At 47.9% G+C, this 143,372-nt stretch overlaps 2 protein-coding genes across 2 annotated transcripts in view; both read right to left on the reverse strand.

Annotated features, from left to right (window-relative positions):
• Nucleotides 1-3,191: 3,191 nt before the first annotated feature.
• CORIN (corin, serine peptidase) lies at nt 3,192-93,236 on the reverse strand. Its single transcript, XM_068171327.1, has 10 exons — nt 93,035-93,236; nt 75,327-75,465; nt 66,668-67,120; nt 46,597-46,807; nt 20,041-20,222; nt 16,103-16,216; nt 12,457-12,564; nt 10,056-10,166; nt 6,836-6,952; nt 3,192-3,372 (listed from the first exon to the last, which is right to left on the reverse strand). Exons 1-10 carry the CDS (start codon nt 93,107-93,109, stop codon nt 3,266-3,268), a joined length of 1,617 nt encoding a protein of 538 aa, XP_068027428.1. The 5' UTR covers nt 93,110-93,236; the 3' UTR covers nt 3,192-3,265.
• A 7,972-nt stretch (nt 93,237-101,208) lies between these two features.
• NFXL1 (nuclear transcription factor, X-box binding like 1) overlaps nt 101,209-143,372 on the reverse strand; it is a 66,304-nt gene continuing 24,140 nt past the window's right edge. Inside the window, exons 16-22 of the mRNA XM_068137646.1 lie at nt 133,832-133,972; nt 128,163-128,329; nt 126,868-126,937; nt 117,755-117,859; nt 114,323-114,409; nt 110,087-110,140; nt 101,209-102,161 (exon numbers count right to left, since the gene is read on the reverse strand). Of these exons, the coding sequence (XP_067993747.1) occupies nt 101,988-102,161; nt 110,087-110,140; nt 114,323-114,409; nt 117,755-117,859; nt 126,868-126,937; nt 128,163-128,329; nt 133,832-133,972 (798 nt within the window). The 3' untranslated portion in view covers nt 101,209-101,987. The remainder of the gene's footprint in view (nt 102,162-110,086; nt 110,141-114,322; nt 114,410-117,754; nt 117,860-126,867; nt 126,938-128,162; nt 128,330-133,831; nt 133,973-143,372) is intronic.

Below are 143,372 nucleotides of genomic sequence, written 5' to 3' on the forward strand. Positions count from 1 at the left end.
GTGATAGGTTGGACGTGATGATCTCAAAGGTCTTTTCCAACTTGGTCCTGTCCTATTCTATTCTATTCTATTCTATTCTATTCTATTCTATTCTATCCTATCCTATCCTATCCTATCCTATCCACAGTGTAGCATTGCACAAGTGAGAAAGAGAGCAACCAGAGAAGGAAGTGTACAATGGGTAGAGAAGGATTGCATGGAGTAGGACAGTACAGGACATTGAAATGAAGACACAGAGTGTAGAAGACCTGGATCCTCTGCAATATGGATAGGTCAGAGAGCAACTACATTTTTTGGTCACGTTGAATATCAAACTTTTCCCTTCATGAAAGGGCTGGAAGTTCTCCAGACTTCTAAACACAGTACCATGTCTTCATGCCGTTTGAAAATAAACCAGTATCTTCTGCAAATAACTTACACTGTTCTGTTCTCTCTAGCTAAACACTGAATGCCATCAAGTGGTAAGGAAAAGGGGAGCTGTAAACACTACATGGTAAGGAAAAGTGGAGCTGTAAACGCTACATGGTAAGGAAAAGGGGAGCTGTAAACACTACATGGTAAGGAAAAGGGGAGCTGTAAACGCTACATGGTAAGGAAAGGGGGAGCTGTAAACTCTAAATGGTAAGGAAAAGGGGAGCTGTAAACACTACATGGTAAGGAAAAGGGGAGCTGTAAACACTACATGGTAAGGAAAAGGGGAGCTGTAAACACTACATGGTAAGGAAAAGTGGAGCTGTAAACACTACATGGTAAGGAAAAGGGGAGCTGTAAACACTACCTGGTAAGGAAAAGGGGAGCTGTAAACGCTACATGGCAGGGAAAAGGGGAGCTGTAAACGCTAGCTGGTAAGGAAAAAGGGAACTGTAAACACTACATGGTAAGGAAAAGTGGAGCTGTAAACACTACATGGTAAGGAAAAGGGGAGCTGTAAACACTACATGGTAAGGAAAAGGGGAGCTGTAAACACTACCTGGTAAGGAAAAGGGGAGCTGTAAACACTACATGGTAAGGAAAAGGGGAGCTGTACACACTAGCTGGTAAGGAAAAGGGGAGCTGTAAACACTACATGATAAGTGGAGCTGTAAACACTAGCTGGTAAGGAAAAGAGGAGCTGTAAACACTTCATGGCAAGGAAAAGGGGAGCTGTAAACACTGGATGGTAAGGAAAAGGGGAGCTGTAAACACTACCTGGTAAGGAAAAGGGGAGCTGTAAACGCTACCCGGTAAGGAAAAGGGGAGCTGTAAACGCTACCTGGTAAGGAAAAGGGGAGCTGTAAACGCTAGCTGGTAAGGAAAAGGGGAGCTGTAAACAGTAGCTGGTAAGGAAAAGGGGAGCTGTAAACGCTAGCTGGTAAGGAAAAGGGGAGCTGTAAACACTACCTGGTAAGGAAAAGGGGAGCTGTAAACAGTAGCTGGTAAGGAAAAGGGGAGCTGTAAACGCTAGCTGGTAAGGAAAAGGGGAGCTGTAAACGCTAGCTGGTAAGGAAAAGGGGAGCTGTAAACACTACATGATAAGTGGAGCTGTAAACACTAGCTGGTAAGGAAAAGGGGAGCTGTAAACACTTCATGGCAAGGAAAAGGGGAGCTGTAAACACTGGATGGTAAGGAAAAGGGGAGCTGTAAACACTACCTGGTAAGGAAAAGGGGAGCTGTAAACAGTAGCTGGTAAGGAAAAGGGGAGCTGTAAACGCTACCTGGTAAGGAAAAGGGGAGCTGTAAACGCTAGCTGGTAAGGAAAAGGGGAGCTGTAAACAGTAGCTGGTAAGGAAAAGGGGAGCTGTAAACGCTAGCTGGTAAGGAAAAGGGGAGCTGTAAACACTACCTGGTAAGGAAAAGGGGAGCTGTAAACAGTAGCTGGTAAGGAAAAGGGGAGCTGTAAACGCTAGCTGGTAAGGAAAAGGGGAGCTGTAAACGCTAGCTGGTAAGGAAAAGGGGAGCTGTAAACGCTAAATGGTAAGGAAAAGGGGAGCTGTAAACACTACATGGTAAGGAAAAGGGGAGCTGTAAACACTACCTGGTAAGGAAAAGGGGAGCTGTAAACACTACCTGGTAAGGAAAAGGGGAGCTGTAAACACTACATGGTAAGGAAAAGGGGAGCTGTAAACACTACATGGTAAGGAAAAGGGGAGCTGTAAACGCTACCTGGTAAGGAAAAGGGGAGCTGTAAACGCTACATGGTAAGGAAAAGTGGAGCTGTAAACTCTAAATGGTAAGGAAAAGGGGAGCTGTAAACACTACATGGTAAGGAAAAGGGGAGCTGTAAACACTACATGGTAAGGAAAAGGGGAGCTGTAAACACTACATGGTAAGGAAAAGTGGAGCTGTAAACACTACATGGTAAGGAAAAGGGGAGCTGTAAACACTACATGGTAAGGAAAAGGGGAGCTGTAAACAGTAGCTGGTAAGGAAAAGGGGAGCTGTAAACACTACATGGTAAGTGGAGCTGTAAACACTAGCTGGTAAGGAAAAGGGGAGCTGTAAACACTACATGGTAAGGAAAAGGGGAGCTGTAAACACTACATGGTAAGGAAAAGGGGAGCTGTAAACGCTACCTGGTAAGGAAAAGGGGAGCTGTAAACGCTACATGGTAAGGACAAGGGGAGCTGTAAACGCTAGCTGGTAAGGAAAAGGGGAGCTGTAAACACTAGCTGGTAAGGAAAAGGGGAGCTGTAAACACTAAATGGTAAGGAAAAGGGGAGCTGTAAACACTAAATGATAAGGAAAAGGGGAGCTGTAAACACTTCATGGCAAGGAAAAGGGGAGCTGTAAACACTGGATGGTAAGGAAAAGGGGAGCTGTAAACACTACCTGGTAAGGAAAAGGGGAGCTGTAAACACTAAATGGTAAGGAAAAGGGGAGCTGTAAACACTAAATGGTAATGAAAAGGGGAGCTGTAAACACTAAATGGTAAGGAAAAGGGGAGCTGTAAACACTGGATGGTAAGGAAAAGGGGAGCTGTAAACACTGGATGGTAAGGAAAAGGGGAGCTGTAAACACTAAATGGTAAGGAGAACTGGAGCTGTAAACATCCATTAAAAACTATCCCAAAAATCACAGAAGGGAAAATGTCTCAGTGTCAAATGTTATTAGTATCTCTTACTACCTTAGCAATCAAAATTTATGATGAAGTTTTATGTTGCAGCTTTGTCCTTTTCGATACTTAATGATTATCCATGTGCAGCAGAGAGTAAATCCAAGTGTTACTTACTGTGTCCTACCCTGCATCCTCATTTCATTCTGAAATACCCACTCCAGAGCATGTGACCTACTTACTGCAGTTTGTCTGGCTGTTTCTCATCTCACAGAGAGAAGTTCCACAGGGATCAGGACAGGAAGTACATCTCTGGTCTCCCTCCTGACAGAGGGTTTGACCTGAGGAAGAGAGAAATTTGCCCTTCTAATTATTTGCCAGACTTATAAGAACGACTGCAGCATAGCGATGAGAAGACACAGAGCTCCCATTCCAGTTAAGTATTCCCTTTACACAGCTGAGTAAGGACTCCACAGCATGTCAAAAGTGCAGTGAGCAAGTGTAAGGAAGAAAAGTGTGCAGCATTCTCCAAATGTCACTTCTCTTAGCCCCTATGCTTAACATGAGAATTTATATTCCAGCTTCTGACTGAGAAATATGGCTCTCTGAAAGCCATTTACCATCGCCCTCTGGCAGAGAATGAGGAGGCAAATCCCCCCATTTGGTAGGGAACAATAGGGTCTTAGCTGTAAAAGAATACCCTCCAGGAATTATTCATCAGTGCCATTCAGTTGAGCTGCTTCTCATTTTGTGATTGTTGTGGTGGACAATAAAAAACATCCTGAAGAAAGGGCAATCAGAGCTGAAGCTTTAGTGTCCTGCTTCAACAACCACAACAAGAAGGAACCCCAAAAGCCTATGGTCCTAAAGATGAACTTCAGAACAACTAAACCCAGCACTGCATCTAGAAGTTGCTGAGCACATTACCTGGGTAGTTAGTTCCTCTGACAAATCCCTCATCTCATACTGCTGATAGCTCCTTTACAAACCAATAAATTCTCTTTTCCACATGACTTTGGTAAAACCACTTTACTGTTCTGCATGTAGAGACTGGAGAGGATGGAGTTTACCACCTCATGATCTCTAAAATGATTTATTGACAGTTTTTCTTACACAGTAGTATTGCACTGCTGCCACCAACCATTAATCACTCAGTCATGGCACCTTTATATTAGGCATAGTATCATAGTAGTATCATAGTATCAGTCGGGGTTGGAAGGGACCACAAGGATCATCTAGTCCCAACCCCCCTGCCATGGGCAGGGACACCCCATACTAGATCAGGATGGCCAGAGCCTCATCCAGCCTGCTCTTAAACACCTCCAGGGACGGGGCCTCAACCACCTCCCTGGACAACCCATTCCAGGGCTTCACCACTCTCATGGGGAAGAACTTCCTCCTCACCTGCAGCCTGAATCTCCCCACCGCCAGCTTCATTCCATTCCCCCTAGTCCTATCACTACCTGAGATCCTGAGAAGTCCCTGAAGCTGTTGAAGCAGCAGCTTGCTCCAATGCCATTGACAGCAACCTTGTGCCAATTAACTGATGATGCAATCATATCCATAGCTATGTGGATTTACTTCCCTTCATAGGTATTACATGTTGAAGCAATGGAGATACTTTCTTCTCTTGCAACAAGTGTCTTATGTTACAGGTGCATCTGCTCAATGAAACTCAAAAGGCAGGGAAAACCTTCTACAACCATCACAAATCTTGACACTAAAATTAATCCTCAAAGCTTGCTCCAACTCCTTCTTGTCTCACAGAGGAAGAGTTTCTCAACTCTTTGAGACCCCCTGTGATCCAGTGTAAAGTCCTCTGATCCTAGCACAGTCAGTGCCACACTCTACCCTGGCTTTTGAAGGGATCACAGAGCCAGCTGTGAGTATCACAGAATGGCTTAGGTTGGAAGGGACCTTAGAGATCATCTATTACAACCCCACTGCCATGAGCAGGGTTGCCTCTCAACTAGACTTGTCTGCTCAAGGCCTCATCCAGCCTGGCCTTGGACACACGCACAATGGAGGCAGCCACAGCCTCCCTGGGCAGCCCATTCCAGAGTCTCACCACCCTTGTACTGAAGAACTTCTTCCTCAGATTCAGGCTAACCTTACTCTCCCTCAGCTTCAAATCATTCCCCCTTGTCCTCTTGCTAGACCCTCTTAGGAAAAGTCTCTCTCCAGCCTTCCTGTAGGATCCTTTCTACTGTCATCAAATGAATGACAGTAGGAATGTTAACAGATACCATACCTTAAATTTCCTTCAGGTATGTAGCAAAGGGGTTCATTTTTCTCATTCAGATGTAGATGAAGCAATGGTCATTTACCATCCCTGGATGGACAGGCTTGCACTGTTACACAAGGTCTCTATATCCTCATACAGGTTAATGGAATGGCAACAAAGCTGGGGAGGGGTTTGGAGCACAAGCCTCATGAGGAGAGGCTGAGGGAGCTGGGGTTGCTTAGCCTGGAGAAGAGGAGACTCAGGGGACACCTCATTGCTGTCTACAACTACCTGAAGGGAGGTTGTAGCCAGGTGGGGGTTGGTCTCTTCTCCCAGACAGCCAGCACCAGAACAAGAGGAAACAGTCTCAAGCTGTGCCAGGAGGGGTTCAGGCTGGAAGTTAGGAAGAAGTTCTTCCAAGAAAGAGAGAATGTGCTGCCTAGGGAGGTGGTGGAGTCACCATCACTGGAGGTGTTTAGGAAGAGACTGAATGGGGTGCTTGGTGCCATGGTTTAGTTGATTAGATGGTGTTGGGTGATAGGTTGGACTCGTTCTCAAAGGTCTTTTCCAACCTGGTTAATTCTGTATTCTGAAGTATTCTGTATTCTGTTTGCATTTCTTTAAGGCAAGATTCAAAAAGGACATCAAGAATTCTCACACTGAAAGAAAAGCTACAGTCTGAACCTATGCCTTACCAGAAACAGGATGAAGACATGTGAAAAAAACACCTTCAAATGCTGAAACCATCACAACATGACAATGTTTCTCTCTGCATATCAAAATGTACCTTCCTGGGGTAGTTTTAGGCTGTGCCTAGACAAATCTTCCACAGATCTTGAACAGAAAGTGGCAGAATGTAAATAGATTACCAGGGTCTAAACAACCCCTTTGGTCTGAAATGTGATTAAACTTCATTTGCTTTCAACTGAGCTGCTCTGGCAATCTTCTGTTGGGGCTTAATTTCAACAAACCACACTACCACAGGACACAAGGTACGTTCCAGGGCTCAAGAAACTCTCTGATTTCCTTTGCTTTTCTTTTCAATCCATCATGAGACAGCTGTTACGTAGCTGTAATAACTTATATTCTCATTTATTTTCCCTTAGTCCCAAACAAATCATTAATTTACTTAGGAAAACATCCTCCCTCCAGTTCCCAAGTTCTGATCAAAGGGGTTTGCATGAGAAAATTCCTCCTCCAAACCACCCAAACTCCTGTGATATCAACTTCCCACTGCTGCAGGCAATGTGAGTGTGTATTAATTTATGTCAGGTTGCAGCTTGCTCAGATGACCAAACACTGTGCTAAACATCACCTCCATTTAATTCTTTTAACATGCTTTCAAGGACTAACAAACCTCTGCTTACACCTTCCTGTGTGAAAGCAGACACCAATCAGCCTTAGCAAAGAGTTATTTGAAAGGCATAAAGTAAATTAATCAGACAGCTTCTAGCTAAGGTACTTGAGAAGCAAGCAGGCAGGTGGTAGGGTCAGAGAGAAGTACCTTCAGATATGGTATTTGAGAAGCAAGCAGGCAGGTGTAGAGTCAGAGAGAAGAGTGAAATGAGGAATATCCTTACTTTCACTGCAGTTTTCTTCATCACTTCCATCTTTGCAGTCATTGTCTCCATCACACTGGAAAGCACTAGGAATGCACTGCCCATTTCTGCACTCCACCAGCCCCTGACTGTGACATGCTAAAGGGAAAAACCAAAGCAAAGCAAAGCAAAGCAAAACAAAACAAAAGATGATATTTTTGATCAACTTAGGTTAATGAAGGTTTTCCTTATTTTTTTACCATCATCCTGAAGTTATTTCAGGAGGAGCCAATGACCCTGATCAGCACTAAACAGCTTTCATAGGCTATGTTTTCAATGGTCTACAGCTGTGCTGCTCTAATTGCAGGGATTGAAACTCTAGGTGTCAGGTAGTACCAACACATTAGGAATTAGCAGCAGGTGGAAATGAAACACAGAATGTTAGGAGTTGGAGGAGACCTGAGAGATCATCCAGACCTGCCAGAGCAGGATCACCTAGGGCAGGTCACACAGGAACACATCCAGGCAGGCTTTGAAGTTTTTAGTATCTCCAGAGAAGAAGACTCCACAACCTCTCTGGGCAGCCTGTTCCAGTGCTCTGTGACCCTCACAGTGAAAAAGTTCTGCTTTATGTTCTATTAGAACCTCCTCTGCTCCAGCTTGCACCCATTGCCCTTTATCCTGTCATTGGGCATCCCTGGGCAGAGCCTGGCTCCATCCTCCCACCTCTGCCCTTCACATCTTTATAAACATGAATAAGGTCACCCCTCAGGCTCCTCTGCTCCTACCTAAAGGGCCCCAGCTCCCTCAGCCTTTCCTCATAAGGGTGATGTTCAACTCCCTTAATCACCTTTGTGGCTCTGCACTGGACTCTTTCAAGCAAAGAAGGTTTAGCTTTTCCAAGATGAAAAAAACCCAAACCCATCACTTTTACCCATATAAAAATTGCCATCTTTTCTTCACCCACTTACTTACATTCCTTTATCCAGATTAGGTTCTTGGATACCATGTAAAATTGTATGACAGTGGTTGGAAGGTCAAGCATTGTACATTCATTCATTACACTTTAATGGGAACATCATGATTATCACATCTAAGTGCTGGGTTCTACACATTGGCCACAGCAACCCTATGCAGTGCTACAGGCTGGGGTCAGGGTGGCTGGAGAGCAGCCAGGCAGAAAGGGACCTGGGGGTGCTGTGTGACAGCAGCTGAACATGAGCCTGCTGTGTGCCCAGGTGGCACACTGGCATCCTAGCCTGCATCAGGAGCAGTGTGGCCAGCAGGAGCAGGGAGGTCATTCTGCACTGTACTCAGCACTGCTTAGGCCACACCTTGAGTCCTGTGTCCAGTTCTGGGCTCCTCAGTTTAGGAAAGATGTTGACTTGCTGGAAGTTATCCAGAGAAGGGCAACAAAGCTGGGGAGGGGTCTGGAGCACAGCCCTGTGAGGAGAGGCTGAGGGAGCTGATGTCGTTTACCTGGACCTGAGCAAAGCCTTCGACACTGTCCCGCACCACATCCTGGTCTCCAAACTGGTGACACATGGGTTTGATTGGTGGACCACTAGATGGATAAGGAACTGGCTTGATGGCCGCACCCAAAGAGTGGCTGTCAATGGCTCCATGTCCCAGTGGAGGCCAGTGACAAGTGGAGTCCCTCAGGGATCAGTCCTGGGACCTATCTTATTCAACATCTTTGTGGGGGACATGGACAGTGGCATTGAGTGCACCCTCAGCAAGTTTGCTGATGACACCAAGCTGTGTGGTGCAGCAGACACGCTGGAGGGAAGGGAGGCCATCCAGAGGGACCTGGACAGGCTGGAGAGGTGGGCACAAGCCAACCTCATGAAGTTCAATAAGAGCAAGTGCAGGGTCCTGCATCTGGGTCGAGGCAATCCCAGGCACAAATACAGGCTGGGCAGTGACTGGCTGGAGGATAGCCCTGAGGAGAGAGACTTGGGGGTGCTGGTGGACAAAAAGCTCAACATGAGCTCTCAGTGTGCACTTGCAGCCCGCAAAGCCAATCAGATCCTGGGCTGCATCAGGAGAAGTGTGGCTAGCAGGTCGAGGGAGGTGATCCTCCCCCTCTACTCAGCCCTGGTGAGACCCCACCTGGAGTACTGCCTCCAGTTCTGGAGCCCCTATTAGAAGAGGGATGTGGAGGTGCTGGAACGTGTCCAGAGAAGGGCCACGAGGATGATCAGAGGGCTGGAGCACCTCTCCTATGAGGACAGACTGAAGGAGTTGGGGCTGTTCAGTCTGCAGAAGAGAAGGCTCCGAGGTGACCTAATTGTCGCCTTCCAGTATCTGAAGGGGGCCTACAGGAAGGCAGGGGAAGGACTTCTCAGGATCTCAGGTAGTGATAGGACTAGGGGGAATGGAATGAAGCTGGAGGTGGGGAGATTCAGGGTGGATGTGAGGAGGAGGTTCTTCACCATGAGAGTGGTGAAACCCTGGAATGGGTTGTCCAGGGAGGTGGTCGAGGCCCCGTCCCTGGGGGTGTTTAAGAGCAGGCTGGATGAGGCTCTGTCCAGCCTGATCTAGTGTGGGGTGTCCCTGCCCATGGCAGGGGGGTTGGAACTAGATGATCCTTGTGGTCCCTTCCAACCCTGAATGAAACTATGAAACTATGAAACTTTGCATGAGCTGGGGTTGCTTAGCCTGGAGAAGAGAAGGCTCAGAGGAGACCTTCTTGCTCTCTCCAACTCCCCAAAGGGAGGTTGTATCCAGGTGGGAGTTGGTCTCTTTTCCCAGGCACCCAGCATCAGAACAAGAGGACACAGTCTCAAGCTGCCATGGGAGGTTCAGGCTGGATGTTAGGAAGAAATTCTTCCCAGGAAGAGAGATTGGCCATTGGGATGTGCTGCCCAGGGAGGTGGTGGAGTCACCATCACTGGAGGTGTTTAGGAAGAGACTGGATGGGGTGCTTGGTGCCATGGTTTAGTTGATTAGATGGTGTTGGGTGATAGGTTGGACTTGATGATCTCTGGGGTCTCTTCCAGCCTGGTTAATTCTCCTTTATTGTAACAAATGTAATTAATAAGAAGTTAATAAACACAAGGCACTGCTGGTGCTTCGCAACCACAGTGACAAATCTGCTGCAGATGCCTGCTGGCCAAGTGTGAGCTTCTGCAATCAATTAAGTTTATAGTTTTAGCTTTGCCATTATTAAGTGTGCTACTTAACTCAAATTTTGTCTTTCCATTTAACAAACAAACAAACAAAATAAATTAAAACTAATTTAGAGAGGAAGGGAACTTACAGCAATTGATTTCATCTGATTTGTCTATACAGTCATGGTCACCATCACATACCCAATCAGCTGTTATACATCTCCCATCTCCACACTGATGATGTGTCACTGGATTGCAATCTATATAAAATGCAAAATTGAGGACAAAAACACCAAAACCAAAGATAAGTTACTATTCATGGAATTTATGTTATTGATCAGTTGTTCTATGCCTAGAATCATACAATTGTTAGGGTTGCAGGGGACCTCAAGGATCAGACAGTTCCAACCCCCCTGCCATGGGCAGGGACACTACAGCAGGTTGCTCACAGCCACATCCAGCCCAGCCTTAAAATCCTCCAGGCATGAGGCTTCCACCACCTCCCTGGGCAACCTGTGCCAGTCTCTCACCACCCTCCTGGGGAAGAACTTCTTCCTAACATCCAATCTGAATCTACCCATCTCTATTTTTTGCTCCATCCCCCCCAAGTCCTATCACTCCCTGACACCCTGAAAAGTCCCTCCCCAGCTCTCTTGGAGCCCTCTTCAGATACTGGAAGGCCACAATGAGGTCTTCTCGGACATCCTCAACTAGATCAGGTTGCCCATCTTGTGCAGTGATTTTTCAGTCAGCCAACACTTCCAGTTGCTATCAGAGGAAGTCACTCCTTACATTTATCTTTTTATTAGCATGTAAATTAAAAAGAAGAAACAACAAATCTCTCAGCTGCCTTATTTGGCACTTAATCACTAACGCTGGGGTCAGGGTTTTTCCATACACTCAGACTTTTCCATAATGATCTACAAAGAATCTATGGGGAAGTTTATGCTGGAGGTGAGGAGAAAGTTCTTCCCAGCAAGAGTAATTGGCCTTTGGAATGTGCTGCTCATGGAGGTGGTGGAGTCACCATCCCTGGAGGTGTTCAAGAGGGGATTGGACGTGGCACTTGGAGCCATGGTTTAGTTAGTCATGAAGTGTTTGGTGACAGGATGGACTTGATGATCTTTGAGGTCTTTTCCAACCTTATTGATTCTATTTCAATCTTCATGTTACTCTTTCTACCCAAATGCTACCACAACTACAGAAAAACCATTCTGTTGAGCAAACTGACTTTACATCCAGGTAGACAGGAAGCATGGGCACAGTTCAGTCTGCCAATTGTGCTATGAATCTCATTTGAGTCCTGTACAGAATGTTAAATCTTAATTTTAGACAGAGAAAAACATCTCAAGAGAGATCTTAATGTTTAGAAAAGCATTTAATCAAAGACAGTTTTTGAAAGCAAAACAAAACAGAAACAACAAAAAACCCCCAACCAAAACTGACAAAAAGTAGTGAAAGATCTTAGAGTAGGTTGAATTTGGAGAAGAAAGATAAATTTCAAGGGGGAAAAAAAAAAAAGTGCCTTGGTTTTTAGTTTTTTAATTCACTGTGCTCTGGAGGTGTTCAAAAAAGGCTTGGATGTGGCACTTGGAGCCATGGTTTAGTTCTCAGGAGGTGTTAGATATTAGGTGATAGGTTGGACTTGATGATCTCTGAGGGCTTTTCCAACGTGGTTGATTCTATGATTCTATTCTATCACAGAATAGAATAGGTTGGAAGAGACCTCAAAGATCACCAAGTCCAACCTGTCACCCAACACCTCATGACTACTAAACCATGGCTCCAAGTGCCACGTTCTATCCCCTCTTGAACACCTCCAGGGACGGTGACTCCGCCACCTCCCTGGGCAGCCGAAACAAACAAAACCCACCCAAGCCAACCACCAAGAAAAATGAGCAAACAAAACCACAAACCCAATCACACCCAGTAATGATATTTTAACTTTCAAACCCCCCTATTTTAGAGTCAGGAAAGAAAGTCTTTCAAAGCCCTCCAATATTTACATGTCAAGGTTGTTCTTTCTTAGGGCAAACTTCACCCTTTTTCCACCTATGAATGCTAAGTGTAGGTAGAAAGACAAATAGAACAAGGCAGGACAGGCAGAGCTGATTGAAAACAGAATTAGAAAGAAGCAGAATTTGGTCATCAAAACACTCAGAGTTCACTGTGAAGCTTATTTAAAAACAAGTTCAGATACAAAACAGTTGGCACCAGCAGCGTGTAGCCTCTCGTGCTTTGCTTTCATCTGTGTTGAATCCAGCCAAGTTAGCAAGAGAGAAGCCCTAACATCTTGAATTCATTTAATGCAAGCTGCAAATCAGAAGATTTCTTCAAAACACCACTACCATCACAGTTTGGATGAACCTAGAGCTCTCCTTTAAACCTTTTCAAAGCTCCTAGGGAATTTGTGAGCTCTTTTTGCTTTGCCCACAAAGAATGACGGCAGTGGTGTATTGCTCATTTAGTGGCTTCAGGGGAGCGGGGGCTGCTGGCTTAGGCAACATTGCTATCTGAAAGACTTTAGAAAAGCATAGAACTCCCATTTACCACAGTTCTGCTCATCACTAAGGTCTCCACAGTCATCATATCCATCGCAAACAAAGGTGTAATTGAGGCATTTTCCTGTGTTGCAACGAAAGAGGTCACCGCTGCAGTCTGCAAAACAAATGGGCACGTGGTATTGGAATATTGATGTGACAGATGAACACTGGCATAGCCTGAGTAAAGCAAGATTGAGTACCTAAAGATACCCTGCAGTTTACAGGGCTGCATTAACAGTCAATGGTTCATTAGAAACTAACATTAAAGAGCAAGAAAAATCAACCCCAATTTTAGATGGTTTTTATCCTGCTTCTCCCAAATGTTTCTTTTGATCAATACCACGAGGGGAAATTTACCTGGTTACACATATAGAATCATTAGAATAGTTTGGGTTGGAAGGGTTCTCCAAAGGTCATCCAGTCCAACAACTCTGCAGTCAGCAGGGACATCCTCAACTAGATCAGGCTGCCCAGAGCCCTGTTGAGCCTCACCTTGAATATCTCCAGGGGTGAAGCCTCAACCACCTCCCCAACAACCTATTCCAGTGCTGTGCCACCCTCATGGTGCAGAACTTGTTCCTTACATCCAATCTAAATCTACTCTCCTCTAATTTCAAACCACTGCCCCTCATCCTATAGCTCCAGGCCTTTGGAAACAGTCCCTTTCCAGCCCTCTTGTAGCCCCCTGGAGGTGTTCTAAAAGGGATTGGATGTGGCACTTGGAGCCATGGTTTAGCTAATCATGAGGTGTTGGGTGACAGGTTGGACCTGATGATCTCTGAGGACTTTTCCAACCTTATTGATTCTATGATTCTATTTTAGTTAAGTCTAACCATTGCTTTCTCTCTGCTCTTTTCTCTCTTGGGACAGGGGGTGGGAGGGCAGTGGAACAGTTTTCCTGGTCTCTTTGACCAGTGAGGGGGTTGTGTTGTTTGTTAATTGTAAATATCTGTATAATATTGTAACTCCTGTGCATTTTGCACACATTCATTGCATTCCATTGTACAGCGTAGTTTTGCCTGTACATACAGCTTCCACTTGCTTCATAGTGAGCTGGTCTGGCAAAGTTAATTTGGGGGGGGTGGAAATTTCTACTCACCTCACTTACAAAGTCCAAACAGAATTTATAGCTCAGTAAGAAGGACAATGAGAAGGGACATGGAGGGAAAATAATATGGCTGAGCCATGAGCTTCAGGGTCAGGAGTTAATTTAGCTTCAAAAGACCACAGGGCGTGAAACAGCGAAGACCAAGCAATCCCTGAACTCAAAGAAAATATTTAAGTTCTAGTTTCATGTGAGCAGAACAACAGCCAGCTGAGCCTAACATTCTACCCAGAACTTGCTTTGTGTATGCAACAGCGTGAAATACTCTGGCAACCTTTACCCTCATTGATCAATTAGCAACAGACAGTTTCTGTGCTTCCACTGCCCCTCCTGCAAATGAAACCAGGGTGGTTGGTTTGTTCCTGTGCTGTTTCCTCTGGGCAACTTTGCTCTTTAATTTTCATCCATACCCCCAATTCCTGTTTACAGTCCTATTTCTGTAGTTGCAGCAGCGTCCTTTCGGTTATGGCAGCTCTTAGGCCCACACAGAAAGGGGAAACAAAAAGTAAACAAACTTCCTTGCAAGGAAACAGGAGTCACTTGATGAAAATCTCAGTCTTAATATACGCTTGCTTCAAGATACAGGCAACAATATGTAGTACAGGGTAGCTAGTTCCTTCCATTGGAACAAGATAGAATAGGATAGCATAGTGTAGAATAGCATAGATTAGGAATAGGAATAGGAACAGGAATAGGAATAGGAATAGGAATAGGAATAGGAATAGGAATAGGAATAGGAATAGGAATAGGAATAGGAATAGGAATAGGAATAGGAATAGGAATAGGAATAGGAATAGGAAGGGTAGAGCAGAGTAGAGTAGAGCAGAATAGAGCAGAGCAGAGTAGATAGAGTAGAGTAAAGTAGAGTAGAGTAGAGTAGAATAGAGTAGAGTAGGTTGGAAAAGACTTTCAAGATCACTGAGTCCAACCCATCAACCAACACCATCTAATCAACTAAACCGTGGCACCAAGTGCTACATCCAGTCTCTTCTTAAACACTTCCAGTGATGGTGACTCCACCACCTCCCTGGGCAGTACATTCCAATGGCCAATCTCTCTTCCTGGGAAGAATTTCTTCCTAACATCCAGCCTAAACCTCCCCTGGCACAGCTTGAGACTGTGTCCTCTTCTTCTGGTGCTGGAGAAGAGACCAACCCCCAGCTGACTACAACCTCCCTTCAGGTAGTTGTAGAGAGCAATGAGGTCTCCCCTGAGCCTCTTCTTCTCCAGGCTAAGCAACCCCAGCTCCCTCAGCCTCTCCTCACAGGGCTGTGCTTCAAACCCCTCCCCAGCTTTGCTGCCCTTCTCTGGGCACATTCCAGCAACTCAACATCTCCAAAGGTAACCTTAACTTCTGAACTCTAACACATTGATTTTTTTTCAAGACATGCAAAATTTATATTTTTATATTAGTGATTTCTTCTTTCCCTTTCCTGATGAAACTTGAGAGCCACAGCCTTTACATTTTGTATCTTACACTAAACCAAACAGGAAAATCACAAGGATAAAAACATGCAGTATTCCTTATGTAACAGTTATCAGAACAATCTTCCTCAAATACATTATAGGCTATTAAAGTAAGAGGAACCTCTGGCCTCATTTATACTGAGGCCAGGAGGAAATAGCTGCCAATCATTTATTCCCTGGAGTATCCCACATAAAAATCAATCAGCAACTTCCTTAAAAGCAGCTTTGTGAGTCCTGGAATGCCCAAGCTCTTAAATCAATAATGAGAAGAAACCTTCTGAGGTAAGCCCTGGAATGGCTTGTCCAGGGAGGTGGTTGAGGCCCTGTCCCTGGAGGTGTTTAAGCCCAGGCTGGATGAGGCTCTGGCCAGGCTGATCTAGTGTGGGGTGTCCCTGCCCATGGCAGGGGGGTTGGAACTAGCTGATCCTTGTGGTCCCTTCCAACCCTGACTGATACTATGATAAGCCCAAAGCACACAGCCTGGAAGTCAACCTCCAGGCTGACATTCTCCAAAGCACTGTTTTATGGGATCATGTCCCCATTTAGCCATTTTCCTTGTGTTATCCTTAGTGTACTTTTGCTCAGCTTTTCTAAAGGTGTTAGCAGATCAGGGATGGTTTTGTCAACACAGAAAAACCAGAACAAGAGGACACAGTCTCAAACTGTACCAGGGGAGGTTTAGGCTGGATGTTAGTTCTTCATAGAAAGAGAGATTGGTCTTTGGAATGTGCTGCCCAGGGAGTGGTGGAGTCACCATTCCTGGAGATGTTTAAGTGGGGACTGGATGAGGCACTTGGTGCCATGGTTTAAGTTGATTCAATGGTGTTGGGTGATAGGTTGGACTCAGTGATCTTGAAGGTCTTTTCCAACCTGGTAAATTCTATTCTATTCTATTCTATTCTATTCTATTCTATTCTATTCTATTCTATTCTATTCTATTCTATTCTATTCTATTCTACCCTACCCTACCCTACCCTACCCTACCCTACCCTACCCTACCCTACCCTACCCTACCCTACCCTACCCTACCCTACCCTAAATCAGTGTTTCAACAGCAGAGTGCAAGGTTTCAGAGACTTACTGCAGTGGACCTCATCACTCCAATCATCACAGTCATTGTAGCCATTACACTGCAGTTTCCCTGGGATGCAGATCCCGCTGGCACACATGAAACTATCCTCTCCTCCACACAGCGCTGGAAAAGAGAAGAAAAGAACTTGTCAGGGTAAGGAGAAATGACAGATGGTTAGGACAAGGAGTTGTACCTGATGAACTTCAGCAATAAACCCCAAACTAATCAAATCCAAGCAGGTGCACTCTGGCATTTTCATCTAACTTTTGGTGTTTCTAAACCAGGTGTCCAGGCTGAGTATTGCAGTGAGCTTCAATCTCCCCTGACCTCGAAGAAGTATCTTTGTGGAGGAACTGTTGAAATTTGACCTTAGGATAGGATTTCCTCCCCACCCCCTGCCTCCCCCCACTTTAGCCAGCTAAAGTTAAAACAGATAGCTTTTCCAAGCCTAGGTGCCCAGGCAAAAGGATTACAAGGCTGACAATTAACAATGGCTTCAGCACAGACACCTTTCTGGAGGGGAATGATGCCTCAAACAGTTTTATACCTCAGTGAATGCCAGAAGACAACCATTTGATCCATGATGTCAATCTGTTAGAGGGTAGGAGGGCTCTGCAAAGGAGCCTTGACAGGCTGGACAGGTGGGCACAGTCCAACAGGATGGTATTCAACAAGTCCAAGTGCCAGGTGCTGCACTTCGGCATCAGCAACAACCCCATGCAGTGCTACAGGCTGGGGACAGAGTGGCTGGAGAGCGGACAGGCAGAAAGGGACCTGGGGGTGCTGGTTGACAGCAGCTGAACATGAGCCAGCAGTGTGCCCAGGTGGCCAAGAAGGCCAATGGCATCCTGGCCTGCATCAGGAATTGTATGGTCAGCAGGAGCAGGGAGGTCATTCTGCCCTGTACCTAGCACAGGTCAAGCCACACATTGAGTCCTGTGTCCAGTTCTGGGCTCCTCAATTGAAGAAGGATATTGAGACACTTGAACGTGCCCAGAGAAGGGCAATGAGGCTGGGGAGGGGTCTGGAGCACAGCCCTGTGAGGAGAGGCTGAGGGAGCTGGGGATGTATATCCTGGAGAAGAGGAGGCTCAGGGGAGACCTTCTTGCTCTCTACAACTCCCTGAAGGGAGTTGCCCTTCTCTGGACACGCTCCAGCAAGTCAACCTCCTTCCCAAACTGAGGGGCCCAGAACTGGAGACAGGACTCGAAGTGCGACCTAACCAGTGCAGTGTACAGGGGCAGAATGACCTCCCTGCTCCTGCTGGCCACACTGTTCTCGATGCAGGCCAGGATGCCATTGGCCCTTCTGGCTGCCTGGGCACACTGCAGGCTCATGTTCAGCCTACCATCGACAGCTAACAGCCAGGTTGCTTGACAAAGCTAAACCAAACAGAAAGTTTCACCTTCATTAAAGGATCAGCTAAAAAAAAATCCCCACACAACCAAACAGTAATCTTACTTTCAGCATATCTATCATAACATACAAGAAATAGCTTTCAGAGATGGGGAGGGGAAATCCTGTCACTTTGCCAGGGTCAAGTTATTAAATGTATCCACGTGTGAGAGCAGCCAAGTTCAAACACTGCAAAATCTCATCAAAGAGCAAAATTCTACTCAGAGAAATGCCACTGCAACTCAAACTTGGTACCCAAGCTTGCCAGGAACAACAAAGACCAGTAATTGCAGCTTTCAGACTTCACCACAATGCAAATCACAGGCATGAAAAAGCAGCAGCAGCAGCAGCAGCAGCTACAGAATCTCTTCACCCATTAAAGTCATTTTGCAGCTGATCACAACATAGCTCCACATCTCTCATCTTAAACTGTCTAAATCCAGGTCTGGGCCTCTCTGTTTAGGAAAGATGTTGAGATGCTGGAAGGTGTCCAGAGAAGGGCAACAAAGCTGGGGAGGGGTCTGGAGCACAGCCCTGTGAGGAGAGGCTGAGGGAGCTGGGGTTGCTTAGCCTGGAGAAGAGGAGACTCAGAGGAGACCTTCTTGCTGTCTACAACTCCCTGAAGGGAGGTTGTAGCCAGGTGGGGGTTGGTCTCTTCTCCCAGGCACCCAGCACCAGAACAAGAGGACACAGTCTCAAGCTGTGCCAGGGGAGGTTAAGGCTGGATGTTAGGAAGAAATTCTTCCCAGAAAGAATCATTTGACATTGGAATGTGCTGCCCAGGGAGGTGGTGGAGTCACTCATCCAGGCTGGATGAGGCTCTGGCCAGCCTGATCTAGTGTGGGGTGTCCCTGCCCATGGCAGGGGGGTTGGAACTAGATGATCCTTGTGGTCCCTTCCAACCCTGAATGATACTATGATACTATGATACTGTCCCTGGAAGTGTTCAAAAAGGGATTGGATGTGGCACTTGAAGCCATGGTTTAATTAGTCATGAGGTGTTAGGTGATAGGTAGGACTTGATAATCTCTGAGGTCTTTTCCAACCTGGTTGGTTCTATGATAATTATTATTCCAGTAATAATTTTCAATTCAGGAAATGTGAAGTCTGTAGAATATTTAGTCACACTCAGACAAAAGAAATCAGGAGGAAAATTTGCTTTGGATTGGGAGACACTGCCAGAAACCAGGCAGGTATAGCAGCCAGACCTTAATTTTGACAAATGCAAGAAATAACTAAAGCCCCAAAGGAGAATTACACCATCACACAAAACAAATTATATGCAAGGCACATGTGGGCAGGGAGGGCTTCACTGCACGTAATTTGGAACCATTGGTCTCCAGAAGAAACCACAAAGTTGAGACACCAGCAGCCATATGCCAAGGATGTGCTCTTAGAATTTCCAGGAACTGAGTTCTGAGGAGAGCTTGAAAAGTGCTTTGGGCTGAGCACTAGGCAGAAAGGGATGGGAACACTGAACTGAACCCTGCTGTTTGGGTCTGCTGCATCCAGAGAGGCACATTCTTTCAAACATCCAAACTGCAGGAAGAAATATTCAATTACAACATGAGTCCTGTGTCCAGTTCTGGGCTCCTCAATTTAAGAAGGACATTGAGATACTTGAGTGTGTCCAGAGAAGGGCAATGAGGCTGGGGAGAGGTCTGGAGCACAGCCCTGTGAGGAGAGGCTGAGGGAGCTGGGGTTGCTTAGCCTGGAGAAGAGGAGGCTCAGGGGAGACCTTATTGCTCTCTACAACTACCTGAAGGGAGGTTGTAGACAGGTGAGGGTTGGTCTCTTCTCCCAGGCAACCAGCACCAGAACAAGAGGACACAGTCTCATGCTGCACCAGGGGAGTTTTGAGCTGGGTGTTAGGAAGAAATTCTTCCCACAAAGAGTAATTTGCCATTGGAGTGTGTCACCATCTCTGGAGGTGTTCAAAAAAGGCTTGGATGTGGCACTTGGGGCCATGGTTTAGTTGTCAGGAGGTGTTAGGTATTAGGTAATAGGTTGGGCTTGATGATCTCTCAGGTCTCCCCTGAGCCTCCTCTTCTCCAGGCTAAGCAACCCCAGCTCCCTCAGCCTCTCCTCACAGGACTGTGCTCCAGACCCCTCCCCAGCTTTGTTGCCCTTCTCTGGATACATTCAAATGTCTCAATGTCCTTCTTAAACTGAGGAGTCCAGAACTGGACACAGGACTCAAGGTTTGGCCCTATCACTGCTAAATAACTCTAAGATTCTATTTTATGATCACTTTACCCTTACCTTTTTCCTTCTCCTTGAAAGAGCTCAGAATTTTTGATGAAAACCAAAGAAGCCTCAAATCAATAGAAGACTGAAAAGAAAAGATTCAGCCTGAACAGTTAAAGCACAGCAAAACTATAATCCAGTGACCAACCATCTTCATAGCAGTAATGTGAAGGAACTAATAACAGAGCCAGGCACAACAATTTCACCCCAGACCTTTTCCTACACAACAGCAACAACAACAACAAAATAGATGATTAAATAGGTTACTGATGAAGAGAGTGCAACAGTTAAGAATGGAAACATACACTGCCTTCCTTTTTCTTGGTGTGGTGAGAAGCATACCCTTGCAGCACTGTCATTTTCAGGTTTGGTTTGGAACTGGGAGCACTTCAGGAACTCGGGCCAAGAAGCATTAACCATCCCCAGGACTGGTTCACAGCCTTCTTTTGCAGCCTCACAGAACGTCCTGCAGGGCAAGAGGCCTCGACTGGAGAAACAAAAGCACAAAGGATTGTTACTGTAGGAGGCTGTGAGCACATCCACATAAACAAATAAACAAACCTTTTGGGACCAACTCTGCAATCTGCAGAGCGACATCAAACAGCTGCAAAACCTTCATTGTTTATTGAAGCTGACATCAGCTCTGGCTTCCAGGTTACACTTAAGACCAAATTAAGCTCAGAACAGTTTCAAAGTTCAACTCTGTACAAGCCAAAGCTGAGATTTCATCAGCAGATGAACCAGCTTGATGATGCAGTGACACCATACAGGAGAAAGCTTTCTTCTCCTTCTTCCCTTTCTTTATCACAGAATTGTCAGGGTTGGAAGGGACCTCAAGGATCAGCCAGTTCCAACCCCCCTGCCATGGGCAGGGACACCTCACACTACAGCAGGTTGCTCACAGCCACATCCAGCCTGGCTGCAAAAACCTCCAGGCATGAGGCTTCCACCACCTCCCTGGGCAACCTGTGCCAGGCTCTCACCACCCTCAAGGTGAACAACTTCTTCTTAACATCCAATCTCAATCTCCCCATTTCTAGTTTTGTTCCATCCCCCCCAGTCCTATCCCTCCCTGACACCCTGAAAAGTCCCTCCCCAGCTTTCTTGTAGCCCCCTTCAGACACTGGAAGGCCACAATAAGGTCTCTTCAGAGCCTTCTCTTCTCCAGACTGAACGGCCCCAGGGCTCTCTCCTTGTAGGGCAGATGCTCAAGTCCCCTAAGCATCCTCGTGGCTTCTTGTTGGACTCTCTCCAGCAGGTCTCTGTCTCTCTTGAACTGGGGACCCCAAAACTGGACAGAGAGGGGGAGAAGAACCTCCCTAGGCCTGCTGGACACCCTTTTTGGATGCACCCTACACCTACATATATATACATACATATATATACATAGATGTATAATTATACATATGTGTATATACAATTATATATGCATATATATATCACTTTTTTCCCATGCCAAAATGCCAGTAGCTGGGAATAGGCTGTGCCACAGTGGCTGCAATAAGCTGATCATGTTCACAGAAATCACAGAAGCATTCAGGTTGGGGATGACCCTCAGGATCACAGAATAGACTCATAGAATCAACCAGCCTGGAAAAGACCTCAGAGATCATCAAGTCCAACCCATCACCTGACACTTTGAAATTTGACAGCATGTGTATCACAGTATCACCAAGGTTGGAAGAGACCTCAAAGATCACCAAGTCCAGCCTGTCACCATAGACCTCATGAGTAGACCATGGCACCAAGTGCCACCTCCAATCTCCTCTTGAACACCTCCAGGGATGGTGACTCCACCACCTCCCTGGGCAGCACATGACGAACAACTCTCTCAGTGAAGAACTTTCTCCTCACCTCCAGCCTAAACTTCCCCTGGTGCAGCTTGAGACTGTGTCCTCTTGTTCTGGTGCTGGTTGCTAGACAGAAGAGACCAACCCCTTCCTGGCCACAACCACCTTTCAGGTAGTTGTAGAGAGCAATGCGGTCTCCCCTGAGCCAATATATACATATATATACACACATACATATATATATATATTAATGTAGAAATGACTCAGCTTCTAAACACCCACTGCTCAGTGATTAAACAAAGCCAAGCAGAATGTGCAGCCTCTAGAGAAGCTCTGACAAACCAGAAGAGACAGGATCACCCAGCCATTACCGTAACGTTTGGCGGAGTTTCAGTGCTCAGTCATGTGTGCCCCATAAATCAAATACTCCTGGATAATGTTCAAGTGGAGCAGGCACATATCACTTCATCTACTGCAGGATGAAAAGATGATTAAAACAAAAGTCTCCGACTTGATTAGCCTTATTTACAGCTACTTAGAGACCAATCATCTCAAAAATAAACTGGCAGGTCTGTGGCAATCTTAACATCATTTATTTGGCGTCAGTGGCAGGCAGAGGAGGATGTTAAAATGTCTTTAGGGTGCAATTCTGATCCTCAGGATAATCATGGGGAGGAAAAAAAACCCAAACCTCTTGCTGAAAATAGAGTCTGATGAAAAAAGCAAACAGATGATCTTGGAGGTCTTATCCAACCTGGTTGATTCCCTTCCCTTCCCTTCCCTTCCCTTCCCTTCCCTTCCCTTCCCTTCCCTTCCCTTCCCTTCCCTTCCCTTCCCTTCCCTTCCCTTCCCTTCCCTTCCCTTCCCTTCCCTTCCCTTCCCTTCCCTTCCCTTCCCTTCCCCTCCCTTCCCCTCCCCCCCCCACCCCACCCCACTCCACTCATGAAATATTTTTAACTCTGGTTGGTTTCCCCACACTTTAATGGTCTGTTGTAGGTTAAGGGAAATTGAGAGTTCATTGGTATAGAAACATAGAATTGTTAGAGTTGGAAGGGACCTCAAGGCTCATCCAGTTCCAACCCCCCTGCCATGGCCAGGGACACCTCACACTACAGCAGGTTGCTCACAGCCACATCCAGCCTGGCTGCAAACACCTCTAGGCATGAGGCTTCCACCACCTCCCTGGGCAACCTGTGCCAGTGTCTCACCACCCTCCTGGGGAAGAACTTCTTCCTAACATCCAATCTGAATCATAACCATAAAGTAAAGTCCTTCAGAGGCTAGAGAGTCCGAGAGAAGGGCAACAAAGCTGGGGAGGGGTCCGGAGCACAGCCCTGTGAGGAGAGGCTGAGGGAGCTGGGGTTGCTTAGCCTAGAGAAGAGGAGGCTCAGGGGAGACCTTCTTGCTCTCTACAACTACCTGAAGGGAGGCTGTAGCCAGGTGGGAGTTGGTCTCTTCTCCCAGCACCTGAACAAGAGGACACAGTCTCAAGCTGTGCCAGGGGAGATTCAGGCTGGATATTAGGAAGAAATTCTTCCTAGCAAGAGAGATTGGCCATTGGGATGTGCTGCCCAGGGAGGTGGTGGAGTCACCATCACTGGGGGTGTTTAAAAATAGCCTGGATGAGGCACTTGGTGCTATGGTTTATCTGATCAGATGGTGCTGAGTGATAGGTTGGACTCTATGATCTCTGAGGTCTTTTCCAACCTGGTTCATTCCGTATTCTCTGAGTTTTATACCAAATGCTCATTGAAGCAGACATATACAAGGCAGTGTATGCTCTGGAACCACTATGCTAACTGATTTTAAGCTTCCAAAAGGGGCTGCACACTGCTTGAAAGCAGAGGGTCTGATTGTCCTCATGCCAGTCACCTAGAGTTCACTCAAATGTGAATTCAAATTGTCTGATTATAATCACACATGGATGTGGTCCTCATCACTCACTCAGAGGCCATTTTACATTTACAGGCAAATCCCTCGCAGAAATTAGTCCTTCTGCAACATTGATTTCTCTTCTCTGCAATCACATCACCATACCCAGGGCTCATCAGTACATTCTGTAACTCACTTAAGTGGTTGTTTGGAGTACTAGAAATTATTTTGAAAGCATGCTACAAGAAGCAGTAAGGAGAGGGAAGATGATTTCAGCAACAATTTTCCTCATGCTGTGGATTGTTCAAGGCAGCTCAAGGGTCTGGCTCTCAAACTCAGGAGCCACTGAGGGTATGGCTCTTGATAAGCCTTTTCTGGAAGTAGCAGCAGCATCTTGTTCCCAAATCACAGAAACATTCAGGTTGGAAAAGTCCCTCAAGATCACCAAGTCCAGCCAACAGTGCTACTCTACAATGTTCACCCCTAAAACTTCTCCTCAAGCACCACATTCAAGCCACCTTTAAACACATCCAGGCTCAGTGACTCCACCACCTCCCTGGGCAGCACATTCCAATCCCTGACCACTCTTGCTGGGAAATAAAGTGTTTCCTGATATCCAGTCTAAACCTACCCAGTCATAGCTGGGTCTGTATGTCTATACCTGTTCCTGTGCTGCTTTCAGCTTTTCAGTAACAGGGTTTGGAGCACAGCCCTGTGACGAGAGGAATGGAATGGAATGGAATGGAATGGAATGGAATGGAATGGAATGGAATGGAGTGGAGTGGAGTGGAGTGGAGTGGAGTGGAGTGGAGTGGAGTGGAGTGGAGTGGAGTGGAGTGGAGTGGAGTGGAGTGGAGTGGAGTGGAGTGGAGTAGAGTAGAGTAGAGTAGAGTAGAGTAGAGTAGAGTAGAGTAGAGTAGAATAGATTGGAAAAGATCTTTGAGATCATCAAGTCCAGCTGATCACCCAACACCATCTAATCAACTAACCCATGGCACCAAGTGCCTCATCCAGTCGCTTCCTAAACACCTCCAGTGATGGTGATTCCACCACCTCCCTGGGCAGCACATTCCAATGGCCAATCTCTCCTTCTGGGAAGAATTTCTTCCTCACCTCCAGCCTAAACCTCCCCTGGCACAGCTTGAGACTGTGTCCTCTCGTCCTGGTGCTGGTTGCCTGGGAGAAGAGATCAACCCCCACCTGGCTACAGCCTCCCTTCAGGTAGTTGTAGAGAGCAATAAGGTCAGTAGACAACCTGACTGAAGGCAGACAGATGGAACCTTTTCAGGTACTGCTGGTCCTCATTGCTCTTCTTTCCCCAACTCCACCCCTTCAGCTGTTCCTGGACAACTCTTTCTGTGGCCAGAAAGCTTTATTCAGGTGTTGAGCCAAGTTAAAATCACCTGCAGGCTATTTTTCTGCTCAGTTTTTTTTTCATCCCAACTTGTTTAAACAGAAGTTTAAAACATTAATCATAGTAGAGCCTTGCTACCGAGCACTGAGGGGTAACCCACTCTATCATTCACAGGCACACAGGATAAGAATGGTGACAGCTCTGAGGCAGAGGCCTGAGGGAGGATAAAAGAACCAGGAATAAAATCATGAGAGACTTCAGAGCAGAAGGCATGGGGGAAGCAGAGCCTTGAGAACCATGGGAAACAGAAAACTGAGGTTATCCTTTGTTTCTCTGCAGTCCCCAAATCAAGTAAGTTAAAGTGACAAGCAGACACAGCAGCCATTGTTAGTTCTAATTGTTATTAATACTTTCCAGGATTTTCTAACAATGAAGCCTTCCACAGAACACTAATGGCACAGTAGGGCAAACACCCACAGCAAACACTGCAGTTGTTTAGTGACAGTTCTTGTGAAACCTTTCCCTGCAGCCTCTCAGAGTACTCCAGCGTGCAGGGTACAGCGTTCAGAGGCACTGAGCAGAGCTGAGGCAAGCTCATAAAATTCTCAGTATTGCTTTCTCATTTGTGGAACTGCAAATGAACAAACTAATTAAGGTTTCATTGTCACATAATCCAGAAAATAAAATGGAAAATAAGAATGTACTTTTGTCTTTCACGGCTCAGTTTTCATCTATACCCTGCAAATTATTCTGAAAGGCTGCATTATCTTATCTATTTTGTGTCTCCAGGGATGGGTTTAAATTTGAAACTTGCTCCATTACATGGTGAGAAAAGTCTGAAAAGAAAGCAAGAGGATTTAAGATTTAGAAGGGCAACAAAGCTGGGGAGGGGTTTGGAGCACAGCCCTGGGAGGAGAGGCTGAGGGAGCTGGGGTTGCTTAGCCTGGAGAAGAGGAGGCTCAGGGGAGACCTTCTTGCCATCTATGACTACCTGAAGGAAGGTTGTAGCCAGGTGGGGGTTGGTCTCTTCTCCCAGGCAATCAGCACCAGAACAAGAGGACACAGTCTCAAGCTGTGCCAGGGGAGGTTCAGGCTGGATGCTAGGAAGAAATCCTTCACAGAAAGAGAGAATGTGCTGCCCAGGAGGTGTGGTGGAGTCACCATCACTGGAGGTGTTTAAAAAGAGCCTGGATGAGGCACTTGGTGCCATGGTTTAGCTGATCAGATGGTGCTGGGTGATAGGTTGGACCCAATGATCTCAAAGGTCTTTTGCAACCTGGTTAATTCTGTATTCTGTATCTCCTTCAGGCCCAGCAACACTCTGTGGACAATGCGGCCAGACCCAGCTGATACCCATAAGGACAGACACCTACAGTCTCTACTATGCAGTTTGGAACTCTGAGTCAGTGTAACCATTTGCTTTGCAGACAAGCCCCAGATAGGATTATTTTGACCAAAGTGAAGAGTCATTGCTATCTGGAATCAGCAACAAACAGAAATTCAGACATCCACTCCAACCCTTCAGTCGCTTCCTGTGACTTTTGGGTGACCGGTTGGACTTGATGCTGTTTGAAGTCTCTTCCAACCTTATTGATTCTATGATTCGATGATTCTGGATGTGCAGCATCAGAGGAACAAGTTCTTTACCATGAGGGTGGTGGAACGCTGGAAGAGGTTGCCCAGGGAGGTGGTTGAGGTTCTAGCCCTGGAAATATTCAAGGTGAAGTTGGGCAGGGCTCTGGGCAACCTGATCTAGTTGAGGGTGTCCCTGCTGACTGCAGAGGGGGTTGGACTGGATGACCTTCAGAGGTGCCTTCCAACCCAGACCATTCTATGATTCATGTATCATAGCTGAGCTTATAACACCTGATCAATCAAGATCACCTCATGTATATACTGCACAGCAGAAGCACCTCCTATGGTCTACCACACCTAGCAAAATGCCACATGAATGTTGCCACATAGCATTCAAATTCTAACCATCCCTGGAGGTGTTCAAGAAGGGATTGGATGTGGCCCTTGAAGCCATGGTTTAGTAGTCATGAGGTGTTGGGTGACAGGTTGGACTGGATGATCTCTGAGGTCTTTTCCAACCTTATTGATTCTATGATTCTATGACCATAGTTAGCTGAGAGGATCTATCCTGACTACAGCAGACAGAATCCTTCCAGATCCCTCTTACTGATCCCACTGCTTGAGTCAAAACATGACAGTGAAAAGGGGGAGAGAAGTAGTAAATGAATTCATTAGAGTTATAGTTCAGCCAGGAATCAGTTTAAATAAATATTAAGAATACTGCCAGAGTTAAGAGCTATTTCCACAGTCTTTCATCATCTGCTAAAATTTCTCCTAAGTGAAGTGAAACTTCTGAAAATTCTTATCTGGTATTTCACAGGGTGTTAGGGGTTGGAAGGGATCTCTGGAGATCATCAAGTCCAACCCCCCTGCAAGAGTAGGACCACAGAGTCTAGTGCAGGTTGTACAGGAATGCATCCAGACAGGGCTGGAAAGGCTCCAGAGAAGGAGACTCCACAACCTATGGGCAGCCTGCTCCAGGGCTCGGTGACCCTCCCAGGGAAGAAGTTCCTCCTCATGTTGAGATGGAACCTCCTGTGCTGTAATTTCTATCCATTGCCCCTTGTCCTATCGCAGGGTGCAACTCAGCAGAGCCTGTCCCTTCCTTCCTGACACTCAGCCCTCAGATATTTATAGGCATTTATTAGATCCCCTCCAAGTCTTTTCCAGACTAAACAGTCCCAGGTCTCAGCCTCTCCACATAAGGCAGCACTCCAGTCCCTTCATCATCCTTGTAGCCTTCCCTTGGACTCTCTCATCATGCAAATGCTCAGCACACTGTTAATTTACTTTACTCCACAGGAATGTTTCTAGGAAAACGAGAAGCTCCTAATATGCCTGAGAATCCAGGTTACAAGATCTTGTGATGCTGGCAAACCAAACTGACTCCTGGCAAAGAGAAGCTGCCACAGAGAAATGGGAGTGCTCTGAATCCCACACAGCTATTTCAAGCACAAGATTCATAGAATCAATAAGGTTGGAAAAAACCTCGAAGATCATCAAGTCCAACCTGTCACCCAAGACCTCATGACTATTAAACCACGGCACCAAGTGCCACATCCAATCCCCTCTTGAACACCTCCATGGACGGTGACTCCACCACCTCCCTGGGCAGCACATTCCAACAGCTAACAATTCTCTCTGTGAAGAACTTTCTCCTCATCTCCAGCCTAAACCTCCCCTGGCACAGCTTGAGACTGTGTCCTCTTGTTCTGGTGCTGGTTGCCTGGGAAATTGCTACAGATTGCTGGGAGATTGCTACAGAAATTCTGGAGTAAGTGAGTAAATCATGCACTGCTCAGCTCCTCTCATCATTTGTATGACCAGGACAATAAAAGTACCCAAACCAACATTGTGCCTGAAGGACAGCCTCCTACTTCCACAGCTGAAAGGGAGACTTCAAGAAGCAGCCTGAGTTAAAACTGTTTGAGCTGCATGTTGTCAGGAGTCCTAAAGAATCACAGCCACACCTATCACTCATTTACACTCCAGGCTCCTCTTTCTCAAGTAGAAATTAGCTGCAATCTGTTATCATGCTGCTTCCTCACATTAAATTTAGTTGCACAAATGCTTCAAGCTGGCAGGAGCAGATGTTGTCAACAGAAAGAAGCTGTCCTACCCCTCCCTGGCCTGGCTTCTGAACCTCTCTTCCCCTCTCTCTGTTCCCTCCCTCTTTGTTCCAGTGTGACATTTCATGCTGTTACACAAAGAATCAGATCCATCACTCCCAATTGAATTCAGATCACTTTCCTGATCCAGTGTCACAGATTTGAACAAATACTCCTGCCAGGAAGTGGAAAGGGCACTGCTGAGACGTGGAATAACAAACAGGGAAATGCAATAAGCATCCTGAGGTGTGTTAGAAGGGCTGTGGTGGTCAAGAGAGGTTCTCTTCCCCCTCTACTCTGCCCTGGTGAGGCTGCATCTGGAATATTGTGTCCAGTTCTGGGCCCCTCAGGTCAAGAAGGACCTCAGGGAACTGCTTGAGAGAGTCCAGCACAGAGGCACAAAGCTGCTGAAGGCAGTGGAACATCTCCCTTGTGAGGACAGGCGGAGGGAGCTCTTTATCTTGGAGAGGAGGAGCCCCAGGGCTGACTTCATTCATGTTGATAAAGGGCAGTGTCAGGAGGAGAGAGCCAGGCTCTGCTCAGGGATGTCCAGTGACAGGACAAGGGGCAATGGGGGCAAGCTGGAGCAGAGGAGGTGCCACAAGAACATAAAGACAAACTTTTCAACTGTAAGGGTAACAGAGCCCTGGAGCAGGCTGCCCTGAGAGGTTGTCGAGTCTCCTTCTCTGGAGGCATTGAAAACCTGCCTGGATGTGTTCCTGTGTGACCTACTCTATGTGATTGTGCTCTGGCAGGGGGGGATTGGACTGGATCATCATTCAAGGTCCCTTCCAACCCCTGAATTCTGTGATTCTTTTAAGCAGTACTACCAAATTCTATCAACTTTACATCTACCATGAAACAGTGGTCTGAACATGTTCTCCAGAGAGGTTGTAGCACCTCCATCCTTAAAATACTCAAAACTCAGCTGGGAATGGCCCTGAGTAATCTCATACATCTTTAAAGCTCACCTTGACCTGAGCAAGGGGGTAGATCAGAAGAACAGCCTCAAGCTGTGTCAGGGGAGGTTCAGGCTAGATGTTAGGAAGAAACTCTTCAAGGAGAGAGTGATTGCCTACTGGAATGTGCTGCCCAGGGAGGTGGTGGAGTCACCATCACTGGCAGTGTTCAGGAGGAGACTTGATGGGGTACTTGGTGCCATGGGTTAGTTGATTAGATGGTCTTGGGTAACAGGTTGGACTTGATGATCTCAAAGGTCTCTTCCAACCTGGTCTGGTCTGGTCTATTCTATTCTATTCCATTCCATTCCATTCCATTCCATTCCATTCCATTCCATTCCATTCCATTCTATTCTATTCTATTCTATTCAGCTCCTTAGGTCTGTTCCTTATCTGCACGATTCTGTGGTTTCCATTTGCTTGTCCTGCTCAGCCTGGTACTTACCCCTACAGCCTCCAACAGGGTGACAGTGACTTCTCCCAGGATAGAGACAAAGGTTAGTATGTCTTCACCAACTGAACTCTCATTAGTTTTTAACTGCAGAGGCTTTAAAAGTTATTTGTTAGTATGTCAGGCACTAAAAGAGGCTAAAGATGAGTTTAGAAGTCTATGAGTTCTTGGGAGGATCTTTTCATCCCTGTTCAATCCAAATCCCTTTTGGTTATTAACTTGTGCACAAGACAGTGTACTCATATATACCAGAGGACTTTTGCTGTGGTGAAATCAAATGTTCCCGCATCTCTATGTTTGTGGGTTTGAGTCCAGGTGCACAAGAGAAGAGGAGGCTCAGGGGAGACCTTATTGATGTCTACAACTACCTGAAGGGAGGTTGTAGCCAGGTGGGGGTTGGTCTCTTCTCCCAGGCAAGCAGCACCAGAACAAGAGGACACAGTCTCAAGCTCCACCAGGGGAAGTTTAGGCTGGAGGTGAGGAGAAAGTTCTTCCCAGCAAGAGAGATTGGCCATTGGAATGTGCTGCCCAGAGAGGTGCACCATCTTGGATGTGTCCAAGAGGGGACTGGATGTGGCACTTGGAGCCATGGTTTAGTTGTCAGGAGGTGTTAGGTAATAGGTTGGTTTTGATGATTTCTGAGGTCTTTTCCAGCTGTTCCTATGAAGTCTGCCCTGCTTGTGAAACTGCAAGGTTTTACTGGCAGCTCCTGTCCTACAACTATTGCCATGTATTAAACTCAATGCATTTTGTTCTGTCAAAACAAAGTATGGTTTTGATATATTAAATTGCCAAACAAGCAGCAACAAAGAACCACGAAGGCTTTGTAACTTGTTGTAAACAACTGTTTCAATTACTTAAATGATCAGTATTTATTCATGAGGAATAATCCATTGCATGTGTTGGAGAATGCCCTGTGATCCCTAGTTAACATACCAACTTAGAAACCAGAAACCACAGCTTATAATAGATAACACACACAAAACCAATCCTCATGACAACAGGGCTGGGGGGGTGAGGGTGGTAATCAATCAGTCAAATATGTATTCATGAAACAGCCAATCCTCCCCATTTTCTTTTCTTCCTCCTTCTCTCTTAACTCCTCCAGGCAGCATTGTGAAATATGTATTCAAAGGCACATTCCCACGGCCAGACTTTTCTCCTCCACAGCGTTCCTCTGCTTGATAACCTTTGAACTGTAGTCTACCCATAATTCACCCTCCCTCAACACACAGACTTTGAAAGAAGATCATGTTCTCAGTGTGATTTGGAAAAGCTTTGGTGGTCAATACAGCATCACAGTATCACAGTACCTTTGAAGTTGGAAGGGACCTACAGGGATCAGCTAGTCCAACCCCCCTGCCAGAGCAGGGTCCCCCAGGGTAATATGCACAGGAATGCATCCAGGTGGGGTTGGAAAGTCTCCAGAGAAGGAGACTCCACAACCTCTCTGGGCAGCCTGCTCCAGGGCTCTGGCACCCTCACTGTCAAGAAGTTTCTCCTCATGTTGAGCTGAAATCCTTTCTGCTCAAGTTTGAACCTGTTGTCCATTGTCTCATTGCTGTGCATCACTCAAAAGAGCTTGGCCCCCTCCACTTGATACCCACCCCTCAGATATTGATACACATTGATCAGATCCTTCTCAGTCTTCTCTTCTCCAGACTAAACAACCCCAGGGCTCTCAGTCTTTCTTCCCAGGGGAGATGCTCAAGTCCCCTAATCACTCTAATACATTCGACTGATAGGGTGAAACACTGCATGCAAGTTTGATGTTGCCTGGTGTGACAAATCCTGGCTTCACACTCACTGGACCACAGAGATCATTGTGGCCAGTGTAGGATGCAATTAATTTCTCTAGCAATCCCTTCCTTCTGCACATTGACTTCTTTACAAGTTACACATACCTGTAACTGTGATCAGCCTCTCTTTGTGAGCAGGGAGAGGACAGTTCTCTCAACTGAGGGGGAAAAGTACTCTCTCCAGTATCTAACTTCTCTGTCCTACTTCCCCTGCATTTTGTCCCTGGTTTGTCCTTCCCCTACACTGCATCTGCCATCTACTGGCACATTGCTGTAAGAGTCTGGCATCAGAGATAGCATTTCAGGCCCTTTTAGGTGAGAGCCTGTACCTAGCTCCAGTGCTACCCCTAGCTCTTGGGCCAGTGACACCCCCACTAGCAGAGCCATGACAGGGATCTACTCGAGAGAGTGCAATGGAGGACTGCAGGGATGATCAAGGGACTGTTGCACTGCCATAAGAGAAGAGGCTTAGAGACCTGGGGCTGTTTAGCCTGGACAAGAGAAGACTGAGAGATCTAATCAATGTCTATAAATCTGAGGACTGGGGGTCAGGAAGGAAGGGACAGGCTCTGCTCAGTTGCACCCTGGGATAGGACAAGGAGCAATGGATAGAAACTACAGCACAGGAGGCTCCACCTCAACATGAGGAGGAACTTTTTCACTGGCAGGGTCATGGAGCACTGGAACAGGCTGCTCAGAGAGGCTGGGGAGTCTCCTTCTCTGGAGACTTTCAAGACCCATCTGGATGTGTTCCTGTGTGACCTGTGCTCAATTCTATGGTCCTGCTCTGGCAGGAGGGTTGCACTGGATGATCTTTGGAGGTCCCTTCCAAGCCCTAGCATCCTGAGTTCCTGTGACACTGACAGAGAAGCTTTCAGAGATTCTGTCATTTTTCAGAGATGTCAAAACTTGGAGATGAACTTCTGTAGTTATAGCCCTAGACACATAAGCTTTATGAACAGAAGTTTCCCTAAAGTAAATATATTTCCCCTTCCACTTCCCTTAGCCTAGCTTCTAACAGCCACAATAAAGAGCTTACCTCTTACCAGAACAACCTCCCTGCCAAATCTCAAGCTGCTCTGCTTGCATATTTGGAGACAGTAGGAACTCTGGGTGATTACAGCAATGCCTTTTCATCAGCAACTCATTTTTTATTTGCTGTTCTCACCCAGGACAGAAATTCAGCATTAAAACCATTCAAATGTTATTTGGGTTTTTTTTTCTCCCCTTGAAATTAGACATACCTGGAGAAAGGGCCCTCTAAGAAAACATGTGCATCACCTTAAACACAGGCTTGTTGGCCAGTGCCACATCATTACAGATCCTTTCTCCAGTGCTCCTTGCAAAACCAGACTGTATATTTGTGACATTTCACAGAAGCTCAGAATTGTCAAGGTTGGAAGGGACCTCAAGGATCATCCAGGTTCACACCACATCAGGTTGCCCAGAGCCACATCCAACCTGGCCTTAAAACCTCCAGGCATGAGGCTTCCACCACCTCCCTGGGCAACCTGTGCCAGTGTCTCACCACCCTCACAAGCAAGAACTTCTTCCTAACATCCAATCTCAATCTCCCCTCCACTAGCTTGGATCCTTTCCCTCTAATCTTATTACTACCTGACACCCTCAAAAGTCCCTCACCACCTTTCTTGTAGCCCCCTTCAGATACTGGAAGGCCACACTAAGGTCTCCTCAGAGCCTTCTCCAAACTGAACAACCCCAGCTCCCTCAGCCTGTCCCTCAGCCCTCTGATTATCCTCATGGCCCTTCTCTGGACACATTCTGCCCTAGCTTGGGACCAAGTAGTAACAGCTCCTAAGGTAGTGAGTATGGCAAGCTGACTTCAGGGTTTAGGTTCTGAGAAGCAATGCAAAGAGTAATCTCATTAGCACTCCCTCCATCCCCTCCCCCCCACCTCCACCTTATCATAGAATCATAGAATCAATGAGGTTGGAAAAGACCTCAGAGATCAGCAAGTCCAAACTACCTCCCAACACCTCATGACTAACTAAACCATGGCTCTGAGTGCCACATCCAATCTCCTCTTGAACATCTCCAGGGATGGTGACTCCACCACCTCCCTGGGCAGCACATTCCAATGGCAAATTACTCCTTCTGGGAAGAACCTTCTCTTCACCTCCAGCCTAAACCTCCCCTGGCACAGCTTGAGACTGTGTCCATTTGTTCTGGTGCTGGTTGCCTGGGAGAAGAGACCAACCCCCACCTGGCTACAACCTCCCTTCAGGGAGTTGTAGACAGCAATTAGGTCTCCCCTGAGCCTCCTCTTCTCCAGGTTGAGCAGCCCCAGCTCCCTCAGCCTCTCCATAGAAGTAGCAGTCACACAATGCTAATCAAATAACTCATGAAAATAAATGAGTAACACAGGCTGCACTGAGAGGAAAGATAGATCTTCAGAAATGCTACCTCTTGAAAGCTGCTTCTCCCATTTGCTTCATTTGTTCCTTGGCAAGATAGTCAGTGCCAATCTTTCAGAAATATGTGAGCAGTGCTTCCTTTGAAGTCAGATGTGACCCAGCTGTTTCTTAACTCAACAGCTCACTCATTTCTCCTGAGAAACATGTTCTAGTCATAGGGCAGTAGGGAGAAAATTTTGTTTCTTGAGCAGTTAATCTTTCCTCAGAGCAGGAGCTGGGGTGAGAGGATTTGTTCTCTTCCTTTCCCTGTGAAAATGCTCATTCCCAATCTGCATGTTGTCAGCTCTCTTTGTCCATTTATTACCTGTTCAGTTTTCTGCTTGAACTATCTCCTATTTGATTCAAGCACATTCAGCACATTGACTGAAAGGTGGTTTCCATCACCACCATGCTTGTGATATCTGTTACTGTACATTAACTATTTCCTACTACACAGCAACTGTTTAGTGCTGATTTACAGATATCTTAAACAGGCAAATATTTTTATTGCTGCATTGAGTCTCTACTCTGTGCTTTACACCTGCCAACCAATTCACTTTGTTGTTGTTGCAAAGCAGTTCTATTTAGAATAGAGGAGGAGAGAGGAGAGAGGGGAGAGGGGAGAGGGGAGAGGGGAGAGGGGAGAGGGGAGAGGGGAGAGGGGAGAGGGGAGAGGGGAGAGGGGAGAGGGGAGAGGGGAGAGGGGAGAGAGGGGAGAGGGGGAGAGGGGAGAGGGGAGAGGGGAGAGGGGAGAGGGGAGAGGGGAGAGGGGGGAGAGGGGAGAGGGGAGAGGGGAGAGGGGAGAGGGGAGAGGGGGAGAGAGAGGAGAGAGGAGAGAGGAGAGAGGAGAGAGGAGAGAGGAGAGAGGAGAGCAGACCAAGAAGGACCTTCGAGATCATCAAGTCCAACCTATCACCCAACACAATCTAATCAACTAAACCATGGCACCAAGCACCCCATCCAGTCTCTTCCTAAACACCTCCAGTGATGGTAACTCCACCACCTCCCTGGGCAGCACATCCCAACGACCAGTTCTTCCTGGGAAGAACTTCTTCCTAACATCCAGCCCAAACCTTCCCTGGCACAACTTGAGACTGTGTTCTCTTGTTCTGGTGCTGATTGCCTGGGAGAAAGTCTCCTTTCTCTGGAGACTTTCAAAACCCTTCTGGATGATTTTCTGTGTGACCTGCCCTAGGTGACCCTGCTTTGGCAGGGGGGTTGGACTGGATGATCTCTGGAGGTCCCTTCCAACTTCTAATGTACCATGGTACTGTGAAATGAAAACATCCTGCTTAATCCCATGCATTTGAGATCTCTCCTGGCCAGTCTCCCACTTTAATGTCTAACTGCAGCCTATTTCTGCTTCAATGAGATGATCTCTAGAGGTCCTTTCCAGCCTCCAACATTCTGTGATTCTAGCACATGAGGTGGAGGCTGCTTTCAGATGGTTATAAAGTGGCTCCCCAGTTGTTTCTTGACTTGGCGGCTTTTCACACCCTGTGGGAGTTGCTTCCTCCTTTTAATATGCTTTATTTTTGAGGGTGCCTTTTTAGACCAAACAGGTTAGCAGTGACTCAAAGAGGCTATTCCAGGTGGAGTTTTGGCAGTAGTTGTCTGTCAGGGAGATCCATCTATTCCATTCATCAGCCTTGAATGAAAATACTATAAACTTCAACTTGGTCATGAATAAAGGTGAGGTGGTGTTCAGTGGCTGAACTGCTTTATATTTAGGCTCTTTGAAATTACACTTGGCTTGGATTTTTTTTTGGCTTTAAGCCCTTGGGAATGCAACAGGCTGATTATGTTCAGGAGAGCACACAAGGGTAAAATCTGTCTTTGAGTTCTTAACTGAGTTATAATCCAGCTTTCAGTCTGGAAGTCTGGTTGTGTCTCGTGTGAACACAATTGTGACTTGAACCACACGGCCTCAGAGAGCCAGCTGATGAAAAACATGTCTAGCCAAATCCTGTCAAGAGTGAACACAGGCATTAGGAAGAGATGGAGTTGTGACTGCTTGCCCATGCAGGTAGTGCTCTCTGTCTGACACTTCTACACAGTTCTGTGTCTTTCACTGTGGCTTTAAAGCATTCTAAAGAGGAAGTTAGAATAGAATAGAATAGAATAGAATAGAATAGAATAGAATAGAATAGAATAGAATAGAGAAGAGAAGAGAAGAGAATAGAGAAGAGAATAGAGAAGAGAATAGAGAAGAGAATAGAGAAGAGAATAGAGAAGAGAATAGAGAAGAGAATAGAGAAGAGAATAGAGAAGAGAATAGAGAAGAGAATAGAGAAGAGAATAGAATAGAGAATAGAACAGAGAAGAGAAGAGAAGAGAATAGAGAATAGAATAGAATAGAGAATAGAATAGAATAGAATAGAGAATAGAATAGAATAGAATAGAATAGAGAATAGAATAGAGAAGAGAAGAGAAGAGAAGAGAAGAGAAGAGAAGAGAAGAGAAGAGAAGAGAAGAGAAGAGAAGAGAAGAGAAGAGAAGAGAAGAGAAGAGAAGAGAAGAGAAGAGAAGAGAAGAGAAGAGAAGAGAAGAGAAGAGAAGAGAAGAGAAGAGAAGAGAAGAGAGAATAGAGAATAGAGAATAGAGAATAGAGTAGAGTAGAGTAGAGTAGAGTAGAGTAGAGTAGAGTAGAGTAGAGTAGAGTAGAATAGAATGGACCAGACCAGACCAGACCAGGTTGGAAGAGACCTTTGAGATCATTGAGTCCAACCCATCATCCAACTCCATCTAATCAACTAAACCAACAAGCCTCTCTGGGCAGCCTGTTCCAGTACTCCATCATCCTCACCATAAAGAAGTGCCTCTTCATATTGAGGTGGAACAGCAAGAAATACTCAGGATGGAGTAATGAGAAGGACATAAAAAGACAAGGAAGCAGAAGATTGTCCCACCTTCTTCCTCAGGGGACTAGTAAGTGATAGTCACCAGTGCTGTAGCTTAACTTCGGTAATTGGGTAGCAGCAACTCCAATGAAACCATCCCAGAGAGGACTATCATAGGGATTCCTAAATGCCCTTCCAGAAAGGCTTCTCAATACTTCAGAAATTACTCTGAAACCTCACCAGTGTGTAAAAGTTTCATAGAAGCTGTAGAATGGCAAAGTTTTCTGCAGAGCTAGAATCTGACATCTGCACACGGGTGCAGTACAAAAAGGCAGCACAGCAACCACGTCACAGACTACCACAGATCCAGGCAGCTGCTGTTTGGCCTGGGCAGATTTACAGATCCGTAGAATTGTCAGGGTTGGAAGGGACCTCAAGGATCAGCCAGTTCCAACCCCCCCTGCCATGGGCAAGGACACCTCACACTGCAGCAGGTTGCTCACAGCCACATCCAGCCCAGCCTTGAACACCTCCAGGGATGAGGCTTCCACCACCCTCCCTGGGCAACCTGTGCCAGTGTCTCACCACCCTCATGGGGAAGAACTTCTTCCTAACATCCAAACTGAATCTACCCACTTCTAGTTTTGTTGCATTCCCCCCAGTCCTATCACTGCCTGATACTCTAAAAAGTCCCTCCCCAGCTGACATTCAGCTGGTTTTGTTACCAAAATCAGGTAGATTAAAGCAAGACTAATATGCTAGTGGAAGGTTGCCTATCCAAACTCATTCATACATTATTCAGACTCAATTAAACCCATTATGGGCTTTGCATAATAGGCATGGAGCTAAAGATATGCTGATAGCTCCTCACTCAAAGTCTTGAAATAAAAGGTCTCACTAACTGTGTAAACAAGACCTAGGTGGCTCAGTCCACTTTCATAGTTTCATAGTTTCATTCAGGGTTGGAAGGGACCACAAGGATCATCTAGTTCCAACCCCCCTGCCATGGGCAGGGACACCCCACACTAGATCAGCCTGCCCAGAGCCTCATCCAGCCTGCTCTTAAACACCCCCAGGGACGGGGCCTCGACCACCTCCCTGGACAACCCATTCCAGGGTCTCACCACTCTCATGGTGAAGAACTTCCTCCTCACCTCCAGCCTGAATCTCCCCACCTCCAGCTTCATTCCATTCCCCCTAGTTCTATCACTACCTGAGATCCTGAGAAGTCCTTCCCCAGCCTTCCTGTAGGCCCCCTTCAGATACTGGAAGGCCACAATTCTCTCCTAAACACTTCAAAAGCCTCAACTGACTTCAAGAAAAATAGAAGAGGCTGTTATGTCTTGCTGTCTTTTAAGGTCTAAAGGTGCACGGTGATAAAATAAAACTAAAAAATTCATGGAAAGGAGGAATCATGGAAACACAGAATTTCATCAAGAGGGTTGGCAAAGCAGTGGAACAGGCTGCCCAGGGAAGCAGCTGAGTCACCATCCCTTGAGGTATTTGAAAGCTATGGTCATGGTTTAGTGGTGAGCTTGGCAGTGCTAGGTTTATGGTTGGCCCTGATTGTCATAAAGATCTTTTCCAAACTAGAACCATAGAACCATAGAATCAAGCTGGTTGGAAAAGACCTCAGAGATCATCAAGTCCAACCTATTGCTTAATATCTAACACCTCCTGACAACTAAACCATGGCTCCATGTGCCACATCCAAGCCTTTTTTGAACACCTCCAGGGATGGTGACTCCACCACCTCCCTGGGCAGCACATTCCAATGGCAAATTACTCTCTGTGGGAAGAATTTCTTCCTAACACCCAGCTCAAAACTCCCCTGGTGCAGCATGAGACTGTGTCCTCTTATTCTGGTGCTGCTTGCCTGGGAGAAGAGACCAACCCCTTCCTGGCCACAACCTCCCTTCAGGTAGTTGTAGAGAGCAATAAGGTCTCCCCTGAGCCTCCTCTTCTCCAGGCTAAGCAACCCCAGCTCCCTCAGCCTCTCCTCACAGGGCTGTGCTCCAGAACCCTCCCCAGTTTCATTGCCCTTCTCTGGACACATTCAAATGTCTCAATGTCTGTCTTAAACTGAGGAGCCCAGAACAGGAGAAACAAAGAACATGGATGAGCTTAAAAGTGCAGTTCACATGAGCAGGAAAAGGTAATAATAATAATAATTATTATTATTATTAATAATAATAATAATAAACAACCAGGTTGGACTCTCACTCATGGTTTACACAAGACATGAGAGACAGGGAATCCTTATTCTAGGAAGTCTGATGTTTTTTCATAGTCTAAAAGCACCAGGATGGATTTATGTTTTTTAAATCCCCCTCTGCCCCAAATTTGGTTTAAATTATTGCTGTCTTATAAAAAAAAACCAAAACACCACATCACAGATATGTCTGTGAGACATTTTCTTCCTTTTTATAAAGTACAGAAAAGAGAGGAAGATGAAGAATAAAGGGGGGGGTAGGTGAGGAAGAGTCAGAAAATTGAGTTTCCCATTCTGAGTGATAACAGAGCAGCTCTTCAAAGGATGTTTGACTGCATACAGAACTCTTCACAGCTTCTTAGAGACTTTCACCTATTAACCTTATTTTCACTAGTTAATTTCCTCTGTCCTCAACATACCATGAAGCTACTGTTGTACATAGCACAGCTATCACAGCACCACTAAAATACCTGCTTACATAGATCCATTAAGCTGACAAACTCCTTTGTAAGAAAGAGACTGAAAATCAGAGAACACTGTTTCAGGAAGGACAGGGACCTGATGGAGAGGGTCCAGAGGAGGGCCATGAAAATGATCAGGGGGTTGCAGCACCTCTGCTGAAAGGACAGGCTGAGGGAACTGGGGGTGTTCAGCCTGGGGAAGAGGAGGCTCCAAGAAGACCTAATAGCAGCCTGCCAGTACCTGAAGGGTACTGGAGAGAGTCTGTTTACAAAGGCCTGCAGTGACAAGACAAGAGGCAATGGCTTCAAACTAGAGAACAGATTCAGATTGGGTATCAGGAAGGAGTTCTGCACCATGAGGATGGTGGAACACTGGAACAGGTTGCCCAGGGAGGTGGTTGAGGTTCTAGCCCTGGAAATATTCAAGGTGAGTCTGGACAGGGCTCTGGGCAACCTGATCTAGTAGAGGATGTCTCTGCTGACTGCAGAGGGGGTTGGACTGGATGACCTTTGGAGGTCCCTTCCAGCCCAGCCCATTCTATGAATTTCTCATTCAGCTTTGGCTTCCCCAGCTATCAATGTGACATTATCCCTTCCTCTTCTTGTTCTTTACTTGTTCTGTTCAAGCTGGGCTATAACCTTTCAGAGGCTGGAGGTTCCCCCTCAGTGCATCTTTATACAGCATCCAGCATAAAAAGCCAAGACCTCAGATGAACTCTTTGATCCCTAACTGAAGCCAAACCACTTCACAACTTTCCTTTAATGGGGAAAAATGCACAGTGAGTAAACAGATACAGAAACAAAAGGTGCATATAATACTCTTTAATTTCTACTGGCCTAAGACTCTTTCCTAGGCAGAGCTTAAACTGAATTTGACCTCCAAAGATTAGAGACTCTGGGGATCTATCAATGAAAAGCATTTCCTTAGCTTTCTGGAATACAGATGTACACAGAGGATTAGGTGAAGTGCTCGAGCTATTAGTTTCTGCTTTAGAAGACAGCACGACAGCAAAAAGCTATTAAGAGGATTTGCAACTTTCACATTTATTTCCAGCACAAAAAGTCTGAAATAAGCCATGGCCCCAGGTCTTCAGGATCTGCTACAGTTTGCCTCTTTTAACAAGACTTGTGATGAAACCTGAGTATTCACAGGGTGAACAAATATGGGGATAAGTGTCCAGAGAAGCAACAAAGCTGGGGAGGGGTCTGGAGCACAGCCCTGTGAGGAGAGGCTGAAGGAGCTGGGGTTGCTTAGCCTGGAGAAGAGGAGGCTCAGGGGAGACCTTCTTGCTCTCTACAACTACCTGAAGGGAGGTTGTAGCCAGGTGGGGGTTGGTCTCTTCCTCCAGGCAAGCAGCACCAGAACAAGAGCACAAAGTCCCAAGCTGTGCCAGGGGAGGTTTAGGCTGGATGTGAGGAAGAAATTCTTCCCAGCAAGAGAGATTGGCCATTGGAATGTGCTGCCCAGGGAGGTGGTGGAGTTACCATCACTGGAAGTGTTTAAAAAGAGCCTGGCTGAGGCACTTGGTGCCATGGTTTATTTGATCAGATGGTGTTGGGTGATGGGTTGGACTCAATGATCTCGAAGGTCTTTTCCAACCTTATTAATTCTGTATTCAATGAGGCCATTGCATAATGCTGTTTTAGGCTGACCCACTATGAACTTCTCTATTGATTTGGACTCCTTAAATTTTACATGAAATTTTGCTTTTAAATATGCTTCTCTCTCTCTCCTCTTTTTTTTCCCCCTAGATTTTTAACTTTTTCTTCATTTTTTTTGTCTGATGCAATAGGTGAAATCTGTAGAACTTGTGGAATCCAATGCAAGTGAGTAGCTACAGAGCAAAATCCATCATGCTGCAGTACTTGACCTTTGGCTCACTCTTTGTGTCTCCCAATGGTAAAGCAGAATTCACTAGCTTAAACCATTAACCATGACAAACAGCTCTGCAAGCAGATCTTTCTTACAACAAATAAAGTATTAGTGCTGCCCTTGGCAGTAGAATAGAAAAGAATTTACCCAGGTTGGAAAAGACCTTTGAGATGGAGTCCAACCCATCACCCAACACCATCTAATCAACTAAACCATGGCACCAAGTGCCTCAGCCAGGCTCTTCTTAAACACCTCCAGGGATGGTGACTCCACCTCCTCCCTGGGCAGCACATTCCAATGGAGGACAGAATCAGGGCATGATGAAAGCAGCTGGGAAGCCTTTTGGAGTAAACAGGTTGCAGACTAGTACTAGCCAAAAGGATAAAGTTTCCACCTTGGAGGTTCTAGAAGTCAAATAGCAAAAGCCCCAATTGCAACTTCAACCTTCCCTGCTCCATCCTCACACAAATTGTAGTTGTACTTTCAAACTTTACCCTTTACTGGGAAGTGGCATTTTAAAGGTGCTCTTAAAAGAGCAGGGCTGGCTGACTGCACAATTATTTGCTGGAGCTCAGTGCAGCCTTTTTAAACCAATGTATTTTTACTGCCACACATTGTGGAATAAAAGAGAAGCAGAGGATGGTTTTGGTTGGAAAAGACAAAAGACCTTTAAGATCATCAAGTCCAGCCACCATCTAACTCTGAGTCTACATCCCATAGCACCACATCTCTGCATCTTCCAAACACATCCAGGTGTGGAGACTCAACCACCTCCCTGGGGAGCCTGTCCCATTGTTTGGTAACCTTTTCAGTGAAGAAATTTCTTCTAACATCCCATCTAAACCTCCTCTGGTGCAACCTGAGGCCATTTCCTCTTGCCTTATCACTTCTGGCTAGGAGAACAGACCAACACCCACCTCTCTACAACCTCCTTTCAGGTAGCTGTAAAGATGGATAAGGTCCCCCCCTCACTCTCCTTTTTTCCTTGCACTGCAGTAAGATACAGGAGAACAATTTTTAAGAGAAAGATTATTGTGGTAGCTTTCAGAAACCCCAGTACCTAACTACACTGCACATTACACAAACACCACACACCAGGAGATGTTAAAGGCTGCCCTGCTGGAAAGCAGCTCCACAGAGAAAGACCTTGGACTCCTAGTGGACAGCAAGTTCTCCATGGGCCAGCAAAGTGCCCTTGTGGCCAAGAGAGCCAAGGGGATCCTGGGGTGCAGCAAGAAAAGTGTGGCCAGCAGGGCTGGGGAGGTTCTTCTCCCCCTCTGCTCTGCCCTGCTGAGACCACAGCTGCAATCCTGTGTCCAGTTTTGGGCTCCCCAGCTCAAGAGAGACAGAGACCTGCTGGAGAGAGTCCAAGGGAGAGCCACAAGGATGATTAGGGGACTTGAGCATCTCCCCTATGGAGAGAGACTGAGAGCCCTGAGGCTGTTGAGTCTGGAGAGAGCTGAGAGGGGATCTGATCAATGTCTATCAATATCTGAGTGGTGGGAGTCAAGTGGAGGGGGCCAAGCTCTTTTCAGTGCTGCACAGGAATAAGACAAGGAACAACAGGGACAAGCTTGGACACAGAAGATTTCACCTCAACATGAGGAGAAACTTCTTGACAGTGAGGGTGCCAGAGCCCTGGAGCAGGCTGCCCAGAGAGGTTGTGGAGTCTCCTTCTCTGGAGGCTTTTCAATCCCACTTGGATGCATTCCTGTGCAGACTACCCTGGGTGCTCCCTGCTCTGGCAGGGGGGTTGGACTCAATCTCTGCAGCTCTCCTCCAACCTGTAATGTGATACTTGAAGATGTTCTCTGCCTGGCAACTCAATCTCCTCCCAGTGTTAATGAACAGAGTGTTTATAAACACATTAAGGACAGATAAATGTGAACCAGACAGAAGTGTAAATATCAGAGCAAAGCTGTGTAATGAGAGCAGCCTGGAAGCCAGAGATCAGTGTGTGTGACTTTCCTCCTGGTTGCTGCTTGTAACGTACTGTTACAATTACTGCTCCCACGGCTGCGGCTGCCAACCCAGACTCCCTCCACAGTCCCCAAGAATAGACATCTGAGCATCACATGAGTTTCATTTCTCCTCTACTGTGTAAGCAGCATTGGACAAATTATGCTTTACATAAATTTGAAACAATTGCTCCACAAAAAAAAAAAACCAAAAACCAAAGCAGTATCAATAGATGAGAAATTATGATCAGAGATGCACTGGCAATTTAGAATGAAACAGCTGTAATTGGCTGGAGGAAGTAGTGACAATGTCACTGACAACTGTTCCCCATCTAAGTGTATGTTTTGTGATACTAAGTTTAAAACAACCATAGTCCCACAAGGGCTCTGGCACATGGGCATAGCCTCCTTCCTGATCATCAGGGTCTTTCCATGCTGGCTCCTCCCCTCCTCCTTCAGCATGTTTCTACTTAGAATCATAGAATTGTCAGGGTGGGAAGGGACCTCAAGGATCAGCCAGTTCCAACTCCCCTGCCATGGGCAGGGACACCTCATACTACAGCAGGTTGCTCACAGCCACACCCAGCCTGGCTGCAAACACCTCCAGGCATGAGGCTTCCACCACCTCCCTGGGCAACCTGTGCCAGGCTCTCACCACCCTCATGGGGAAGAACTTCTTCCTGACATCCAATCTGAATCTACCCAGTTCTAGTTTTGTTCCATTTCCCCTACTCCTATCACTCCCTGACACCCTCAAAAGTCCCTCCCCAGCTTTCTTGTAGCCCCCTTCAGGTCCTGGAAGGCCACAATTAGGTCTCCTCAGAGCCTTCTCTTCTCCAGCTGAACAGCCCCAACTCCCTCACTCTGTCTCCATAGCAGAGCAGCTCCAGCCCTCTGCTCATCCTCATGGCCCTTCTCTGGACACCTTCCAGCACCTCCAGATCCTTCCTGTAATACAGGCTCCAGAACTGGATTCAGTACCCCAGGTGGGGTCTCAGCAGAGCAGAGTAGAGGGGGAGAATCACCTCCTTGCCCTTCTGGCTCTGCTTCTCTTGCTGCAGCCCAGGATGTGATTGGCTTTCTTGGCTGCAAGTGCACACTGGTGGCACAGCCCTGTTCCTCATCACCAGAATCTTTCCACACTGGCTCTTCTGCTCCTCCTTCTGTATGTTTCTACTTCTCAGAAAGATTCCCTTCTTCCACAGACCTAAACCAGGACTGGCTTTTCCATTTTCCTACCTTGCCTCATTATACTAAGAGCTTTTCATAGCAGCAAAGAGCTTTCTTCAGACCTCACTGAGTTATCTGTGGAAGAGAAGCTCAGCTCCTTAAAATCATTATGCTTGGCTTTGAGATACTTCTGTTTGCCTGCAGTAACTGGGTGCTACAAGAAAAACAGGAATCAGACAAACCACCACAACAAAGAAGTATTCTCTTTAAAGAAGAAAGCAGAAGCTAAACTAGGACACATCCAGTTTAGAAAACTAGATCTGACAAACCACCACTTTGCCAATCCACCCCTTAGAGTTCTTCCTATGATTGCCACCCAGCCTACACTTTCAGTGTCATTCATGATACACTCCAGAAACACTTAAAATGAAGCAAAGGCTGGAGGTGAGGAGAAAGTTCTTCCCAGAAAGAGAGCCTGGCCCTTGGAATGTGCTGCCCAGGGAGGTGGTGGAGTCACCATCCCTGGAGGTGTTCAAAAAAGGCTTGGATGTGGCACTTGGAGCCATGGTTTAGTTGTCAGGAGGTGTTAGGTATTAAACAATAGGTTGGACTTGCTGATCTCTGAGGTCTTTTCCAACCTGGTTGATTCTATGATTCTAAAGCAACTCTGCATCATTTACACTCTCACACTGGGCTTTCTTCCCAAGCACTCAGGGGCAAGAACAACAACAACAAAAGAAATTATTTGAAACTAAAAGTAGAGGGAGGCACTGTGCCCTCCAGAACAGAAACCACGAGGTGCAGATCCAGTCCTAGCTTTGACATTAAAAAGTAATGGCAGAAGGTTGGGGAAAGTCACAGAATCACAGAACATTGGAAGTTGGAAGGGAGCTCCAGAGCTCACTGAATCCAACCCCCCTGCCAAAGCAATAATAAATACATGCATAAATAAAACCACACAAAGAAAAACCCTGACACTCAATTCTTAAAGTGTGGAGGTGGGAGAAATGAGGTACAAGAATTGGGGACACCTCATTTGAAAGAAAAGAAAGCCTGTCTGCCCTAATAGGACCAGAGGATGTTAAGTGTTGATAGGGACCTTCAAAGACCATCAAGTCCAACAACCCTGCCAGAGCAGGACCATAGCATCTAGCACAGGTCCTAATATCACAGTTTTATTCCACACAGTGGCAACATCCTATTTTCATTTACTAAAATAACTCTCTTTTCCCCTAAAGGAACTCTATTGCAGTTAGCTTATCATGGCAGAAATGTTGTGAACAGCTTTGAGGGACAATGAGAGGGTCACAGGCTTTAGTTTGGATCTTCCCTTGCCTGGTTAACCAGAGAGTATTTTACCACAAGTGGCTTTAGAATCATGTAACATACACAGAGATGCCCCAGGTCATTGTCCACTCATTACCCACAAGTGCATACATGATTTGATGTAATCATGTAATCATAGAATCAGAGACTTGTTAGAGTTGGAAGGGACCTCAAGGATCATCCCTTTCCAATCACCCTGGGACACTAGATCAGGCTGCAGAGTCACATCCAGCCTAGCCTTCAAAACCTCCAGGCATGAGGCTTCCACCACCTCCCTGGGCAACCTGTGCCAGTCTCTCACCACCCTCATGGGGAAGAACTTCCTAGCATCATCACCATTTACAGAATACAGAATTAACCAGGTTGGAAATGACCTCAGTGATCATCAAGTCCAACCTATCACCCAACACCATCTAATCAACTAAACCATGGCACCAAGTGCCTCATCCAGTCCCCTCTTAAACACCTCCAGTGACGGTGACTCTACCACCTCCCTGGGCAGCACATTCCAATGGTGGTGAGACACTGGAACAGGTTGCCCAGGGAGGTGGTGGAAGCCTCACCCCTGGAGGTTTTCATAACCATAACCATACTGAAAACTCCTTCAGAGGCTAGAGAGTCCCAGGGGGGTGGGCAGTTCGCCCCTCACACTAGATCAGGTTGCTCAGAGTCACTGTCTGATTTTTCATGCCCAAATACCTGTCATCACCATCACTGATGCATTCAGGGAGAGCAAGGCTACAGCCAAACAGCATGATGTGTTGATAGCAGCTGAGACGATTGAGATAACTGAAGAACTTCAGGAACTTTTCCATCTCGATGCTTCTGACAATAGAAAGCACCGAAGTGAGGGTGGTGTAGTTATAGGGCAGCATTTGGCACTGGCTGTTGGTGATAGTTATGCAGGCACCTGTGGAATCAAAACAGTGGGTTTAGAACAAACAGCAGCACCTCTGAAGGGCTGGCTCACATCATACATTGAACTGAATAGTCAAGGACATGTACTATAGAGGCAACGTCTGGACCTCACAGATAAGATGGTACAGAAGGAGAGGAGCCAGTCTCAAGCTGAGCCAGGGGAGGTTTGGGCTGGATGGTAGGAAGAAGTTCTTCATAGAGAGAGTGATTATCCATTGGAATGTGCTGCCCAGGCAGGTAGTGGAGTCACTACCACTGGAACTGCTCAAAAAGAGCCTAGATGAGGCACTTGGTGCCATGGTTTAGTTGATTAGATGGTGCTGGGTGATAGGTTGGACTCAACAATCTCAAAGGTCTTTTCCAACCTGGTTAATTCTGTATTCCATAATTTTAGTACAATGCTGTCAAAATAGATGTATCAGAGAAAGAAATCTGGAGAAGCTTGATTGTTTGGTTGGGCAATGCCTGTACCTCACAGGTAAGATGATAGCCCATAATGTTAGCACAATACTGTCAGAAAAATCACAGACTCACAGAATCAACCAGGTTGGAAGAGACCCCAGAGATCATCAAGTCCAACTGATCACCCAACCCTACCTAATCAACCAGACCATGGCACCAAATGCCTCAACCAGGCTTTTCTTAAACACCTCCAGGGATGGTGACTCCACCACCTCCCTGGGCAGCACATTCCAATGGCCAATCTCTCTTGCTGGGAAGAACTTTCTCTTCCCCTCGAGCCTGAACTTCCCCTGGCAGAGCTTGAGACTGTGTCCTCTTGTCCTGGTGCTGGTTGCCTGGGAGAAGAGACCAACCCCCACCTGGCTACAACCTCCCTTCAGATAGATGTAGACAGCAAGAAGGTCTCCCTTGAGCCTCCTCCTCTCCAGGCTAAGCAACCCCAGCTCCCTCAGCCTCTCCTCACAGGGCTGTGCTCCAAACCCCTCCCCAGCTTTGTTGCCCTTCTCTGGACAACTTCCAGCAACTCAACATCTTTCTTGAATTGAGGGGCCCAGAAGGCTGCTATTAGGTCTCCCTAGAGCAAAGAACCATAAGACCTGAGTCTGCTGACAGCAGGAGATGCTATCCTATTGCAGGACGTGTCCTCACTGCCCAGCATCACAGAGCACTTGGAAAGGGTTAGGAATGTTCAAACAGCACCGTGGGAGTCAGTTCCTTGCTGATGGGAAATGAAATAACATTTTCATATAGGGGGAGGTGAAATAAAGGATGAATAGCTTTTAAGCAACTCCTGATTCTGAACACACCCATTTCCTACCTTGCACTACAAAGCCAGCTCTGGGATGTTTCCTCCTGGCATCAGCCATTTAAAATGTAAAGCAATTAGATGATGATTGAAGCTGAAGCTGACATGAGCTGGCCTAGATCCTAGCTAGGGTATATTTTTACTAGGATTGCTGTAGCAGATCAGCAAAACAAGCTTCTGCCTCTGGTATGCAAAGCATAACTGAGTGCTTGAGGAGGAAAGCATGCAGCCTGATTTTCATAGCCCAGGTCAAGTTTGCTGGTATTTCAATTTAGAAATATACATCATCTTTTTAATCACAGCAATTTTTACAGCACATCTTTAAATAGCTTATGGAAAATGAAACTGTGCTCAATTGCAGTAGCAATCACCACCCACTTCAGGACAGGCTGGGGAGGTGTGCCCAAGCCAAGCTCATAAAGTTCAACAAGACCAAGTGCAAGGTCAGGGCAATTCCAAACAGTGACATAGGCTGGGCAGGGACTGGCTTGAGAGCAGCCCTGAAGAAAAGAACTTGGGGGTGCTGGTGGATGAGAAGCTTAACAGGAGCAGTGAGCACTTGCAGCCCAGAAAGCCAATCACATTCTGGGCTGCAGCAAGAGAGGCACAGCCAGCAGGGAGAGGGAGATTATTCTGTGATGCTTCTCCTCTACTCCACTCTGGTGAGACCCGACCTGGAGCACTGTGTCCAGTTCTGGAGCCTCTTTTACAGAAAGGATCTGGAGGTGTTGGAAGGTGTCCAGAGAAGGGCCATGAGGATGAGCAGAGGGCTGGAGCTGCTCTGCTATGAGGACAGACTGAAGGAGTTGGGGATGTTCAATCTGGAGAAGAGAAGGCTCCAAGGAGACCTAATTGTGGCCTTCCAGGATCTGAAAGGGGCTCCAAGAAAGCTGGGGAGGGACTTTTGAGGGTGTCAGGGAATGATAGGACTGGGGGGAATGGAACAAAACTAGAAATGAGTAGATCCAGATTGGATGGTAGGAAGAAGTTCTTCCCCATGAGGGTGGTGAGACACTGGCACAGGTTGCCCAGGGAGGTGGTGAAGCCTCATCCCTGGAGGTGTTTGCAGCCAGGCTGGATGTGGCTGTGAGCAACATGATGTAGTGTGAGGTTTCCCTGCCCATGGCAGGGGGACTGGAACTGGCTGATCCTTGAGGTCCCTTCCAGACCTCACAATTCTATGATTACAGAACTCAGCTTAGTAACACTCTCAGTACTAAGTCTGAACATTTGCAGTCCCTAAATTCACTGGTAAGGCATCAGTAAACCCAAAGGGAAATGGTAACATTTAGTTGGCTCTTTCACAGCAAAACCTCATGGCCTAAAATTTCATCTTTGAGCCTAATAGATCTTAAAAATCCCTAGGAATCTCATTTAAAAGTGCTAAGCCAAACCAAACTCAGCCACTGTGACTTAGAATCCCTTCTAGCTTGCCTACAGCAGCAGTTTTCATGCTTCTTGGTATGGGAATGACCTTCAGCAAATCATACTTTTATCAATATCCTTTTAATCAACGTTCTCTTTAATCAATACTCTCTTCACCTTAAAAGGATCTTGTGACTGTTTGATGTCACATCCTCATATGTGAGACAGATGAAGCTGTAGAGTGCCTTTTGTACCTCCCCTGTCCTGTTACTATCAAATACTCAACTCAAAGGAGCATGGTGGCATTGATCTAGCACCTGCCCTTCTCAGCCAAACATTCCAAAGCTCACTGAGATCTTGAAAAAATCTTAATATCCCTTTCCATTTACTATGACATCTTGGTAGAGCTTTCATTTCTGTTCAAACAGCAGATGGGCAGATTCTCTTGGCCTCCCTCCAGCTCTGAATGCCTTCTCATGTGCAGTCCACTAGGGAGCAACCAACTGAGATTTCATTTCATTTCACATGTCTTCTCCACAGCTCAGGAAAATACAGAATACAGAATTAACCAGGTTGGAAAAGACCTTTGAGATCTTCAAGTCCAGCCTATCACCCAATCCCATCTAATCCATTCTATTCTATTGCTGCACTGCCCTTTTAAGTCTTTGCTTTGGCTAGCCCAGATCCCACTTATCCATGTCAGAACTGGATAGTATTTTATGTGCTTCTCACTGCAGGAAGGTGCCTGTGACAGAGAAGATAAACCTCATGACAACCAAGCAGACTTTAAATAGAGACACTGGACCCAGAGTCATGTGGAAATATTTCAGTGAAGTTGGGAGAAGGGGAAACTGTAGGTCATCTTTCTGTAAGGAAGGCTAGGCTGAAGCAAGAAAGAGACAGGGAGAGAGGAATGGAATTAGGTCTTTTGGATAGTTCCTACTGCAGTATAAAATCCTAATCACAGAATGAAGGAATCAGAATTGTTAGAGTTGGAAGGGACCTCAAGGATCAGCCAGTTCCAACCCCCCTGCCATGTGGGCAGGGACACCTCACACTACAGCAGGTTGCTCACAGCCACATCCAGCCTGGCTGCAAACACCTCCAGGCATGAGGCTTCCACCACCTCCCTGGGCAACCTGTGCCAGTCTCTCACCACCCTCATGGGGAACAACTTCTTCCTAACATCCAATCTGAATCTCCCCATTTCTAGTTTTGTTCCATTCCCCCCCAGTCCTATCACTCCCTGACACCCTCAAAAGTCCCTCCCCAGCTTTCTTGTAGCCCCCTTCAGATCCTGGAAGGCCACAAGAAGGTCTTCTCAGAGCCTTCTCTTCTCCAGACTGAACAATGCCAATGCCTTCAGTCAGTCCTCATAGGAGAGGAGCTCCAGCCTTCTGCTCATCCTTGTGGCCCTTCTCTGGACACCTTCCAGCACCTCCAGATCCTTCTATAAGAGCTAATCTACGGTTAACTGCAGTTTGGCATTCAGAGCATTTTGCTTTGAGTCACCTGAAGTGTATTGAAAACAAACTTTTAGCTAACTAACTAACTAAATGTCCATACAGCACTCAGGAAGTGAAGGAAAAGACAATGGGAATACTTGATGCTGTGTTGTAAAAGTGCAACACTATAAACAACTGCCAACAGAAACCTCTCCATTTCTGACAGTCTCTCTTGACAGGACCAAAATGGCCCTGAGGAGCTGACAAATGTTTGTCTCAAGAAGGCCACCACACTCAATAAGGGTTTTTTTGGTGAACACTGCATCTGTAGCCGATGCCAAAGGAAAAAGTAAGCACAAACAGCAGCATTTCCAGTACCAAAAAGCAGAAAGGATAGAAGACAATGCAAAAAGAAAGTTGTCATCAGTCTGTGACCTAGTGTGCCTCTGTGTCCTACTACAATGAGTGTAAGAATATGAATTGCAGGAAGGCATAAGACAGACAGAAAACCAAAGCCGTGGAAGGACACAGCTTTAATAAAGCCATCCTAAGTCTCCAATTCTTTCCAAGTCTGATCAGCACCATTTGGGCTGTGTCCCTCAGTACACAGTTCTCTGTTGGCTATTGTGCAGCTGTTTGCATCAGGACAGACTTTGAATCACAGTTTGAAATCAATAAAGAAACTTCACAGAGAGCTTGGCCACGCTGCTCACATTATACCAGTCAAACTAAGTCATCATTTTCTTCCTATTCTCAGGTTGGATCTGGTTCACTTGGCTTTGGTTTGAAATCAGCCAGTTCCATTTCTTTTCTACTTTTTTTTTTTTTCTCCTCTCTCCTTAATTTTTCTGCTTCTCCTTAATATTTCCCCTTCAGGACTCCTGAAAACACTTGCCTTTCAGACATCTGTCCTGAATTTGCCATTGTAAATAATGAGACAAAGAATGCATTTCATTTCTTCAACAATTTCAAGCCCTTCAGTGTCTGAATGATTCTTGCCATCTGTTGGGAACCCCTGCTGTCTCCTCCCCAGAATCCTTCTGAGTCTGGATGCAATGGAAATTGCTCTTTATATGACTTAACCTCCTTTGCAATTACATTTCCCTTCATTCCCCATCTTTCCCTTCCTTTTCCTTTCTACAGGACAATGTCATCTTCATTCTATAATTTCCATCATCATCTACTGTCAGCACAGCTCTGACCTTCAGGTAGAGTTTGGATGTCCCTGTTTATATCCTTTCTCCCCTGCTCAGGACATCCCACAGAATCACAGGGGCTGGAAGGGACCTTGAAAGGCCATCTAGTCCAACCTCCCTGCCAGAGCAGGGTCACCAATCATTACTTACACTGAGTGCATATTGCCTTTCAATAATGAATGTGATTTACCCTTCAGCACATCCCACCTTGCTTCCTTGCTTGTGTGTCTTTGTTGTTTTCTTCAAGCTGGGTTTCATCTTGCACTTAAAGGCTTAGATATGGAATGGAATGGAATGGAATGGAATGGAATGGAATGGAATGGAATGGAATGGAATGGAATGGAATGGAATGGAATGGAATGGAATGGAATGGAATGGAAAGGAATGGAACGGAATGGAACGGAATGGAATGGAATAAGCCAGGTTGGAAAAGACCTTTGAGATCATCAGTCCAACCTATCATCCAGCACCATCTAATCAACTAAACCATGGCACCAAGTGCCTCATCCAGGCTCTTCTTAAACACTTCCAGTGATGGTGACTCCACCACCTCCCTGGGCAGCACATTCCAGTGGCCAATTTCTTTTGCTGGGAAGAAATTCTTCCTAACATCCAGCCTGAATTCTTTTTGAAGAGTGTGCAAGCTTGTGATGGTTTAGGGCTTAGGTGCCTTTAAGAAATCACAAAGTTGAAGACCTTCAGAAGCTAGAGAGGTCCAGGAGGTGGACTGGGAAGTGTATTTCATTCCTCTAAGTCTAAGATTCCTCTAAGTCTAAGTCTAAGATTCAGGCTGGATGTGAGGAGGAAGTTCTTCACCATGAGAGTGGTGAAATCCTGGAATGGGTTGTCCAGGGAGGTGGTCGAGGCCCTGTCCCTGGAGGTGTTTAAGCCCAGGCTGGATGAGGCTCTGGCCAGGCTGATGTAGTGTGGGGTGTCCCTGCCCATGGCAGGGGGTTGGATCTAGATGATCCTTGTGGTCCCTTCCAACCCTGACTGATACTATGATACTATGAAAGTCAGGGTTGGTTGGCCTGGTTTAAGGGAGGTTTGCTCAAAGCTTTGTCTTAATAAGCTTCTGTGTTAAACCCAGACTACGGCTTTTGTGTATTTTTTATGCTTTGTACTGTTTTATGTGCTTATGAACAGCATTTCAGAGGATCATAGAATCAATAAGGCTGGAAAGGACCTCAAAGATCATCAAGTCCAACCTGTCACTTAAACTTCCCCATCCTATCCCATCCCTTGTGTGAGCATTTTTCTTTTGCCCCTTTTGGAAGAGGTAAAAGAGCATCTGTCTCGCTTCAGACTAAGACAGAGCTATGTTTAACCTTTGAGAGCCAGTTGGAAGTTTGATAAGTTGTTCTTTAGATTGGATCCACCCTCCAGTATCTGAAGGGGGGGCTGCAAGAAAGTTGGGGGGGGGGGAAACATTCTGAAGGGGGGCTGCAAGAAAGTTGGGGGGGGGAACATTCTGAAGGGGGGCTGCAAGAAAGTGGGGGGGGGAACATTCTGAAGGGGGGCTGCAAGAATGTTGGGGGGGGGAACATTCTGAAGGGGGGCTGCAAGAAAGTTGGGGGGGAACATTCTGAAGGGGGGCTGCAAGAAAGTTGGGGGGGAATATTCTGAAAGGGGGCTGCAAGAAAGTTGGGGGGGGGAAACATTCTGAAAGGGGGCTGCAAGAAAGTTGGGGGGGGAACATTCTGAAGGGGGGCTGCAAGAAAGTTGGGGGGGAACATTCTGAAGGGGGGCTGCAAGAAAGTTGGGGGGGGGGGACGACTTTCTAGAAGGGCTTGCAGTGATAGGATGAGAGGCAATGGATTGAAGCTGGAAGAGTGGAGATTAACACCAGAGCTTAGAAAGAAATTCTTCACAGCAAGGGTGGTGAGACACTGGAGCTGGTTGCCCAGGGAGGTGGTGGATGCCCCCTCCCTGGAACTGTTGAAGGCCAGGTTGGATGAGGACTTGAGCAACTTGGGCTAGTGGGAGGTGTCCCTGCCCGTGGCAGGGGAGTTGGAACTGGAGGATCTCTGAGGTCCCTTCCAGCCCAAAAGATTTTATGGTCCCATAATTCATACACAAATGATTTGTGCCTATTTAAAACTTCACAGTAACTGGGTGGGGCGAGGTTTTCTTTTGCATTGTTTTCTTAGGCCTAAAGAGTCATCACACTTTTATGTCATTTATCCCTCTGCTCCAAGATTCCCCCCCCCCCCCCCCCCCCCCCCCCCTCTGCTGGAACACTTAGAACACAAACCCTGCAGATGCATTTGAAAAGTGTGCATGTTAACAAAAACATCACTAATAAAAAGTGTTCTTCACTTTATTTGCCTGTGTATTTTGAAGCACTAGTCTTTCTATGACTTTATCTTCAATTTAGGAAGGACATTGAGACACTTTAACGTGTCCAGAGAAGGGCAATAAGGCTGGGGAGAGGTCTGGAGCACAGCCCTGTGATGAGATGCTGAGAGAGCTGGGGGTGTTTAGCCTGGAGAAGAGGAGGCTCGGGGGAGACCTTATTGATCTCTACAACTCCCTGAAAGGAAGTTGTAGCCAGGTGGGGGTTGGTCTCTTCTCCCAGGCAACCAGCACCAGAACAAGGGGACACAGTCTCAAGCTGTGCCAGGGGAAGTTAAATCTGAAGGTGAGGAGAAAGTTCTTCCCAGCAAGAGTAATTGGCCATTGGAATGTGCTGCCCAGGGAGGTGGTGGAGTCACCATCACTGGAGGTGTTTAAGAAGAGACTGGATGAGGCACTTGGAGCCATGGTTTAGTTGATTAGAAGGTGTTAGGTAATAGGTTGGACCTGATGATCTCTGAGGTCTTTTCCAACCTTGTTGATTCTATGGTTCTAAGATTTAACCTCTTTCATTGGACAGCCAAAATGAGACACCCACTCCTGAGAGGCACTGAATATTCACACTATACCAAATCTAGATGAAAACTTCATCTAATTAGAGGTGCACTACTCTAATAGGCACTAATTATGCCTCAAATCCCAAGCAACAAGTTACCCCAAGCATCATTTGCCAGTGTCTTACAAATAAAACCAACTGAAGCATTCCTTTATTATAGATTCAATTGCTCAAGAAGCAGCATGAAAAGCCTTAGTTTTACAAGGCAAAGACTTACAGAGGAGTAAATCATTCTCCAGCTAGCTTTCTCTAACCTGATGCCAACTACTAGCACACAGGTTGCTTACCAACAGAAGACACCAGATGAGTGCCCAGTTGGTAGGTTGTTCAGTTTGTTGCTGCCTGCCACTTTTATCTGCCCTCTGTTAAAGAAATGTTAAAACTACAGGGAGCTGCTCTACTGCAATCAAGTAAGAGGGACAAATTCTGCCCCATCTTGGGTAGGGAGTCAGAGATCACAGGTTTGGGAAGAAGAAAGAATAGAGTAGAGTAGAGTAGAGTAGAGTAGAGTAGAGTAGAGTAGAGTAGAGTAGAGTAGAGTAGAGTAGAGTAGAGTAGAGTAGAGTAGAGTAGAGTAGAGTAGAGTAGAGTAGAGTAGAGTAGAGTAGAGTAGAGTAGAGTAGAGTAGAGTCGAGTCGAGTCGAGTCGAGTCGAGTCGAGTCGAGTCGAGTCGAGTCGAGTCGAGTCGACCAGACCAGACCAGACCAGACCAGACCAGACCAGACCAGGTTGGAAAACACCTCAAAGATCATTGGGTCCAAGCTATCACCCAACACCATCTAATCAGCTAAACCATGGCACCAAGTGCCTCATTCAGGCTCTTTTTAAACACCTCCAGGGATGGTGACTCCACCACCTCCCTGGGCAGCACATTCCAATGGCCAATCTCTCTTTCTGTGAAGGACAATTTCTTAACATCCAGCCCAATCCTCTCCTAGCAAAGAGTTGCAGATCCTCTCTGGCAGACTATGGGGAATAAAGGGAATTCCTAAATTTAGCACTGTGCTCAAGATCCTGATAAGCAACTGCTTAAAACTCCTCACATGTCTGCATGTGGGACAGATAGCCACAGAATAAATGGACATTTCTTTCAGAACTACAAATCACCAGCAGATCCCATTCAAATCAATAGGGGAGACAGATGCCAACTGCTTGTTGAAAAGCACTGAACTTTGATGCATTTGCAGTTTCAGTCCTGAGGCTGGGCAGCTTCTCTGCTGAGAGCATCTTTTAAGCATATGCACTTTCTGGATAGGGATGAATTTAGCATATGCTCCAAGTCTTTTTCTGAGTTGCTGCCTTTGCTTTGTAAATGTGCCACTCTCCTGACCTCTGTAGCTGCTCAGAATTCAATATGTGCCAAGACACAGAGGATCATAGAACTGTTAGGGTTGGAAGGGACCTCAAGCATCAGCCAGTTCCAAACCCCCTGCCATGAGCAGGGACACTACAGCAGGATGCTCACAGCCACATCCAGCCTGGCTGCAAAAACCTCCAGGCATGAGGCTTCCACCACCTCCCTGGGCAGCCTGTGCCAGGCTCTCACCACCCTCATGGGGAACAACTTCTTCCTAACATCCAATCTCAATCTCCCCATTTCTATTTCTGTTCCATTCCCCCCCAGTCTTATCAACTCCCTGACATCCCAAAAAGTCCCTCCCCAACTTTCTTACAGCCCCCTTCAGATACTAGAAGGCCACAATTCAGTCTCCTCGCAGCCTTCTCTTCTCCACATTGCCATCATAACACTGGAAAAACAAAAAAAAAAGGCTTGCTAAGGAGATGCCTGTAAATAAAGCAGCTCCCAAATTCCTCATGGCAAGGAAGGTGGCATGAAAGAAATTAAAGCACCACAATGAATGAGGAACAGCTGAAGGCCATTTGCCCCTCTCTGGTCGCCGCTAGGATCCTCTACAACTGCACGTATGCCTTTTGTATCTGTTGAGGTACATCTGCACCAAATCAAAAGAGCATTTCAAACTTCCACTCCAATCTGCCATCTGACAAGGAACATTGTGTCCATAATAGAAAGTCATCTGCCTTTGATTAGCTCAAAACTGCTGGTAGGAGAACTGACACAATTCACTTCTGCAACTGTGTTAAATCAGCAAAGTATTTTAAGAGATCTGGATAGGAGGAATTTTAAGAGTGATTCTGTGCAAAAAGAACCCCAAAGACCCCAGCAGAACAACAAACCATGAAGTTGTAGTCAAGAAGCAGCCTATTTTGTAAGGATCTCAGGGTTCAGGCTTTTAGAAGTTATATTAACTGCTGTGTATCTGATGAACTCTGTGCTTCCATCCTGATGTACAGCAAGCCAAGTGTGTAAATAACAGGACAACCAATATAAATGCAGTCAAGAAATGCTTTCTTACAGCATTTTCATAACAAAGGCCACATCTTTATGGATTATCACACACACATCCTTTCCCTCCAGCTGTTGTTTCTCATGTCAGATTGGAGAAGAGAAGACCAGGTTGGAAAAGACCTCTGAGATCACCCAATCCAACCTATCACCCAGCACCATCTAATCAACTAAACCATGGCACCAAGTGCCTCAGCCAGGCTCTTCCTAAAGATCACTCTTCCAGTGATGGTGACTCCACCACATCCCTGGGCAGCACATTCCCATGGCCAATCTCTCTTGCTGAGAAGAGCTTCTTCCTAACATCCAGCCTAACCCCCACCCCAGTGCAGCTTGAGACTGTGTCCTCTTGTTCTGGTGCTGCTTGCCTGGGAGAAGAGACCAACCCCCACCTGGCTACAACCTCCCTGCAGGTAGTTGTAGAGAGCAATAAAGGTCCCCCCTGAGCCTCCTCTTCTCCAGGCTAAGCAACCCCAGCTCCCTCAGCCTCTCCTCTTTGTGCTGTGCTCCAGACCCTACACCTTGGATAGGGAGTTGCTCTATTACAATCAAGTAATTTTTCCCCTCTTGGGTTGTTATGGTGATCATACTGCTCACTGTGATGAGGAGGTCAATAGAAGTGACTGAGTTGCTCTATCACAATCAAGTCAGAAGAGTAAATTCTCCCCATCTTGGGATATTATGGAGATTGTGTTGGTCACTCTGATGAGGAAGTCAATAGAAGTGCCTGTGGCTGAAGAAAAGGTCAGACACTGGAACAGGTTACCTGGGGACTTGGGGCTATTCAGTCCAGGGAAAAGAAGGCTGAGAAGAGACCTCATTGTGGCCTTCCAGTATCCGAAGGGGGCTACAAGAAGGCTGGGGAGGGACTTTTTAGGATGTCAGGGAGTGATATGACTGGGGGGGGTGGAACAAAACTAGAAATGGGTAGATTCAGTCAGGAAGAAGTTGTTCCCCATGAGGGTGGTGAGACACTGGCACAGGTTGCCCACAGAGGTGGTGGCAGCCTCATGCCTGGAGGTATTTGCAGCCAGGCTGGATGTGGCTGTGAGCAACCTGCTGTAGTGTGAGGTGTCCCTGCCCATGGCAGGGGGCTTGGAACTGGCTGAGCCTTGAGGTCCCTTCCAACCCTGACAATTCTGTGACTCTATGACAATATTCTAGAGCTATATGCCATTGCTTAGAACCTTTGCCTACCTCTCGTGACTCCTGACTCACCAGATCACTGAAACTCATTCACAAACTCATCCCCACACTGCACATATTCCATAGTCTGATGTAGCTGTGTTGCTAAATTGTCCCTTTTAGAGCACAGCAAAGTGGTTAGGTCGTCTATCATGGAAAACCATGAAGATTTGTCAAAAGACTTCACAAATTTACTTCTAGCACACTGATTTTCTTCTAAAACACATTGGATGTCACAACAACAACAAGGGAATACTCTTGCAAGACTTTGAAACAAAGTCTTGTCAGCAAGTTCTCACGCTGAAGCAGGGTTATCCTGAGAGACCGCACTCCATAGAGAGGAGCCACATGGGAGCTGTTCTGAAAGTACTGCACCAGTGGGAGGAACCCCAGCCTGGGGCAGGAAAACAAATGCAAATACAAAACTATGAGGAGGAAGAAACAGCAGAAACATTGTGGACTGACCACAATCCCCATTCCCCATCCCACTCACAGTAGGAAAGAGGTGGAAGAGCAGGGAACAGAATGAAGTTGACTCTGGGGAGAAGGGCAGGGTGGGGGAAGGTGGTTTAGCCTTTACACTCATTTCTCACCATCCCATGATCTATTATTAATTGGCAAGATATTCAATTGATTCTCCCCAGGTAAAGCCTCTGACAGTAACTGGTAAGTGACTTCTCTGACTTTACCACAGCTCATGAGCTTTTGCATCTTATTTTCTCCCTCTGGCCTGTTGGGGAAGGCATAGGAGAGAGCAGCGAAGTGGGCATCTGGCACCCAGCTGTCCATCCACATCACTACTTTCCAGTTAGCTTCAGTACCTACTTGGAGAATAAAAGGATTTATATCATGATAGTCCCTGATTCAAGCAGAATTAGTACCTAAAACTAGTCATTTTCCTGTAATTACATAAAGAGAGTAAAAAGTGCAAGATAAATTATGAGGGATTTTTTGGTCACTGGCAGGTGAGTAAATCCTCCATGCCTGTAGAGAACAGCAGAAAAGCTTTAATGACTATGAAACAAGAGCACAGGAAAAGACAGAAGGAGATCATAGAATGGTCTGGGTTGGAAAGGACCACCAAAGGTCATCTAGTCTTGAATACCACCTAGAATATCACCAGGGATAGGGGACTCAAGTGCCTCCCTGCAGAACCTTATCAGCTACTCTCATGGTGCAGAACCTGTTCCTAAGATCCAGTCTAAATCTGCTCTTCTCTAGTGTGAAGCCATTGCCCTCAGCCTACCACTACAGACTCCCTCCAACCTTCTTGTAGGCAAGATGCCTACAGGATGGGTCATCCTATTTATATGCAGAAAGTATGTATATCATTCAAGGGCTGCAACACTTCAAAAGAGAATAGAATTAACCAGGTTGGAAAAGACCTTCGAGATCATCAAATCCAACCCATCACCCAACACCATCTGATCAACTAAACCTTGGCACCAAGTGCCTCATCCAGTCTATTCTTAAACACCTCCAGTGATGGTGACTCCACCACATTCCAATGGCTTGAAGCATCTTTCAAGCTGCTAGGTTTGTAAGATCTTTTGCTCACAATGAAGTAAGCCCTTTTAAAACTGCTGGAAGAAGACTCTCTTCACCTATTTCCATGTAAATTTGGGTTCTTAAATAATTGTGTTGGCTAGACTTCATCAAAATGAAAAGTCAAGCTAAATAAGCTTGCTCAGCACATAGAATTGTCAGAGTTGGAAGGGACCTCAAGGGTCATCTTGTCCTGACACCTCACACTACAGCAAGTTGCTCACAGCCACATCCAGCCTGGCTGCAAAAACCTCCAGGGATGAGGCTTCCACCACCCCCCTGGGCAACCTGTGCCAGGCTTTCACCACCCTCATGGGGAACAACTTCTTCCTAACATCCAAGCTGAATCTACCCATTTCTATTCTTGTTCCATCCCCCCTAGCCCTATCACTCCCTGACATCCTCAAAAGTCCCTCCCCAACTTTCCTGGAAGGCCACAATTAGGTCTCCTGGGAGCCTTCTCTTCTCCAGACTGAACAGCCCCAACTCCCACTGTCTGTCCTCACAGCAGAGCAGCTCCAGGCCTCTGCTCATCCTCGTGGCCCTTCTCTGGACACCTTCCAGCACCTCCAGATCCTTCTATAAGAGCTAATCTACAGTTAACTGCAGTTTGGCATTCAAAGCATTTTGCTTTGAGTCACCTGAAGTGTTTTGAAGACAAACTTAGCTAACTAACTAACTAAATGTCCATACAGCACTCAGGAAGTGAAGGAAAAGACAATGGGAATACTTGATGCTGTGTTGTAAAAGTGCAACACTATAAACAACTGTCAACAGAAACCTCTCCATTTCTGACAGGCTCTCTTGACAAGACCAAATGGCCCTGAGGAGCTGACAAATGTTTGTCTCAAGAAGGCCACCACACTCAATAGGGATTTTTTTGGTGAACACTGCATCTGTAGCCGATGCCAAAGGAAAAAGTAAGCACAAACAGCAGCATTTCCAGTACCAAAAAGCAGAAAGGATAGAAGACAATGCAAAAAGAAAGTTGTCATCAATCTGTGAGCCATAAAAATTCCTCCTTTGCCAGAACTGAGATCCTCCACAGCACACTGTCAAACAGAGATGAAGATTAAGCAGCACTTGAGTAGTAGTAGCTTTTATTTTAGGTGCTTATGAACACAAACGACCCTGCAGACCTGAGGAATCTTGTTGAGCAGGAGCACTTCACACATGAAATCTAAGGTCTCAGTCCCTACAGGGAGGTTTCACAGGAGTGCCTTCATACAGCTCCAATACAGCACAAAGGCATCACCTCGAGAAGAGCAGTATTAAATCTGGGACACCTACATCTGGGCAGACATGTGGTAAGTTCATGCCTCCAGTGGCTCACAGTCATGCTTCAATAACAGCTACAGCAGCCTGAAGATATAAGCAAGGTACTGTAAAGAGTGCCTAGCAAGGTTGTGACTTTTCTTAGGTCAACTGACCCAGAGAACTATTTCACAAGACCATTGAATAGATGCAATGGTGCAATACTGCTCCCTCTCAACCCTGCGTGCTTGCCATTGACTTCTAAACAACACTGCTGCCAAAGGAGCCAAGAGCAAACTCAGAGCTGAGCCAGCTCATCCAGGAGACAAGAAATACCAGCACATAAAGAGAAGTACAGCACTGCATGGCTCTGAGCAACAGAGAGACACCTTCTCAGCACCACTACAATCATAGAATTGTAAGGGGTGGAAGGGACCTCAAGAATCAGCCAGTTCCAACCCCCCACACACACCTCTTGCCATGGGCAGGGACACCTCACACTACAGCAGGTTGCTCACAGCCACATCCAGCCTGGCTGCAAACACCTCCAGGCATGAGGCTTCCACCACCTCCCTGGGCAACCTGTGTCAGTCACTCACCACCCTCCTGGGGAACAAGTTCTTCCTAACATCCAATCTGAATCCAACCATCTCTCTTTTTTTCCCATTCCCCCCACTCCTATCACTCCCTGACACCCTACAAAGTCCCTTCCCAGCTTTCTTGTAGCCCCCTTCAGATACTGAAAGCCCACAATAAGGTCTCCTTTCAGCCTTCTCTTCTCCAGTCTGAACAGCCCCAACTCAGTCTGTCCTCATAGGAGGGGTGCTCCAGCCCTCTGCTCATCCTCACTAACCTCTAAATGCAGCCCAGCTGGCTTGTGTGGGGAAAGAAGGAAACAAGCTCTTGAAGCCCAGCCCCCAGCTGAAAACAATTGCTCTGCATTAAACTTCCCTCAGCTAATAGATTATACAATTTGAAAGGAATGAGTGATTCCCAGCTCCCCCTGGTGCTCCACAGGTACCAAAGGGAGGGGTGAGAAGGCTACCGACCACCTGCAGTAGAGGGGGAAAAACAATTCATTGTCTCCCAGGTCACAGAGAGGGGATTAGCCATGAGGGAAATAACTCATATTTCAGATCAGAGCTGAAGTGTTATCATATTCTTTGGGGTTTTTTATTAAGGCAATCTGTCCCAGCTGCTGCACAGTGGAGCACCACCTCCAGCATCCACCAGACACTTGCTGGCTCAGATCTCACTCAATGCAGCCATAAAGTCTGCCTCAGTTATTCTCCTGACCCAAGAATCCTGCTGGACTTTTCCTCAAGCCACCTCATGATTTAACTAGTTATTTATTTATTTCTAGGAGCCTCACTTCACCAAGGTGCTTCCAGACACTGCCCTTTTTTTTTCCCCCCTTCTTTTTTGGCTGAGGCAGATACTTGCTGCTTTAGTTCCCCTGGGCAGGCAGAGCTGAGGGCAGGTAAGCTCATTAGCCAAAGCTGAGGCTAAGCACCTACCCCCCATGAGGTGTGAGCTGGCCTGTATTCCAGATCTGCTGCTTTGATTAGTCATTTCCTAATTACAAGATTCTTGAGTGAAATTTAAGACCTTTTTTCTTTATTTTTCCTCCTAAGAACCTACTCTGCCCCTTTGTGCAGGGACCTTGCCAGGCTGGACAGATGGGCAGAGTCCAACGGCATGAGATTTAACACATCCAAGTGCTGGGTTCTGCACATTGGCCACAACAACCCCATGCAGAGCTACAGGCTGGGGTCAGAGTGGCTGGAGAGCAGCCAGGCAGAGAGGGACCTGGGGGTACTGGTTGACAGTAAGCTGAACATGAGCCTGCAGTGTGCCCAGGTGGCCAAGAAGGCCAATGGCATCCTGGCCTCCATCAGGAACAGTGTGGCCAGCAGGATCAGGGAGGTCATTCTGCCCTGTACTCAGCACTGGTTATTCCACATCTTGAGTCCTGTGTCCAGTTCTGGGCCCCTCAGTTTAGGAAAGATGTTGAGATGCTGGAAGGTGTCCAGAGAAGGGCAACAAAGCTGGGGAGGGGTCTGGTGCACAGCCCTGTGAGGAGAGGCTGAGGGAGCTGGGGTTGCTTAGCCTGGAGAAGAGGAGGCTCAGGGGAGACCTTACTGCTCTCTACAACTCCCTGCAGGGAGGTTGTAGCCAGGTGGGGGTTGCTCTCTTCTCCCAGGCAACCAGCACCAGAACAAGAGGACACAGTCTCAAGCTGTGCCAGGGGAAGTTTAGACTGCATGTTAGTAAGAAATTCTTCCCAGCAAGAGAGATTGGCCATTGGAATGTGCTGCCCAGGGAGGTGGTGGAGTCACCATCACTGGAAGTGTTTAGGAAGAGGTGGATGGAGTGCTTGGTGCCATGGTTTAGTTGATTAGATGGTGTTGGGTGATAGCTTGGACCCAACAATCTCTGAGGTCTTTTCCAACCTGGCTGATTCTGTCCTATTCAACCATTAAATCAATCAAAAAAAAAAAAAGAAGGCACAAAGTGCAATAAATTCTAGGATTAGGTCTGTCAGCAGAGACTGTTTACCATGGGATGTTAGGTTGGGCAGGGATTTGCTATTGTTTTGAAACATGTGCTTGCCTTTAGTCCTCTTGATAGGCTTTGCTAAAAAGAAAGAGCTAAAACAAAAATGCAAGTCAAATAAAATGGTAGCTTCCACAGGACCCAGATGGTTTTGGTTGGTTGCCTTGGGCTCTTTAAAATGAATGTGGTTTGAATAAGTGAAAATAAATGCTAGCTTGATTGACAACATTCAGTTATGCACCAATACTGCTCTGTTCCAAACAGCACAGTGCTATGTAAAAGACTAACATTAGCTGAAATAGTCAGCAGGCTATGAATAGAGCAGCATGGAAATAGGCTGAGCCTAAGCTGTGCCACTTGTCTCTGCTTAATTACCTTTCTAGAATAGCTGAATTACTCTTCTGATCTGCTCTGGGAGAAATTAGGATCCTTTTTTTCCCCCCCATAAGGCAGTCTCACAGTGGTAACTTCTGCCCACCTCACTTCCAGACAAAACTGACAGAGAAAACCTTCTCCCTGACAAACCTGCCCAGAAATTAAGAGCAGAAGGCAGCACCACGCTTGCTAAGGAGAAAACTGCAAGCACATGAATCCTGTGCTTTGAAAACTGCAGGCTCCTGCCTGGCACACTGAAGGTGGAGCTGAAGATCTGATGCTGACCAAGGACTGAGCAGCTGAACAAATTCTTGTTTTCCTGATGAAAAATTATAGAAGTACAGAATTAACCAGGTTGGAAAAGACCTTTGAGATCATCAAGTCCAAACTATCGTCCAGCACCATCTAATCAACTAACCCATGGCACCAAGGGCCAGGCTGGATGTGGCTGTGGGCAACCTGCTGTAGTGCGAGGTGTCCCTGCCCATGGCAGGGGGTTGGAACTGCAGGATCCTTGATGCCTTCCAACCCTGACAACTCTGTGATTGTCAGTGCCTCATCCAGTCTCTTTTGAAACACTTCCAGTGATGAGGACTCTACCACCTCCCTTCCCTCAAGTCTATTTTTTTTCCAGAGGTGTGTTTGTGCTTGTTTCCTGTAATAGAGGCTCCAGAACTGGACACACTACTCCAGGTGGGGTCTCACCAGAGCAGAGCAGAGGGGGAGAATCACCTCCCTTGACCTTCTGGCTATGCTTCTCTTGATTCAGCCCAGGATGTGATTTGCTTTCTGGGCTGCAAGTGCTCACTGCTGGCTCCTGTTGAGCTTCTCATCCACCAACACCTCCAGGTCCTTTTGTTCAGGGCTGCTCTCAGCTCCCTGCCCAGCCTGTATCAGCAATCAGTAACTCAGTGATGTCTCATTTGTGTTACTTAAAGCCTTGAGTGAATACCATGTGGTCACAGTGTTCATCATTCCTCCCAGTCATATCCTCTCACATCTTTTATTGAGGCTGTGGTTCACCAGTAAAGCAAACCAAGTGCTAGGGATAGCAGCACCAGACCAAAACCATTACAGGCAGATGAATGCCACTTCAGATGTGTTCAGAGAATTTTGTCTGCCTGGCTTTGCACTGACAGTCTCTGTGCTGTATGACATGCCATTTATCTTTTAACACCCTGCATAACACCAGCCTAAAGCCCAGGTTATGCAAGCTTTCTAAATCAGCAGAAGTGCATTCACCTCCCCACATGTGAACCAGATGAAACTGGTGCTGATGGATGATCTGCTAGTGTGCATTGATGGTGATGGAAAATCAGCTCACACTTCATTTGCAGATTATTCCCTTATAAAACAGGCCTGAAAAGCTCAAACCTCCCTTCCTCAGGAGGTGAGAAGGGATTACATAAATTCATGGGAGAGTGCACACTGAGACTCACTGCAGATCCCTGGGACCTGCTCCCATATAATGTTGAAGTGTCTCTGTGTGCTGACCTGAGCTTACTCTTCTTCAGCCATGTGCTAATGGTCAGAGTTTAGTGCTACAGGCTGGGGTCTGAGTGGCTGGAGAGTGGCCAGGCAGAGAGGGACCTGGGGGTACTGGTTGATGGGAGGCTGAACATGAGCCTGCAGTGTGCCCAGGCAGCCAAGAGGCATCCTGGCCTGGATCAGGAACAGTGTGGCCAGCAGGAGCAGGGAGGTCATTCTGCCCCTCTGCACTGCACTGGTAAGGCCACACCTTGAGTCCTGTGTCCAGTTTTGGGCTCCTCAGTTTAGGAAAGATGTTGACTTGCTGGAACGTGTCCAGAGAAGGGCAACAAAGCTGGGGAGGGGTTTGGAGCACAGCCCTGTGAGGAGAGGCTGAGGGAGCTGGGGTTGCTTAGCCTGGAGAAGAGGAGGCTCAGGGGAGACCTTACTATGCTCCACAACTACCTGAAGGGAGGTTGTATCCAGGTGGGGGTTGGTCTCTTCTCCAAGGCAACCAGCACCAGAACAAGAGGACACAGTCTCAGGCTGCACCAGGCAGGATGTTAGGAAGTTCTTCACAGAGAGAGTGATTGCCCATTGGGATGTGCTGCCCAGGGAGGTGGTGGAGTCCCCATCCCTGGAGGTGTTTAGGAGGAGACTTGTTAGGGTGCTTGGTGCCATGGTTTAGTTGATTAGGTGGTGTTGGATGATAGGTTGGATGTAATGATCTTGAAGGTCTCTTCCAACCTGGTTTATTCTATTCTATTCAAACACCAGGCAAGAGAGAATTAATTTGACCCTCCTACCACCACTGCCCACGTGGTCCTTCAGGACTCATGGGAACACACTGGGAAGCATGCCAACAGTGTGCTCTGTGCTTTGGGAGGCAGGATTAGGGAGGCAAATAAAATGTAAACTTACTTTGTTTCTGATCCATCTCTTGTGAGGCAGAGGGTCGGCTGGGACTTGATACCGGCAGAGTGGTCACCCTCTCTGTGTGGTTAAAGGATGCATCTGTAGACCACACGGTTGCCTCCTCTGCAGTGCTCAACAGCTGGGTGCTGTCTTCAGAGCTCTTTGGCAATGCAGCATCCTGTGTAGGACGAGGGCTGAGCGCTGTGGCTTGAGTTGCAAGAGCGAATGAATTGTCCTGGGAAGTCTCTCTCAGTGTGTTTGAGTCCTTGTTCGTTTGGTCAGTGTGGGGTAAAGGCATGGTGGTCCAGGCAGGGGGCTGTGTGCTGACATCCACTGTGGGATCAGTCTTGGAACTGTTTTCAACCACGGCTGGCAAAAGGACATCAGGTGTTCCCATGTCTCCATCAGCTGTGAGGGTCTCACTTCCATTGGAATAAAAGCATGTTTTTTCCAAGACTCCTGGAAGAAAGTTACCCAAAAACCACCAAAATTACCATCAGTTGGAAGGCCAAGTGCCACCCCTTTCTCTTGGGAGGTTAATCATTAATAAAAGGGGTTGCTTGGCCTGGAGAAGGTCTCAGGGGAGACCTCATTGCTGTCTACAACTACCTGAAGGGAGGTTGTAGCCAGCTGGGGGTTGGTCTCTTCTCCCAGGCAACCAGCACCAGAACAAGAGGACACAGTCTCAAGCTGTGCCAGGGGAGGTTTAGGCTGGACGTTAGGAAGAAGTTCTTCCCAGCAAGAGAGATTGGCCATTGGGATGTGCTGCCCAGGGAGGTGGTGGAGTCACCATCACTGGAAGTGCTTAAAAAGAGCCTGGATGAGGCACTTGGTGCCATGGTTTAGTTAATCAGATGGTGTTGGGTGATAGGTTGGACTCTATGATCTGAAAGGTCTTTTCCAACCTGGTTAATTCTGTGATTCTGAATTTCACGTAGCAACAAAATCACAGCAAACCAAAAGCTATGACTACTGTGGCATAAAGAAAGAAACAAACAAGCACTTTGATCTTTGAGGTCCCTTCCAACCCTGACAGTTCTGTGATGTGAGGCAAGGAGAGGGAGGCAAGGGGAGGGAGGCAAGGAGAGGGAGGCAAGGAGAGGGAGGCAAGGAGAGGGAGGCAAGGAGAGGGAGGCAAGGAGAGGGAGGCAAGGAGAGGGAGGCAAGGAGAGGGAGGCAAGGAGAGGGAGGCAAGGAGAGGGAGGCAAGGAGAGGGAGGCAAGGAGAGGGAGGCAAGGAGAGGGAGGCAAGGAGAGGGAGGCAAGGAGAGGGAGGCAAGGAGAGGGGGGCAAGGAGAGGGGGGCAAGGAGAGGGGGGCAAGGAGAGGGGGGCAAGGAGAGGGGGGCAAGGAGAGGGGGGCAAGGAGAGGGGGGCAAGGAGAGGGGGGCAAGGAGAGGGGGGCAAGGAGAGGGAATCATTGACCTCTCAGTGTTGGAAGGGACCTCAAGCATCATCCAGTTCCAACTCCCCTGCCATGGGCAGGCACACCTCACACTAGATCTACTTTTAACCTGTGATTATGACTCAAATGGTTCATTAATCCAAATAATAAAGAAGGCAACTGAAAGATACACAGGACATCTAATTTAGGTATCTGCAATGCAAACTACAAATACCAACTCAGAGTTTTTAAATGTCTGTGTATATATCACAGCCATTCTCAGTGCAAGAAGAGAAGCACCATTCTGGACCACATTTTTGGTAAACAGAAGCACAGAATGGCTCAGGGTGGAAGGGAGACTTTAGAGAGCATCTGCTCCAACCTCCCTGCCATGGGCACATTTCTCCACTAGACTCAGCTGCTCAAGGCCTCATCCAGCCTGGTCTTGAACACCCCCAGGCAGGAGGCAGCCACAACCTCCCTGGGTAACCTGTTCCAGAGTCTCACCACCCTTGTACTCAAGAACTTCTTCCTAAGATCCAGTCCAAACCTACACTCCCTCAGCTTCAAACCTTTCTCCTTGTCCTGTCTCTAGACACCCTGATGAAAAGTCCCTCTGCAGCCTTCCTGTAGGATCCCTTCAGGTATTGGAAGAGAGCTCTAAGGTCTCCCCATAGTCTTCTTTCTCCAGGCTGAACATCCCCAGCTCCCTCAGCCTATCCTCATAGCAGAGGTTCTCCAGCCCTTGGATCATCTTTGTGGTCCTCCTCTGGGCTCACTCCAACAGCTCTGTGTCCTTCTTATGACACCAGAACTGGAAGCAGTATTCAAGGTAGGATCTATAGTAGAGTCAAGGGGCAGAATCCCTTCTCTTGCCCTGCTGCCCACACTCCTCTTGATCCAGCCCAGGGCACATTTTGCCTTCTGGGCTGCATGAGCACACTGCTGGCAATTTTTTGCCACTGGCTGGTAATGTAAAGAGTTAAACAACCATGAGCTAGGCTTGATCACAAATAATTTAAAGCAAGCTCTCAAAACATAAAAACCTCACAACTGTTTTTAAATGTGCTGGCCACAACTGGTGATTTTACTATCTTCTTGTCTGCTCCTCACAGTGGTGTTTAAGCACTGCTCTTAGCATTGTTTCAAGACAATAAAGCAAAAAAACCAAGGCAGGGCAGGATCTTTGCCTTTCAGTGATGGACACAAATACAAGAGCCAAATTCCTCAGCCAAATTCCAAAGAAAAGGCCTGAAACATCACTCACTCCGACTAGGTTCCATGTGGAGAAGGGGGAATGAAAGTTTTCTGCTTACCCTTTCAGCTCCTTTGCTTCTCTCTCAACCTCACTGCTACCTACAGCCCCCTCAGGCCAAAACGCTGCTCACACATGAAGCACATTAGCAACAATCCACCTCCTGTTGCTCTCTACAGGGCAAGTCCCACAGGTGTTTCTTTCCACTCTGATGTGTAAATCATTTGTTCCTAGGCTCTCATACTGATCTGATCATTCCTTAGTTGCTGGGGAGAGATGACTCCTGGGAGTCCACACAATGCCCACTGCTATCTCTCCCTCCCAAACTTCATTTTTACTTTGGTGACTGCATGGAATCTTTGTTAAACACAGCTACAGTTCACCAATAGTGCCAGAAGAACTCCAGCCTCCAGCTACAGTCTGAAAAGTAAAGCTGGAAAGCTGTATAGGTGAGAAGAGAGAGAATTGGAACAGATGAGGAAGGGCAACCTTACCCTTTTCTTTTTGGCTGAATAAGTTTTAACTGTAGCAACTGAAACCACCAAAACACCCAACCCAAAGTGGGATTCCCAAAATGGGGTTCAAGAGTTACCACTTGAGATTTGCCATATCCTCCTTTATCCAGCCTGGATTGTTTTGGCCCCAGTGTTGCTAACTGTGAGTAAATCTTTGTGGCTAACTTCTACTGGAAGGACCCAGGGGAACTTTATATATCGACATGGTGAGGTTTCTGGTTTTCTATCAGCAAATGCTCACCATTCATTGGGATTTCCCCCTCTGCTCTGCCCTGGTGAGGCAGCATCTGGAATATTGGGTCCAGTTCTGGGCCCCTCAGGTCAAGAAGGACCTCAGGGAACTACTTGAAAGAGTGCAGTACAGACCTACAAAAATGATGAAGGGAGTGGAACACCTTCCTTATGAGGAGAGTCTGAGGGAGCTGAGGGCTCTGTAGCTTGGAAAGGAGGAGCCTCAGGGGTGGCCTCATTTGTGTTGATAAAGATGTTAAGGGTAAGTGCCAAGAGGCTGGAGCCAGGCTCTGCTGGGTGATGCCCAATGCCAGCACAAGTGGCAGTGGTGGAAGTTGAGGCATAGGAAGTTCCATGGAAACAGGAGGGAAAAAGTTTTCCCTGTGAGGCTGACAGAGCCCTGGAGCAGGGGGGTTGTGGAGTCTCCTTCTCTGGAGACTTTCCAGCCCTATCTGGATGTGTTCCTGTGCGACCTGTGCTAGACTATAGAGTCCTGCTCTGTCAGGGGGGTTGGACTCCCCAGAGGTCCCTTCCAATCCTTCACATCCTGTGATTTTCTACTCTAAAGAAATGGGCAGGTCACTGATGATGTGGGGCTCCCACAGCATACCAAACCACTGCATACCAGATGAGCTGCAGGAACAGGCTTGGTGCTGCTCCTCCTCTCAAGGAAAGACACTGCCTTAAGCTGCTTACCAGAGGCTCAAGGGGACAAACTGGAGGTCAGTTGTAATTCTGGTTTGGTTTGGGGTTTTTTTTTGCAGCTTGACAGATGACATGCAAATAATCAGTTCCCAGATAACTCGAAGTACCCTTTATGGAAGGCATCTTCTGAAGAAGCTGCAGAACAAAACTGGGCTTCCAAGGTCCTGAGCAGAAAGGAGATGGGTTTCTTTTTCTCCCTTTCATCAAATTCAGGCTTTAAGGCAATGAAGCCTCAGCTAAAAATCAGGATTGTACTAAAGGGCTGGAGGGGAAGGCAGTAGCTACCTTTCATAGTACTCAGCACTGGTTAGGCTACACCTTGTGTCCTGTGTCCTGTTCTGGGGTCCTCAGTTCAAGAAAGATGTTGAGATGCTGGAAGATGTCCAGAGAAGGGCAACAAAGCTGGGGAGGGGTCTGGAGAAGAAGAGGCTGAGGGAGCTGGGAATGCTTAGCCTGGAGAAGAGGAGGCTCAGGGGAGACCTTCTTGCTCTCTACAACTACCTGAAGGGAAGTTGTAGCCAGGTGGGGGTTGGTCTCTTCTCCCAGGCAAGCAGCACCAGAACAAGAGGACACAGTCTCAAGCTGCACTAGGGGAAGTTTAGGCTGGATGGTAGGAAGAAATTCTTCCCAGAAAGAGATTGGCCATTGGAATGTGCTGCCCAGGGAGGTGATGGAGTCACCATCACTGGAGGTGTTTAGGAAGAGCCTGGATGAGGCCTTTGGTGCCATGGTTTAGTTGATTAGATGGTGTTGGGTGATAAGTTGGACTTGGTGATCTCAGAGGTCTCTTCCAACCTGGTTAATTCTGCATTCTGTCTTTATGAACAGCTGGGTTTGCCTGAATGTTCTCACTTACAGCCATAACACTGTGATCTAATTAAAAAAAAACATAAAAAATAAAAAGTCTTACCTGATGCCTTTCCTTTTCCTGCCTGTTGAGCACTATGTGTCATGCAATAGGAATTTTCACTGAGCAAGCTTTTCTTAAGCTAAGCACTTGCAAGTAGCCTAAACATAATGGCTCTATTGCAATTCAGAATACAGAATTAACCAGGATGGAAAAGACCTTTGAGATCACCCAGTCCAACCTATCACCCTGCACCATCTGATCAACTAAGCCATGGCACCAAATGCCTCATCCAGGCTCTTCTTAAACACCTCCAGGGATGGTGACTCCACCACCTCCCTGGGCAGCACATTCTAATGGCCAATCCTGAGCTCTGTCCCTGTTTCACAGCTTGACTTTGCAGTGGTTAATGAATAAAGCCTCATGGGCTCCTTGGGGATCACTTATGCCACACCAGAGTCATAGTATCATAGTATCAGTCAGGGTTGGAAGGGACCACAAGGATCATCTAGTTCCAATCCCCCTGCCATGGGCAGGGACACCCCACACTAGATCAGCCTGGCCAGAGCCTCATCCACGCTTCCCTCACTGTCACCTCCTGTCCATGTGTGCTGGCTGGACTGCCAGAATTTCATTATTATTCTCTAGGTCACAAGGACAAATTCCCAGATGCAGATCTGGGTGATAACACCGAGCCTTATCCTTCAGCCTAGAGGAATTACATCGACTTCAGAGAAGAAGCTCCTGTGTTTTCATATGTGAGCAGGGACAGGTCCCCATTTCCCTGGAGGAGTTGATACATTTTGATGAGTGTTATGTCGATGCAAGCCCTCAGAGGAGGAGATTGAGCAGGGCTGACGTAAATACACCTGCTTTTCTTATCTGCTTTCTTAGCAAGGAATGGAAATCTGGGGCAGAGGATATGAAGGCTACAAATGGAATGCTAAACACAAGGAAAGTAAATTGAACGGCGTCGTATTTCCCAATTGCCAGACCTGCTTGATCTTAATGCACCTCAGACTGTTCCTGGTTTAAAGACACATTCCAAGACTTGTCAATCTTCACACTCACAAGCTTTGAGGGGGATTTTTGTTTGGGTTTGTGGTGTTTCTGGGTTGGTTTTTTTTTCCTCACTTCACAAAATTAAGCTAAATGAAAAGAACAGACCCTCCAGCTTCTCGTTGCAGGTCCTTTACAGACTGAAGTGAGAAAACAGGTTCCACTTGTCTGGGTTTTGACAGTGCTGGAGGTGCTGTTGGGATGTGGTTAATTTCTCCTTGTGCTTGCTAGCTGCTTGTGGGATGTGCACTGAAGCTGGGGGAGAGGTTAAATTAGGAAGTTGGCATTCTTTCTAGATGCCTCACACCGCACCCCAGGTGGGCTTCTGAAGTGCTGAGCTTCCTTCCTAACAGAACAAAACAAACCCCAACCAAAACAAACAAAAAACACAACCAAAAAAACCCATCAAATAACAGCAACCACCAAAAAAACCCCAGCAAGTAAGTATTCTGCTTTGTGCTCACTTCCTTATACACCCATAGTCAGTGAGAATCCTCTTTTAATTCCCACTGGCAATGGGCTGCTGGGAATTGGGGGCTGAGCAAAGTAGGAAGTCACAAATGAAGGGGATGGAAGAAGGGGATGGAAGAAGGGGATGGAAGAAGGGGATGGAAGAAGGGGATGGAAGAAGGGGATGGAAGAAGGGGATGGAAGAAGGGGATGGAAGAAGGGGATGGAAGAAGGGGATGGAAGAAGGGGATGGAAGAAGGGGATGGAAGAAGGGGATGGAAGAAGGGGATGGAAGAAGGGGATGGAAGAAGGGGATGGAAGAAGGGGATGGAAGAAGGGGATGGAAGAAGGGGATGGAAGAAGGGGATGGAAGAAGGGGATGGAAGAAGGGGATGGAAGAAGGGGATGGAAGAAGGGGATGGAAGAAGGGGATGGAAGAAGGGGATGGAAGAAGGGGATGGAAGAAGGGGATGGAAGAAGGGGATGGAAGAAGGGGATGGAAGAAGGGGATGGAAGAAGGGGATGGAAGAAGGGGATGGAAGAAGGGGATGGAAGAAGGGGATGGAAGAAGGGGATGGAAGAAGGGGATGGAAGAAGGGGATGGAAGAAGGGGATGGAAGAAGGGGATGGAAGAAGGGGATGGAAGAAGGGGATGGAAGAAGGGGATGGAAGAAGGGGATGGAAGAAACCAGGTTGGAAGAGACCTTCAAGATCATGTCCAACCTATCATCCAACACCACCTAATCAACTAAATCATGCAACCAAGCACCCCATCAAGTCTCCTCCTGAACACCTCCAGTGATGGTGACTCCACCACCTCCTCAGGCAGCCCATTCCAATGGCCAATCACTCTCTCTGTGTAAAACTTCCTCCTAACCTCCAGCCTAAACCTCCTCTGTGCTGTAAGATATTAGGGAAGCTGTAGTCCCAGTTCTTTCCCTACCCCATTGCAATTTAGGTAAATCATTGATAGGATATTGGAAGGTTCATATGGAACACCTCTGCTATGAGGATAGGGTGGGGGAGCTGAGGTTGTTCAGCCTGGAGAAGAGAAAATTCTGAGGGGACCATAGAGCTGCCTTCCAATACCTGAAGGGATCCTACAAGAAAGCTGCAAAGGGACTTTTCATCAGGGTGTCTAGAGACAGGACAAGGGGGAATGGTTTGAAGCTGAGGGAGAGTAGGGTTAGACTGGAGCTTAGGAAGAAGTTCTTCAGTATGAGGGTGGTGAGACTCTGGCACAGGCTGCCCAAGGAGGCTGTGGCTGCCTCCTCCCTGGAGGTGTTCAAGGCTAGGCTGGATGAGGCCTGGAGCAGCTGAGTCTAGTTGAGAGGTGTCCCTGCCCATGGTGGGGAGGTTGGAGTAGATGATCTCTGAGATCCCTTCCCACACAAGCCATTCTAATATTCTAACACACACACACACAAAAAACCCAAACCAAACCAAACCAAAAAACACCCAACACAACAAACCAAAAAGTACAAATCCCAGAGACTCTCAGCACTGGAAAAAAATGCCATTTTTTGCCTGAAAAAGTAATGCTTTAACCTAGTATTGGTGTGATGTTCTACAGTTCTAAATACATGTCACCTGGTACTTGTAAAATGAGTGCTGAAAGCCATCTGCAGATAAGAGTGCTCCTCAAAAATCTACTCAAAGAAATTCAGAAGAGGTTTGCCCTGCACTACCTTAAATGTGTTAGCAAATTTCATAGAGGCATAGAATCAATAAGGTTGGCAAAGACCTGAGAGATCATCAAGTCCAACCTATCACCCAACACCTCATGACTAACTAAACCATGGCTCCAAGTGCCACATCCAAGCCTTTTTTGAACACCTCCAGGGATGGTGACTCCACCACCTCTCTGGGCAGCACATTCCAATGGCAAATAACTCTTTCTGGGAAGAACTTTCTCCTCACCTCCAGTCTAAACCTCCCCTGGCACAGCTTGAGACTGTGTCCTCTTATTCTGTTGCTGGTTGCTTGGGAGAAGAGACCAACCCCCACCTGGCTACAACCTCCCACAGGTAGTTGTAGAGAGCAATTAGGTCTCCCCTGAGCCTCCTCTTCTCTTTCACTGCAACAATGACTAGTAAGTCACTAGGTAGATAGATTACTTTGTTAGGCAGATGTGCTAAGATACAGCTTTAATGTCCACAATTACAGCCTCAGCTTTAGTCTCCTTCATTAAAAACATGGCAATTTACTCCACTGGCACTCACCCACAAAGGTAAGCAGGATCACCAACAAAAGGATAAGGGCACAGATGCATGGAATCAATATTAGGAGCAAAAGTCGAAGGAACTTGGCAGAAGCCAGTTTCTGAGAGCAGCCATCCCCCATAGTATCCTCATCTAGGACCTGCAAAACAAAAGAGCAGAGATTTGTCTCTCTGGTGTCAGTTAGGAGCTTTCACCAGCAGTCCCCTCCACTACACAGAGCAGCTACGTGATTCCAGTGTGGGCTGTAAATGGCTTTTAGATTGCCAACAGAGAGTGGAACATAAACTTCCTTTGGGTGGGCAGCATTTAGTTTATTACATCCAATATCCACAGACTTCCAGCTTCATGGAAATGCCTAAACATTTCTGATGAGCTAGAAGTTAGAATGTTAGGAACAAGTTCTGCATCGTGAGGGCAGTGGAACACTGGAACAGGTTGCTCAGGGAGGTGGTTGAGGCTCCATCCCTGGAGTTACTCAAGGTGAGGTTCTGGGCAACCTGATCTAGTTGAGGATGTCCCTGCTGACTGCAGAGGGGGTTGGACTGGATGAGCTTTGGAGGTCCCTTCCAGCCCAGACCATTCTGTGAGTCTGTAATTCTATGCACTTCTTGCGAACCCCAAGTAAATAAAAATGCCCCGGGTAAAAGTTGAATACAAAGAGGGGGGAGAGGGGGGAGAGGGGGGAGAGGGGGGAGAGGGGGGAGAGGGGGGAGAGGGGGGAGAGGGGGGAGAGGGGGGAGAGGGGGGAGAGGGGGGAGGAGAGGGGGGAGGAGAGGGGGGAGGAGAGGGGGGAGGAGAGGGGGGAGGAGAGAAGAGACCTTCAAGATCATCATGCCCAACCTATCATCCAACACCTCCTAATCAACTAAACCCTGGCACCAAGCACCCCATCAAGTCTCCTCCTGAACACCTCCAGTGATGACGACTCCACCACCTCCTTGGGCAGCCCATTCCAATGCACAATCACTCTCTCTGTGTAAAACTTTCTCCTCACCTCCAGCCTAAACCTCCCCTGGCACGGCCTGAGGCTGTGTCCTCTTGTTCTGGTGCTGCTTGCCTGGGAGAAGTGAAAATTCATCATAAATTTTTTTTTTACTCTTCTTGTGAGGAGGAGATGATGTTGAAGATTTTGGAGGTACCTAAGATCCAACCCCCCTGTTGAAGCAGGATCACCCAGAGCAGGTCACACAGGAACCCATGCAGGTGGGTTTTGAAAGTCTCCAGAGCTCTAGGAACATCTGAAACAGGCAGCTCAGGGTGAGAGTGCTGGGAGTGGTAGCTCTGCCTCTTGAAAAGGTGCAGCCTGGGTGAACTGACTAGATCTGTGATTTGATCATCACCACTTCCTAGAATCAACAAGGTTGGAAAAGACCTCAGAGATCAACAAGTCCAACCTATTGTCTCCCACAATGAGAAACACAAGGAATGTTGGAGAGGGTTAATTGCTTTTCAGAAGTGCTTTGCTTAAGCAGCATCTCCTTCAGGAGCTGCAAATGCTGCTGCCCACGATTCCAGGCTCTCTCAGCTGAAGTACTGCCCTTACCCATAAATAACACCTCAAATACCCAGGCACACACAAAGACAAGGCTTTAGGTGGCATTTGAGAACTGAAATCCAAGTGACATTTGGATAAATCCCTCCTTGAGTATGTAACTCCCTACAGTCCACACCTCCCTACATCTTCATATTTGAAGTCTTAAAAGCCTGCCTGAACTTTTGCTTCTGGTCCTGCTGGAATATAGCAGCTTAACAGCTACCCGTGGCAGGCTTCCTTGAATTCAATAACCCTGGTTTGTTCTCAGACCTCGTTGGGAGATCTGAGTGCAGGCAGAAGAGGATTAACACAGCTCTGATATGAATACAGGGTCTCTCAAAACGAAGCTGCCATAACTACTTTTGAAAGCACAGCCAAAACCAAACCAAACCAAACCAGAACAGAACAAAACAAAGCAAAATCAACTAAACAAAACCATTTTTAAATGGCATAAATTTGCCCCTTTTAACAGTGGGATGATCCCACAGGAAATGAGGCTGTTGAGTTCAATTCCTTCTTCAGTCTGAAGAAGTCAATAAAAAACAGATCTACAGCTCAGGTGAGTGTGATGATCACCTGAACATGAGCTCCTCCTGAATCAGTGCACACTGTCATAGAGTCATTCAATTGTCAGGAAGGGACCTCAAGGATCAGCCAGTTCCAAACCCCCTGCCATGGGCAGGGACACCTCACACTACAGCAGGTTGCTCACAGCCACATCCAGCCTGGCTGCAAACACCTCCAGGGATGAGGCTTCCACCACCTCCCTGGGCAACCTGTGCCAGTCTCTCACCACCCTCATGGGGAAGAACTTCTTCCTAACATCCAATCTGAATCTACCCATTTCTAATTTTGTTCCATTCCCCCCAGTCCTGTCACTCCCTGACACCCTCAAAAGTCCCTGCCCAGCTTTCTTATAGCCCCCTTCAGATACTGGAAGGCAACTATCAAATCTCCTTGGAGCCTTCTCTTCTCCAGACTGAACAGCCCCAACTCTCTCATTCTGTCCTCACAGCAGAGCAGCTCCAGCCCTCTGCTCATCCTCGTGGCCCTTCTCTGACACCTTCCAGCGAACTCCAGATCCTTCCTGTAATAGGGACTCCAGAACTGGACAGAGTACTCCAGATGGGGTCTCAGCAGAGTGGAGTAGAGGAGGAGAATCACCTCCCTTGACCTGCTCGCTGTGCTTCTCTTGATGCAGCCCAGGATGTGATTGGCATAAAAACAACCTGGGCTAGAGAAGAGACAGCAGGACCACCACTACAGCCCAGTGACTTGGTCCCTTGAGAGCTGCCTCTTAGTTTCTTCAAGACAAGCAAAGGTAAGATCCAGTTCATTTTCCTAGTGGAATGACTCCCAGTTAAGATGCACTTGCCCTGCAGTGATAGGATGAGGAGCAATGGCTTCAAACTACAGAAGAGTAGAATTAGATTGGATGTTAGGAACAGGTTCTTTACCATGAGGGTGGTGGAACACTGGAACAGGTTGCCTAGGGAGATGGTTGAGCTCCCATCCCTGGAGATATTCAAGGTGAGGCAGAACAGGGCTCTGGACAACCTGATCTAGTTGAGGATGTCCCTGCTGACTGCAGAGGGGCTCAGATTGATGACCTTTGGAGGTCCTTTGCAGTTCATTCTATGATTTTATGACTCTATAATTCTATGCACTTCTTGCAAACCCCAGGTAAAGGTGCCCAGGGTAAAAGCTGATCCATGACTCCACAGAGAGTTAGTTTTAGCAGTAACAAAACTTCTGTTATCAGTAAACAAAACAAAACAGACAAAAAGAGAGGACATTTTTGGTTGATTTGTTGGTTTTGACTCTTCTTGTGAGGAGGAGGAGGTGATGCTGAAGATTTTGGAGGTACATAAAATCTAAATCATCCCAAGCAGAAGTGTGAAACAGAGCAGAGTTCCCACCACTGTGGCACAGAGGCTTCAGAGTTAACTTGGGAGAAACATTACACAGGACACAGTCTCCAGCTGTGCCAGGGGAGGTTCAGGCTGGGTGTTAGGAAGAAGTCCTTCCCAGCAAGAGAGATTGGCCATTGGGATGTGCTGCTCAGGGAGGTGGTGGAGTCACCATCCCTGGAAGTGTTTAGGATGAGACTGGATGGGGTGCTTGGTGCCATGGTTCAGTTGATTAGATGGTGTTGAGTGATAGGTTGGACTTGATGATCTCAAAGGTCTCTTCCAACCTGGTTAATTCTATTCTATTCTATTAGATGTGTGCCAGTGAAAGCAGTGAGCTTCTTATGTCCCTCTCATTCTGTCAGAACTCTTTTTTGTGGATCCCAGCTACTTTAGGCAACTCTTCACACTGAAAGAGAACCTCAAACATTTCCTTTCTTGTCAGCTCCTGAAGGCAACACCAGACCTCTGCCCTTTGCATTGACAGCTCCCTACCACAGATTTTAACAGGAGCTGCTGTATCCAAATTTGCTCTCAGTGACTGCTCAAGAAAAGAATGCTGGATTGTGAAAGATGCTGCCCTGAACACCACAAACTGCAAGTTTTGTCTAACAGCAGAGTAAATATTTACAGGCAGCTAATCAGCATGGTGGTTTTCCCCTTCTACTGGAAAAGACCTCCTGAAAAACACTAAACCTGATTTAAATCATCACTGGTAATTTAGCAAGCATAAACCACATTGTCCAGCTCCTCATCACTTGAATGTCTGCATGAGGTTTTTTTCCCCCATCATTTTCAGTGCTAAATAGGAGATAAAACTAGAGATAGTGTTAATGGCTCCTACATCACAGAATCACAGAATGTCAGGGGTTGGAAGGGACCTTGAAAGATCATCCAGTCCAACCCCCCTGCCAGAGCAGGGTCACCTAGGGCAAGTCACACAGGACTGCATCCAGGTGGGTTTGGAAAGTCTCCAGAGGAGACTCCACAACCTCTCTGGGCAGCCTGCCCCAGGGCTCTGCCACCCTCACAGTGAAAAAAACATTTCTTATGTTTGTGTGGAACTTGCTCTGCCCCAGCTTGCCCCCCTTGCCCCTTGTCCTGTCACTGGACATCACTGAGCAGAGCCTGGCTCTGTCCTCCTGACACTGCCCTGCACATCTTTATCAATATCAATGAGGGCACCTCTCAGCCTACTCTGCTGCAAGCTAAAGGGCCCCAGCTCCCTCTGCCTGGTCTCACAAGGGAGATGTTCCACTGCCTTCAGCAGCTTTGTGGCTCTGTGCTGGACTCTCTCAAACAGTTCCCTGAGATCCATCTAGAGTTGAGGGGCCCAGAACTGGACACAATATTCCAGATGCAGCCTCACCAGGGCAGAGCAGAGGGGGAGAACCTCTCTAGTCATGCTAACTACATCCCTTCTAATACACCCCAGGATGCCATTGGCCTTCTTGGCCACAATAAAGCATTCTCTACATAAATATAAACATTATAGCTACTATTTATATACTCCCTGAGACTGTTTCTTTTCCCCTTGTCAACAAATGCTGTGATACACAAAGAATGCACACACCCTATTATAGCAGTGGTGTCTGCAGGAACTTAGAATAGAATTAACCAGGTTGGAAAAGACCTTTGAGATCATTGAGTCCAGCCCACCATCCAGCACCATCTAATCAACTAAACCATGGCACCAAGTGCCTCAGCCAGGCTCTTCCTAAACACCTCCAATGATGGTGACTCCACCACCTCCCTGGGCAGCACATCCCAATGGCAAATCTCTTTCTGGGAAGAATTGCTTCCTAACATCCAGCCTAAACTTCCCCTGGCACAGCTTGAGACTGTTTCCTCTTGTTCTGGTGCTGCTTGCCTGGGAGAAGAGACCAACCCCCACCTGTCTGCAACCTCCCTTCAGGTAGCTGCAGACAGCAAGAAGGTCTCCCCTGAGCCTCCTCTTCTCCAGGCTAAGCAACCCCAGCTCCCTCAGCCTCTCCTCATAGGGCTTGTGCTCCAGACCCCTCCCCAGCTTTGCTGCTCTTCAGACATGTTCTGTCCTCTCCATTCTAATAAGTAATGGACCAAAAGCATACATAATGGAATCTTCAGAGAAAAATGGGCCTGGAGAATGGAGCAGGGGTGATACTTGCTTATTTGCTTGGATAACCTCAAGCTTCCCGGTTAGTGGCCAAGAAACCAGTCTCCCTCAACTCTTCCTTTAGTCAGTAGTTTCTCTGATTCATTCTTGAAGCCTGTAAGGCTGAGGAACCTTGTAGATACACATTTGCCTCCTTTTCTAAGGGAAAGAAGCCTTACAAGCAGAATCCTTGAGGGCAGGCTGAAAGAAACCAACCCCAAACACCAGAGATTTTGGTGTGCAACTGGTTTAGCACAGCACTGAACCAGTACTTGAAGAACACAGGTTCCCTTCCCCCCACTGCTGTTAGAAAACTCAGCTGAAGAAAGGCTATTTTGAATTAAACACTGCATGCACTGTGAGACCACACCTGGAATACTCTGTCCAGTTTAGGGCTCCCCAGTTCAAGAGAGACAGAGACCTGCTGGAGGGAGTGCAAGGGAAAGCCACGAGGATGATTAAGGGACTTGAGCATCTCCCCTGTGAAGAGACACTGAGAGCCCTGGGGCTGTTTAGTCTGGAGAAGAGAAGGCTGAGAGGGGATCTGATCAATGTCTGTCAATATCTGAGGGGTGGGTGCCCAGTGGAGGGGGCCAAGCTCTTTTTGGTGATGCACAATATGAAGACAGGGAACAGTGGATACAAAGCTAAACATTGAAGATTTCAGCTCAACATGAGGAGAAACTTCTTGACAGTGAGGGTGCCAGAGCCCTGGAGCAGGCTGCCCAGAGAGGTTGTGGAGTCTCCTTCTGTGCAGACTTTCCAACCCCACCTGGCTGCATTCCTGTGCAGACTGCCCTGGGTGATGCTGCTCTGGCAGGGAGGGTTGGACTGGATGATCTCTGGAGCTCCCTTCCAACCCCTCAGGTACTGTGGTACTGTTGATAATGTCACTGGTGTCAACTGGCAACTACAAGAGGGGATGGTGCCCTCATTTACAGTGAAACTGTTGTATTTTCAAGACCATTCAGAATCAGAAACAGTTCTGCTGATGGCAAACTTGCTACAGTTCTAAGTTTTCCTCTTCTTTATTGCTAACAGCTGATGGCAAAGATGTGTGATGTTGCTATGCCACATAAGCCAAGCAAGATTTAGTAAACATATGGAAGATATCAGAGATTTTTTGTCCCAAACTGAAGTGTCTGTGGCAGACTTTCATTTAGGAACTTGACTGTGGTGATCATCATGTGGCATTTCCCCACACCAGAACACGAACATCCACCCAGCCTACCTCAGCAGGCAGTGGGGAAGTGTTTGGGGGAAAGTGATCTTGAATTATTGCAGAGTTTTTGCTTTTGGGGGTTATTCATTTTCTTCAAGTTCCCAGAGCTTGCAAAAAAAACGACTCAGGAAAGCTTCACCAGTGCCATGCTGGGTTTCTGAGCACACCCAGAGACCACTCTAATGCGTTCCTGACCACCCAGATGTGCACTGCGTTGAGGTTTGCTAAGGCAGCAGAGCAGCGAGGGCAAGCCTCTGGCTACACACTGCTGAGAACCACAGCTCAACAGGCAGGGGAGAAGCACAGCACTCACCTGAGGGTCCTGCTTTGCTGGGAGTGCATAGAATCACAGAATCAATTAGGCTGGAAAAGATCTCAGAGATCAGCCAGTCCAACCTATCACCCAACACCTCATGAATAACTAAACCACGGCTTCAAGTGCCACATCCAATCCCTTTTTGAACACCTCCAGGGATGGTGACTCCACCACCTCCCTGGGCAGCACATTCCAAAGGCCAATTACTCTTTTTGGGAAGAACTCTCTCCTCACCTCCAGCCTAAACTTCCCCTGGCACAGCTTGAGCCTGTGTCCTCTTGTTCTGGTGCTGCTTGCCTGGGAGAAGAGACCAACCCCCACCTGACTACAACCTCCCTTCAGGTAGTTGTAGAGAGCAATAAGGTCTCCCCTGAGCCTCCTCTTCTCCAGGAGTTCAATCAGCAGATGCCTGCACAAGAGCCATTAGCACCAGAGAGTAAATTTGGAATCTGTTAAAACAAAAACTGTACCAAAAAAACACCAAATCTCAGAGGCCTAATTTGTGACAACAAAAAGATCTGGAAAGAGCATTCTGAGGAGGTGCAAGGATGCAGTTGGAGGAAAACCTCCTCTTAAAAGCACCTTTCAAGCCTGGAAAACTAGAAGGGACAAACAAAAAAATCCCACCTGCCCTGTGGCTCCCATTCCATGCATCAATAATCACCTGTGTAGAAGCCCCACCAGAAGTTTCACCCCTCACAAGGGAACTAGACCTCCTAATTTGACATTCCTTTCTTTTCTTTTCCTCCCTTATTAGTTCCTGATCCATTGGTTTAACTTTCTGAACTCAAAGGTGTCCAGTCCATCACGTGTGCTATGTGCACTGCTGTTTATAGAATCACAGAACAGTCTGGGTTGGAAGGAACCTCCAAAGGTCATCCAGCCCAACCCCCTCTGCAGTCAGCAGGGACATCCCCAACTAGATCAGGCTGCCCAGAGCTCTGCCCAACCTCACCTTGAATACCTCCAGGGATGGGGCCACCTTCCTGGGCAGCCTGTTCCAGTGTTACATTACCCTTACAGTAAAAAAAACTGTTCTCAACATCCAATCTCAGTCTGCTCTTCTCCAGTTTGAAGCCATTGCCCTTTGTCCTATCACCACAGGCTTTGGTAAACCATCCTCTCCATCCTTTGTGTAGCCCCCTTCAGGTACTGGAAAGCTGCTATTTGATCTCCCTGGAGCCTCCTCTTCTCCAGGCTGAACACCCCCAGCTCCCTCAGCCTGTCCTCATAGCAGAGGTTGCTTAGCCTGGAGGAGACTCAGGGGTGACCTTATTGCTCTCTACAACTACCTTAGGGGGGGTTGTAGACAGGCAGAGGTTGGTCTCTTCTCCCAGGCAATCAGTACCAGAACATGAGGACACAGTCCCAGGCTGTGCCAGGGGAGGTTTAGGCTGGAGGTTAGGAGGAAGTTTTACACAGAGAGAGTGATTGGCCATTGGAATGGACTGCCCGGGGAGGTGGTGGAGTCACCATCACTGGAGGTGTTCAGGAGGAGACTTGACAGGGTGCTTGGTGCCATGGGTTAGTTGTTTAGGTGGTGTTGAATGATAGGTTGGACATGATGATCTTGAAGGTCTCTTCCAACCTGGTTTATTCTATTCTATTCTAACTACTTACAATTACTTTAACCTATTTAAACTCAGAAGCTTTTGGTGACCTGAGTCGGATGCCAAACTGGAATGCGAGCTGAACAAATGGCAGGAATCTTTGCAGGAGCATGTCTGCTTTGTGTGCTGCTTATCCATTTCCCTCTAAAATGTACTGATTCTTCTTACACTCTAAACATCTGCCCAGAAGAAACCCCCATTTGGGGTCTGAATGTGTGATGTTAACTTTACACTAATGGCTTCTTCCTGAATTATGAATAAGAAGACGCTCACCCTTGCCCCGAGGATGAGAGCAGCAGCAACATTGATCAAGGGGGAGGGCATGGTTTGGAGTCAGAGCAAAGCTTAATCTGTTCAGCATAGCTGGGTGCTTATTTGTTCTCTTCCCCAAAGATGAAAATGGACTTGCACAGTATCTCCACAGGTCAATAACCTACAAGATTCAGAGGTGACTCATCCATTTTTCAATAGGTTACCACTTTGCTCAGAAGCATGGCCACGCACTCTCTTCAAACATTCTGCTTCAGCAGAAGGAAGGAAGAGAAGGCTATTATCTGAAACTACCAGGGGCATCTTGACAGGAAGAGCTGAAGAGGGGCCTAAAGATTAAATCTATTTGTCATTGTCAAAGTTAGGGAACAAGGAGCTGACACAGAAAACTCAGGATGAAGTGGTTTAACAAGGCACTTGCATTGCTGCACACGTTTGGCTGTGACACAGTGGCAGAGGTTTAGGGAGCACATAAGGATTTGTAGGATAAAATCTTCCACATAAGCCACTGCAGCAGCACCAACCTGGTGAATTAATATCCTGCTGTATTCTGGTGAATTATATCCTACTGTATTTATGGCTAGAAGTATTCAATTGAATTCTCATCCCTAGAACAGATGGCAGCTTTCCTCCCATTCACATTCTCTTTGGAGATCTCCAAGAGGAATCCTGCCTGTGATGGGAGGAAAGCAAATGGAAACCATCTGGGTTCTTAGCCCTTCTGGACCACTATCACCATTACTCCAGACACTCTGAACTTACAGGAAAGAAAGGAGAATTGTTAGTAACTTCCAAACACATTCAGCTGGCATTCCAGACCTCCTGATAAAGTATTTGAACTTACAGCTTTAAAGTGGTTGGCCAGGAACAAGGTGAAGCTTAAAAACAAATGCAGCTATTACTTAATTCTTTTGTTACATGGCTGCTGCAGATCAAGTAGTAAGAAAGAAAAATAAGGATGATAGCTACAGTCCCTGATAGATTATCCATTCCATATCATTCATTCCATCAGCATTTGGATGTGACATAGAATCACAGAATCAACCAGGTTGGAAGAGACCTCGAACTAGCATCTTGCAAACAATGAGCTGTCCCTCAGGAATGCCTGTCCCTCAGCACCATGTGACGGCAGAAGTGCACAGGCTCTTAGGGCAAGCTGGGCTCACCCGTCTGTCCCTCAGCACCATGTGATGGCAGAAGTGCACAGGCTCTTGGTGCAAGCTGGGCTCACCTCTGTCTGTCCCTCAGCACCATGTGATGGCAGAAGTGCACAGGCTCTTAGGGCAAGCTGGGCTCACCCGTCTGTCCCTCAGCACCATGTGATGGCAGAAGTGCACAGGCTCTTGGTGCAAGCTGGGCTCACCCCTGTCTGTCCCTCAGCACCATGTGATGGCAGAAGTGCACAGGCTCTTAGGGCAAGCTGGGCTCACCCCTGTCTGTCCCTCAGCACCATGTGATGGCAGAAGTGCACAGGCTCTTGGGGCAAGCTGGGCTCACCCATCTGTGTTTCTTCCTCAGGATGCAAGAGGCTGGGGAGAGCCTGATGACCCTAGCATGTTCTGTTTCTATAATCTCCAGCTCCCCCTGCTTCTGGGGCAATTTTAACAGAGAGTAGACAACCCACCCAGCAAAAGATTTGGCACAGGAAGCAGGAGCAAGGGAAGAAATCTCCCTGTTGCACCACTCACCCATGGAATTCCACAGCAGGCAGAACTCTGTGTTGTGTTACTGCATGAATGCAGGGCTGCAGCTCTTGGAGATCTGGGATGGAAAACTCTTCACTGCTACCCATGGCTTTATGGCCAAGAGAATGCCTTCAGGACAGCAATGTGACCTTGGGGCCCAGAAAGGCAATAGGATCCTAGGGTGCATTAAGAAGAGTGTGTCCAGCAGATCGAGGGAGGTTCTCCTCCCCCTCTACTCTGCCCTACAAGGATTGATGAAGGGACTGGAGCACTGCCTGGTGAAAAATGGCTGAGAGCCCTGGGGCTGTTTAGTCCAGGGAAGACTGAGAGGGAATTTAATAAAGGTTTATAAATATCTGAGGGCTGAGTGTCAGGAAGGAAGGGACAGCCTCTGCTCACTTGTATCCTGGGATAGGACAAGGCGCAATGGATAGAAACTACAGCACAGGAGGTTCCACCTCAACATGAGGAGGAACTTCACTGGAACAGGCTGCCCAGAGGGGTTGTGGAGTCTCCTTCTCTGGAGATATCCAAAAGTCATCTGGATGCATTCCTGTGTGACCTGCAATAGATTCTATGGTCCTGCTCTGGCAGGGGGGGTTGGATTTGATGATCTCCAGAGGTCTCTTCCAACCCCTAACATCCTGTGAGCCTACGATCCTGTGTTGTAAAATGGAGTGAACAATGCAAGGTGCACATAAAAACTGTGTGGCAGCCAAAGAGGCAGATGCTGCAGGGGTTCCACTCTAATGACAGAAATGGTGAGGAACTGAAGGATGGATGGATGGATGGATGGATGGATGGATGGATGGATGGATGGATGGATTTCATCCCTTTGTGATTTGGGGATGTGGGTAGGGGGACAGGAGAGCAGACAACCACATAGGCAACTGCCATTTGGTCAGTTTGCTGTGATGTGTTGACCACCATTTCTAGACACTTCTGCCCCTGACTACATGGGCATCTGTACTGAGAGTAGGTGTCAAGCTGCTGTGGCAGTGAGGGGAACTGCAAGGATGGCCTCCATCCATACCACAGGGCACTGCTGAGACCATCAGCTGCTGTGGAAACATATTTAAGAAAGAGCCAAAACCACCATATGGGCAGAGAAGCAGAAAAGAGTGAGAGATAGCAGTGCAAACACCAAGGTCAGGAGAGAAGTAGTTGCTCCATGGTGCAGCAGATAATCCCCAAAGGACTGCAGCCATTGGAGGATCCACACCAGAGCAGAGGAAGAGGGAGAAGGAAGGAGTAGCAGAGAAGACTCACAATCCTCCCCTGCACCACTCCTTGCCCTGCTGAAGGGAGTGTGTCACCTGCTGCAGTGGCAAGGGGGGAGGAGAGGAGTCTGGAGTGAAGCTGAGCCTGGGAATGGAGGAGGAGAGAGGTTTTCTCCAAGTGTTTTGATGCTTGTTTATTTTGGTGGGTTTTTCTCACATTACCTGAATCAGTAATTAAAGAGAATCAGAGAACTGTCAGGGTTGGAAGGGATTGCAAGGATCATCTAGTTCCAATCCCCTGCCACGGGCAGGGACACCTCACACTAGATCAGGCTGTTCTGAGCCACATTCAGCCTGGCTATAAAAACCTCCAGGGATGAGGCTTCCACCACCTCCCTGGGCAACCTGTGCCAGTGTTTCTCCACCCTCATGGTGAAGAATTTCCTCCTAACATCCAATCTGAATCTACTCATTTCTATTTTTGTTCCATTCTCCCTAGTCCTATCATTACCTGCCATGTATTAATGTTTATATTAATCAGTAATAAATATTTCCTCCATGTGAGTCTCTTTTGCCCACAACAGCCACTGGTAATCTCCCAGCCTTTACCTTGACCCACAAGCTTGCTCACACTCATTCTTCCTATTTTCTCCTCTATCCCACAGAACAGAAGGGAGGTAATGGAGCAGCAGTGTGAGTGCTTGGCTGTGAGTCAAGGCCAATCCTCCCCCAGAGCCAAGATACTCCGTGCTCCAGTGGGCACTGAGAGCTGGGAACCACAACATGGGTGCACCAGGAGGAGAAGGCACACACAGCAGTCAGGCAGCACTTTCCGGTAGCTATCACCAGGCTTTAACCTTCAGGAATAACAGCACATCATAAACAAATAATTACAAGCATTGCTGTGGGTTTTAGTTGCTTGAAACCACAGCTGAGGAGAATCTCCCTGCAGGGGAGCAATCTTCTGCACAAGGCAGGCATGGGATGAAATGTAATTTGGTCATCAGAGGCAGCAAGATTCTCATCTCCTCGAAACAGCAAGCCCTTCCTTGACTGTTGTCTCATTGTTATTGTTTTTACATTTGGGATATTAAGCCATTACCTCTATTTCTTTCACATTAGCTGATTGGAAAAGACAAGCCCAAATCCCCAAGTGGAAAGGAACTCTCTGTTCCACAGCTGAGTAGCAAACATTTGTTTTGCCTCCACCTGACAGCTAAAAAATAAAGAAGAAGAAGAGAATTGACCATTAAGGTACTAAGGGGATCGGGATGCGGGGTGAGGAAGCTCTCCGCGCTGCGCAGCGCCGAGGCGCAGCGGGGCCGGGGAGCGCAGGCAGCGGCGCCGGGAGAGCGGTCAGCGGCTGGGCCGGAGCGGCAGCGCTGTGCCCCGGCGCTAGGACCTGCCGCCGGGGCTCTATTTTTACTTCGGTATTTTTTGCATTCAGACTTTCCACTGCAGGCGTCCCGGGTCAGGGGATCGGCAGCGCTGCCGCGGGAATCTGACAGGTCGACCCAGCGAGAGTTATTTATAGAGGGGCGGGGGACGGAGGGAAGGGATGCGATCGGCATCGTATTCTTCCGTGGCGGGGCTGCGCCCCGAGAGAGGCGGCCACCAAGGAGCGCTCCCCGCTCCCCCGCCGCTCAGCACCGCCGGGCCAGGTGGCCCTGCTGCGGAAGCCCCAAGGCTCGACCTGAGCTCGTCAGCCCGCCCAGCGCCTCCGCACACGGCTTAGGGAGAGGAGGCTGCCGGGGCCGGCCAGAGGACATGGAGGCTGTGGCGCCTGGCAAAGCAGCTAGCCAAGGCTTTGAGCTCTTCCTTCTCGCTTTCCCCCCATGCCCCCCTAGTTTTTCCTCATGCAGCCTCGCAGGAAGCGATGACCCACCACGCATCTGCGGTAACTCCCTCAGTGACAGGTTCCAGCATGTGCAGGGGGACGCTCACGATCTGGGACCCAGACGGATGCTCAGAGCAGTTACAGATGAAACTCCACACCCTCGCATGGCAAAAATTGACTGTGGAGGGTCACTAGAATTAAAAATAGACAGGCAATGCCGGTAGGCAAGCTGGAGCCTGTCTGGCCACTGTCTTCAGGGGTTGTTCTCTGTGTGAAGACCTTTCCAAGAAAGACTTAAGCTTTCCCTGCCCTGCTGTGACAGCCTGTCACTGTGAAAGGGGTTAGAATCCACCATTAGCCCCTGGCACTGAAGAACTGTACTTACCCATCCTACCATTTATGAGGTCTGCTTCATTTTTGTAGGGAAACAAAGCAGGACAGAGGGCAGCCTCAGCGTTTCAAACTGCATTCAGGCTGTAATCACTGCCCCTCAAGTCCTGCTGCTGAAGTGCCATGTCCTGAAAGCTTTTAAAAACCAGGAGGTGTCTGACTGCCACATGTAGGAAGACCCCAGCTGCATGTGCAAGCCTAGAACTGCCCTGCTGCAAGTGTCCTGCCATCCTCCCTTGGCTGGCATTCAGAAACAAGGCATTCATCCAGCCTTCCAAGTGTCTGCTGAGGATACCTGACACCCTGACAGGATTTGACTCTTCCCACACAATGCAGTGGTAGCCACCATCTTTTAAAACCTGGAGACCACACCAGGAGGTAGTTGCCACTGTGTGTAACTGCCTCACAAGGTGTGCAAGAAGGTGGCTTGGTGTCCACAGCCTCCTGGTGCAGGTGAGGTCAAAGCCACAGCTCCCAGCTCTTCAGGAATTGTCTGGAGTGCCTGCATTGTACTGAGGTGGACAGAATCTGCTGAGTCCCAGACTGGTGCTCAAGGCTCACTGAGCCCAAACACCCACTAGGCCACACCAATGGCAGCACCATCTTCCCAACTGTGTACAAAGGGCTTACTCAGCATTCTGCATTTGTTGGTTAGAGCAGGAGCCACTGGGTTTTGTCACCAAGTGTACCCATCCCAACATTCCCTCACCTATTCTGCCTTCACTTGGAAGGACTGTTCCCTCCTGGCTGGAGAGCAGCCAGGCAGAAAGGGACGTGGGGGCACTGGTTGACAACAGCTGAACATGAGCCAGCAGTGTGCCCAGGTGGCCAAGAAAGTTGATGAGATGGTGTTGGGTGATAGGTTGGACCTGATGATCTCAAAGGTCTTTTCCAACCTGGTTAATTCTGGTTAATCTCATTATCACTGACCTCTGCAGTTAACCAACATTTCAGTTATTTCACCTTCTGGGAAAGGAGATTTCTGTCTGGGTGATTATCCATCTCAGCTCCTTGCTTGGCCATGCAAGTAACAATAAAAAACCCTCGACGTGTCTGGCAATACATGGAGTCAGTATAACAGCAGGACACAGGGAGCAGAGTGGTAAGACCTAAACATCTATAGCAGCTTAGCAAAAACAACACAAAGCCCAACAGAACAAGCAAACACAAAGCAGCTCCTACATTCGCCTAAACATGGGTTTTTAAATCATTACTGGCACTGCTAGCAGTCCTGGCTTTCCTCTGTATCTGCAGACGTCATTTAATCCATAGTTAACAGCTAAGCAAGAATGCAGACACAAGCTGGGACAGGGGGAAACCCCAGTATTTCAGACTGTGCTCAGACTGGAATCACTCTGCCCCTCAACTGCCTGGCACATTGTGCAGAACACCTCCAGATGTGACACGTGTCCTCATACCTGTCACTCACACCTACACCTGCACACTCAAGTTATCCACCCAAGGCACACAGCAAAGATTTCTGGAGAGGAAGTGAATGTTTTCTTCAGTATTTTATAGTCCCAACTCCAAAAGAATGGGGGGGAAAAACCCACAAGCATTTCTTTTTCCCCTGGTGGTCCCATCAGATACCAATAGAGCACAAGCAGATTCCTCTGATCTGGGCAAGAGAGTTGTGCTGCTTGGCAGCACCACCCTGAGAAGCTTCTCAGGGGAAAGAGTTCTGGTGGCTTCCCCAAGGATGTGTGATGAGTGATGATTATATGCAAAGCTGAAGGGTCAGGCTTCCCCCACAGGCATTAAAAACACGGCTGCCAGGGCACCCCATAAAGGGCTGAGATGAAGGAGGGGGAAATACTCCTGAGCATTTCCTCTCTAAAGGAGGTTTGGGCTTCTTGTTTTTTTAATTCCCCTGTATGCCAGAGGAGCTCCCATCTCCCTACAGAATCTTGATGTCCAAGACACTCAGGAGGTGTCCCCAGCTTTTACAGAGACACATAAGCAGAGTGGTTCTACAACTCCTTGCATTACTCCTTCACAGCTGTTTGGATTTCTTTACTAGCGGTGCACCAATTCAAGGCTGCCTGCATCACAGCACCTGAGAAGCTTACAACAGAGCTCCCCAGCTAAGGCATCCCTTAGATGTGCTGGATTCTATGGTCCTGCTCTGGCAGGGGGGTTGGGCTCGATGATCTTCGGAGATCTCTTCCAACTCCTAACATCCTGTGAGTACAAAGCTGGTCCGTCTTTTAGGAACACAGGAAAAGTTTAAGTGACCATATGGAAAAATCCATCCCCGTGTTTTAACTGCTGAAAGCTAAACCTTCCCAAGAGACCTCGTGAATGCATTAGAAGCTCTAAATATTTGATTTCACTTGAGGCTTTCACCACTGCAGCCAGTCTGCTAATAAATTAAAGTTTCATTAATTAACCGTCTGCCGTGAAAGACGTCCAAGGAGTCTGCACATTAAATCAAGCGGAGCAGCGATGCTACCGGAGCACACTGCCGTGTGTACACCCTTGTAAACCCCGCCGATGTGCCGCTTCGGTCGCCTGCGGACGGGTGCGGCAGGGCGGGGAGCTCCGCCGCTCCCTCTCCTGCTTCGCACCAGCCCCGATGTTCACCGCCGCCCTCTCCCCGGCTCGGGGAGCGCAGGGCTGACCCCGAACGTTCGTCAGCCGCCTCCTACGAGCTCCCACGCACCCCGTGCCGCCTCTCTTGTAAAGGTAGGCGAGGTGTGATCCCCTTTCCCCCTCATCCCTCCTCCCAGGGGGTATGCTGGGAGCCTGGGAACACCCGTACTGTCCCGGTCGGCCACTCGCAGGCACGCCGGTGTGCTCCTTCTACCTGCCGGACAGCCGCGCGAAGGGACGTAGGACCCCAGGGTGCATCCGAGCGCGACATCATCTCTCGTCGCTGCAGGGAGGCAGATATTGTGCCGGGGACGAGGACCTATGCTCCTCGGGAGCCCAGACGCCGGCAGAGCCGCCATGGCCATCCTTTCTGAAGGTAAAGCCCAAACTTTGCTCTCGCAAACCCCGGTCGGACCTGTTGCCGTCGGGCTCGGCGCAATCGCTCTTTGCCATGGCCAGAGCGACACCGGGCCCATCAGCGCCGGTTCCCTGATGACTTCGTGAGACCACCGGCGAGAGGACGCTGCGGAGCTCTTCGTGAAACGCTCTTAACCACCGGTCGTTCACTACGACTCACCTACATCCTGCGCCTCTAAACCCGGCCGTCCCCGGCACCTCTCCTGCCCAGACGCGCGGGTCGCGCCACAGGAAAGCGGCTAGTGGCCACTTGCCCCCGAGATCGCCCAGCCTGCGCCTCCCAGGACCACGACAGCGTCCCTACTGTGGCTGATGGCGGGGCTCGGAGCAGGGCTCGCCCCTTCCCCACTTGCCCGAGCAACCTGCCCCTCGGCGCACGGGCATTCCCCGCTGGAGCCGCGGCCGCGCTCCCCTTCCCCCGTCCACCATCCCCGGCACCCGGCGGTGGCCCAGGCTGTGTCCCGCTGAGCTCTCCGCCTGCGGCCCTGGGGGCGCTTAGCGCCGGAGCCAGCTGTCTCTCACAAGCCCCCGGCCCCATAAGCGGAGAGGAGCGCCCTCGGATTCTTCTTACCCGGTTGGCGGAGAGGACCTGCCGGTAGCGCTCCTCCTCCGCAGGCAGGGCAGGGAACTGTTGCGCGGAGTGCATGCTCCGGCTGCTGTTGAACCACTCCACGGTGACCACCCCCCACACGTTTCTCTACCTCAAGCTCTGACGAGCCACGGCCTCCCGCACATATACACTTGCGGGGAGGAAGGGGGGGGCTCGTCATTTTGTCTGCTCGGCAGACTCCCCCTCCCCCTCCTCCACCCAATAATAATAAACCTCGGCGAGAAAGCCGCCACATCCCCACCCCTTTTGCACACCAGGCTCCGTCCCTTGGGGACAAGCCGAAAGACAGACCACTTCTTAACTGCGCCCTGAAAGCCGTCCCCCGGCGAGGGCGGATGAGGTGTGCGCAGCCTTTGCCTGTGTCTCGCTCCGACAAAGGACTCCTCATCAGACCGCGAGGGGCTTCAGGTGCGTGCCTCAGCCAGGGGCGATGCGCCAGGCTGAAGCTGACGGAGCTCGCCCCTAGTACTCCTCACCTTGTCTGGTTGCGGTTCTGCTCCTGAGTCGCCCAGGTCTGCACCTGCGGATAAAGCGATCCGAGAACACCGCAGCGCAGGGACCCACCGACGCCCCCGGCCCGCCGAGTTGGAGCGCGGAGTTCAGGGGGTGGCAAGCCCGGGTCGGGCTCCGAGGCCCATCCCTCAGCCGTTCCCGGGCGCAGAACTCCTGCAGGCGCCGAAGGATTCGCCAGCCTTCGGGGTGCTCTTAATAGTACGTTACGGTCATGCAAAAGCTTTCGTTTCACCCCGGGGATAGGAAGTTTCGAGGGTGCAGGGTCTGCGAGGCTTTCCTCCGTAGTCCAGCGGTTTGCCTTTCTCCACCCGGCACCTCCAGATAGCGGCACCGCACGCTGCCGCCGCCGCCGCGGCTGAAGCGCAGGAGAGAGGACTCTGCCGGGAGGCAGCTCTCCCGGAGCCGGCGACGGGTCTTGGAGCCGCGCAAACCCGTCGTGCCTCGTCCCTCCCGCGCAAGACAACGATGGCCGGGGACGCTGCACCTGTCCCCCCGCGGGTCCTGGCCGTGACCGACCCCAGCGACCTGAGATCCGGAGCGGGGTGTTGGCTGTTGCAAAGCTCTTAAAGCAAAGGTCTCACGCCGAGACAAGTGCTGCCTGAAGCTGCGAATGACAAAGCAAATGCCTCACCCCATTAAGACTTAGACTTTTATTTAAGACTTGAATTTTGATGCCTTTTTTTGTTCCCTCTTCCCTGTACCTGCTTCCAGAGATGGCAAATCTGTCTGAATCCTAAGTTTGTGCTCGTAATGGAGCTCACATGTGCTATCCAAGAGTGAGAAAGTCACTGGGACAAAAAGCACGGTTGAGGGGCAGAAGTGGGTGCTATGAGAGGAGATGCACGGCAGGACCTTTCCAGGAGTGAGAGGGAGCTGGCACGGGCACCATGACTCATTTCTAAGATAACACAAACCAGGAAGCCTTCCAGTTTTCCCTGGGTATGTTTTAGTGGTGTTGAAATGCTGCCATTCAAAATGTGAGCCAGAACCCCTCCCCAGAATGTGAACAGCCACCTTGACACAAATACAGCTCCTACCCTCGGTCACCACTCCGGGCTGCCAGGGAGGATGGTACCCCCTCTGTAGAGTTTGTTTGTATGTGTCTAAGCCAAACACATCTCCCCAGCTCTTTCCCAGCTTCTTTCCCAGGCATCTTTGTTTCCATACCTTCAAATTCAGGCCCTGTCACTTTCTGTTTGTGTGCAAACTTTCTGCTGCAGAGGCTGGGCAGGCTGTGCCTCTGGAGTGCCACCGCACAGAAGTAACTCCTGCTCGTGGCAATGCAGCCCTGTGGGTTTTTTCCCACCCAGGCAAGCAAAGCCCCCCCCCCGGGGAAGCCAGTTGGTTTGGTTTTTAAAACAATTGCAGAAATAATAGGAGCAGCACAGAAAGAGACAGAAGGATTTATGTACAATGTTCAAACTGCTTAATGCAAACCAACATTTCGTGCTGCAATGCTGACAAAAAGAGGCATAATTCTCTGCGTAGTACAGTGCTCCACAGAGATTAGTTAGCCCTGGCAAAAAAAAAGGATATTAGAACAACTGAAAAGTGAAATCTAGGGGTGCAGCACATGCTCAGACCACAAAGCCAGCCTTGGCTTCAGGTGGGTTCAGCACCAGGACTGCGAATTCCAAACCTCGAAGCAATCCTGACTGCTAATCTCATACTAAGTTCACAGTAGCATTAAGGTTGGAAGAGACCTCAAGGATCATCGAGTCCAACCTGTCACCACAGACCTCATGACTAGACCATGGCACCAAGTGCCACGTCCAATCTCCTCTTGAACACCTCCAGGGATGGTGACTACACCACCTCCCTGGGCAGCACATTCCAATCATAGTATCAGTCAGGGTTGGAAGGGACCACAAGGATCAGCTAGTTCCAACCCCCCTGCCATGGGCAGGGACACCCCACACTAGATCAGCCTGGCCAGAGCCTCATCCAGCCTGGCCTTAAACACCTCCAGGGATGGGGCCTCAACCACCTCCCTGGACAACCCATTCCAGGGTTTCACCACTCTCACAGGGAAGAACCTCCTCCTCACATCTAGCCTGAATCTCCCCACCTCCAGCTTCATTCCATTCCCCCTAGTCCTACCACTACCTGAGATCCTGAGAAGATGACGAATGACTCTCTTGGTGAAGAATTTTCTCCTCACCTCGAGCCTAAACTTCCCCTGGCACAGCTTGAGACTGTGTCCCCTTGTTCTGGTGCTGGTTGCCTGGGAGAAGAGACCAACCCCTTCCTGGCTACAACCACCTTTCAGGTAGTTTGTGACCGTTTGTGACAATGTAGAGGGCACTGAGGTCACCCCTGAGCCTCCTCTTCTCCAGGCTAAACAATCCCAGCTCCCTCAGCCTCTTCCTCAAGGAGAGGGGCCACTCAAACTGCAGATTCACAGCTCCAGGATTCAGCCACAGAGTTCAGCACACAGAGAAAGCCCAAGCCAAGGTCTGGCTTTGCTGGCAGTTTTATGGAAATCACTGCATGAGGAACAGTTACTTAGATTAAATAATACTGGAAGGGAGCCACAGCTCCCTCGGATTATCACTGATTTCTAGACAGCTGCCATTTAGCCTCCCTTGTGACTGAGTTTAGTAAATCACAGAGCTCATATTCAGACACTTACCCCTACCAGGTACTCGTTTCCTGGCAGCACAGCATTTAAGCATTGTAATGCAGAGCCCAAAGAATTCATTAACATGTAACCATTAGTGGCAAGAAGCAAACATGCCTCATCATCTTCTAACTAATTTGACCACATTTAATTTCCCTCTAATTCTTACCTTGCATTTCCCTGCCTGGTAAACTACCACAACAGTATGTATCTTCTGTTTACCTTTCTCTAGGGCAATTGATTTAATTGAATGATAGAGGGCAGCCACAAATACAAATTTACATTGATGAAGAAAGAAAAGGGAGCAACTTAAAAGCCCGTAGGTAACACCTAGTGATGGGTTGGAAACAAAGCAGGAGAGGGATATCAGAACTCAGAGGAACTGAGGACAGAGTCACCCATGGACTGCCCACACAGAATAGAATACAGAATTAACCAGGCTGGAAAAGACTTCAGAGATCATAGAGTCCAACCTATCACCCAACACCACCTAATCAAATCAACCATGGCACCAAGTGCCTCATCCAGGCTCTTCTGAAACACCTCCAGTGATGGTGACTCCACCACCTCCCTGGGCAGCACATCCCAATGGCCAATCTCTCTTGCTGGGAAGAATTTCTTCCTGACATCCAGCCTGAACCTCCCCTGGCACAGCTTGAGACTGTGTCCTCTTGTTCTGGTGCTGGTTGCCTGGGAGAAGAGACCAACCCCCACCTGGCTGCAACCTCCCTTCAGGTAGCTGTAGAGAGTAATAAGGTCTCCCCTGAGCCTCCTCTTCTCCAGGCTAAGCAACCCCAGCTCCCTCAGCCTCTCCTCACAGGGCTGTGCTCCAGACCCCTCCCCAGCTTTGTTGCCCTTCTCTGGACACACAAGAACACTCCACCCTAAAGCATGCACCAGAGAGCTGCTACCACACATACCAAGCTTCTACTGCCTGCCACAGAAACAGCCTTCCAACTAAGCATCTGTGCTCTGTCCCCACACAACACAGGGAGATCACTGGTGTACAGCAGATAAGTTTTGGAGCTGGAACTACAGAGATCATGAACTCAGAGAGCAGTGCTGTGGAGCCACAACCAAGCACAGAAGCTTTTATGAGCAAATTTTGGTGCTATCTGCATCATAACATTTCCTTCTCTGGTAGATAAGGTCAGGACAAATGTCTCAATAAATCATCTTCATTTCCCCATGAGGCCAAGAAAACTCATCTAGTAAATCCATGCCCATGAATTTTGTCTTAATCTCCTTCCCCAGCCCATTCTCAGAATGCTGCTGGAGCAGTAACAGGAAGGAATGTTGATTGCGTAACTCCAGCGTCAATCTGAGCAGGGGGAGAAGGCAACACAAAGCATGCCCACAACTCCTGCTGCAGTGTGGCAATTCATCATCATCTTCATCCTCCTCATCATCATCATCAAATGGCTTAGGCTGGAAGAGACCTTGCTGTCTACAACTGCCTGAAGGGTGGTTGTAGCCAGGAGGGAGTTGGTCTCTTCTCTCCAGCAGCCAGAACAAGAGGACACAGTCTCAAGCTGCACCAGGGGAAGTTTAGGCTGGAGGTGAGGAGAAAGTTCTTCACTGAGAGGGTCGTTGGCCATTGGAATGTGCTGCCCAGGGAGGTGGTGGAGTCACCATCCCTGGAGGTGTTCAAGAGGGGACTGGACGTGGCACTTGGTGCCATGGTTTAGTCATGGGGTCTGTGGTGACAGGTTGGACTTGATGATCTTTGAGGTCTCTTCCAACCTTGGTGATCCTGTGGTCATCTACTCCAACTTCCCCAACACAGGCAGGGACACCTCTCAAATAGACTCAACTGCTCAAGGCCTCATCCAACCTGGCCTTCGACACCTGCCAGGGAGGAGGCAGCCACAGCCTCCCTGGGAAACCTGCTCCAGACTCCCATCACCCTCACCCCAAAGAACTTCTTCCTAAGATCCAGTCCAACCCTGCTCTCCCTGAGCTTCAAACCATTCCCCCTTGTCCTGTCTCCACACACCTTGATGAAAAGTCCCTCTGCAGCCTTCCTGTAGGATCCCTTCAGGTATTGGAAGGCAGCTCTAAGGTCCTCCTGGGGTCTTCTCCAGGCTGAACACCCCCAGCTCCCTCAGCCTATCCTCAGAGCAGAGGTGTACCAGTCCTTGGATCATCTTTGGGGCCTCCTCTGGACTCACTGCACCTGCTCTGCACATTTACAACGGTAAAACAAACAAACCAACCCAGCCTTTATTTGTTTATTTATTTAAACACAGAGATTTCCTAGAAGATGTTTGCTGTTTCCACCCCAACAGTCCTGGAGAACAAACACAGCTCCAAGGTGTTTGTGATGCATTTATTGTCTGGCTTGGTTTTCACATGAAATCAACGCACACAAGAACTTTGTTGCTGCCACAGGGAACAAACTTGTCCAAGGAGTTTTTCCCCTCCAAAATAGAACCCCAATTTGTAAGCACCTCAGATCAGCTGAAGGATGAACTCTCAGCAGAACAGTCAGGAAAAGCAACCCCCCCAGCTGTTTTCAGTTTACACATCAGCTCAATATGGTGGATGAGAAGCTTAACAGGAGCCAGCAGTGAGCACTTGCAGCCCAGAAAGCAAATCACAGCCTGGGCTGCAGCAAGAGAAGCAGAGCCAGCAGGGCAAGGGAGGTGATTCTCCCCCTCTGCACCGCTCTGGTGAGACCCCACCTGGAGTACTGTGTCCAGTTCTGGAGCCTCTATCTATTACAGGAAGGATCTGGAGGTGGTGGAAGGTGTCCAGGGAAGGGCCATGAGGATGAGCAGAGGGCTGGAGCTGCTCTGCTGTGAGGACAGACTGAGGGAGTTGGGGCTGTTCAGTCTGGAGAAGAGAAGGCTCCCAGGAGACCTAATTGTGGCCTTCCAGTATCTGAAGGGGGCTCCAAGAAAGCTGGGGAGGGACTTTTTAGGATGTCAGGGAGTTATAGGACTGGGGGAAATGGAAAAAAACCTACACCTGGGTAGATTCAGACTGGATTTTACGAAGTTCTTCCCCATGAGGGTGGCGAGACACTGGCACAGGTTGCCCAGGGAGGTGGTGGAAGCCTCATCCCTGGCGGGTTTTAAGGCCTGGCTGGATGTGGCTGTGAGCAGCCTGATGTAGTGTGAGGTGTCCCTGCCCATGGCAGGAGGGTTGGTACTAAATGATCCGTCCAACCCTAACAATTCTGTGATTCCATGCTAAACCTCCTCCTCCTCAGGCTTCTCTATAGTACATCCTTCCAGCTACAGGTATCACTTAATATCTGTTTATCAATACATAATTCTTTCGGTAAACACCACTAAAACCATTTGCTTATTACATTATGTGACAACATACTCCACTGAAATTGCTGGGGGAAAAGGATAATCCTTACTCTGGCCAGCCTGATGTAGTGTGGGGTGTCCCTGCCCATGGCAAGGGGATTGGAACTAGCTGATCCTTGTGGTCCCTTCCAACCCTGACTGATACTGTGATACCTTCCATTCAGTATTTCCTTTCTAGAATTATCTTTTTTCTTTGTTTTGTGGGGTTTTTGTTTTGTTTTGTTTGTTTTTTACTGAAGAGTGAATAAAAGGCAATTTTATCTGGTACCTCTTTCTTCATCATGCTTGCAACATGTTCAGTTTTGGGCTCCCCAGTTCAAGAGGGACAGGGATCTGCTGGAGAGGGTCCAGCAGAGGGCTACAAGGATGATTAGGGGACTGGAGCACTGCCCTGTGAGGAGAGGCTGAGAGCCCTGGGGCTGTTCAGTCTGGAGAAGAGAAGCCTGAGAGGGGATGTAATAAATGTTTCTAAATATCTGAGGGCTGGGGGTCAGGAGGGAGGGGACAGGCTCTGCTCACTTGCTCCCTGGGACAGGACAAGGAGCAATGGATGTAAGCTGCAGCACAGGAGGTTCCACCTCAACACAAGGGGGAACTTATTCACTGTGAGGGTCACAGAGCACTGGCACAGGCTGCCCAGAGAGGTTGTGGAGTCTCCTTCTCTGGAGACTTTCAAGGCCTGTCTGGATGCATTCCTGTGTGACCTGAGCTAGACTGTATGGTCCTGCTCTGGCAGGAGGGGTTGGACTTGATCTCTTTGGGTCCCTTCCAACCCCTGCCATCCTGTGAGCCTGTGATGTGGCTCCAACCCCTCCAAAAGGCAAAAACCCCAACCCAACCTGAAGAAGCAACTAAAAAATATAACCACTCCCCCCACCCCCCAAAAAAAAAAACAACAACAAAAACCCCACCCCACCCACAAAACACAACCCAGCCAACCCACCCCCAGTAGAAAGCTGTGATTTATTATTCTGCAGATTGTTTGACCTCCCTGGTCCTCTCCCCTCCTCCCCCCTTACCTTTATGCCAAGAAACAAGTACCTGGTTCAGCAGCTGGGCCACGGAGCAGCAGGTACACAGAGGGATTTCCATGCCCTCCATCCATGTTGTGTGTACCTGTGGGCATGTTCCCTTTCTTAAAGCATTGCATCTCTCTTGTACCTCACACTGGAACAGGTCACCCAGGCAAGTAGCTCAGACCCCATGCCTGGAGACATTTGAGGTGAGGCTCGACTGGGCTCTGGCCAACCTGATCTAGTTGAGGATGTCCCTGCTGAGCACAGAGGGGGTTGGACTGGATGACCTTTGGAGGTGTCTTCCAACCAGACCATTCTACAATTTCCAAGCCAGATGTCAGAGAATCAGTGAGATCTGTGATACCAGTGGTATCTTAGAATATTTATTTAGAATACACCAAACCAGGTTGGAAGAGACCTTCAAGATCATCGTGTCCAACCCATCAACCAATCCAACCCACCTAAACAACTAACCCATGGCACCAAGCACCCTGTTAAGTCTCCCCCTGAACACCTCCAATGATGGTGACTCCACCACCTCACCAGGCAGCCCATTCCAATGGGCAATCACTCTTTCTGTATAGAACTTCTTCCTAACATCCAACCTGAACCTCCCCTGGCGCAGCCTGAGACTCTGTCCTCTTGTTCTTCCACACCTGTGCTCAGGCTGTAGTTCTGTCCAGTAAGTGAAGCTTTCCAGTGGTTTGATTTTGAGGAAATGAGGGCAGGAGGGGAACAACCATGGCTTAGTTAGTCATGAGGTGCTAGGTAACAGGTTGGCCTTGATGATCTCTGAGGTCTTTTCCAACCTTACTGATTCCATTCCATGACTCTATCCAAAAACCAAACAGCCTGTAAGGGAGGGGAGTCCTTTTTATTGTTTGTGATACAGTTGACTTGAAAGACAGTTCACAGGTGCTTTCTCTGACCAAAGTTCTGACATGAGGCCCCAGAATACCCAAGCCTAAGTGATGTGAAGTTCCCCACTAGCTTTCTTAATCAAAACAGACATGAAGCACAGAAATTGAGTGATACAACAGAAAGACTTAGCAAAAGAACACTGGTCTTCAGTGAAGCACTGAACTGGTTGCAACAGAAAGAAATATTCAATCAAGCATTTTATACTAAGCTATTTTTAATAGGAAGAAATGGAGGCAAGGAGAGTAACACAATATATCAGTAGAGGAGATGTTAAGGGATCCCAGCCAGAGGAGTTACATCAGCACTTCAGTGTCGACTAAAATCTACCATGACTTACAGTGTCTGAATTCAGCTCTGTGCTGTCATAACACAAAAGGTGACATTTCTTCCCTCCTCTGCACTCCTCCTGGCAAGCAGTGCACACAGATCAGCTGTGCATGGGAGGCTCTGCTGCACACAGGCTGACACTGCAGGAACGACAGCCACCTCAAGCCCAGCCGAGGGGCAGGAACGACTGAGCTGGTTCAGACGTTGTAGACCATGAGCCAGGCAACCATCACGACAGCAACTCCCAACACTGGCAGCATAAGCAGGTTCTTGTATTTCTGCCATGCTGATTGTTCAACTTCTACTTCATCCTTTCTTCTCTTGTTCTTTCTTCGTCCTTTTAACCTGTTTTCAAAGGCTTCCAGTTCAGCCTGGATGAAGAAAAGCAGAAGCAGTTTGACATTCGTGTCAGAATGAAGCCCAAGGAATTGTGCAGGTATTAGATAACTTTCCTACCCCCACATCAAAGAAAAAAGTTATTAAAACAAGTGCTGGGTTCTACACATTGGCCACAACAACCCCAGGCAGTGCTACAGGCTGGGGTCAGAGTGGCTGGAGAGCAGCCAGGCAGAAAGGGACCTGGGGGTACTGGTGGACAGTAGGCTGAACATGAGCCAGCAGTGAGCCCAGGTGGCCAAGAAGGCCAATGGCATCCTGGCCTGCATCAGGAACAGTGTGGCCAGCAGGAGCAGGGAGGTCATTCTGCCCTGTGCTCAGCACTGGTTAGGCCACACCTTGAGTCCTGTGTCCAGTTCTGGGCTCCTCAGTTTAGGAAAGATGTTGACTTGCTGGAAGGTGTCCAGAGAAGAGCAACAAAGCTGGGGAGGGGCTTGGAGCACAGCCCTGTGAGGAGAGGCTGAGGGAGCTGGGGTTGCTTAGCCTGGAGAAGAGGAAGCTCAGGGGAGACCTTCTTGCTCTCTACAACTGCCTGAAGGGAGGTTGTAGCCAGGTGGGGCTTGGTCTCTTCTCCCAGGCAAGCAGCACCAGAACAAGAGGACACAGTCTCAAGCTGTGCCAGGGGAGGTTCAGGCTGGAGGTGAGGAAGAAATTCTTCCCAGCAAGAGAGATTGGCCATTGGAATGTGCTGCCCAGGGAGGTGGTGGAGTCACCATCACTGGAAGTGTTTAAGAAGAGACTGGATGAGGCACTTGGTGCCATGGTTTAGTTGATTAGACGGTGTTGGGTGATTGGACTTGATGATCTCAAAGGTCTTTTCCAACCTGGCTAATTCTATTCTATTCTAACTGGCAGGCAATGGAAGTTGTGCATCTCATACAGGTGAGATGGTGGCACTGAATCCCAAAGTGGTTTTTGCTTCCAAGCATTAAGCCATGATTTAGTTTCCTATTGAAAACATCACCCCCAAAATGCAAACAACTGAAACTTTACAGTCATTTTTTATCTCAGGCTGCATATGTTAAAACAAAGTGAGATCACAGTCATAGAATGGTTGGATTTGGAATGAACTTCTGAAGATGAGGATGGTCAGGAGACTGGAGCACTGCCCTGTGAGGAGAGGCTGAGGGACCTGGGGCTGTTCAGTCTGGAAAAGAGACACCTTAGAGGGGATTTAATAAATGTTTATAAGTATCTGAGGGCTGGGGGTCAGGAGGGAGGGGACAGGCTCTGCTCACTTGCTCCCTGGGATAGAACAAGGAGCAATGGATGTAAGCTGCAGCACAGGAGGTTCCACCTCAACCCAAGGGGGAACTTCTTTACTGTGAGGGTCACAGAGCACTGGAACAGGCTGCCCAGAGAGGTTGTGGAGTCTCCTTCTCTGGAGACTTTCAAGGCCTGTCTGGATGCATTTCTCTGTGACCTGAGCTAGATTGTATGGTCCTGCTCTGGCAGGGGGGTTGGACTGGATGATCTCTTTGGGTCCCTTCCAACCCCTGACATCCTGTGATCCCGTGAAGATCATCGAGTCCAACCCCCCTGTCACAGCAGGACGCCCTAGGGCAGGTCACACAGGAATGTGTCCAGATGATGCTTTATCTTCACAGCTTTCTCCATAAATTCTGAATCTTCAGAGCTCTCAGATTGCTATCCCATGAAATATCTTAAAAAGATAAAAAAAGGCTGAAATCTTCAGAGACCTCCCCCCCCCCCAGTATGGATGCACTCTCTGCTACAGAGAAATTAATGGGAGTATAAAATCAAGTGCAAAAATCTATCCTCTTCCCCCCAGTTCTTGGTGCTTTGTATGCTCAGCTTAATTTTAGCCTAATGGCTATAATCTCAGATATGCACAAAAAGATTCCATTTGCTGTGGAATGGTATTATTAGTGCTCTAACTTAGCACTTAGTCATTCATATCTGACTGTGGTAGGTACATATCAGACTTCAAAAGAAAGCCCTGAGGGCCAAAAATGAAGCAAGGCAATTGGAAAAAGTAAGAGGAATGCCAAGCTTCCTTCCACCCAGAACAGCAACTTCAGGGTGATGCCTGGATTGAACACTAGGATGCATTGATCCCTATTCCTCATTCCCCTCCACAGCCTTTTAAATGATTATCAAGAAAATACAGACAAAAACCTCATTTTAGAACAGAAAGCTGAAATAAAAGTAGGATAAGATGGCCTGAAACAAAGTGGTTAGGCCACACCTTGAGTCCTGTGTCCAGTTCTGGGCTCCACAGTTTAGGAAAGATGTTGAGGTGCTGGAAGGTGTCCAGAGAAAGGCAACAAAGCTGGGGAGGGGTCTGGAGCACAGCCCTGTGAGGAGAGGCTGAGGGAGCTGGGGTTGCTTAGCCTGGAGAAGAGGAGGCTCAGGGGAGACCTTCTTGCTCTCTGCAACTATCTGAAGGGAGGTTGTAGCCAGGTGGGGCTTGGTCTCTTCTCCCAGGCAACCAGCATCAGAACAAGAGGACACAGTCTCAAGCTGTGCCAGGGGAGGTTTAGGATGGATGTCAGGAAGAAGTTCTTCCCAGAAGGAGAGATTGGCCATTGGAATGTGCTGCCCAGGGAGGTGGTGGAGTCACCCTCACTGGAGGTGTTTAGGAAGAGCCTGGATGAGGCACTTGGTGCCATGGTTAGGTTGATTAGATGGTGTTGGGTGATGGGTTGATGATCTCAAAGGTCTTTTCCAACCTGGTTAATTCTATTCTATTCCAAACAGTACATGAATGAGACTCCAATGAGGAGCCACCTAATTGCTAGGAAAATCAGCAAGGATGCCATAAAAGAGAGAGCTGAGAGACTAAAACCAGAAAAGGTTCAACAGTCTTCTGAATTTTGGGGTAGAGCTGTGAGGGAAAGTCTAGGACAGTGGAACAGAGAGACAGGATGAACTGAAAGAGAGATGGGAGCAGCAGGAGTGCAGCAAGCCAGGCCTGGCTGGGCAAAAGGCAGAAACTGAAGCAGAGGAAACATGGACAGTGAACAGAGACAAAGCCTGGCCACAAGAGGAAATAAATCTACGTGAGTACTACTGCAGCACTGCCAGGAAGAGAGGGACTAAGACAATAAGGTAGGTGCATTAAAGAAACAAGAACAAGACTGTCTGGGGAAATGGGCAGAGCAGGAGCCCAGTAAATATAATTTTCCTTTGGAACTGAAGATTGCCTGCTGCCTGGTCTTCCTCCACTGACAGCAAAGATTTGTCAGAGCTTCACAGAGCAGATCTCACTTCCCTTCTCGGGCCAGCCAGCACTGACAGCAGGAGAAAGGGACTCATTCTGATGTCTGTGCCTTTGTACCTAATGAAGGCAGGAACTGTTGGCACATCTGTGATGAGAAGGGGAGAAAAGTTCAGACAAAGTTCCACAGCCTGCTGTTTGAACCAAGATGACTTTCAGCTAGCTAATCCTCCTTTAGAAAAGCAAAGGGTTTTAATGAGGCAGATTCTGCAAAATCCCAAAGCTGGTGGCAAGCATGGCCAGCAGGGCCAGGGAGGTGATTCTCCCCCTCTAATCTGCTCTGCTGAGACCCCACCTGGAGTTCTGTGTCCAGTTCTGGAGCCTCTGTTACAGGAGGGCCCTGGAGGTGCTGGAAGGTGTCCAGGGAAGGGCCATGAGGATGAGCAGAGGGCTGGAGCTGCTCTGCTGTGAGGACAGACTGAGGGAGTTGGGGTTCTTCAGTCTGGAGAGGAGAAGGCTCCCAGGAGATCCAATTGTGGCCTTCCAGTATCTGAAGGGGGCTAACAAGAAAGCTGGGGAGGGACATTTTAGGGTGTCAGGGAGTGATAGGACTGGGGGAAATGGAACAAGAATAGAAATGGGGAGATTCAGCTTGGATGTTAGGAAGAAGTTCTTCCCCATGAGGGTGGTGAGACACTGGCACAGGTTGCCCAGGGAGGTGGTGGAAGCCTCATCCCTGGAGGTTTTGCAGCCCAGGCTGGATGTGGCTGTGAGCAACCTGCTGTAGTGTGAGGTGTCCCTGCCCATGGCAGGGGGGTTGGAACTGGCTGATCCTTGAGGTCCCTTCCAGCCCTGACAATTCTGTGATTCAGTAAGTGCAGAGGTCTTAAGGTTTTACAGCTAATATGGCAGCACTTCCCTTGAGACAGACACTACACAAAATCTGGGGCTTCTCTTTTTATGTGCCTGTGATCTCCAAGTGTTACAAGCAGAGTGCTTGGTGAACTGCAGCACTGTGAATGAAAAGACAGGGCTTGGATAATTATGTAACAGGCACTGAATTGCTTCTGTAGAGAGCTTAATAAAAACCCAGCTAAAAATGAATAGATCATTAACAACACAGTATGGAAAAAGGTTTGTGGGCAGAGAATACCAGAAGGAAACCATCACCAGGCTTGGAAAGCTACCTACAGATTTTATGTAACTGCCAACCTGCCCAAGGTGTCACCTCAGTGAGCTCTGAACAACAAAGTTGTGCCCAGTCTGCAACGTACTTTAGTGCTTCAAACTAAACAAGCTCAAGCTTTTCATGTAGAGCATGAACCTAACCTCTTTGTGTGCAGACATGTTACAAGGAAAAGCATCTATTTTCAGAGTGGCAGGTAGGGATAGGGTTAGAACAGAATCAACCAGGTTGGAAAAGACCTCAGAGATCATTGGGTCCAAGCTATCACCCAACACCATCTAATCAACTAAACCATGGCACCAAGCACCCCATCCAGGCTCTTCTTGAACACCTCCAGTGATGGTGACTCCACCACCTCCCTGGGCAGCACATCCCAATGGCCAATCTCTCTTGCTAGGAAGAACTTCTTCCTAACATCCAGCCTAAACCTCCCCTGGCACAGCTTGAGACTGTGTCCTCTTGTTCTGGTGCTGCTTGCCTGGGACAAGGGGGATTAGAGGGAGTGGAGCAAAAATAGCAGTAAGAAGACTCAGCTTGGATGTTAGGAAGAAGTTGTTCCCCATGAGGGTGGTGAGACACTGGCACAGGCTGCCCAGGGAGGTGATGGAAGCCTCATGCCTGGAGGTTTTTGCAGCCAGGCTGGATGTGGCTGTGAGCAACCTGCTGTAGTGTGAGGTGTCCCTGCCCATGGCAGGGGGCTTGGAACTGGATGGTCCTCGAGGCCCCTTCCAGCCCTGACATTTCTGTGATTCTATGACTATTTACACTGCTTGCTCTAAACAATTTGATGTCAGATAATGTCTAATTTAGTGTTGCTCAGGTACTGGATTCTGCTCCTTCATGTTGTTACTCTCCACGTTCTTCCTGCACTGGAACTGAGTAGGAGCCCCATGGAAACATGCAGATAATTAACAGAATCCCAGAACTGCCAGGGTTGGAAGGGACCTCAAGGATCATCTAGTCCCAACCCCTCTAAGTTAATGCAAATAACAGTAACCCTGCAGACACAAAGTGTGTATCTTGAAATTTCAGGACTTGTATATTGCAGGGGCACAAGAGGCAGCGAATTTTTGTTTTTGCTTCTAAGGAGCTGTTAAATCATTTTTCTTTCTAAGAAGTAAAGGAAACAAAATCTTTCATGCAACTCTTTAAATCAGAATTCAGGTTTGAGACACTGACTTTCAGTACTGAAACTGTTACTATCACCAGTTAGGTGTCCAGTTCTGGGCCCCTCAATTCAAGGAAGATGTTGAGTTGCTGGAAGGTGTCCAGAGAAGGGCAGTGAGGCTGGGGAGGGGATTGGAGCACAGCCCTGTGAGGGGAGGCTGAGGGAGCTGGGGTTGCTTAGCCTGGAGAAGAGGAGGCTCAGGAGACCTTCTTGCTCTCTAAAGCTACCTGAAGGGAGGTTGCATCCAGGTGGGGGTTGGTCTCTTCTCCCAGGCAAGCAGCACCAGAACAAGAGGACACATTCTCAAGCTGTGCCAGGGGAGGTTCAAGGCTGGATGTTAGGAAGATATTCTTCTCAGCAAGAGAGATTGGCCATTGGAATGTGCTGCCCAGGGAGGTGGTGGAGTCACCATCACTGGAGGTGTTTAAGAGGGGACTGGATGAGGCACTTGGTGCCATGGTTTAGTTGATTAGATGGTGTTGGGTGATGGGTTGGACTCGATGATCTCAAAGGTCTTTTCCAACCTGATTAATTCTGTGATTCTGTGAAAATGTAACCCAATCTTTTATATTAGAGTGGAGCAGAGAGGGAGCTTGGTCTGAATTGTTAAGTAGTCAAAGCAATGATCATTCTGTCCACTTCTTAGCAGTTGTGATACCCCTGGCCTCACACTGTGAAGCGGAGGGAAAGTTTGGCTGCCAGGGCCACGGTGAGAAGCCTAAGCAAGCTGTCTCCTTTCCACGAAGAACTAAGTGATTCCATCTGTAAATGATGTTAGCAGAAGCTGCTACCAAATATAGCAAATGTCAAAATACAAATGTGCAGAGCAACCAGAGCACTGAGGAGTTTGTACATCAAGAAGTGCAAGAAGTCTGAATCACAACAGGTCTGAAGAAGCTGTGACTGAGAGATGAACTGTCTCTATGAAAAATGGCTAATGACATCTGGAAGGTAGTAAAAGATGCAAACCTTTTTCAGAAGGGAGTATACTCAGTAAATATATAACCTTAACATGACCCAACACCACCTGATGGTTGAGACATGAAGACAATAACATCACAAGATGATCACAGAACAGTTCCTGGTCCCCTGGAGGACAAGTGCCTACCTGTATGCTTGCCCTACCTGATGAGTGGACACACTCCTCACTGAAAAACTCAAGCAGACCTTGCCAAAGCATGACAGACGTGACACTTCATTAAACTCTCTAGCCAATTAATCAAAGTATGCATAACAGAAGTTGTGACCCACAGAGAAACTGTCTGTTCTAATGAGATTGGGGCAATGGTGCAAGAGGATCAGCTCTGTGAGTAAGCCTCTGGCACCCCCTGTCAAGCAGGCAGTGAGCTGGTGGCTCTGTGATAAAGCAGTGTGATGTGCAGCTGAAAATACAGCTACAGCCCAGTACAGAGCTGCTGTGATAAGTGAGGAGAAGCAGAAAATATACTCTGGACTTGGAAGGTGATCTGGTGTCAAATGCTCAGGCACCGGCAGGAACTATCTGGAAGGAGAGCAGTGAGGCTGTAGTGTAGCCTCCAGGGGACAAACCCAACCCAGCCAGCAGCAGTGAGGCTGTAGTGTAGCCTCCAGGGGACAAACCCAACCCAGCCAGCAGCAGTGAGGCTGTAGTGTAGCCTCCAGGGGACAAACCCAACCCAGCCAGCAGCAGTGAGGTGAGGCAGAAAGCACACTCTGGACTTGGAAGGTGATTTGGTGTCAAATGCTCAGGCATAGGCAGGAGCTATCTGGAAGGAGAGCAGAGAGGCTGTAGTGTAGCCTCCAGAGGACAAACCCACCCCAGGCAGCACCACCAAGCCAGTCTACCCTTTTGGCCTGAAACACCATTACTATTAGTGCCTCCAGGCAGCTGGCACAGAAGCCTCTTGGACAGATGCTCACCATGGACAGCAATTACAGGAAATACACATTTCCCACCCTCACTCCCCAAGATCTTGAAGGACAAAGACTCCTTCAGCCTTCCTCATGATGGGAGGAGGGAGGCTTCACCCAAGATCTCTATCTCTAGGCTATTCAGCAGTTCTGTGGGGACCTTATAAAGTGATCCAAATCAAGAGTACTTAGTATTTTTAAGGTAAGCTATAGAATACACAGTCATAATAATGCAAGATTAAGCTGATTATGAAGAGAATCCTCAGGAAAGCATGAGAACTGGGAGAAGCTGTGGGCTTTTAACCACTGTAAATCATTCACAGCACGGATCTTCAAGTAAGGTTAACAGCTGACAGGAATGACTCTGCATATCACAGTACAAACCATACCTCTTTACTTGCATATAAATGAAATGATTTGCCAACAAGAGTGAGGTGGGGAGGAAGAGAATGAGACAAAAAAGAAAGGTTGATACCTGTTGCCTTCTCTTCTCTTCTTCAATAGCAGCTTTGGCTTCTGCCTCTTTAATCTGTCCAGAAACACAAAAGTCATAAGCAACTATTGTAAACCCATCTTCTTACAGGGTCATAATCACTCCTGTGGCATGGCTCTCAGCCAAGGCAACCAAAACCTCCCTCAAGTGAGCTCTAAACTTAGGTTACAAAACATTCACTGCATCATCTCGCACTGGGAAAGCACAGAATGGATGCTGCAAGGTGAGAAATTCAACCTCTGGCTTCACCTTGACAAGTTTAACTAACAAACATAAAACTTAAAAGGAATAGTTTGGTCACCAGCAAGGAGGAAAAATCTCTGAAGGCAGGTATTCTACTTTTTTTTAGCAACTTGATCCTCAGTTCAGGACATTTTACACATACAGGTAGTTCCTACATACATAATTCACACACCACTTCCTTCCTTCACACACTACTTAATTCACACCCTATACAGTTAATTTACACACATATATTTCAGCCCAAGTACTTTAAACATTCCCTGGCTACTAAAGCCAAAGGAGACCTTACTGTGGCCTGCCAGGATATGAAGGGGGCTACAAGGAAGCTAGGGAGGGACTTTTGAGGGTGTCAGGGAGGGATAGGACTGGGGGGAATGGAATAAAACTAGACACGGGTAGATTCAGCTTGGATGTTAGGAAGAAGTTCTTCCTGATGAGGGTGGTGAGACACTGGCACAGGTTGCCCAGGGAGGTGGTGGAAGCCTCATCCCTGGAGGTATCATAGTATCATAGTACCATTCAGGGTTGGAAGGGACCACAAGGATCATCTAGTTCCAACCCCCCAGCCAGGCTGGATGTGGCTGTGAGCAACCTGCTGTAGTGTGAGGTGTCCCTGCCCATGGCAGGGGGGTTGGAACTGGCTGATCCTTGAGGTCCCTTCCAACCCTGACAATTCTATGATTCAATGCACTTGAATCTTAGCTCCTGCACTCAGTTGTCTGGTTCTGCAATAACAGAAGAATGGCAAGCCTGAGCATATACAAAAGGTAACAGGATGGAGTGGCCTCCATCTAAAGGGAGGCCTAGCTAGGAGCCATCGGGTGACTCAGAGGGCACAAAAGCCTGAGGAGTGTGAAGATGCCACATCAGGAAAAAACATCAATAAATGACCAGCAGGCAGGTTGGTAACAGAGGGAAGTATTCTACCCCCACATAGTATTTGGCTGCATCTAGAAATCTGGTGCTCCAGGATGTTTATAGATGCCAAAAGTTTTTGTTGACTGAAAAACAGTTAAGCACCCTAAGAGGAGATAAATCCAACAAAGACCACTGCACAGAAACTCACCAGCTTGAGCCCTGAAATTCCCCCCAGTCAGACATCATGTCAGTCACAACAGCAAGAGGAAGAGCACCGTGGGGAAGTGATGCCTGTGCTGCCTGCTGTGCATTTCTTGGATGTTTAGCATTGCAGCCATTGAATTGCTCCCTCATCCAAGTTAGAGGTAAAAATTGGGTCAAGAAGTTGAAATGCAAACAAGCTTTGACCTTAATAACTGGATGATCTGACAAGAATTTACTAAATACAGTTTGTGCAGGTGGAATTTGTTCCAAACAATTTGCAGTTCAAGCACTCTTGATGACTCTTAACATGATTCTAATATGACTTCAGTCTGCTCTGGTGAGACCCCTCCAGGAGTACTGCATCCAATTCTGATGCCCCCAACACAAAAGGGACATGGAGCAGGTCCAGAGGAGGCCACAAAGATGATCAGAGGGCTGAAGCACCTCTGCAGTGGGGGCAGGCTGGGAGAGTTGAAGGCTGTTTGGCCTGGAGATGAGAAGGCTCCAGGGAGACCTTCAAGCAGCCTTCCGGTACATGAAGGGGGCTACAAGAGAGCTGGGGAAGGACTTTTGACAAGGGCTTGCAGTAACAGGACAAGAGGCAATGGCTTAGAGCTGGAAGAGAGCAGATTTAGACTGGAGATGAGGAAGAAATTCTTTACAGTGAGGGTGGTGAGGCACTGGAACAGGTTTCCCAGGAAGGTTGTGGATACTTCCTTCCTGGAGGTTTTCAAGGCCAGGCTGGACGAGGCCTAGACCAATCTGGGCTGGTGGAAGGTGTCCCTGCCCATGGCAGGGGCTTGGAACTAAATGATCTTTAAAGTCCCTTCCAAACTAAACCATTCCATGGATCTATGACACAGGAGAAAGCAGACCAGCCCATGCTGAGCTCCAGCAGGGTGCACTGAGAACAGGGCCAGTAGCCCAGACCTATTTGCAACCTTTCAGGCAATTCATAAAGTTGCTGAATCATGCATCCAATAAAAGCATTATTGATACATTCATTAATCCAGGCTCAACAGCAGAGTCTCTCTTAAGAAGAGTCTTTAGAAGAGCTTTTCAGCCACTCACACGTGAAACTGACAGGTCTGGCGTGGACAATGCTGCAGAGGCAGCCTGCTGCTGTTTCACTGCCATCTAACGGCAGAACTGCAGCTCCAAAGGGACAGTGACCCATAAATGTGGGAAGAGAAACCCAACAAACCACAAGAGCTGCTTTTTACACTGCTGTGGTCACTACAAGGAAGCCAGGGAGCTGCTGGAGCCTGCCCAGAGAAGGGCAACAAAGCTGGTGAAGGGTCTGGAGAACATAGAGGGGTGGCTGAGGGAACTGGGGTTGTTTAGTATGGAGAAGAGGAGGTTGAGGGGAGACCTCATTGCTCTCTTACAGCTACCTGAAGGAGGTTGTAGTGAGCTGGGGGATCAGTCTCTGCTCTCTAATATCAGGTGATAAGACACGGGGAAATGGCTGAAATTGAACCAGGGGAGGTTTAATTGGGATACTGGAAAAATTTCTTTCCTCCAAGAGTGGTCAGGCATTGAAACAGGCTCCCCAGGAAGGTGGTGGAGTCAAAACCAAGTAGACATGACACCTTGGGACTGGGTTTAATGGTGGACTACATGACCTCAGAGCTCTTTTCCAGCCAAACCAATACTCTGATTCTGTATTTGTATAAGACACTGTGGTGGTTTCCACAGCTTTCCATTTGCTTCTAACTGAGTTGGTCTGGGAAAGTTAATGCTGGGGGGGGAAACTTCACCCCACCACAGACACACAGAGGGAAGCTTAGCCATTCTCATCACAGCATGGAAAAAATCTTTCTAGAACTCCTTCTTCACTAAACTGTCCAGTAAAAGACACAGGGGATTCCTCAGAAGTGCACACTCATTAGGTGCTGGAGTTGGGGCTGTTCAGTCTGGAGGAGGCTCCCAGGAGACCTTACTGTGGCCTTCCAGTATCTGAAAGGGGCTACAAGAAATCTGGGGAGGGACTTCTTAGGGTGTCAGGCAGTGACAGGACTGGGGGGAATGGAACAAAACTAGGGTAGATTCAGCTTGGATGTTAGGAAGAAGTTCTTGCCCATGAGGATGGTGAGACACTGGCACAGGTTGCCCAGGGAGGTGGTGGAAGCCTCATCCCTGGAGGTGTTTGCAGCCAGGCTGGATGTGGCTGTGAGCAACCTGCTGTAGTGTGAGGTGTCCCTGCCCATGGCAGGGGGGTGGAACTGGCTGAGCCTTGAGGTCCCTTCCAACCCTAACAATTGTGTCTCTGGATAACAGCATGCAGCAGTTTCTTTACTTCATAAGCCAGCAGAATTAAGAAGCAGCCACATTTACAGCAGGCTAAAAAGCGCACTGCAACTGCTGCAAACTGTGGTTCCATTCTGCTGGTACAGGATAACTAACACAGTGTGACAGGATTCCACTCTTCATGCTCCACCAGCTGAGCTGCAGTGAGCTGTGAAACTTTCCCTGGAAAAAGCAGATTTAACCACTGCCCTGTGAAGTGGCCTGGCACTAACCTTACAGCACTGATCATCAGTGAAATCAGCTGACTTTATCAGCACTGACCCTCACTTGTTCTCAGTGGATGAGGAAGGAACCACTTCTAACAAGAACAATAATAACAACAATAGTAACAGTATTCTTTTCCAGCCTGGTTAATTCTGTGACTCTGTAATAATAATAATGAACAGGAGTCCTGTTTCAACAGGCTATTTCACTGAGCTAATCAACACTCTCTAAACCACCAATTCTCCCCACTGAGCCAAATGCAAGCTGCCATGAAACAGGACATTCTATTTATCATGTGGGTTTTTTGCTGGCAATGCCTTGAAAAACGATTCTGTGCTCATTTCTTCCTCCTTTTCTTGAAGCACTGGGAAGAAATTACAGCTACAATGGATACATTACCTCAGATGCTTTCCTCTTCATTTCCTTGCACAATGCATCACATTCCAGTGAAACTTGGCCTTCTTGTATCTTGCTGCACTGGATTTCCTGTTAAGTATAATTTGAGTCTTTTATAATCATTTTCCTATAGAAAATGTAGTTACTTATCCATTTCTGCATGGAAAGGATTGTAGACCATTCTTGTGTAGTAAACCATTGCTTACACAGAAAATAAAGCTAATGCTTTAAATGCTGTTTGAACCTGTAAATTCTGTATTAAATTGTCCCTCTCCTCTTTTCCTTCTTTCTGATAAGCTAAGGTGAACACAGGAATAAATCAAACAGTCCAGTTCAGTTTCTCATCTCTTTTCTCACTTGTTTGCCTAAGAAAAAGAAAAGCTGCTGAACTCTGGCAGAAAGAGCCTCAGTAATTTTCTATACAGTCTCTTATCTGGCTGGAGATTGCAGGTCTGGTCACAAGGGGAAACAGGGAAAGAAAGAAAATAAGAGAGAGAAAGGGGCAAAACACCAAAAGAGAGAGAGAGAGAAAGGGGCAAAACACCAAAAGAGAGAGAGAGAGAAAGGGGCAAAACACCAAAAGAGAGAGAGAGAAAGGGGGGGAAAACCAAAGAGAGAGAAAGGGGGGGAAAACCAAAGAGAGAGAAAGGGGGCAAAACCAAAGAGAGAGAAAGGGGGCAAAACCAAAGAGAGAGAAAGGGGGCAAAACCAAAGAGAGAGAAAGGGGGCAAAACCAAAGAGAGAGAAAGGGGGCAAAACCAAAGAGAGAGAAAGGGGGCAAAACCAAAGAGAGAGAAAGGGGGCAAAACCAAAGAGAGAGAAAGGGGGCAAAACCAAAGAGAGAGAAAGGGGGCAAAACCAAAGAGAGAGAAAGGGGGCAAAACCAAAGAGAGAGAAAGGGGGGAAAACAAAGAGAGAGAAAGGGGGGAAAAACAAAGAGAGAGAAAGGGGGGAAAACAAAGAGAGGGAAAGGGGGGAAAACAAAGAGAGGGAAAGGGGCAAAAACAAAGAGAGAGAAAGGGGGGAAAACAAAGAGAGGGAAAGGGGCAAAACCAAAGAGAGAGAAAGGGGGCAAAACCAAAGAGAGAGAAAGGGGGCAAAACCAAAGAGAGAGAAAGGGGGCAAAACCAAAGAGAGAGAAAGGGGGCAAAACCAAAGAGAGAGAAAGGGGGCAAAACCAAAGAGAGAGAAAGGGGGGAAAACAAAGAGAGAGAAAGGGGGGAAAAACAAAGAGAGAGAAAGGGGGGAAAACAAAGAGAGGGAAAGGGGGGAAAACAAAGAGAGGGAAAGGGGGGAAAACAAAGAGAGGGAAAGGGGCAAAAACAAAGAGAGAGAAAGGGGCGAAAACAAAGAGAGAGAAAGGGGGGAAAACAAAGAGAGAGAAAGGGGGGAAAACAAAGAGAGGGAAAGGGGGGAAAACAAAGAGAGGGAAAGGGGGGAAAACAAAGAGAGGGAAAGGGGCGAAAACAAAGAGAGGGAAAGGGGCGAAAACAAAGAGAGGGAAAGGGGCAAAAACAAAGAGAGAGAAAGGGGGAAAAAACAAAGAGAGAGAAAGGGGGAAAAAACAAAGAGAGAGAAAGGGGGAAAAAACAAAGAGAGAGAAAGGGGAAAAAACAAAGAGAGGGAAAGGGGCGAAAACAAAGAGAGAGAAAGGGGCAAAAACAAAGAGAGAGAAAGGGGGAAAAAACAAAGAGAGAGAAAGGGGAAAAAACAAAGAGAGAGAAAGGGGAAAAAACAGAGAGAGAGAAAGGGGAAAAAACAGAGAGAGAGAAAGGGGAAAAAACAGAGAGAAGAAAACAGAAAGACAAAAAAAGAAAAAAAAAAGGAGAAAAAAGAGGGCAGAAAAAAAATCTCCCTCCTTCTAGTACTGGCAAGAAAAAAAAATATCTGTAGGCAGAGACTGTCCAACCTGAAGCCCTTTTTCTGTATGTGTCACCCCACCTGCAAGACTTCTGGTTGCACAAAACATTTCTAGGAGAAGCTGAGAGCTGTGGGGAATTGCAGCCCATGTGGAAGGCTCAGAAGTTAAACTGTGCCCAGAACAAGAATTTCATCATCTTCTAATCACCAGATAATTATTTGTTCATTAAGTCATGATTAGGTGCCAAGACTTCACATCAGCTTCTGTTCTTCTCATAGCAGAATCACAGAATGCACTGAGTTAGAAGGGACCTCTTCTAAAGGTCATCTAGTCCAGATCCCATGCAGTAAGCAGGGACATCCTCAATTAGATCAAGTTGCTCAGAGCCCCATGAAGCCTGACCCTGAATGTCTCCAGGGACAGGGCCTCCATCACCTTCCTGGGCAACCTCTTCCTGAGTTCCACCACCCCCAGAGTGAAGAACTTCTTCCTAATGTGCAATACTCTACATGGCTTTGTCCCTTACCTCTGTTAGAAGCCAAGGATGCTGATGCCTGTACTTGCTTTAAGGTTTGCAGAGAATCTGTTAACTGATTTCATTAGTTAGGGATTCACAATAAATTTGTGCTTGTTCCAACTTATGTGATGTGCTTTTGTGGCCAAGAAGGCCAAAGCCATTCTGGGCTGGATTAGAAGGGCTGTGGTTAGTAGGTTGAGAGAAGTTCTTCCTCTGGTGGTGAGGCCACACCTGGAATATTGTGTCCAGCTCTGGGCCCCTCAGGTCAAGAAGGACCTCAGGGAACTGCTTGAAAGAGTGCAGTGCAGAGCACAAAAATTATTAGGGGGAGTGGAACATATTTCTTATGAGGAGAGCCTGAGAGAGCTGAGGGCTCCTTAGCTTGGAGAAGAGGAACCTCAGGGGTGACCTCATTCATGTTGATAAAGATGTGCAGGGTGACTGCCCAGAGGTTGGAGCCAGGCTCTGCTCAGTGATACCCAATGCCAGCACAAGGGGCAGTGGTGGAAACTGAGGCATAGGAAGTTCCATGGAAACAGGAGGGAACTTTTTTTCCCCTGTGAGGGTGATAGAGCCCTGGAACAGGCTGCCTAGGGGGGTTGTGGAGTCTCCCTCTCTGGAGATATTCAAAACCTGCCTGGATGCATTGCAGTGTGATCTGCTCTAGGTGATCCTGCTCTGGCAAAGGGGTTGGACTGGATGAGCTTTCAAGGTCCCTTCCAGCCCTTAACATTCTCTGATTCTAAACTTTCCCAGCCTTCTTTTTCTACTCAAATCATCCAACTATTCTCCCAATGAAGCTACAAACATTCAGGTATGCCTGAAGATAAAGCTACCTCAGGCAACTAAAAACCCTTTAGAACCAACACGATTTTATACTCCCCAGTGAACCTTTTGATATTACAACCCAGACCTCCAGCTGATGTTAATTGTTACTGATCTCCTGGAATTAACTGGACCTATTCAAATCTGCACCAGAGCCACCCTATGCACAGAAAACCTAGGAACATGCAGAAAGAAAAGAGCTGATTCTCAGAGGTGCAGCTTCAAAATGTACCTTTTTCAGTCTCTTGCAGAGACATCGAAGTTTGACCTTCTGGCTGCAGTTCAGAGGACAGCTCCTGGAATGGCAAATCTCTTTACAGCGGTGACCACAGGGCAGCTAGGAAGAACACAGGGTAAAAACAAGCCCACAATCAAAACAGTCACACCAACAAGAGACTTCAAAACTATAAAGCATTCATGCACTGGTTTTATTTTTGGACATAGCAGTTTCACAGAACACTCCTACAGCTTCTCGGTTTTTCCCCACTTGTGAAGTAGACTGAGTCCAGTTCTGGGCCCCTCAGGTTAGGAAAGATGTTGAGATGCTGAGAGGTGTCCAGAGAAGGGCAACAAAGCTGGGGAGGGGTCTGAAGCACAGCCCTGTGAGGAGAGGCTGAGGGAGCTGGGGTTGCTTAGCCTGGAGAAGAGGAGGCTCAGGGGAGACCTTCTTGCTCTCTAAGCTCCCTGAAGGGAGGTTGTAGCCAGGTGGGGGTTGGTCTCTTCTCTCAGGCAACCAGCACCAGAATAAGAGGACACATTCTCAAGCTGTGCCAGGGGAGGTTTAGGCTGGATGTGAGGAAAAAATTCTTCCCAGAGAGCTTGGCCATTGGAATGTGCTGCCCAGGGAGGTGGTGGAGTCACCATCACTGGAGGTGTTTAAGAAGAGCCTGGATGAGGCACTTGGTGCCGTGGTTTAGTTGATTAGATGGTGTTGGGTGATGGGTTGGACTTGAGGATCTCAAAGGTCTTTTCCAACCTGGTTAATTTTATTCTATTTTTTATTATTAAATAATTGACATTTTGTTTGCTTGGTTGGTTTTGTTTCCCCCCCCCAGAATATTTCCCTGTTCTTTCCCACATTTCAACTCCTGTAGAACAATGGCACTTTATGATCAGGAGGTGCTGGAAGGTGTCCAAAGAAGGGCCACAAGGATGAGCAGAGGGCTGGAGCTGCTCTGCTACAAGGACAGACTGAGAGAATTGGGGCTGTTCAGTCTGGAGAAGAGAAGGCTCCTAGGAGACCTTATTTTGGCCTTCCAGTATCTGAAGGGGGCTACAAGAAAGCTGGGGAGGGACTTTTGAGGGTGTCAGGGAGTGATAGGACTGGGGGGAATGGAACAAAACTAGAAATGGGTAGATTGAGATTGGATGTTAGGAAGAAGTTCTTCCCCATGAGGGTGGTGAGAGCCTGGCACAGGTTACCCAGGGAGGTGGTGGAAGCCTCATCCCTGGAGGTTTGTAAGGCCAGGCTGGATGTGGCTGTGAGCAACCTGCTGTAGTGTGAGGTGTCCCAGCCCATGGCAGGGGGGTTGGAGCTGGCTGATCCTTGAGGTCCCTTCCAATCTTAACAATTCTATGATTCTATAACTGTAACTCCCAGGTGTATAACCTTCTTGGTGAGCAGTAAATTTAGATTCTCAGAAGTCCACTGGAATTGGCTCAACATCTGAGCTCCTATTATGAAACATATCTAAAAAGAATGCAGAACTTACCAACCAAAAATCATGGAAGAGACATCCAGATTTTCATGTGCATGCCAATCACCAGTTATTATTACACTGATAGGTACTTTGGGGTTCAGGCTCAGGTTTTTTAGTTACCATTTCAGTGCATTTCAAAGAGGACTTTAAGGAACCTCTAAGTCCTTCAACACAGGAAGGACATAGACATGATGGAGCAGGTCCAGAGAAGGGACATGAAAGCGACCAGGGGGTTGCAGCACCTCCCTACAAGGACAGGCTGAGGGAGCTGGGGGTGTTCAGCCTGGGGAGAAGAGAATGCTGCCTTCCACTACCTGAAAGGGGCTACAAGAAGGATGGAGAGAGACTGTTTACAAAGACCTGCAGTGATAACAGAAGGGGCAATGGCTTCAAACTAAAGAAGAGCAGATTTAGAGTGGATATTAGGAGCAATTCCTTTACCATGAGGGTAGTGGAACACTGGAAAAGGTTGCCCAGGGAGGTAGTTGAGGCCCCATCCTTAGAGATATTCAAGGGGAGGCTTGACAGGACTCTGGGCAACCTGATTTAATGGAGGATGTCCCTGCTGACTGCAGGACAGTTGGGCTAGATGACTTTTGGAGGTCCCTTCCAATCTGAACCACCCTATGTCAGACACCCTCTCCCTGTAGGTGCTCATGGCCAGGTTGGATGAGGCCTTGAGCAACCTGGACTAGTGGAAGGCATTCCTGCCCATGGCAGGGTGGTTGGAAGTGGATGATCTTCAAGGTCCCCTCCAACCTAAACTGTTCTGTGAATCTATGCTCATTAGTAATGTCTAGTCCTCCCAAAGCCAGGCAGCTCCTCTGATCCCTCTAGGGGTGGACAAAGTCTTCCCAACAGACCTCCATTCTAGTGGTTCACTAAGGAGGCTGTTGCAGGAACCCAGTACAAGATGCAAGAGCTTACTTACATTGTCTACATTTATTGCAGGCAGTCTACATCTCTCAGTTCTTACCCTCATACTGAAATATTTCTCTGCTGTCCCTTCATCAAAGGCTCTTTATTTCCACAGTGCTCCTTCCATTGCATTTCAAGCAGCTTAAATCAATGTTTCCTGAATGCAGTAGTCAGAACTGCATGGAATATTCCACATGACATCTCAGCAGGAAGGGCTCTGCACAATGCCTTAATTGCACCTTACTCTTAACAGAATATCTTCCCTAATACATCTTCAGCTCTCATTTGCATTTCTCTCCAGCTAATCATGCTGTGACAATAAGAATTTCTGCTGTTTCCTGGGAGCTCACTATTAGCCTTGACAGACATTATCTTATTGAGTGGTTTTTTTTCCCTGTATCTAATCCATGTGTTCTGCAGATGCATTTCCTCAATTGTCATGTACTGACAACACTCCACCAATTTTCATCAGAGAGTTCTGCTGGGTTTTGGGTCATTACTTAAAACAATGCAAGGTCAGGCATCCAGCCAGTCCTTGGGAAAACTTCCTTATTTCTAACACCTCTTGCTCCAACTTTCCATTGAGTTTTGCTGGGTTGGGGTTTGCTGGTTGGTTTTGTTTGGGGTTTTTTGAGGTGTGTGGTTTGGAGTTTTGTAAGCAATAAAACACAAGCAGTTGTTTCCTTTAGCCCTCCTTCACAGAATCAACAAGGTTGGAAAAGACCTCACAGATCATCAAGTCTAACCTATTACCTAATCAAAGAATTTTCTCCTCACCACCAGCCTAAACTTCCCCTGGCACAGCTTGAGACTGTGTCCTCTTGTTCTGGTGCTGCTTGCCTGGGAGAAGAGCCCAACCCCCACCTGGCTACAACCTCCCTTCAGGGCGCTGTAGATAGCAATAAAGTCTCCCCTGAGCCTCCTCTTCTCCAGGCTAAACACCCCCAGCCTCTCCTTTTAAGGCTTGTGCTCCAGACCTCCCCCCAGCCTCCTTGCCCTTCTGGAGGTGTAATTGATCTGCAGCAGAAGGTAATAAGCACAACCTCTTAACACACACTTGGTAATAGAAGAAAATAGAAAAGAACCTGTTTATAAAGCAAACAGCAATCCCAGTACAAAAGAGAAGCTCCTCCCTTCCAAACAAAGCAGTAGACATTTCAGTTGGGAGGCTGACTCTGCTTCCAGAGACCTTCTGAAAGCCTCTACTGCTTAATCCAGCCATGGAGAAAACTCCTGTCATTCTAGACCAAAGCTGTGCATCTGCCTTTGAAAACTGAAGTTTTGCAACCCACAGCCATTTTTAAGGAGTGCTCACAGAATTTGATTAAGTGCTGTGGAAACAGAAGCACAGAGCTGTCAGGGTTGGAAGGGACCTCAAGACTCATCCAGGTCCAACGCCCCTGCCATGGCCAGGGACACTTTCCACTAGATCAGGTCACCCAAAGCCACATCCAGCCTTAAAAGTCAAATTCATTTGCCCTGTTCAGAAGAGAGAGAAATGCTCTTGTCTCTACTGCATTATCATGTTAAAATACATTTCTCACAAGGTGGACTCTTACTTCAGAGCATCAAGACTGCAGCAGAGTGCACAGCCAAAGCACAAAGCATGGTTACTTTGTCAAAAAATAGTAACTGCACAGAATAAAGTGTTAAACACAGATCCACAAAGAACTGCTACAAATACACTCCATCACAGAATGGCTCAGGCTGGAAAGAGACCTCAGAGCTCATCTCCTCCAACCTCCCCACCACCGGCAGGGACACCTCTCAACTAGACTCAGCTGCTCAAGGCCTCCTCCAGCCTGGCCTTCGATAGGAGCATGGGGCTGGAACACCTGTGCTACTAGGACAGGCTGAGGGAGCTGGGCTGGAGAAGAGAAAGCTCCAGGGAGACCTAATTGCAGCCTGCCAGTACCTGAAGGGGGCTACAAGAAAGATGGAGAGAGACACTTTACAAATTGATTTTGCAAAGATCATAGAATGGCTCAGGTTGGAAAGGACCTCAGAGCTCACCTCTTCCAACCTCCCCACCATGAGCAGGGACACCTCTCAACTAGACTCAGCTGCTCAAGGCCTCCTCCAACCTGGCCTTGAACAACCCCAGGGAGGAGGCATCCTGAAGTTCCCTGGGCAGCCTGCTCCAGAGTCTCCCCACCTTCCTACTGAAGAGCTCCTTCCTAAGATCCAGTCTAACCCTGCTCTCCCTCAGCTGCAAACCATTCAAACCCCTTGTCCTACTGCTGGACACCCTGATGAAAAGTCCCTCTGCAGAAAGGCTGAAGACTGCCTGTGAGAACTGTCCCCAAACATCTGCAAACATGCTCATAAGAATGTAATCACCCCTGATTAAAAAACACAGAGTTACACTTCCTTCAACAGGGTATTTTGTTATTGTTACCAGCCAAGAGAAAGAGCTCTTTAATTAAAGCTTCTCATCTAACAGCTGCGGCAGCACCAAAGCCTTTGCTTCTCCCTCAAGCAGAAAGGAAATGTGAGCAGTGCTGCAGAACACTAGACCTCATGTTTATAGTTTCATACTGCCACAGCCCAAAACAAAACCCTGGAGTGTTTCAAGACTTTTAAGCTGCTGCTGTATTTTTTTCCAAGGCACCAAGAGAATGGAGCTGATTTTGACAATCCCCACAAGTACCACACAACCTGGAACTCCAATATTGCAGTGCACTGGCACCACTACTGCCAGTAACCAACAAGGAAAACCACCTCACAACTAAGGCTTCAGTAAAGCATCTCCTGAACCTCACACTGCAAAAGGTTGCCCAGGGAGGTAGTTGAGGCCCCATCCTTACAGATATTCAAGGGGAGGCTTGACAGGGCAATGGGCAACCTGATTTAATGGAGGATGTCCCTGCTGACTGCAGGGCAGTTAGACTACATGACCTTTGGAGGTCCCTTCCAATCTGAACGATCCTATGTCAGATGCCCTCTCCCTGTAGGTGTTCATGGCCAGGTTGGATGAGGCCTTGAGCAACCTGGTCTAGTGGAAGCCATTCCTGCCCATGGCAGGGTGGTTGGAAGTGGATGATCTTCAAGGTCCCCTCCAACCTAAACTGTTCTGTGAATCTATGCTCATTAGTAATGTCTAGTCCTCCCAAAGCCAGGCAGCTCCTCTGATCCCTCTAGGACCAGACAAAGTCTTCCCAACAGACCTCCATTCTAGTGCTTCACTAAGGAGGCTGTTGCAGGAACCCAGTACAAGATGCAAGAGCTTACTTACATTGTCTACATTTATTGCAGGCAGTCTAAATCTCTCAGTTCTTACCCTCATATTGAAATATTGCAATATATTGGCCATTGGAATGTGCTGCCCAGGGAGGTGGTGCAGTCACTGTTCCTGAAGGTGTTCAGGAGGGGATTGGATGTGGCACTTGAAGCCATGGTTTAGTAGCCATGAGGTGCTGGGTGACAGGATGGACTTGATGATCTCTGAGGTCTTTTCCAACCTTATTGATTCTCTGATTCTAATTCTCTTCCAATTGCAGACAAATACTTGATACTGATAAACCAGACAAAACATCCCTAGCACTGTTCAGTATTCAGAGAAACAAGAAGAAATTGGTTAGACAACAAAAAGGTAGAAGAACCCCACACAGTACACATGAAGTTATGACAACAGGACCTGAGAAAAGCAGGGTGAACTGTAACACCAAGGTAGGAACCACCTGAAGCAGGACTGTGCTTGAAGAACAGGACATGAAGAAGCAGGACATCAAAGGCAAAATCTAAATCTAGAATCATGGGAAGAGAAGACTAAGCTTTTTGAATCACAGAATCAATGTTGGAAAAGACCTCAGAGATCATCAGGCCCAACCTATCACCTAATACCTAACACCTCCTGACAACTAAACCATGGCACCAAGCGCCTCACCCAGTCTCTTCCTAAACACCTCCAGTGATGGTGACTCCACCACCTCCCTGGGCAGCACATTCCAATGGCAAATTACTCTTTCTGGGAAGAACTTTCTCCTCACCTCCAGCCTAAACCTCTCCTGGCACAGCTTGAGACTGTGTCCTCTTGTTCTGGTGCTGCTTGCCTGGGAGAAGAGACCAACCCCCACCTGGCTACAACCTCCCTTCAGGTAGCTGTAGAGAGCAAGAAGGTCTCCCCTGAGCCTCCTCTTCTCCAGGCTAAACAACCCCAGCTCCCTCAGCTGCCCCTCACAGGGCTGTGCTCTTCTTCACAAGAGTAAACTTCAAGTCCATTTCATAGAGTCAAAGAATCCTAGAATGGCTCAGGTTTGATACCATCCATTAGATTAAGACTGTCTGGAGAGCAGAAGCTGCTCAACACCTTATTGTTCAAGGTATTGATAGGAATAAGAACTTCAGAGTCACACAAAAGCTTCATCAAACCCAAGTGAACTCTGCTGTCTTAAGCTTTCTTTGACATCTGCCTGAATGAAGTCAAAAAAAGGACATAACCCCCAGAACAGAGCATCCTGAACTGCAAGCTAGAATTCAAGACCTCTAGTAGATGGATTTTAAATCCCAGACTGAGTTTTGGGAGCATGGCCAGAAAAATCACAATAGTTACATTAATCAAAGATGAGAAAAGGGGGGGGGGGGGGGGGAAATCATCATAACAAGCAAAAAAAAAAACCCAACTTTGAAGAGAAGCTGAAATACAGGAACACATATTTCATGTTAAGAGATTATAAGCACTCTTGAAAAGAAAGAGGAGGAAGCCTTGGAGCAAATAAACCCAAAGGAACAGAGAGGGAAATGAAAGGACAAAACTGAAGAGGTAAATGGACCAGGAAATCATATCCAGAAATGTTCCCCTGCCAGGAAGAGAGCTCTCAGACAGCCAGATGAGAAAATTGTGACAGGCACATTCATTTGCAGGGGGGGGGAAAAAAAAGACAGCAGAAAGGCATCAACAAGGGCAAAACACAGCAGCAGCACAGAGCGCAGCCTTCCTCTCAGGATTAGCATCATCTGCTCTGAAACCCAAGCAGCAACCCTGGCAATTTTTGCATTTGCTCAAAGCAAGTTGTCTAATAATGGGAAGGATGCAGATGTGAAGCTTCTGGCAGTGGAAAACAATGCAACAAAAGGGTTGAACCTATGGTTAATGGCTTGAGGAAGAGTTCAGAAATACAAGGGATTAGGAAACCCAGACTAGAGGACATCAGAGGTAAACTACCCTAAGGAACTGAGTAGAAGCAGAGAAGGAGAATCAACTGAATCAGATTACTTATGAGTGTCAGCTAAATACTACACAAGACAAAGATTCAGGTACAAAGTAAACAGCCATCCAGAACAACAAAACAGCTCTCAGTGTGCACTTGCAGCCTGCAAAGCCAATCAGATCCTGGGCTGCATCAGAAGTGTGGCCAGCAGGTCGAGGGAGGTGATCCTTCCCCTCTGCTCAGCTCTGCTGAGACCCCACCTGGAGTACTGCCTCCAGTTCTGGAGCCCCTATTACAAGAGGGATCTGGAGGTGCTGGAAGGTGTCCAGAGAAGGGCCACAAGGATGAGCAGAGGGCTGGAGCACCTCTCCTATGAGGACAGACTGAGGGAGTTGGGGCTGTTCAGTCTGGAGAAGAGAAGGCTCCCAGGTGACCTAATTGTGGCCTTCCAGTATCTGAAGGGGGCTACAGGAAGGCTGGGGAGGGACTGCTCAGGATCTCAGGTAGTGATAGGACTAGGGGGAATGGAATGAAGATAGAGGTGGGGAGATTCACACTGGATGTGAGGAGGAAGTTCTTCACAATTAGAGTGGTGAAGCCCTGGAATGGGTTGTCCAGGGAGGTGGTTGAGGCCCCATCCCAACCCTGACTGATACTATGATACTATGTCATGATGGGATAAATCATATGCTTCAGTCCAAGCACTTTCTATTGCAGGGAAGGAGAACTTACCAGAAATTCTAGAGAGTTTAGCAGTGGAAACACTACTGCCTCCAGCTCTGGTGTCCCCAGCTTAAGAAGGACACAAAGCTGTTGGAATGAGTCCAGAGGAGGCCACAAAGATGATCCAAGGGCTGGAGCACCTCTGCTATGAGGACAGGCTGAGGGAGCTGGGGTTCATAGTATCATAGTTTCATTCAGGGTTGGAAGGGACCACAAGGATCAGCTAGTTCCAACCCCCCTGCCATGGGCAGGGACACTCCACACTAGATCAGCCTGGACAGAGCCTCATCCAGCCTGCTCTTAAACACCCCCAGGGACGGGGCCTCGACCACCTCCCTGGACAACCCATTCCAGGGCTTCACCACTCTCATGGGGAAGAACCTCCTCCTCACATCTAGCCTGACTCACCCCACCTCCAGCTTCATTCCATTCCCCCTAGTCCTATCACTACCTGAGATCCTGAGAAGTCCCTCCCTAGCCTCCCCCTCCTTTTTTAGCCTGGAGAAGAAAAGACTCTGGGGAGACCTTAGAGCTGCCTCCCAATACCTGAAGGGATCCTTCTCATCAACCAACAACCCCAAGTCTCTTTCTTCAGAGCTACTCTTAACCCACTCTGCATCCAGCCTGGATTTGTGCCTGGGACTGGCCCAACCCAGATGCAGAACCCTGCACTCTGACTTGTTGAACCTCATGCATAACAACTGTCCTGTGAGCACAGTTCACTAACCACCTTCACATCAGGCATTCAGACTCAACTTCTCTAGTTTGCTTGGCCCACAGAACTGTAGCAAAACCCTTGCACAAGTAACCTCCACAAAACTCCACACATCCATCACACCAAGCATTTGGCTCACCTCTTTTGGACACTGATTTCTGCAGGAAACAAGAAGCTCTTTTTCTTTTAAATCAGCACTTGTAAGCTTCCTGGAACACATTCCAAATTCAAAAGAAGAAAGGAAAAAAAAAAAGAAGTCAGTAAAATCAGAAACTCAGGGCTACACTTGAAATATCTCCCACTGGAATGAAAAGTGGGCTGGCCCATTTGCTCCCACCCCATGGGACTAATAGAAACTGCACTGTTTTACACACAAAGTCATCTAAATTTAGAGAAGATTGAGTCTACCATTAGTAAGTTAGCAGATGGCACCAAGGGGTAAATCTCTTAGAGGGTAGGAGAGATCTGCAGAGGGACCTTGACAGGCTGGAGAGATGGGCAGAGTCCAAGGCCATGAGACTTAACACATCTAAGTGCCAGGTTCTACACATTAGCCACAACAACCCCAGGCAGTGCTACAGGCTGGGGTCAGAGTGGCTGAGAGCAGCCAGGCAGAAAGGGACCTGGGGGGACTGGTTGACAGTAGCCTGAACAGGAGCCAGCAGTGTGCCCAGGTGGCCAAGAAGGCCAATGGCATCCTGGCCTGCATCAGCAATAGTGTGGCCAGCAGGGGCAGGGAAGTCATTCTGCTCTGTGCTCAGCACTGGTTAGGCCACACCTAGAGTACTGTGTCCAGTTCTGGGCCCCTAATTTAAGAAGGACATTGAGACACTTGAACATCTCCAGAGCAAGGCAATGAGGCTGGGGAGAGGTCTGGAGTACAGCCCTGTGAGGAGAGGCTGAGGGAGCTGGGGTTGCTTAGCCTGGAGAAGAGAAGGCTCAGGGGTGACCTTATTGCTCTCTACAACTCCCTTAAGGGAGGTTGTAGCCAGGAGGGGGGTTGGTCTCTTGAATATCTTCAAGAATGGAGCCTCAACTATGTCCCTGGGCAACCTATTCCAGTGTTCCACCACCCTCATGGTGCAGAACTTGTTCCTAGTGTCCAACCTAAATCTCCTCTCCTCTAATTTCAAACCACTGCCCTTCATCTTATCACCAGAGGCCTTTGAAAACAGTCCCATTCCAGTATTATCAAAACATTATAAAACTCAGTTGTGCTCATGAGACCCCAGGCATTTGCAATAACTTTAGCAGTAGTACCAAAGACACCACTGGCTGATTTTAAACAGAAACCCCTCCCAGTACATTTCAAACGTTCCCCTCCAACAGAAATGTGGGAACTTGCCCTAAGAGCAGCTCCCATCCCCAGACATTTCAAATGCTTTCCAGTTAGCAGCGTTGAGATGAAAAGCTTGGTTGAGTTGTGACACTCACAGGCATTCAATATAGAGCACTGAGAGTTTGCAGTGACACTTTGTCTTGAGCATCTGGAGGCAGGATGGGCAATCTCCAGGATGGCAGGGCAAAACGCAGCGGTGAGGACAGCCGGGTGGCCGAGGCTTAGCACACTCCTCCTCACACTGGGAACATTCTGGGCCTGCCTAACAACATAAAAACAGAAGTACTGAAGAAAGTGCAAATCACTGGTTACATGCCATTAACAAACTTTTACACAGCAGAGAGAGTTGGGGTGTGCTTTCTAGGGGGTTCCAGCTACTCAGTAAGATACCCCCCGAGCACAAAGAATTACTAAAAGGAGAAATTCCAGTGCTTGTCTGTCAAAGAGAAAGAGTTGTGCTTCCTGGGCAGAAAAAGTTCTCCTCATCTTAGTGCTTTGGAAAATTGCCACTGAGCCTGGTAATTCCCTATGGAAAACTGTCAGAAAAAGAAGTCAATTCATACTCAGACCTAACTTCTCCCATGTGCTGTGTTGTTGCAACACTTCAGGCATGAAGTCCTCCGTGGGGAGGTTTCTTTGCTTGATTTGAAGATGCAAACTAAGTCACTCCATTTCCATACATGTACAGGAGTTTGTATAATCTTCAAAAATCCACTAGCTCAGGTAGGTGCTGGGAGCTGCTATGGTGTTGCTTCCATCCCACACCCTACACAAAGCCTACCAGTCCTGCGGCGTCATCCTGTTGTAGTTTTAAAGGCATAGCCTATAACTACCACCCGTTCTTGTTTCCATTCCTGAGCAACAGCAGCACAGTAAATTCAGCTCCATTTCTACTCATAGTCTTACCTTAACTCATCCAGCATCTCAGATTACAATCAGGAGATTGACATCATTTAGCAGCTGAGTCTACACAGGTATTTAAGGTCCCCCCCATCACACTGCCTGTAGTAACCCAGGGTCGTCTCCTACATCTGCCAACACTCAGTTTCACAGAAGTCAGCCAAGCTGAAGCTTATTTAGCCTAGAAAGAAGTTACACAATGCTTGCCCAAAAGGAATAGTTCCATGCCAATGTTTCACATCTTAAGAATTTCACAAAATAAGATGTTTTTCCCTGTTTCATTCTCCTTTTGCGCTGCTCAGTCTCCTTTTCTTCTGCTTCTACAGCTGAACAATTTTTGTTGAAGTTTAAAAGAGGAAACTTTGTACAGGAATCATTTGGGTGTCCAGTTCTGGGCCCCTCAGCTCAAGAAAGATGTTGAGTTGCTGGAAGGTGTCCAGAGAAGGGCAACAAGGCTGGGAAGGGGTTTGGAGCAGAGCCCTGTGAGGAGAGGATGAGGGAGCTGGGGTTGCTTAGCCTGAAGAAGAGGAGGCTCAGGGGAGACCTCACTGCTCTCTACAACTACCTGAAGGGAGGTTGTAGCCAGGTGGGGGTTGGTCTCTTCTCCCATGCAACCACCAACAGAACAAGAGGACACAGTCTCAAGCTGTGCCAGGGGAGATTTAAGGCTGGATGTTGGGAAGAAGTTCTTCCCAGCAAGAGAGATTGGCCTTGGAATGTGCTGCCCATGGCGGTGGTGGAGTCACCATCACTGGAGGTATTTAAAAAGAGCCTAGATGAGTGCAGGGTCCTGCATCTGGGTTGAGGCAATCCCAGGCACAAATCCAGGCTGGGCAGTGACTGGCTGGAAAGCAGCCTTGAGGAGAGAGACTTGGGGGTGCTGGTGGACAAAAAGCTCAACATGAGCTCTCAGTGTGCACTTGCAGCCCACAAAGCCAATCAGATCCTGGGCTGCAGCAGGAGAAGTGTGGCTAGCAGGTCGAGGGAGGTGATCCTCCCCCTCTACTCAGCCCTGGTGAGACCCCACCTGGAGTACTGCCTCCAGTTCTGGAGCCCCTATTGCAAGAGGGATGTGGAGGTGCTGGAAGGTGTCCAGAGAAGGGCCATGAGGATGAGCAGAGGACTGGAGCACCTCTCCTATGAGGACAGACTGAAGGAGTTGGGGCTGTTCAGTCTGCAGAAGAGAAGGCTCCCAGGTGACCTGATTGTGGCCTTCCAGTATCTGAAGGGGGCCTACAGGAAGGCTGGGGAAGGACTTTTCAGGATCTCAGGTAGTGATAGGACTAGGGGGAAATGGAATGAAGCAGGAGGTGGGGAGATTCAGGCTGGAGGTGAGGAGGAAGTTCTTCCCCATGAGAGTGGTGAAGCCCTGGAATGGGTTGCCCAGGGAGGTGGTTGTGGCCCCATCCCTGGAGGTGTTTAAGCCCAGGCTGGATGAGGCTCTGGCCAGGCTGATGTAGTGTGGGGTGTCCCTGCCCATGGCAGGGGGGTTGGAACTAGATGATCCTTGTGGTCCTTTCCAACCCTGACTGATACTATGATACTTGGTGCCATGGTTTAATTGATTAGATGGTTCTGGGTGATAGGTTGGACTCAATGATCTCAAAGGTCTCTTCCAATCTGGTTAATTCTGTATTCTAAAACCTAACCCCCCCCCACCCAAAACTAACACCTGAGGAAAACAACAGCAACTGAAAGAATGTAGAAAACTGTGAGCAAGTATTTAGCAGTAGGTAAAAGCAAGCAGCTGGTCTTCCTGCAACATTTTGTACCACCATGTGCAGAACAAGCCTAAATTCCAGACAGAATAAAAATCACCACTCAGACATAGAAGCAATAAAGTTAATCAGCCCTTTTCTTGACTACAACTGCAGTTCAGTCTATCAAAACAAGAGAACAACAGCTCTAAAGGTCAAACCCATTTGAGTTTGTAAAAATTCCAAGGGAACTGAGAAGTGAGGTTAGCCCACACTTCACATCTACACAGACTCCTGCTCTCTCAGGCAAAATGGAGCTAGGAATAAACCTGACCCAGTCAGGTTGAAGGTAGTTTAATGGAAGCAGTAGGCAGGCAGCCTCTTCCAGTCCTGACTGGAGATGCTTAAGCAACTGTCACTCTCAGGATTCACTGATGTTACTCTGCTGCTGCAGGTTAACATTCCAAGAGGTGCACCAACAGCTCCTACTCCTCAGACAAAAATTCTACCCTCATTAGGAGGACAATACAGTAACTGTATCAGATGCTGGGCTGCATCAGGAGAAGTGTGGCCAGCAGGGCAAGGGAGGTGATTCTCCCCCTCTACTCAGCTCTGCTGAGACCCCACCTGGAGTACTGCCTCCAGTTCTGGAGCCCCTATTACAAGAGGGATGTGGAGGTGCTGGAAGGTGTCCAGAGAAGGCCCACGAGGATGAGCAGAGGGCTGGAGCTGCTCTGCTGTGAGGACAGACTGAAGGAGTTGGGGCTGTTCAGTCTGGAGAAGAGAAGGCTCTGAGGAGACCTAATTGTGGCCTTCCAGTATCTGAAGGGGGCTACAGGAGGGCTGGGGAGGGACTTCTCAGGATGTCAGGTAGTGATAGGACTAGGGGGAATGGAATGAAGCTGAAGGTGGGGAGATTCAGGCTGGAGGTGAGGAGGAGGTTCTTCACCATGAGAGTGGTGAAGCCCTGGAATGGGTTGTCCAGGGAGGTGGTGGAGGCCCTGTCCCTGGAGGTGTTTAAGTCCAGGCTGGATGAGGCTCTGGCCAGGCTGATGTAGTGTGGGGTGTCCCTGCCCATGGCAGGGGGGTTGGAACTAGATGATCCTTGGGGTCCCTTCCAACCCTGACTGATACTATGATACTAACTGCAACATATAAACAGTTACCAGATGACACCACCACTTCTAGGACTGGAATCCATGGGGTTATCATCCTACTGCAGTTAAAACAGAACATTTATGGTTTGTCCCCAGCCCAATGCTTGCTCCATTTTCTAACTGCCCAGAGAGTTCAGGCTGCAAATTACTCTAAAGTAATGCTTTAAAAACTTGTTTTCCTCCAAATCATGACTCTCTCTTTCTCTCTTTTCTGACTGCTCAAACCTAGAACAGTTTCCAGCTTTGTACTTACTTTTGTTTTTTATTATCTTCATGGCACAAGGCTTGGATAAAAAACTGGCTGATGGCTGGGCCCAATGAGTGGTGGTGAATGGAGTTAGACCTGGCTGGTGCCCAGTCACTAGTGGTGTCCCCCAGGGTTCAGTACTGGAGCCTGTCCTCTTTAATATCTTTACCAATGATCTGGATGAGGGCAGTACATCCTCAGCAAGTTTGCAGATGACACCAAGCTGGGTGGCTGTGTTGATCTGCTAGAGGGTAGGGAGGCTTTGCAGCAGGACCTGCACAGGTCAGACTCGTGAGCCAAGGCTCACTGTATGAAGTTCAACAAGGCCAACTGCCAGCTCCTGCACCTGGGTCACAACTACCCCATGGTAAGCTACACACTGGGGGATGTGTGGTTGGAAAGCTGCAACTTGGAGAGGGACCTGGGGGGTGTCAGTTGATAGCTGACTCAATGTGAGTCAGCAGTGCCCAGGTGGCCAAGAGAGCCAACGGCATCCTGGCTTGAATTAGAAACAGGGTGGCCAGCAGGGACAGGGAGGTGACCATCCCCCTGTGTTCAGCACTGGTGAGGCCACATCTTGAGTATTGTGTTCAGTTCTGGGCCCCTCACTCCAGGAAGGACATTGAGGAGCTGGAGCCTGTCCAGAGAAGGGCAATGAGGCTGAGGAAGAGCCTGGAGAAGAGGAGGCTGAGGGGAGACCTCATTGCTGTCTACAACTACCTGAAGGGAGATTGAAGTGAGGAGTGGGCCAGTGTTTCACCTATTCTGCAACACCTCCAGTGCTCTCTCCTGAAGATCTGAGAGTGTCCTTAACCCCTCTACAGCTCTGCTCAGAAAATAGTTTCCCCAGTAGGTTGCAAGTGCCTTTCTATGTAGGGATTAGGAGTAGCTGACTTCATCTTGACACTCACAGAAAGTGACTTTAGAAGAAACTTATCAAGAGTATTAAATAAGGTTTGATGAAAACAAAGTAACTGAGTGTTAACACAAACCAAAGAAACCACTGAGCATTTGCAAAACACAGAATGTGCTCAGGTTTATAGTCTAAAGAAGTATAGATTAGCTACATGCCTCAGCATCAAGGGGAACACTGGAATCTAGACCAGATCATAGGATGACAGGATGTGAGGGGTTGAAAGGAAGCTCCCAAGATCACCAAGTCCAAGCCCTCTGCCAGAGCAGGGCCACAGTATCTAGCACAGGAATGCATCCAGATGGGTCTGGAAAGTCTCCAGAGAAAGAGACTCCAGGGAGCCTGTTCCAGTGCTCTGTGACCCTCACAGGGAAGAAGTTCCTCCTCATGTTGAGGTGCAACCTCCTGTGCTGTAGTTTCTACCCATTGCTCCTTGTCCTATCCCAGGGTGCAACTGAGCAGAGCCTGTCCCCTCCCTCCTGACCCCCAGCCCTCAGATATTTATAAACATTTATTAAATCCCTTCTCAGTCTTCTCTAGACTCAACAGCCCCAGGTCACTCATCCTCTCCTCACTAGGCAGTGCTCCAGTCCCTTCAGCATCCTGGTAGAGTCCATTGGACTCTCTCCATCAGATCCCTGTCCCTCTTGAACTGAGGAGCTCAAAACTGGATGCAACATTCCAGGTGAGGTCTCACCAGGGCAGAGTAGAGGGGGAGGAGCACCTCCCTGGATCTGCTGGCCACGCTCCTGTGCCTTCCAGCTGCAAAATCCTTTGTTTTCCAGTTAAAGCCAAAGCTTGTGTTAATCAAACAAACAAATAAATGACTGCAAAAAGGACATCAACCTACCTTCTTTGCACCTGCACCAGTGCTCAGCTGGGTGACACGATGACATTCCCTGGTGCAGCTGTGGTTCTGACAGTCCAGAAGCCGCCCGCAGCATCTTTTGCACGAGTAGGGGCTGGCCGAGTGGCATGGCAATGGACTAACCTGCAAGGTTAAAGGCAAGAAACAAACAGAATCACAAAGTCATAGAATCAATAAGGTTGGAAAAGACCTCAAAGATCACCACACATTCCAATGGCCAATCTCTCTTGCTGGGAAGAACTTTCTCCTCACCTCCAGCCTAAACCTCCCCTGGCACAGCTTGAGACTGTGTCCTCTTGTTCTGGTGCTGCTTGCCTGGGAGAAGAGACCAACCCCCACCTGGCTACAACCTCCCTTCAGGTAGTTGTAGAGAGCCATAAGGTCACCCCTGAGCCTCCTCTTCTCCAGGCTAAGCCACCCCAGCTCCCTCAGTCTCTCCTCACAGGGCTGGGATCCAGACCCCTCCCCAGCCTGGCTGCCCTTCTCTGGACACGTTCAAGTGTCTCAATGTCCTTCTTGAAATGAGGGGCCCAGAGTAAATATACACACATAGAGTGCACAAACACACACTGCACCTGTGCTATGCATATATCATAGTAGTATCACAGTATCAGGCACACACACACCCCCCACACACATTTAGATTAGGTCAAGAGGAAGCCACAAAGATGATCACAGAGGGCTGGAGCATGTCTCCTGTGAAAATAGGCTGAGGGAGCTGGGAGTGTTTAGCCTGGAGAAGAGAAGGCTCCAGAGAGACCTTATAGCAGCCTTCCTACATTTGAAGGTGTCTTCAAGATGGTTGGAGAGAGGCTTGTCACAAAGGTGAGTAGTGATAGGATGAGCAGTAATGGCTTCAAACTGGCAGGAGCCAGATTTAGATTAGACATTAGGAAGAAATTCTTCAGTGTGCTGGTGGTTAAGGCACCAGAACACATTCCCACAGATGTTTGGAGGCTGCAAACCTCTAACTGTTCAAAGCCAGGTTGGATGAGACTGGGAGCAACCTGGTGTAGCAGAAGGTGTGCCTTCCCATGGCAGAAAGACCGTGAGGATGAGCAGAGGGCTGGAGCTCCTCTCCTATGAGGACAGGATGAGAGAATTGGGGCTGTTCAGGGTGGAGAAGAGAAGGCTTTGAGGAGACCTAATTGTGGCCTTCCAGTATCTGAAGAGGGCTACAAGAAAGCTGGGGAGGCACTTTTTAGGGTGTCAGGGAGTGATAGGACTGGGGGGTGGATGCAAGCTAGAGGAGGAGAGATTTAGCTTAAACATCTGGAAAAAGTTCTTCCTCATGAGGGTGGTGAGAGACTGGCACAGGTTGCCCAGGGAGGTGGTGGAAGCCTCATCCCTGGAGGTTTTGAAGGCCAGGCTTCTACAGCTGAACAATTTTTGCTGAAGTTTAAAAGAGGAACCTTTGTACAGGAATCATTTATGTGTCCAGTTCCGGGCCCCTCAGTTTAGGGAAGTTGTTGACTTGCTGGAAGGTGTCCAGAAAAGGGCGACAAAGCTGGGAAGGGGTCTGGAGCACAGCCCTGTGAGGAGAGGCTGAGGGAGCTGGGGTTGCTTAGCCTGGAGAAGAGGAGGCTCAGGGGAGACCTTATTGTGCCAGGGGAGGTTTAGGCTGGATGTTAGGAAGAAATTCTTCATAGACAGAGTGACTGCCCATTGGAATGTGCTGCCCAGGGTGGTGGTGGAGTCACCATCACTGGAGGAGATTCGATGGGGTGCTTGGTTGCATGGTTTAGTTGATTAGATGGTGTTGGGTGATGGGTTGGACTTGATGATCTTGAAGGTCTCTTCCAACCTGGTTTATTCTATTTCTATCTCTGAGATATTTTCTAACCTGGTTGGTTCTATGATTCTATTTACTCCCTCTTTCTGAATTACACTCATGCCTTCCATAAAAGGTTCCCAAGCTGCTTTAGAGTTACTGCTGAAGACAGTGAGTTTGCTTCCACTGTATTAATTGTGTTGTGGTCATCATAAACCCAAACCATTTTACAACTCTACAAAGGAAAAATAACCTGCCAGAAGAAATGGCTTTAGGATAGGGCTAGGATTTTAATGTCTTATGATGTGTGTCCTAACTTTCCTAAAGTTGAATAGTCCAAGTCTCTCTGTATCACAAATATTAGAGAGGAAACTTGCTGTTCCCATTTCCTAACCATTATATAATATTCACATTAAAAAAAAAGAGGTTTCTGTGATGCTGTCAAAAAATTGTGAGTTTTTTCCCCCCTTAACATCATGATCATTTTGCAGAGCAAAAGCAGGAACTAGTTGTGATGTTATTACACAACAAGCTAACGTGACATAACTCACTTGGACTAGACAAAGGGGCTGTGATCTTGGGTTAAGGCTTCAATTGACTGAAAATCTTCACCCTTCCTTTTCACAGCATCATAGAATGCTCCAGGCCAGAAAGGACCTCCAAAGGTCATCCACTCCAACCTCCCTGCAGTCAGCAGGGACATCCCCAAGCAGATCAAGCTGCTCAGGGCCTCATCAAGCCTCACCTTGAGTATCTCCAGGGATGGGGCCTCAGCCGCCTCCCTGGGCAGCCAGTTCCAGTGTTCCACCACCCTCATAGTGAGTTCTTCCTGATGTCCAATCTTAATCTGCCCTTTTCCAGTTTGAAGCCATTGCCCCTTGTCCTGTCAGCACAGGCCCTTGTAAACAGTCTCTCTCCATCCTTCCTATAGCCCCCTTCAGGTACTGGCAGGCTGCTATTAAGTCTCCTTGGAGTCATCTCTTCTCCAGGCTGAACACCCCCAGCTCCCTCAGTCTGTCCTCATAGCAGAGGTGCTCCAATCCCCTGATCACTTTCAAGTCCCTCCTCTGGACCCTCTCCATCAGGTCCATGTCCTTCCTATATTGAGGGCTCCAGGCCGGTACACAGTACCCCAGGTGAGGTTTCATCAGAGCAAAGTGGCAGAATCCCCTCTCTGGATCTGCTGGGAGGTGATTCTGCCAATTTACTCTCTTCCTTTTCTCTCTTCCACTTCTACTATTCTAATTGCTCTCCTCTACCACTTAATTTGAACAAGAGCAAGACAATTCAACTAATCAAAAAAGCTCCTTGTCTTTTGCTAGGTTTATAAGTTGATTTGCCATACACCCAGGTGAGCACTGGAACTGAAAAGGAGAGAGGAGGATCCTCCCCAGAGCAGAGTAAGAGACATTCTCCCTTCAGCACTGTCCATATTGATTTCCCTCATTCCTGAAGCAAAAATATACAAACCCACCTGAACCTATTTGCCTACAGAGATGTTTTCCAGGCTTCTCAGAAAGAAGACTCTGTTCCACACCAAGTCACTGCAAAATACAGTTGATTCACAAGGCTTCTGAACTCCTCATCATGACCCCCAGAGTCTCTGTGAACAGGGGGAATCTGCATGGCAGGCTCAATGAAGACACTAATGAAAACCTTGAGGCTATAATATCCAGCTACATTTCCATCCCCAAGTCAGAGGTGAAGCTCACTATGCTTCAGAAGATGAACAGATGTGGTGCTAAGGGACATGGTTTAGCACCAGCCTTGGTGGAGTTAGGTAATGGCTGGACTCAATGACCTTAAAGATCTCTCCCAACTAAAACAACTCAGATTCTATGCTGGCTAAAGCACTAACACAACCACAGCAAGTAGTCTGAATGCCCTGTTTCATTCTGGCCCCTGCAAACATCCTGCAATTTGCTCTCTGATGGCTTTTGTTTCTATTGACCAAATGAGCAACAGGCCTAATGAAGAGAGGGCCTGAAGCAGAGAATAGTTCTCCATCCAGGGAACACACACACAGCCCCCAGCTGCCAACACTTTCATTGCCCCTAATGCTCTGTCCCTTCTCATTCTCTTCTTCCTGCCCCAGAGTCCCAGCCTCCATTCCATAGCCACATAAGTAGTCACAGGATGCTGGAAGGTAAAAGAATGAATGAAAAGATGTACTAATCATTAAGGCCTGCCCCTGCCCACTTCTCTGCCTTTCCTTGCTCCCCCACTGCCAAGCAGTTTTTTTATCACTACTGGTCCTGCTGCAGCTCAGCCAGATACAGCTGATCAGGGCAGTAAAGGCAGATTAGGTCTACAGCTACACAATTCAACATGCTGAGGAGACTTCTTTTACTGGGAGTTAGTCTTCCATCAGATAAGGACACATTGGCTCCAGTTAGAGAGAAACAGCAGAAGCACATAGGCAGAAGTGGAACATCCCTTCTGGAACCATCCCTCAAGTACACTAGAGGAGATGTAATGTTGAATGAAGCCAGGGGCCGTGAAGCACACAAGCAAGCAGACAGCAGTAGCAGCTTTTCAGCCAGCCAACTGCAGAGAACATCCCAGCCCTCTGGCTGCATCCAGCACAGCCTCAGCTTGCCTCACTCCTCATGTTCCTAAGTTTTGAGTGCAATAAGAGAGAGTCCTCTGGAATCAACTGACATTTTAGCCAAACCCAAAAGCACTTCCATTGACTTAAACCTACATTCTGTTGCCAAATTTTGTTTCCATTTCTTGACCTGGTGTGGACATGAGCAACAAATACAAAGGACAAAGCAGAGAAGAGTTTTACTTCCTCTAGCTGAAATGCATTTCTAAAATGGCCAAATGGAGGTCACTACTCTTGCTACAAAGATGAACATAAGAGAGGCCACAGACTCCACCAGGAGGCTGATGAGCTGAAGAATAAAGAACACAGATGAGAACCAGGAGTATTTTATGAGAGATGACTGGACAAAGAAAGGAAATAAGGAGGCATCATTTTCTGATCACAGGGTAAGGAAAGGAAAGCAAGGGGGAAAAATATGGCAAGAAGCTTTCCAGCACATCTCCCAAATGCATAGAAGCAGACAACAGATACATCAACTGGAAAATCAAAATGATAATCCAGTACAACAGGACAGGGAAGATTTGGAAATATTTAGAAGCTATTTAGCCACAGAAATGAAGCTCATCAAGATGGGCATCAAACTTCACCCAGAAGCAAAGTAATGATCTTCTTCCTACAAACATACCCCAACTAAATGCAAACCAAACCAAACAAAACTTAGGAGTAATAAAGCACAGCCTTAAATTCCTAACAAAACAACCCCAAACCCAAACAACAAAAGCAAACAAAACCCAAACACAAGACCCACACAAAAGAGGAGAGAGAGAGGGTTCTATCTGCCTGGAAACACCAAGACTGATATTACTGATATTATTATTGATGATCTGGATGAGGGCATCGAGTCCATCAGCAGTAAACTTGTGGATGACACCAAGCTGGGGGCAGGAGTTGATCTACTGGAGGGTAGAGAGGCTCTGCAGAGAGACCTCGACAGGCTGGACAGATGGGCAGAGTCCAAGGGCAGGAGACTGAACACATCCAAGTGCCAGGTTCTGCACATTGGCCACAACAACCCCAGGCAGTGCTACAGGCTGGGGTCAGAGTGGCTGGAGGGCAGCCAAGGAGAAAGGGACCTGGGGGTACTTCTTGACAATAGGCTGAACACAATCCAGCAGCGTGCCCAGGCAGCCAAGAAGGCCAATGGCATCCTGGCCTGCATCAGGAACAGTGTGGCCAGCAGGAGCAGGGAGGTCATTCTGCCCTGTACTCAGCACTGGTTAGGCCACACCTTGAGTCCGGTGCCCAGTTCTGGGCTCCTCAGTTTAGGAAGGAGGTTGACTTGCTGGAGCGAGTCCAGAGAAGGGCAACAAAGTTGGTGAGGGGTTTGGAATACAGCCCTGTGGGAGAGGCTGAGGGAGCTGGGGTTGCTTAGCCTGGAGAAGAGGAGGCTCAGGGGAGACCTTCTTGCCCTCTCCAACTCCCTGCAGGGAGGTTGCAACCAGGTGGGGGTTGGTCTCTTCTCCCAGGCAACCAGCACCAGAACAAAAGGACACAGTCTTAAGCTGTGCCAGGGGAGGTTCAAGATGGATGTTAGGAGAAAGTTCTTCACAGAGAGAGAGAGAGATTGGCCATTGGGATGTGCTGCCCAGGGAGGTGGTGGAGTCCCCATCCCTGGAGGTGTTTAGGAGGAGCCTGGCTGAGGCACTTGGTGCCATGGTTTAGTTGATCAGATGGTGTTGGGTGAGAGGTTGGACTTGATCTCAAAGGTCTTCTCCAACCTGGTTAATCCAATCCAATTCAGGTAATAGGTTGGACTTGATGATCTCTGAGGTCTTTTCCAACCTGGTTGATTCTAAGATCGTAGGAGGTCTAACAACAGTCCAACATAAGTGGTACCACACAGCCCTGAGCTCCTCTTCACAGCAAAACCTTTGCTAGAGAAAATTGCTGCTTTAATCACTTGTGAAAAGTTCACTGGAATTTCCTAGTGAAAAATCCCCTCAGGAACTGCTACAGGAGGGAAGTGTTCATAAACACACACAAGCACTTTCTCTTGTTAACAACAGAAATCTAGTTTGAGGTAAAATTACACGGTAAGAGTCAATGTGGCTGCAAAAAACATTAAACACATTACATGGTTTGGGTTTCTTTCCTTTCAGAGTCCACAGAACAATACAGAATCATAAGAGTTGTCAGGGCTGGAAAGGACCTCAAGGATCAGCCAGTTCCAAGCCCCTGCCATGGGCAGGGACACCTCTACAGCAGGCTGCTCACAGCCACATCCAGCCTGGCTGCAAAAACCTCCAGGGATGAGGCTGCCACCACCTCCCTGGGCAACCTGTGCCAGGCTCTCACCACCCTCATGGGGAAGAATTTCTTCCTAACATCCAATCTGAATCTACCCATTTCTAGTTTTGTTCTATTCCCCCCAGTCCTATCCCTCCCTGACACCCTCAAAAGTCCCTCCCCAGCTTTCTTGTAGCCCCCTTCAGATACTGGAAGGCCACACTAAGGTCTCCTCGGAGCCTTCTCTTCTCCAGACATAAAAATGTGCACTGCACACAAGCACTGTAAACACCCCTCACTCAGACACACTCATTAACAAATCATTCTTATCCTTGGCTGCTCTCATAATCTCAAAGATTGAGACCCTTCATTCCACCCTAGAAAGTTCAATCCAGCAGGAAGGAAGCACTGCACTCTGCTGGCCGAGAGAAGGAAGCTTTCATTCACAGATAGCATTGGGTTGGAAGGAACCCTCAAAGGTCATCTTGTCCAACCCCCCCCTGCAATCAGTAGGGACACCTCCACCTAGATCAGGCTGCCCAGGGCCACATCAAGCTTGATCTTGAATATCTCCAGGGATGGAGCATCAACCACATCCCTGAGCAGCCTGCTCAGTATTTCACCACTGTCACTGTAAAGAACTTCCTCCTGATGTCCAACCTGAACCTACCCTGCTCCTGCCACTCCTCCTATCACTAGGATGACTGATGAGAAGGATCCCTTCAGGTATTGGAAGGCAGCTCTAAGGTGCCCCTGGAGCAGGGGGGGACCTTCTCCAGGCTGAGCACCCCCAGCTCCCTCAGCCTATCCTCATAGCAGAGATGCTCCAGCCCTTGGATCATCTTCTGGCCCTCCTCTGGACTCATACCAACAGCTCTGTACCCTTTTTATACTGGGGACACCAGAACTGGAGGCAGCATTTGAGGTGGGGTCTCAGCAGAGCAGAGGAAAGGGGCAGAACCCCTCTCTGGCCCTGCTCCTCTTGATGCAGTCATTTGAACCATTTTCTCTGTTAGTAAAAGCCACACTGTGCACTGCTACAGGAAGGAAACCTGGTCTAGTGAGGTGTCCCTGCCCAGGGCAGAGGGGTTGGAACTAGATGATGTTTAACCTCCCTTCCAACCTGAACCATTCTCTGATTCTATAAACATCACAACCACGTCCCTCTAACCAGTACCAAAACCAGTAAACACTGCCTGCTAAAGTAAGTTATATTTTGGGTCCAAATGAACAAAAGTTAGGGCAAGATTGGATGCCCTATCCCAGAAGTCAGTAAAACACTGGCTGCAAGTTTCAGTGTGGAAAACAAAACCCAAGCTGAGCTACTTCAACAATGAACAGTCACAGTTGGACTTTTCATCCATTTTTGCAGCACATGTTGCTTGAGCAAGCAAGAGGCTGCAAAGCAGCTCTGTGGAAGCTGTATTCACAGCATGCTTGGGGTGACAAATGTGCTGCACAGGCAGACTGGGGATCTAGAAACTTAGATAACAACATCTGCAGATGTTGCCATCACATAATCAAGCCCCCATTCTAAAACATACAGAAAGGTAATTAGAGAGGCTCAAGCCGGGGGGGGAGGGAATGGGGGGTGTATCATAGTATCAGTCAGGGCTGGAAGGGACCATAAGGATCATCTAGTTCCAAGCCCCCTGCCATAGGCAGGGACACCCCACACTACATCAGCCTGGCCAGAGCCTCAGCCAGCCTGGGCTTAAACACCTCCAGGGACAGGGCCTCAACCACCTCCCTGGACAACCCATTCCAGGGCTTCACCACTCTCATGGGGAAGAACTTCCTCCTCACATCCAGCCTGAATCTCCCCACCTCCAGCTTCATTCCATTCCCCCTAGTCCTATCACTCCCTGAGATCCTGAGAAGTCTATCCCCAGCTTTCCTGTAGCCCCCTTCAGATACTGGAAGGCCACAATGAGGTCACCTCAGAGCCTTCTCTTCTCCAGACTGAACAGCCCCAACTCCCTCAGTCTGTCCTCAGAGCAGAGCAGCTCCAGCCCTTTGATCATACTCCTGGCCCTTCTCTGGACACCTTCCAGCACCTCCACATCCCTCTTGTAATAGGGGCTCCAGAACTGGACACAGTACTCCAGGTGGGGTCTCAGCAAAGCTGAGTAGAGGGGGAGGATCACCTCCCTCGACCTGCTGGCCACACTTCTCCTGATGCAGCCCAGGATCTGATTGGCTTTGCAGGCTGCAAGTGCACACTGAGAGCTCATGTTGAGCTTCCGTCCAGCACCCCCAAGTCTCTCTCCTCAGGGCTGCCTTCCAGTCAGTCCCTGCCCAGCCTGGATTTGTGCCTGGGATTGCCTCGACCCAGCTGCAGCACCCTGCACTTGCTCTTATTGAATCTCATGAGGCTGCCTTGTGCCCACCTCTCCAGCCTGTCAAGGTTGTCTTGGAATATTTTTAGGTGTTCACTGGTTTCTAGAAGTTTTTACTAGCTTAAGATGAAACTAGGTTGGTTATAGTATTGTTAGCTGCACTTGGATAGTGAGCTCATGCCAGGCTTACCTGCAGACAAAGCTGTAACAGCAAGGGTTTTTTTAAAGGTGAGTTTAACAGGAACCTTTTCAGATCAAGAAAGATGAGTTGACCTTACATTTGGTGACTTTTAGAAACATCTGTGAGTAACTGAGTTATTCAGCTTCAAGCATCAATTGCATTTTCTTCTCAGGTAAGATAAAAGAGACAAAGACTTCATCCAAACCTGGAAAGGGTTGCACACCAAAGAGATGAGCTAATAGGTAACCCTGAAGAAGATGCCACCACACTGCCACAGAATCACAGACTTAGAGGGGGGAAGGGGCCTCAAAAGATCATCTAGTTCAACCTGTCTGCCAAAGCAGGATCACCCAGGGCAGGTCACAAAGAACACATCCAGGTGAGTTTTGAATGTCTCC

Source organism: Melanerpes formicivorus, unplaced genomic scaffold (assembly GCF_026170545.1).
Source record: "Melanerpes formicivorus ecotype bairdi unplaced genomic scaffold, bMelFor1.0.p_v2 SCAF_4, whole genome shotgun sequence".
NCBI classification, from domain to species: Eukaryota; Metazoa; Chordata; class Aves; order Piciformes; family Picidae; genus Melanerpes; species Melanerpes formicivorus.

What these genes read in the sequence shown, in the direction of transcription:
- CORIN (XM_068171327.1), bottom strand. Translation starts at nt 93,109, where the DNA reads ATGCACTCCGCGCAACAGTTCCCTGCCCTGCCTGCGGAGGAGGAGCGC. An exon ending in GATCCTGCTTACCTTTGTGG is followed by an intron (nt 67,121 to 75,326) that starts GTGAGTGCCAGT and finishes ACTTTCTTCCAG; the next exon opens with GAGTCTTGGAAAAAACATGC. An exon ending in ATCAGATGAAATCAATTGCT is followed by an intron (nt 6,953 to 10,055) that starts GTAAGTTCCCTT and finishes TTTTCCCTTTAG; the next exon opens with CATGTCACAGTCAGGGGCTG.